We start from the raw sequence: 143047 nt of genomic DNA on the forward strand, positions 1-143047 counted from the left end.
TGAGCGAAACCCCTCCAGTAAAACTTCTCACTTAACACCTATCGAAATCTACTATGAGCTGATCCCCGCTAGAAAACTTCCGCTCGTCAATTTGCAAGAGGCACCCTCCGCTATGAGTGGCACTGCAGGCAGAACCCCCTCAATCTTGCAAACCCTATGCGTTGCTGAGCGCAACTCCGCTCATTAACTACCTCCAAACACGTCTACGCGACGCTGTTTCCTGCTACATCCAGCGGGGGCTATCCGCCAGCGGAGAATCCCGAGGCTATGCCTCACTCTGACAACGACCGCCACGCGGCGTTACGGTCAGATCGTCCCTACGGGACACGGGGACTTGTCAACAGTCTACGACGACCCTGATCAGGTACGTTGACCCCCGTCACCCGGGTACTAAGATTGGGCTCGCTACCCAACACCATCTGCTCCGCGTAGCTCCCCTCAACAAATAATTTGCCGACCATCCGAAGGTCTGTCTTCGCTAGGGAGTGGAGGGCTCCCTGGCGGGCCTGGCAGGGGCCCACCCAAAAGGGTATAAAGCGTTCGCTCAGTAAATCCATGGTTGACAACGCACTGACGCTAATTATGCTGTTGCAAGTCTAACGGAAGTAATGCTTCACACCGCCGATCAACTCCCCAACCAAGATTGCCCTCCTTGACTAGGGACTTGGGGGACTTGTAGCTACATGTGCCAGAACGAGCATAATTAGCTATAATGAGCCACGCTCATGGTACCGCCAGAGGTACCGACTCCCACCAAGGAGGTAACCCGTGGAGGCACGGCCAGGCGGGCTACCGTTCGAACCCTGGACCGCCCCCGGATCACCGTTGACGCGCTGCCACGCGCCGCGTCAAGATGGCATCAGAAGTTCTAGATGCTGGGAATCGAAGCACATCAGTCCCACATCGGAAACAAGAGGAAGATCAACCCCTTCCTCACCTATAAAAGGTTCTCTCCTCTCTCCTCATTAATTAGGCAATTACTACTCATTTATTATTATGCTGCCCATATACAGTGACTGACTTAGGCATCGGAGAAGTGAAGACTGCCCAGCGCGGTCTCCCTCTGACGCCCTGTCTCTCGTGTTGCAGCAAGCGGAAGTCATCTAATCCTCGTAGTAGCGGTCCGCCCACCGGACCCGTGTTAAACAAGGAGCCGGCTACCGTCGGACTTGAGCATCAACAGAGGACATGGTGAATCTGGAGGAAAGAAATGTTACACTTGTGACTGAGAATTTTTGCCTTGCATCATTAGTGAAGGAGTTAGAGATAAAATTGAAGGAATTGGAGCAAATATTGAGCCCAAAGACTCGCACCCCAACAGCAGCTCAGCAGCACAGCTCCCCACCTCCTAACTCAACAGAAGGAAAAAATGAATTAAATGGAGCTGCATCTAAGGCTGCTGAAAACACAAAAGAGAAAGATCAATCGACTGTTGAGGAAGGTCAGTCCCATGGGATCTGCACAGTCGAAGAATCTGCAGAAGCAGCAGCATCTCAATCTCCACCTCACTGCACAGTGGTAGAAGAAACTAAATCGACACCTCCATCACACAAGGAGTCACAGTTCCAGAGCCCCACAGTCCACATGCTCACAGTGGCAGAAATGGAACAACAAGCTGACAAGTGTCAGATAGTGAAAAGTCCTATAGTTGAAGAAGCATTTCAACTTCGTACGTTGAGCATAGAGAAAGAGAAGAAGACACCAGAGCAGAGCCAAAAGGGAGAGTTAACAATGCACCTTACATAGCAACATTCCGGTGAAACGGTATCATCAATGGGTCTCTACTCTTACATTATGAGATTAAAAAATAGGAGAAGAACACAGAAAAAGGACAACATTTACTGGTGGGGAGATGTGAAAGCAAAACAACATAAGAATGCAAAGGAGATTGAAGAGAGATTCAAAGATGCTGAAAAGAGAGAAAAAGAAAAGGAGATGAAGGCCTCACTGCCAGATGCTGAACGTAAAAAGCTAGAACAGATGGTAGCACAACAGAAGTTGGACGATTTACCGGAGGATGTTCTGGAAGCAATAAGAGAGATGGACGCTGCAGAAAATGCACAAATCAATAAAGAGCCGGAAGAGAAACAGCTACCTGCTGAGGTCGTAGACTGGGAGGAGAGCAAAGTGTACAATTTTATGGACCAGGACACCAAGAGGAGAGTCCAGAAATACTGGCAAAATGCACCATCAGGGTAATAATTTAATTAAGTTAAATTTCTATTTTAAACTTATTGTCACTGGCCAAGTAACTGTTTATGTAACTTGCCAAGTCACTGTCCATGTATATGGCGAAGTCACTGGCCAAGTCACTGTCCATGTAACTGACAAAGTAACTGGCCAAGTCACTGTCCATGTATATGGCGAAGTCACTGGCCAAGTAACTGTCCATGTAACTGACAAAGTAACTGGCCAAGTCACTGTCCATGTAAATGCGGAAGTCACTGGCCATGTGAAGTCACTGGCCAAGTCACTGTCCATGTAACTGACAAAGTAACTGGCCAAGTCACTGTCCATGTAAATGCGGAAGTCACTGGCCATGTGAAGTCACTGGCCAAGTCACTGTCCATGTAACTGACAAAGTAACTGGCCAAGTAAAGTCGCTGGCTAAGTCATTGTCCATGTAAATGAGGAAGTCACTGGCCAATGAGTTGGGCAAGTGAAGTCACTGGCCAAGTCATTGGCAATGTGATTGTTAAATAACCAACATCACAAACTATGTTACTTACACTTCATTCTTTGCAGAGTATACTTGTGGGAAGGAAGACGGTATGGAGCACAGATTTCAAGACAGAATTTAAAAGACATAATCATGGATGAACCGATAGCAAGCAATTGCATCGAATGTTATGGAATTCTCTTGACTGATCAGTTGTTGGAGAAAGAATCACAAGGCTTGGATGTCCCAACTTTTATGAATCCCTTATGTTGGGTAAGTAGTGGAACGATTATCAATCTAAAATCAAAGCAAATAATTCTTAATTGATAATAACTAGTCTTCTTTTTTTCTTACAAACAGCATTCTGCAGAAAATTTGACGGTGTATTATGTACATCTGCACCTCTGCGAACCACTGTTCGAAAATCTGCAAGATCCAACTATATATTCTTCCCAATCTCACATGAATCAAGATTTCATCATACACTGCTCATTTTTGACAAGGAATTAAAGAAATGGTTCCACTCTGATTCAAAAAGACCAAAAAAATCATCAACTAGAAAATGCTTTCAAAATGTCCAAAAAATGGTATGAAACACTTTCGTCATACTAATTTCATATATTTAATTTAAGCAGAAAGCATATTATTGATTATGTCGCGATGTTGGAAATGCAGGTTGAAATGGTAAAGCTTTCGATGACTGCAGTAAAAGAACAAGCAGATGACATGGTAGAACAAGGTTGCAGGATGAAATTTGATGAAAAGAACAGTTCAGAAGAACAACTGAAAATGATAGAAGTTCCATTGACTGAAACAGAGAGAGAAAGCATAAAGTGGATCAAGGATAACTACAAACGAAAAATGGCAGTGACAGAACTCAAAGACAACCCTCAGCAAGGAGAAGATTCGTAATTACACAGCTCTTTAAAAATGTCAATATAATCATTATAAAGTTCAAAATCATTTACTTTAATTTTTATATGATGAACAGATTGGATTGCGGACTTTTTGTAATGTACACAATGGAGAAAATTTCGAAAAAAGGAACAGTTCCAAAGAAGCTCACAAAGGATGATATTTTGAAATTTAGAGCTCATGTGGTAAAGTCATTTGCAGAAAGTAGGCACAGCTGGAACTCACAACATAATGAAGTGTAGAAATTTGTTTAGGGAATAGGATAGGTTATATAGGTTATATAGGAAATGACTATATAGGTTATATAGTCATTTCCAAATATTAAAAAATTTCCTTTTTTTAATATTTTCTTGCAAATATTGCTTCAGTATATAAAATTTTGTTTGATATGATCTTCTGAAACGAATTCATGTACTTAGGTACCTTTTAAAGTAAGTAAATGGCTAAGTTACAGAGAAACTGAATGTCACTGGAAATGGCGACCTGAATGTCGCTGTCCGTCTCAAGTAACTGGCAAAGTCACTGACAACGTAACTGCCCAAGTAACTAGCCAAGACACTGAACAAGTCACCAGCCATGATTTGGCAAAATAATTGTAAAAGGTAATGTCATGAGCCAATACATAAAGCAAGTAACTGTAAAAAAATTCATGTCCTTATGTACCCTATAAAGTAACTGGCCAAGTCACTGGCAAAGTAACTAACAAAGTTACTCACTAGCAAAAGACAAGACATTACCAAACTGATCTTTTTATTTTTAATTGCAGCGTGCCGCTGCACCGCGACTGCAGCGTTCCACTGCACAACAACAAACTGTAAAAAAATTCATATCCTTACATGCATTATAAAGTAACTGCCCAAGTCACTGGCCAAGTAACTTAAAAAATAATGTCATGAGCCAATAAATAGAACAAGTAACTGTAAAAATTGAAGTCACTGCTTATGTCACTGTTTATGTTTGAAATTACCTATCCAACCCTTCAACTACAAGAAAACTGCCACTGGCAGTTATCTAACCCGAGGGCGACTATATCTCTTGGTTCATTTTACAATATCTTTTCACAATTTCAAAATTCAGAGAAATTGCTCAAAGATTTTCTCTCCGGCTAAAACAGCAGACAACGACTGATTTCCTCCACCGTCAACCGTGGGTAAGCAAGAGTGATTCACCGACTAAGCCCCAAATTCTACAGTTCTACAAATTTACCGAAAATATTTGAAAATCTGTGCTCGTCAGACAGCCGCCGGTAACTTCCTCCTACTTTCATATAATTTCGATTTGAATAGAATGCGTTTTGTTTGAATTAGAAAAGATATTTCAATTACATGTGGAGTCTCATCAGAAAATGAATTTGAATGCGAGATTTGTTTGACTTACATGTGGAATCTGATGAGAAAATGGTGAGATTTGTTTGACTTACATGTGGAATCTGATGAGAAAATGATGATTTCCGTTTCAATTACATGTGGGATTTGATGAGAAAATGAATTTCCAAGTTAGTTTTGTTTGAATTACATGTGGGATGATGCCATAAAATTTCAGCATTTTGTCATCGTTCAATGTCTTTGTCACTACCCATGTCGCTGCACTGGTCACTGGCTATGATAATGTAACTGTTTATGTCACTATCATAAACATGTGCATAAATATGTCACTGGTTATGTAACTATCAAAATAACTATTGAATTCTAATTTTCTTATTTGTTTACAGGATTTTTTAAAAAAGTTCGAGGAATGGGCCAACTAAAAAGAAAACAAAGTGAGGAATCCGAAGAAGAACAATCTGAAGAACAAAGTTCAGAAGAAACAATTGCGGAAAAGTTAAAACTGATAAAACGGAATAAAGTAAATGAGAGAAAAAAGCGAAAGCAGAAAATTGAAGATGAAGAAGAATCAAGTGAAGATGAGGAAGAAACAACTAAAGTTGAAGAAGAATCTAATGAAGAACAAGTCCGGGGTAAGAAGATGAAGAAGGATAAAAAGAAGAAAAGAAGAAACAGGGAAGAAACTGAAGATGAAGAAGAAGAATCTGATGGAGAAGAAGTTCGTGCCAAGAAGAAGAAGAAAATGGATAAAAGGAAGACAAAAAAAGAGAGTACAAAGAAGAAGGAAGAAACTGACGAGTAAGAAGATACAAAGGATGATGTAGAGGAAAAAGTCCCAGGGAAAAGGAAAAGATATGTAAAAGAGGGTTATGTGCAGTATCGCTGCACAATGATTGCTTTTCTGAAAACAATTGCACAAAACAAAAATAACCTGACTGAAGGGACTTTAGAGCTGCTGCAGAAAACTCCATTTGCAACGCTGATAGATGCATTCCATGGAGGTTCAATTAAAGAAAAGGATGCAAAGAAATCAGATGATTTAATCACACTTCTGCTACAAGCATACGACAGCGACACAGACCTTTTTGTGTTTGAAAACAGGAAATTCAGAATGTCAACAAGTGATATATCTATGATTTTAGGAGTGCCGGGATCCGGGTTATCAGTACCAAAGACCAAAGAAAGGGCATACAAATCTGAGTTCGTGACTAAATACTTTGACAAAAAGCAGAGGATCAACAAGGCGGCTGCAGAGGAAGCTTTGAAGAAGGCATTGGCAGAAACTCCAGAAACAGGGGAAGAAAAAACGAAACGGGACAGAAATGTTGCCGTATTAATACTCTTGAACCTTTTCATCAAACTCCTGTTCCCAAACTTTGGAGGAACAATATCTTGGGACTATATAAGGGTCTGTGAAGAGGTGGAAAGTCTGGGAAAATATAGTTGGGCAAAGGAAGTTGGCGACTTCCTTAAAAAATCAATTAAACGAAAGGGAAAAGAATCCCAAAACATGGCAAGTTGCGTGATATTGGTGATGGTAAATTCCCGTACCTTGTTAAAAATTTGTTTATGCATCATTTTGCTGTCCCATAATTAACTACGTATGCTGTTGTTAGTACAAAAACTAGGTCAGTGTCATGTCATTGGTCAGGTCACTGGACAAGTAACTTGCCAGGTCACTGTTAATGTTACTGTCAAGTTTATGTCACTGACAATGTCACTGTTTATGTATTTGCATAAGTCATTGCTTATGTTTGTGATATTCATATTGCTAAGCAGCTGTTTGAAAAATAACTAACTAGTTTTCTATTTTTATTTTTTATTTTCCAAACAATACTGGTTTTGCCACAAGACGGGAGTAGTGCCGCCAATCTCTGGAAGAGAAACCGAAAAACACGGAATAAGAAAGTGGCAATTAAAGACCCTGATAGAAAAAAAGGGGATTTCAACACCATGGGGAAGTTGAAGGTATGTTAATTTGATGTAGATAAACTAGGTCACTGGTCTTGTTAATGTTGTAGGGTTCCAACTGCTCAGGTCACTGAGCAAGTCATTGACTATGTCACTGCTCATGTTATTGTTATATTTTCATGTCACAGTGCATTTAACTTTCCATGTCTATGATTGTGTTGTTGTTTTATTTCTGTCACTGTTTATGTCACTGACAACTTTTGTAATTTTGTTTCAGAAAATCTTTGATAAAGTTAAAGAAGATGCAGAGGAAGAAGATTCTGAGCCTAATACAGACACAGAAAGTAAAGAAAAAAAGAATGATGGGCAAGAAGAAAATGTTGAAACTAGAACCAGTGGAAACATGGTGAAGGAGACTGCATCGAATGATAAACAGAAGAAAGAATTAGACACAAATCTTCAGAAAAAGGAAGAAGAGCTAAGAGAGGTGGAAATAAGGAAAAAGGGCTTGGAAGAAAAAATAAGGAAATTGGAGAAAGAACTGGAAACAAGAGAAAAGAAAGGTGACAACATTAACAATGAGAAGATGGAGACAGAGATAGGAAAGACCAATGAAGAGAAGAATGAATTACAGACAAAGCTCGAGGGAAAGGAAGAAGAGCTAAGTGCTTTGAAAAAAGAAGTTGAGGAGAAAGAAAAGGAAATTGGCAGAATAAACGAAGAGAAGGAGGATATGTTATTGGAAAATGAGGTGTTGCAAATTGAGAAAGCCTCACTGATTAAAAGAGTGAAGCGATTGGAGGGCATAGTAATGGCACTAACTGAGAAGTATGAGTCGCCAATAGCACGTCCAGGTGATGACAACGACTCAACTCCTTCTCCCCCACCACCTAGTTTCCATCCACCAAAATCAAAGGCCCCTCAGGACAAGCCAACTGACAGCAAGCACTCCAAATACACAAAATCTCAAAGTGGAATTCAGGGAACTCAATCACAACCTACCGACTCCACAGCAAGCGCATCTGCGGAACCTCACTCTACCGACCGAGGACATCAGTCACCACTTGAATGCCTTGCCCAAGTAGCTGCACAAGTTCATTCACTAGCCTCTCCTGATGTTAAATTGAGAATGAAGGAAGATGCTTGCACACCGAATATTGCTTGGGTTAAAGCATTGTTTGTGTTTCCACCTCCGGGGCGTTACAAACTCCACCTCCAAGAAAACTCCATTTGGAAGATATGGAAGCAGAGCCACACAAGTATCAGATCATTGTATCACCAGAAGTTCAGCCTGTTTTTGACATTGAACCAATCAATTGCTGTCCTCATACGGAACAAATGACAAGAGCTGAGTTCACCAAGCCAATTTTAGATGACATATCATGACAGGACCCGACCCAGGAATCGCCCCACTTACCTGGATACGAGCCTGCGGGGCCCACTTTAAGTGAAATCCTACTGAAAATTCGGCAGAACCTCCCCTAAAAATGGGCTACCCATAATTTCACAAACCTGGACATGATTTCAACTATAACTTCTACTCAACCTACTATATCGAATTTACAATCCAAGCACATATATTACATCCGGAAAGTTCAAATCCCCACATAATCCTCCGTAAGCAACAACAAACCAAACAACAACATTCATCAAACTTAAAAGAAAAGGTTTATCAGAGCAATACTAAACTAAGCCGATATCATACAAGGTAGGTTAAGTAATAACCTACGGACAAAAACGGAAGCGCTGATTTCCAAAGTCCTTGAGCCTGGACGCAATCTCTGCTAATCTGAAATCTGGGCATTTGAAAACGAAGGGCCCAGGGGAAAACATATAAAATCCATTAGAGTGAGTGGACAAAACCGAAACTAGAATCAAAACAATTTATGGTATGCTTCCCCATTTCTCTTTTTAACAAAACCATCATGCAGCTGAACCCTATGAAGTTCCAACTCAATCCTTTTTCCATGAAACTCATTTGATGGCTAGGAAGGACTGCTTCCTAGGCATCTCATGCCATCGGGGAGGGACTGCCACCCGATGACGCATCGGAAGGGACTGCCAACCGGAGTAGGAGGCGGTGATTAGTTGGGACTGCCAACTAGCCACATGTAGTAGACGGGACTGCCGACTAACTACCTCAAGTCATCTGGAAGGGACTGCCAACCAGATGACGCATCGGATGGGACTGCCAACCGAGCTGTAGTCTGGAAGGGACTGCCAACCAGACTATTACCTAGAAGGGTCTGCCAACTAGGTAAGATACGCATGCGCCAAACTGGCCTCCTTGTCAACTGTTTCCTTTTTAATCCTTTTCTTTCGATAAAATCACATTTCAAAACTTAATACCATGCTGCATGCATTATTTAAATAAAAATAAAGGTCCACTCACAAGTGAATCCCGCAGCTAACCCTGCTGCCTGCCTGTGTCCTCCTCGCTCGAGGGCTCAGTACGTCCTGTCACAATTGCATGGATATAATTAACCATAATAAGGAAATACTCTCAAAAACAACTCATTTCCCTCGGAATAAGCATCCGTTATTCACAAATTGTTATAAAACTCCCACACTTTAATTTGGGATTAATTCTATAATTCCTTAAAATCTCAATGCCCTCTAACTCAAACTACTCAACCGATTTTTAATTCGATTCTCAATCGATCAAGGACTTCACTTAATTTAAATCTTCACAAGAACCTTTCGATAACTAAATCAATTTAATCTCACCTCCTTCATCACAAATTACCACCAATCGATAATATAAATCCTTCCAAAAATTTCCACAATCATTCTTAATTTTTCCCTTTTTCTAATTCACGATTCCAACTCCACCTTCTCAAATTCACTCTACTACCTAACAAATAATTCACAATAGTCCTTTAACAAGAGAATTCACCCAACACTACCAACATGACAAATCCAACAACCATGTTCAACAATCCAAAACCAACAAAACCTCAATATCCAACAATTTCAAATTTAACACAAACTTAAAGATTAAATTCAATTCCAATCAACCCATTTATTCCAAAATCAACTTCATAACCCACACAACTATCTCTAAACCTGCAACAACAACCAAATTCAAGTAGGAATATCCAGAAAAATCAAACAAGAACCCAAGAATTCGAGAGTTACTGTTCACGGTACTGTTCACAGTCTCAAACACCTTCAAATCTTCCTCCACCGATCAAAACGAGCTGCAACAAGGTTAGGAATACATTCAGTACTTCCCCAACAACCAAAACCCAAAGAAATTCGACCGGAAATCGCCGGAAAACTGAGATCAAAGCAAAAATCCATTTTTTTCCATTTATGCAATTCTCCTCATATCTCCAAAACCAAAGCTACCCAAGGTGAAATACTTACATAGCTAGAAGGAGAAGGAAGAGAGGATCACGCCGTGCCCAACGATGCGTCTTGGGGTGGCCGGACGGCGACGAATTCGCCGGAGGAGTGCGACGGCGAAAAGAAAAGAAAAAAGGGGAGGGGGGTGACTCGGGTTCTACCCGTGCTCTCTCTCTCTCTTTTTTTTTTTTTTTTTTTTTATTCTTTCCCTTTTCTCTCTCTTCCATCTGTTTTAATAAGCCCTCCTTCCACAAATAGAAGCTCACAAACAAAAAGCCATGCCAAAAATAGAAATTTCTATTTTTGGTCATAACTTTTCCGATATAAATCCAATTTAAACAAACTACGTGTCCACGAACTCGATTTTTCGTATTCTACGACAATCTCAAATAAATTTTCTAATTTACCGGACTAAAGAAAAAGTCACTCCTCGGTCAACCACGGTAAAAAGTAACTAATAAAGACTTTAAGGTACGGGGCATTACATATCAGGGTAGGACTCAGAATCTATTGGCCTCTATTGTTATGTGGTTAGGACGAAGAAAAACGAGACAGTACAAAAAAACCATCATATTTTCTGGTGGGACGAAGTGAAAGAGCAAAGGCAGAGGGCGAAAATGACCAGAATCAAAGCACTGAAAAAGAAAAAAGGACAGACAGCTGAACAGCAGCCAGAGAAGGAAGTGATACATGATTTGACGCTTCATGTGGATGACGATGAAGAAACAGAAAAAAGCGAATTTGAAGTCATAGATTGGCAAAAGCTACAACTGTACATCCTACTTGACATCCCAAATAAAAGCAAATTAGAGAAGTACTGGAACAAGGCAGAACAAAGGTAAAATTTCATGTTACAGCCCACCACCTAGTGACTTCAATTGCAATGTAGCTGGCCTAGTCACTGGCCAAGTCACTGTCCAGATCATTTTCAATTGCCATGTAGCTGGCCTAGTAACTGGTCAAGTCACTGTCCAGATCATTTTCAATTGCCATGTAGCTGGATTAATAACTGGTCAAGTCACTGCTCAAGTCACTGTCCAGATCATTTTCAATTGACATGTAGTTGGCCTAATAACTGGTCAAGTCACTGTCTAGATCATTTTCAATTTACATGTAGCTGGCCTAGTCACTGGTCAAGTAACTGTCCAGATCATTTTCAATTGACATGTAGCTGGCCAAGTCACTGGTCAAGTAACTGTCCAGATCATTTTCAATTGACATGTAGCTGGCCTAGTCACTGGCCAAGTCACTGTCCAGATCATGGCAATTGACATGTAGCTGGCCTAGTCACTAGTCAAATCACTGTCCAGATCATTTTCAATTTCCATGTAGCTGGCCAAGTCACTGTCCAGATCATTTTCAATTTCCATGTAGCTGGCCAAGTCACTGTCCAGATTATTGGCAAGTGAAAAGTAACTGGCTAAGTCACTAGACTAACACCGTTCTATGTTATGCAGCGTACTATTCTGGGAGGGAAAAGACGCTGGAAGCGAAATCATAAGGGCAGATGTCAAAATGTTCATAAGCGATCAATCAATAGCAAACAACTGGATTGATTGCTATGGGGAAATGTTGAAGGATGAAATGCAAAACGAAAGTTCACAAAGTTTGGGAAGATCTGCTTTTATGCATAACATGTGTTGGGTAAGTATGACGAGCAATTTCTATAAAAATTGAATCCTTATCTCTCATTCTTTGTTTATTTATAACTCGTTCTATGTATTTCATTCTTTCTTTTTTTAAATAGTATTCGACAATACATTTAACTGTGAGAAACCTCCACCAATACTTGTGTGAGCCGCTGTTCCAAAACATGGGAAAATGCAGCATGCTTTTCTTCCCAATTACCCATAATGAAGAATTTCACCACACGCTATTGGTCTTTGATAAGGACGTACCGCAATGGCTGCATTTTGATTCAATGAAACCAAGAAGAGCAGGAACAGGGCAGTGCTTTAAAAGCATAAAAAAATTGGTAAGAAACTTCTTACTGACCATGTATCTGACCATGTAACTATCACTCACTAATCTGTTAAAAAATACAGGTTGAAATGGTCGAGCTGTGGATGCTGCAGCAAGGCTGCCGAATGAAATTTGACAAGAGTCAAAGCACTCACACAAAATTAAAGATGTTTGAAAGTATTTTGAGCGATGATGAGATAAGAACAATAAGGTGGATAAAGGAAAATTATGACGGTGGAAGGATCCCTTTGAACCATGCCAGAATCTGCCCCCAACAAGACGAAGGATCGTAAGTCTATATTCAAAAATTTTAAATGATAACTTTACTGTTACTAAGTTGGTCAAAATCATTAACATGAAATTTTTAATTGACAACAGATTAGATTGCAGAGCTTTTGTAATGTATTACATGGACAGAATGGCAAAAGAGGAGAAGATGCCAAACAAAGTCACCAAAGCTCAGATGATGAAATTCAAAGCTCAAATATTCAAAAAATTTGCTGAACATAAGCAGTGCTGGAACTCAGCAAATTAAGAATTTTAGATATTTGTTTGTTTACTTCAGAAATTCAGAAATTTGTTGTTTAGTTCAGACTATGACTTGTATGGATCTTTTTATTCAAGATTAATGCATCTTCTGAATTCATAGGACAAGTCACTGACTTCGCCAGTGTCAAAGTAACTGGCCAAGTCACTGTCCAGAGCCAAGTCACTGTCCATGTATATGGCGAAGTCACTGGCCATGTGAACTCACTGGCCAAGTCACTGTCCATGTATATGGCGAAGTCACTGTCCATGTAACTGACAAAGTAACTGTCCATGTAACTGACAAAGTAACTGGCCAAGTCACTGTCCATGTAAATGCGGAACTCACTGGCCATGTGAAGACACTGGCCAAGTCACTGTCCATGTAACTGACAAAGTAATTGGCCAAGTAAAGTCGCTGTCCAAGTCACTGTCCATGTAAATGCGGAAATCACTGGCCAATGAGTTGGGCAAGTGAAGTCACTGGCCAAGTCATTGGCCATGTGATTGTTAAATAACCAACATCACAAACTATGTTACTTACACTTCATTCTTTGCAGAATATACTTCTGGGATGGAAGACAGTATGGAGCACAGGTTTCAAGACAGGATTTAAAAGACATAACCATGTAACTGATAATGTATGTAACTGACCATGTAACTAAGCATGTAGCTGAATATGTAACTGGACAAAAAACATTAAAACTCTAAGTCACTACAGAAGTCACAGCCAAAATGACCAAGTCACTGATAATGTAGCTGACCATGTAACTGACCATATAACTGAACATGTAACTAAGCATGTAGCTGAATATGTAACTGGACAAAAAACATTAAAACTCTAAGTCACTACAGAAGCCACAACCAAAATGATATTTCTATTTCAGTTTGCAGCGTGTCGCTGCAACACAACGGCAGCGTTCCGCTACCAATTAACAAACCAAAGTTGGTGTAGATACTTCATTTTTTAATTTTCATTATTATTTGCAGCGTGTCGCTGCACCGCAAAAACCAAACAAATTTTTTACAATTAATTTTTTTATTTTTCATTAACATTTGCAGCGTTCCGCTGCCAATAACCAAATCTATAAGCAGTGATCCAACTACAAGTCATTGAACAAGAAACTGCCAAGATAACTAAAAACTAATGTCAATGGACAAGTCAATGTAAATCTAAAGAAAATGGTTATGTCACTGTACATGTAACTATTAAAAACCTGTAGGACACAGAATACTAAAGAATTTATAAAAGAAGAAAGCAGATACACTATCTCATAGTCAAAAAAAATTCCAATGAGTAAGCACTTCTTATCATTTATTGAAAAAAATGAAAAATCAAAACAAAATTTCAAACTGTATTGGAATCACTTGCTATGTCACTTGCCATGTCATGTTAAAGGCATGTAAGCAGAATAGAACCTATATCAGACCTGTACAACTCTTTCTATTGTGACCATCACATTTTCCGCACCTACCACACTTGATCACCCTGGTTTGCTCGCTCCTTTTTCTGAACCTCTTCTTTCTAGGCCTTCCCGGTGGTCTTCTAGTCAAAGGAGGCTGCAATATCACCGCATCTCTACCAAAATCATGCACTTGCTTCGAAATAGAGGGAAGAGGATTAATTGGGAAAGAATAAGTTTTTGGATATTTCTCCACCTTGTAGAGCTCATTGACATACAAATACAGGGAAGAACCATGTTGTTGGATCACTACAAGGGCATGGGAACATGGGAAGCCATACAGCTGCCATTCTCCACACGAACAAAAGTGAGTTTCCAAATTTACCATGCTATTGTACTTCTGGCAGTGAACTTCATACACATAGGTATCAGACCTGCTCACTCTCCAATGCCTTCCGACTTCCAAATTCTCCTTCAGCTTCTTTTCAATCACCGGGCACAACTCAGAGAACCATTCTTAAGCATCCTGCTTCCGAGCAGCAATTGAAGCCATGGACTTCACTCTAATCCCATCATTAATATCAAGAATAGGAAGACTCTTCAAAGGCAACACCCAATTATTGAAAGACTCAGCCAAGTTATTTGTCATTTCACCAAATCTTTCGCCGTTAATGTAAGCCATACACCAGTTCTCCTTGGGAAGATCCTCCAGAAATTGAGCAACTATGTTGCCACCTTCACTCCTCAAGATTTCCATGTTGAACTCATACATCTCTGGTGTGCGAGAATAAGCACAACACATAAACAAGTAAGGAATCCGATTCTTAAGGTAAGAACCAGCTGGAAATTTGTCAGAAAGGTTAGCCATCAAATGTCTAAAACAAAACCCATGTGGATTATTGGGAAACACCCTAGGGAAAGCACTAACAAGCCCAACATGACGATCAGAAATGAACGTCACCCTCCTCATAGGGTGTTTTGCAAACTCTTCAGCCAAAACCTCAAGAAAAAATCTCCAATTACTCTCATTTTCAGAATCGACAATAGCATAAGCAACTGGATACAAGCCTGAACAGAAAAACAAAATGATGTCACTGTCATGTAACTGTTAATGTCACTGACCATGTCGCTGACATAACTGCATATTACTTGACAGTGACATGGCCAGAGACATGTCATTCAAATCACAGAACATTTAAGTCATTGGACATGTAACTGTCAATGAACATGTAACTGACAATGTCAGTAGCAAGAAGAATAAAAAACTAGAAATAATGAAGGAGATTCAACCTTGATTGGCATCCTTTGCCGATGCAGCAATAATCTGCCCCTTGTACTTGTTGGTAATGAATGTAGCATCAATGAAAAGAATAGGTCTACAAAATGGGAAACCCTTCATCCATGCACCATAGGTCACAAACATACGCTGAAACCTGTGTGTTTCTCGATGAAACTCAACCACTATCCTAGAGTCGGGGTTTGACTTCATAACAGACTCACTGAACCAAAGTAGCTGAGCATAAGACTCAGCTTCATCACCATGCAGGGCTGTTTTTGCCAACTCCGTACCATACCAAACTGTACGATAAGGAACATCCAAACCATAATCACTCTTGATCTCATCAGCTATATCAATTGGCTTTTTGTTTGGATTCGCACGAATCTTATCAAGCACAATAGACTTGACAACCTTGGATCCCATCATCTTACTCTTCTGTAAACGAATCACACCATGACAAGTGTGAACATTAACCAACCTTTTAATCATAAAGAAACCATTAACCCTGCATAAATAAGCCTTCACAAGCCAATTGCAGCCCTGAGAATGTTTCTTAGAACACTGAGCAATAACACGAACCTTGTCATTTCTAACAAACTCATATGAAAAACCAATTTCTATGGCATACTTACGCAGCTTATCTCTAAACTCAACAACCCCACCCTCAAACTTTTGGCCTTCAGAATAAATATAACTCTCCCAACCTTTCGTCATATAACTCTTCGGTGCCTCTGCCCTATAACACCCCAAATAATCATTCTCCTCAAGCATGGTACTAGAATCCTCACACACTGTATTACTCACCACGCTTTCACTAATAGAAGGTAAATCAGTCACAAACACTTCAACGAAATCAGAATTGTAACGAACCAAATTCCTAAAAATCATTCTCATATCAACTTCACTCTCTAGAAAACATGAACTAGAATCCGGAGGAATAATGTACCTCAACATGAAATTTCCTTGAATCAAATCCGGAAAATGAGAGCGTATTGAATTGCATAGGTCAACAAACGACCAATTATGCAACAATGGAACTGTCGCTGCTTCACCAGAATAAATAAACTTGACAACATAGCTAGTATCCATAACAACTGCACAAGAATAAAACAAAATCACTATCCATGTCACTACTAAGAAAATCAACAGAATCAACACAAACAAGTCACTGCCAAAGTAACTGTTAAAAGCCTGAACAAAACAGCAGTATTAAAAATGTAACTGGCCATGTCACTGATAAAAAAAAACATAGTATAGAACAAATATAGTACCGCAATAGCACAAAACATCATCAACAATTCAACATAGAATTGAGTCGACAAAGGAGAAGAACAAAGTAATCCAAAACAAACAATTCAACAATTTAACACAAACAACAAAAAAACACTGCAAAATTCAAAACGAACAAATTCACAGAGAGAAGGCTTACCGATCAAATCAGAGAAAACCAGAGAGAGGAAGAAATACAGAGACTGTAACTAAGCACTGAGTCGACGAAGAAGAAGAACACAATAATGTGATCAAGACGAACACCGACGAAGCCAAAGATCCAGAAAAAGAGAAGAGTTGCGGAAGCCCCAAAACCACTCAAAACTGAGATTTCAGATCGTCGCAGAGGCACAAAACTAAATCAGAAGCTTCCGACGAAAAGGGCGGCAAAGAAAGAATCTCGGAAAGAGATCTCCGAACAAATCTAATCGGAAGCTTTCTGATCAAAGGAGAGAGAAAATTTGAGCTCGCAGATTTTGAAATGGAAGGTTATAAAGGTTTATTACCTTAGGGGCAGAATCGGAATGATAAAAATTAAAAACTGACCTTTTGTAACATGACCTCATTATTCATAAAGACTAAACTAATATTAACAACAATTCACAGTGGACATTTTTATCAAGTGGAAAACTATGTGACCTTATTATCATTTCACTCTCTAAAATGACATTTTCCATCATTTCCCTTTTAATCAAAGTAGAATTTTCTTTTATTCAAAAAGTCTATCTTCACTATTTTTTTCAATTCATTTTTGTTAAAATTGTACAAATTACATGGTCGGAATGCCAATTTTCTGTAGAAACTGTGAATCCCATAAATATTCGGACGAAGTAAGGTGAGATTTTAGAGATTATTTTACAATCTCGATAGTTATTTTGAAATATTTGAAATTCGTAATAAAATTCACAAGTGAAGGGTCTATATTGATTATTGAGAAACCCGAGCAATCTATTACAATTTTTGAAAGTTTTAGAATTAAAAGAATTTTTAAATGGTGGGATCTGGGTCCAGTCTCTCCATCGCTTCATTACAACGCCGTTGAATTTAGTTTATTTGAGGACTAAATATTTATGGAATCAAGAATGACGAACTCAAGAAGCCGACAAGACCCGTTAGTTTCCCCTCTTCCGGCAGCTTTCCTGTGGAAAATGGTTTAGATTGACAGTGGAAAGAAGACTTCGACACCTGGGAGGAGGAGATTCGGATTTTAAAAGCTTTGAGTTTTTTTTTTTATTTTTTTTAATTTTTTTTCCGGTGAATGTTCTGCAAATTCCAGCGACTCCGGTTGAAATTGATGCTGTATGAGGTATGGAAAACAATCCTCTTGTCGTGCTCGACGTCTTTCAATAATTAGTTTTCAAATTTGATTAAGTTTGGAAAAATGGGTATTTGGAGTGTTTTCGTCCACCGCCGAAATTGCTTTTCACAGCGGCTATCTGGGCTTCCCTTGGTTGAATTCCGACCCTTGTTCATATTAAAAATGGTTTGAGCTATGTGTCGATCGGTTGTTGAGGCTGAGAATGGTGATAGGGAAGTTTCCAATTATCTTGATCTGATATAGTTCGGGCTGATAAACTGGAGGAATCTGTTAAATTTATGGTGAGGAATTAAAAGCACCTGTTATGGTGATAGAGCTGAAGGAATCTGAACAATTTGCGCTAAGGTCTTCAACCAGGACTTGTATTTCAAGAGGACTGTCAAATATGAGGACTTGTAGTATACTCTCAAAGATCACCTGCAAGTCTCTGCAACCATAATGAATCATTCTGTTCTTGCATGTTCACTGCTCATGAGAGGAATTTCAACTCAGTAATTAAAAAAAAATGACAAATCAATAATAGATTTGCTCCAAATGAAAGAGCCCGAGCATTAATGAACAGCAGATCAATCAAACAAGCTTGGGAGCATCGATGCTTTTAATTCGCTTTCTCCCTTCTTCAGTTCTCCATTTCTACCTGGTTTCATATTCGATTTGCAGGAAAGTATTGGGATTCAATTTAGTGTGGAAATTCTCTGAATGATTCAGTCATACATTCCTCCTAAACTCTCCAATTGAAACTGAAGGAATTTTCAAGAGTTATCCAGAGAAACAGAGAATGGGTTGAGTTCTCGATCAGTATCATCTACATACTTTGTTGTTTTGCAATTTATTTATTTTTTTGGGTACAAAATGTCGTTTTGCAATATTTGCTGTACGCCTTTACCATAACGGAATCAGTTTTTACTGATAATGATAGTTAAGTTGGCAGACCTTCTATTTCAAAATTTGTGGATAGAAATGAACCACGCGAGTAGGACCCACAAGGGCGTACGCTACGCCGGCGTACTCCATATGCATCTCAGTACATGAGCTTTAGTATATAGAGAATTCCCTACTCTTCTAGATATCTGAAAAGTTTAAGTACCCCAATGTATTCCACAATTGCTATACAAACTGAAAATATTTTAGATATTTGGACATTCCATCACTTTTGTATTCTCATCGTTGTTACTGGGTCATTCCATCACTTCTAGATATCTGTCTTGCATTACATCACTTTTGTATTCTCATCGTTGTTACTGGGTCATTCCATCACTTCTAGATATCTGTCTTGCATTACATCACTTTTGTATTCTCATCGTTGTTACTGGGTCATTCCATCAATCAAACTTAAACTCCTTTTTATTTTATTTTATTTTTTGACAAAAGAAAAATTTACTAAATGAAAGAGAGATCAACATAAAAAAGGGAGACATGAGATTAACAATAAAAATTATTCAAGAAAACATAATGTTGGAATGATTACCGTTATTATTTATTGGGAAACAATAATTGAAGGTAAAATATGATGAAAAGTTTCACATGAATAGTATTGGGGCTATGACAGTCATTTTAGTTGTCAATTTGAGTGGAATTTCTAATTTGCCCCTGCACTTTAAACAGAATATAGACAGAAGCACATTTTTGATGTAGTTTTGGAAGTTCAGGTACTTATTTGATCACTTTAAAAGTCCATATACCATCTTGTCCGGTCTGAAAAAGTTCAGACTCCACCTATGATAAAAACCCTAAAAAGAATAAAAGTGCAAAACACATGAACCATGAATATGGTTGGAGATTAAACAAAATTTAAACAACTAAAGTTTGAGATGCATAGTAGGTATCCAATTGCATGCAAGGTTTCTTGAACTCATTAGACATTGTTTTTCTTTGAATTTTTTGTCTAGAGGCTTTGGGAGAGGGCGAAGAAGATTCTCATCTAAAGCTGCTTCCCCCTCATCAAACCAAGTTTCATCATTGATCTCAAACTAAACATGAAGTGTATGACCAAGGGGTTCTTCATTTTCCAAGTCACCCCATGCCAACAAAGCTTTTGAACATTATTTTCTACTAAAGTAGAATCCTCAGTGTCAACAAAAGTGTTTAAGGAGAGTCCAACTATCTTTTGTTCATCGAAAATTCTTATATACACGGCGATGCAAATCTACATACAATAAACATGCAATCTCATCCGTTTATATGTGGGGTCAGATATTTATCACTCAAAACAGTCAAATCTTAGTGGTGCATGAAGTTAGGCTCCGTGTAGCTAAGACCTTTCGTTTGTTCATTTGCAACTATGGGCTCATCTTATTGCACTTGAGTAAGGATCTCAAAACTGTTACTAGTCGAAACATTGACATTACTTGTAGATCTTGTTGAAGCAATCTCAATTTCTAGTTGTTCAACATGTGAGACAATATATGGAGTAGCCTTGACCTTATATTCTTGATGAACTTTTTTACATCTACTACCCTCATCATGGACATCAGGAGAACGACATCTTCACTTCTCTTGTTTTTTAAACTCACATGGCAAGTTCTCATAAGCAATACCTATAGAGAAAATATCACTGCCTTTTTCCACCATAAGAGAAGTCAGCAGATCTTGATGTGCTTAATTTAATATCAACCAAGATGCGGGCATAATAACCTAATTGGTGCTCTTCCGTCGCTTTATCATTGTGCAATGGTGTCGCTACCCCACGAGCAATCTCCATGAGATGGCGAGGATGCTAATTATCATTGCGAGGATGCCAATAATCCTATCTTAATCCAAAAATTCTAATCCATACTTGAGTATGAGTTTGAGGAGGATTAACACCTGGTTCGAAGTCTGGCTTCCATTCGAATAACCAAAATATTCCATTAGCAAGGGAACATGTACCACTTTTTCAAATTCTTCTCATGTTATCTTATTGAAATGAATGTCAAAGAAACTTTTACCCAATGGAACCAACTGCATGCCATGGGTTTGTAAGGTTCCATTGAGCTGCAAGAGATGCTTTACGAATTAGAAGTGTATCCATGAGACTGGTGCGAAAATTCTTCAATTGTTCATAATACAAATCCTCACTAATCTTGACATAAATCTTGCCACAACGAAGCTCTAAGCTCAGTAATTCGCCAAGGTTGTTGGAGTCAATTGCATCAATTGGACCCCCAATAATGGAAGCAAATGTTTGTGTCCCTATGATATTTAGGTCTTTGGCCGAGAGCCAGGAGACAGAAACAATAGCGCTGGGGAAAATGATATTCGACATCAATAAAATACATCCCTAAGGGCCTCTCAGATGTTTCACAGGAAGCAACCAAACTAACGACCGTAGTAATATCCTCCGTCAATGGAATTGAAATTCTAGAAAGAAAAAAAAAGAAAATTTAAAAAAATATAAGAATAAAAATTGAAAATTTGAGGAATGTAAAAGTAAAAATGGATTGGAATTGTCTACTCATTTCATTCATAACCCCTTTATATAGGGATAGGATTACAACGGAAATACCAATTACATTGATGATACTAAATGCTGATTGAGCTGTGATTTGTGATTGCTTGATTCCCTCTTCGTCTGTTTCTTTGACGAAGGCAAATAATGTGCTGTTCCTTTAACACTCCCCCTTGTGCCAAGTCAAAGACAAAATGGTGCATGAGTTGTTGCCTCACTAAAAACCTTGCCAAGTAACAATAAAAACCCTGTGGGACAAAAATAAAACTTGGTCTAAGGAAAAGAGCACAACGCACCTTCTACATTTGAGAATGACATGTGTGTGTTAGACTCCCCCTGACGTCTACACCTCCCCTTGATCATTACATTAATCAAGTGAGCTTAGAAAGTCTTCGCATTCCTATGCTTTTCACATGTTTCTCAAATGTGGCCTTAGGCAGTGATTTGGTGAACAAATCTGCCACATTCTCCTCAGACCTTACTTGATTCACTTGAATCTTGAGGAGGGTCTGTTGTTTCTGATTGTAGAACGACTTTGGCGATATGTGTTTTGTGTTATCACCCTTAATATAACCTAGCTTCATGTGTTCGATGCAAGCTGCATTGTGTTCATAAATGCAAGTAGGCTCTTCAGTGGTAGAACTCAAACCACTAATCCCTCAAATATGTGCAATGATAGTTCTTCACCATACACACTCACGAACCTCCTCATGTACAACAATAATCTCTGAGTGGTTCGAGGAGGTAGCCACAAGGGTTTGCTTGGTTGATCTCCAAGATATCACCGTGTTCCCATTGGTAAATACATAACCAGTTTGGGAACGATCTTTATGTGGGTCAGAGACTTACCCAGTATCAGCAAAACAGACCAAAACATCATTTGGCGTTTTAGTGTAGGGAGTGGCGCTTTCGCCATCAACACTTCCTTTAGGGATTGCAGTTCCATCTACGGTTCCTCTTGTCTCTCTGTAGGGAAAGAACAGTCCCAAATCAATGGTTCCTTTTAGGTATCGAAGATGTTCTTGATACCATTCCAGTGACGCTGCGTTGGCGCTGAGCTAAATCTAGCTAACAAGTTCACTGAGAATGCAATGTCTGGTCGAGTAAATTGGGCTAAGTACAATAATGCGCCTATTGCACTTAGATAGGGAATTTCAGCTCCCAACACTTGTTCGTTATCTTCCTTTGGACGAAATGGATCTTTCCTTGCATCTAAACTTCGACCGATCATGGGAGTGCTAGCAGGATATGCTTTGTCCATGTTATATCGCCTGACTTTTGGACATATGCAGACTGGTGGATTAATATTCCTCAAACTCGATGTTCTAGTTTAAGGCCTAGATAGAATCGAGTTTTCCCAAGATCCTTCATCTCAAATTCGGATTTCAAGTAGCTCGCGGTTTCTCTTATTTCATCAAGAGTACCTGTTATGTTCATATCATCGACATATACTGCTACAATTGCAAATCCAGAACTTGTTTTCTTTATGAATACGCAGGGGCATAATTCATCGTTCTTATATCCCTTCCTAATCAAGTAGTCACTTAGACGGGTATACCACATCCGCCAGGATTGTTTTAATCCGTAAAGTGAGCGTTTCAACCTAATTCCAAACGCACTCCGTGATTTAGAGTCACTTGATTTGGATAATGTAAGGCCATCATGCACTTTCATATATATCTCTGAATCTGGATCCCCATAGAGATATGCAGTAACCACATCCATAAGCTGCATTTCCAGTCTTTTGGAAACTACTAAGCTAACATAGTAGCGGAACGTTATAACGTCCATTACGGGAGAGTATGTCTCCTTGTAGTCAATTCCAGGGCGTTGTGAGAAACCTTGCGCCACAAGGCGAGCCTTGTACCTCAGGACTTCATTCTTCTCATTACGCTTTGTGACAAAGACTCATTTATGTCCTACAGGCTTTACACTTGGTGGGGTTAGCACTACCTGACCAAATACCTGTCCCTTTGTCAGAGAATCTAATTCTACCTGGATTGGTTTATTTCATTTAGGCCAATCTGCTCTTTGTTGCCATTTTTCAATAGAGCGTGGTTTGATATCATCGTGCTCTATGATTCCTTGAGCAACAGTATATATCATCAATGTGTATGGAAGATCTTTCTATCAACTCATACGCACTCTCGTAATCCTTTGAGATTTCTTTGTTCTCTGGAATCATTTCAAACATCGGAGCGTCCTCGAGTATTGATTCATGGTCATAACTATAATCAGAGACAATCTCATGAGAGGGATTCTATACATTGATGATTGGTTTGTGCCTTACTCACCCTCTTCTTCCCTGGGTGAGTGTCAATCGAACCAAGTGACCTCCCCCTCTTCCTTGGGGAGCCACGGCCTCAACCACACCTCCACTAAGTGCGGTTGCAGTGCCTCTATCTGCGGCACCGTGCCCCTTATTGGGGACTTCTAACCTTGCAGGCACTTTTGCAGCTGGTATATGTGATCTCGTCACTTTTGCGATATCAGTAAACGCATCAGGCATCGAATCTGCTACGTTCTGAAGATCGATTATTCTTTTCACTTCACTTTCACTTTGTGAAGTGCGGGGATCAAAATGAGACAGAGTGGGGACAAACCACGACAATTCCTGTCGTTCCCTTGGAAAATCCTTTTTCCTATCTCCCCCTAACGACGGGAAGACTGTCTCATCAAAGTGAAAATCCGCAAATCTAGCGGTAGAGAGATCGCCTGTCAAGGGTTCCAAATAGCGGATAATTGTTGGGGATTCATATCCAACATAAATACTTAATCGTCTCTAAGGACCCAGTGTAGTGCGCTGTGGGGGCGCAATAGGTACATATATTGCGCAACCAGATATGCATAAGTGTGAAATGTCAGGCTCATATCCAGTTACCAACTGGTACGCAGAAAATGGTTGGCTAGTAGTGGGTCTGAAACGAATAAGTAAAGCTGCGTGCAATATTGCATAACCCCATGCAGATGTAGGCAGGTTGGTGTGCATAACCAATGCCCTAGCCACCATATGTAGCCTTTGGATGGTGGCTTCTGCGAGACCATTTTGTGTATGCACATGGGGTACAGAATGCTCTACATCGATCCAAATAGATATGCAATAATCATCAAATGCTTTTGATGTAAACTCTCCAGCATTATCAAGCCTTATAGACTTGAGAGGGTGATCAGGGTGGTGAGCCCTTAAACGTATAATCTGTGCTAGGAGTATTGCAGCATTTCTTGTGGACAATAAAACGACATGTGACCAGATTGTCGAAGCATCCACCAGAACCATAAAGTACTTGAATGGTCCGTATTCTGGATGGATAGGTCCACAGACATCTCTTTGTATCCTTTGTAAAAATGGAATGTTTTGTTTTGTATCTTTAGCATAGGAAGGTCTCGATCCTGTTTTTGCTAAAGAGCAGGCTTTGCAAAACGAGTGATGTGCCTTTGAAATAGTCAATGAGGCATAATGGGAGGGAGATAGTGCTTCTGGTACTTCAGAAAGCAATGACTGCATTTGAGCAATCCTAGAACCGACACCTTGCAGTGTGGCGGATTTTTCTCCCATTTTTCACTCGAAAGAAGGGATGTCCGTGTGAGTTCTTGAAAAATACGGATCATCATGTCACTACCTCGGTGCCATAGGCGGTCATGCAAAAGCCTGTATGAGTCAGTGTCCCACATTTCATTGTTGGTGACAGTATAGGATTCAATGATCTGAATCGTAGTGAGGTACAGTCCACTAAATTGACTCATAAGTTTCTCTAAGATGTGTTTCCTTCCACAGTCATTAGATGTAATATCAAGGTATTCTGTTCCATTCTCACAGTGTGTTTTTACATGATAACCGTTGGCACGAATATCTTTGAAACTTAACAAGGTTCGATTAGCTCTTGGTGCATATAGAGCGTCTGTGACTTGAAATGTTGTGCCATTAGGCAGAAAAAATTTGTGGCAGTTCTTTGCCCTTTTATTACTTGTGATGATCCAATCATCGTAGTCACAGGGGAATTATAGGCTATTGATTCAATGAATAATTGCATATTTCTTAATATTGTGTAGGTAGTCCCACTATCAATTAAGCACTCAAGTTCTCCTCCATTCATTCCTACAAATAAATGGGAGGTATTTAGAAAATATAACTCATATTCTTTAGAGTATTTCTATTTGCGTAGAATGGTATTCTTTTCATTCTAATAATTTTTCTCTAGATGTATTGCTTTACATCTTTATAGTGCTATGTCGAACCATGTAAATATGTGTATAGTAAATAAATTTGAATAAATTCAGTGCTTCAGAATAAAATTCAAAATTTATTAATAAGCCAACGATAATCAAATCAAGGTCTTGTTCAGAAATCTTATTCATCAATCCATGATTGAAAATAAACTTTAAGACCAAACAATAGTCTAATTAAAAGTGAGGCATTATGCCTTCACAACTATCTTTGGAAAATAAAATGAATAAAGCAGATCAGTCAAGATTGAGAGCATCCATTGACTTAGCAAGTTCCTCTTTGCCATTGAAGTCTGCAATTGTAAGGTTGATGTTTAGGTCATGACCTTCTTCTTCCATGTAGTGAGCCTCTTGTTCTTTAGACTCTCTATACCTCTTGTAATTGGCTGCTACTCTGTTGTTTTCTTTGCAGTTCTTGTACCAATGCCCAATGAATCCACACCTATAGCATGGTTCATTGTCAACTCTTTCCTTTTTCATCTTGTTTCCATGATCCCCATGTCCTTTTCCACGTGGTGCATGGTTGCCACGTGGGTAGGGATCAGCATGTCTAAACCCCCTTGCATTGGAGTTATTTCCACCTTTCATTTTTCCATAATTAGCCTCGGGAATTTTCTTTGTCCCAGTGGGCCTGGCACTGTTATTCAAGAGATAGAATCTTATTTTGTCTCTCAGCCACTTGCAGTAGGCTTATCAACTTATTGAAGGTTGTGATTCTTTTGTTGTCATAATCCAACTGATACTGGTTCGCTAGTATAAAAGCTGAATTAGGAAAGGTGGTAAGAGTCTTGTAGATCATATCATCTTCTGTGATTTTCCTTCCACAGAAATTGAGACGTGCCTTTAATCGCAACATGTCCTTGTTGAAGTCATTGACCTTTTTATAGTCAAGCAAGCGGATTCCATTCCACTGAACAGCCAGTCCTGGGAGCAAAGTGTCATGAATGTTCCCAAAACGTCCTTTAAGGGCATCCCACAGTTCTTTGGGTGTCTTCAACTGGAGGTACTCCCAGCGTAGGCTAGGATCAATATGTCGCCTCAGAAAAATTAAGGCATCTGCTTTCACCTTATTAGATAGTTCATCATCTTTGGGATTAGTAATGGTGGCAGTGTAGTCTTTTGCCACAAAGGCAGTTTCCATATCGGAAACCCAACAATGGTACTCAAGTCCTTCTGAGTCCAAGATGTCAAACTCAGGTCGAGTTGGATCAGCCATCTACATAAAACAAGAGAGAAGATATAAATTACGCAGTCATAAAGACATCCACGTAAATTATTTTCCAAACATATGAATTAGATTTCAATACCAAGATTCGTAATGGTCACATTTTTTTTTTCGATGCTAGGTGAAAATACTTTATCACAGTAAGTGTGTGTATAACGCGCATGAATTTTCATTATCATGGCCAAACGATATTGATATGTTGCATAAAAAAATAATCATAGTACATTTAACTATATCATATAAAAAATAAACTACATGGCATGCTCAAATTTCACAAATATACAACAAATTATATACTACACATAATAATAGCAATAATATAGCATGCATAAAATAAAATATAAATAATAGCATAATATAAAGGCATGCTTAGGAATAATTATATAAGAGTAAAAATTCACAAAACATGCTCACAATTGCATAAATAATATATAACAAAATATATATGGCATGTTCAAAATAAAGTATAAACTATAGCATAATTGAAACATGTTTAAACATAATTATTTAAAACATAAATAACAAGGCATGCTATAAGAGAATTAATATTATCGAACAAAACATGCTTAATAACAAAATATAATAAAAGCATAAACAATAAAGTATAAAGCATGCTTTGTTAAAATCATAAAAAAAAATTAAGAAAACATACTTGATTTCGAGAAAATAAAACAATCCTAGCACATGCGCGTGTTGATGCAAGCGTGCGTAGCGATGTTTTTGGGCTTGAGAAAAACTAGGCCGCTTTCTCTTTTTCAGCAATGGGCCACAAAGAGTTATTGTTTTCTTTTCTCTTTTTTCTAGGCCGCAGGCCTATTTCTTTTTTTTTTTTTTGGGCCGCATGGCCTGTTTCTTTCTTTTGTTTCTGGGCCGAAAGGCCTGCTTTTTTTTTTTTTCGATCTGGGCTGAGTTTCTTTTTTTTTTTCTTTCTGTTTTTTTTTCTGGGCCTTCTGTTCTTTGGGCCTTTTGTTTTCTTTCTCTTTTTTTTTTTTTTTCCTCTCCTTCGCGTTTCTTCCCTCTCTTCTTCCTGGTTCTCTCTTTTTTTTCTTACAGAGGTGGCTGTGTCGTAGCTGGTGGCAGGGGTGCACGTCCGGGTTGGGCCGTGCGTGCTATGTAGTGCAGGGCTGTAGGCCGGTCCGGATGGCAGGTGCGGGGAAACTGTGCAGACTCGCGCTGGATTGCAGGTGCGAGGCTAGGTTGAAGCAGGGCGCGGGGCTGCTGTCAGGCGGGTCGGGCATGCTGGAGGCCGGGCTGGGCTAGGCTGGAGACAGCGATGGGCGTGCGTGCGCTTTGGTGCAAGGAGGCGAGTGATCTGCGCAGCGGAGGAGCCGTGCGGGATTGGGCGGAGCAGCAGCGAGGTGGGTCTACCGGTTGTTGTTGATGCCCGTAGGTTGAGGCCGGCTCTTGGAGGGCAGAGGGCAGAGTGCAAGCTGGAGGGCAGAGGGCAGATCGAGGTTGGTGGCCCGCGGGGATGGGCTGTTGTGTGTTGGCGCAGCAGCAGGTGGGAGGTGGCAGCGAGGATGGGGCCGGTCTTGGCCAGGCTGAAATTTTTTATTTTTTTTTAGTTGGTGGCGGCAGGAAAAAGGAAGAAATTTTTTGTCTTCTAGGGTTTTGGTTTCTTTTAGATAGAAAGAAAACTAGAAAATTAGGATTTTTTTTTCTATTGGCTATTTGCTCTGAGCGTGCTGATAACGTGTAAAAGTAAAAATGGATTGGAATTGTCTACTCATTTCATTCATAACCCCTTTATATAGGGATAGGATTACAACGGAAATATCAATTACATTAATGATACTAAATGCTGATTGAGCTGTGATTTGTGATTGCTTGATTCCCTCTTCGTCTGTTTCTTTGACGAAGGCACATAATGTGCTTTTCCTTTAACAAGGAAGGTCATTTTCTGATTCTCAAGAAATGCAATTTGCCATCAGTTTTGGTGGCCACTGGGATGTTTTTTTTTAAGGGAACAGAATCGTGTTCCATTAATATAAAGACCTCACTCGATCAAGCTAGAGGAATTCGAAAATTCCTCATATTACAACTCAATGCAGAAAGTAGCCTGCATAAAGCAGAGCAAACTAAAAGTAAACCCAAACACAAACGAAAAAAGAAAGTAAAAAAAGTAAAAACTCCTACACCTATCCGACCCTAAATCAGAGCCACTGAATTGACAAGCATTGACTCCTAAAGACCATCCTAGTGTACATCGCCACTCATCAACCAGCAAACAGCTACAATCGAGGGCCGAACAAAATGAGGAAATTTATTGAAAGCAGGTAAAAAAGGAAAAGAGCAGCCCAGCGCCCCAGAGCGGCCCACAAGCCGACTGCCCTGGGTCTGACCCAAGCCCCATACTGAAGCGAAGGATCCGAACCGGAAAGCGACCTGAAACCAGTCCGGCGCACCGCCGTCGCCTCCTGAGCCAATATCGTCGCCGTCATCAACCCAGAAGACTCCATTCCGATCGACGCTGAGCCCCTAACCTTCCTTCACACTCCAGATCGACCCGCCTCAAGCCATCGGAGGCAGCAGCCCATCACCGATCCGGAGGTCGACCACGATCCTCCGCCATGGATGGCTTAGAGATCCGCCCAACCTGGACTCCAGACGCCGCCTAGAGACCGATGCAGCACCTGCCCCCGACCTGAAAGTCAAAAGTTCAAAACACCACCGCCGCTCTGATCCCAATCACCCAAACAAAGTCAGATCGAAGAGTCAATCTGCCACCGCCGTTCACCCAGCGATCGCCAGATTTGGTTTAGGAACGAAGCCAAACACGATCATGAAGCCTCCGGATCAGAAGCTTCTCGCCGCCCACACGATCGATGCTGAGTATCCCCGCGTCGCCGCCATACGTCACCGCTCCACGATCGCCGCCCCGCCCGAGTGCGACGCCGCCAGTCGAAACCTAAGTTTCGAAAAAACCCAGGTCGCTCCGAGAAGCTTGGAGACGCCTCTGGCCACTGGGATGTTTATTCCTTGCATAGAAGTTGAAATCGTCACTTTTAAGTATACAAATCGATCCATGTGTTTTAAGAATTGATTACAATGATAAGAGTATGAATTTGTAATTTTTATGGTTGATCAGATGAAACGAGCGAGGTTGATGGAGAAGATACAGCAGTAGTTCTATGACTCTAGAATCAACAAACAGCCATGGCCCTCGATCAGCTCTAGGTTTTAACTATGATTTAAGATTTAACATTGCAATAAACAGAGATTGGCTTATATAGTTCAACGTACCAACCGGTGGGTGTTAAGAAACATATCATTGAAACTATTAGCCTTTACAATCACTATCTAATCAAAATTGCTTGCACACAGTGCTTATGTATTCTTTATGTACATGAAAGACTTGTACTTACAAACTCCAAAAGGAAAGTCATTCATTGTACTTTCAAGAGATCTAACTATGAAACTCCAAGTTTCCCCACCTATATAGTAACAACCATTGACTTCCCTGAACTAGCGCTGGGAGTGAACTGTAAAGAGCAATTCTATTTTTCTCATTAAGTAAAGAAGGTACGGAGACGTCTGGTAGATGAACCAAAGCCACAGGCTTCTGTGCTTTATGCATATGCCTCATCTCAACTCTAGTAAACTCAGAATCATTCCCATCATCACCTTTCACGTCAAAGTTACCCTTCCGCTCTTGACTCCGATACCAACCAAATCTTGCAGCCTGGTACATAGCCTTACTAAGCGTGTGTTCCCCCTTGGAAAATAAGCTTCTCTTCCCACTGTTTGCTTTCACTGCAGAATCAGATAATGAGTTGCTCTTATCCATTTGGTCATCAACCTGTTCATCCGAACTTTTGCTCTTATCTCCCGACCCGGATGACGATAACAGTGAGTAGAGAAATGCAGTAAATGAAGAAGTGTCAGGCCCATCAACTGGATTAGCTGGACTCTCTTCACTCATTGTTCCATTTTGACTTCCTCTGGACCCATCCACATCTTCCTGCTGACACAAGAATTACAGAGTCACAGACTCCATTCTAACAAGAGTTCCACACAGTCCAAATAAAACTTACTTCATCTACACAGCTATGCAAACTCGGAGTCTCATGTTTTTAGAATAAGTAACAAAATGCCTCCATCATGTATTATAAACTGTACCCAACTTCTCATGGGCAAAATTTCATCAAAAAATTCCTGACAAATAGTATGTATTTTCAGGTATTTATAAACAAATTGAAGAACTGGGTTTTGCACCCACAGCTCCAGAACCTAGAAAAGCCCTAATCTTTGGCACATCATAGAACTGACTTTTGGCACCCAATAAAGAACCCTTAAAACCCAGAAAGGGTTTCGAGTAAAGAAAGATAGAGAGCTTACAGGAAGAGGAGAAGGGAGAGGGTTTGGAGGGTTTGTCAGAAATGGGGTTGAGCAATCCAGTAGTGATATCAGTTACAAAGTGGGCCGCTTTGCTGCGAAGACTCCTTGGCCTACCCATGTCTCTGATTTTGACGCCCTGCTCAGCTACATATCACTGGTCAGAATCAATTCCAACCACTCACTCATCGCATGGATTTTCACTCTTGTATTTGGGTCTGGTTTAGAAAGATGGGTATGAGATTTTGTACCTAATATTCCAACTTTGTTTTGGGACATAATATTCCAATCGAAGAAGAAAATCCAAAGAGAAAGCGCAACTGAAAATCATAATTCAGAAGACAAAAAATTGAGCTATTCAAGTTTTCCGATAAGGATCAGAGTCAAAGAAACACGAAGCATACAACAAGAAAACCTGAAACCTAAAGAATCATTTTGTTTTTGAACTTTTATTTTGATTTGCATGTTTACAAATTTGAAGAACTGGGCTCTGTTAATTTGGTTAGAACCAAAATCCCATATTTGATTTTGAAAAGAAAAAAAAAAAAAAAGAAGAAGAAGGATGAGATCGAAGAAGATAACAAGAAGAGCTTGGATATCAGATTTTTGATGAAGTTCCAATTGTAGCTGCCACAACTATGCTTGATGACCTTAGTGACACTTCTCGACCGCGTGCAATCTGGTTTTTTTCTTCTTGTTTCTGGGCGTTATGCCTCCTTTACACCAAAAAAGAAGAAGACAACGTTGACAATTCTGTAGTGGTGGTGCCTTGGCTTAAGGCACCTACAATGGAGGTGGCAACCTGGGATTGAGCTACCTTATCCTCTTTTCTTGTTTATATCTTTTATTTTTTGTTGTTTTTTTTGTTTTGCTCATTCCCTTTGTTGTTTCTATCTTTTATTTTTTGTGGTTTTTGTTTTGTTTTGGTTTTTTTTGTTCTAATTTATAATAAACTGAATTTGTTACTTCATTTTTGTTCAAGGAAAACCTAATATGTGTTTAGCCCAAACTCTAGGTTACTTGACCTAGTGGTAATATGATTTAATTAGAAGGATCTAGAATCCTAATCAATGTAGAATTACTTTCCTTGTATGATTGAGATTCTATGCATTGTAATCCTCTATATAAAGAGGCCCCTATTATCAATGAGAATACACAGCGATTATCTCTCAATTTCTGATTCCCTAAAACACGTTATCAGCACGAAACCCTAACCCTGAATCCTAAATTCGTAGCCTTCAAATTCTAGAAACCACCGTCACCCACCTTGAAGATCTCAACTCCAGGAATCCAGAATCGGCTGCCCCACCCCCAGAACCGGCCGGCAAACCACAGAACCGGCCACCGAAAATAGCAAAAATAACCTCTGCCCGGTTCAAAGCCTTCCTCGCCACCTCCTGCAGCCATACTCGACCACCTGCAGCGTCTCCACCCCAGAAACCCGAACCCGGAAATCTCACCACCGGAACAGGCCAAAAAATCCCTGAACCGCTCACCAGAAGTTCCCTTGCCTTGAACCGCCGCCTCAACTTCAACCTGCAGAATTCTCCTGTCAACGGCCCAGCAACAGCAAGGCCCAGAAGCTGCGAAGCCCAGAGACACAGCGCAGGCCCATAAGAAGCCCAGCCCAGAAGCTTGGCCCACTGACGTCACCCACCTCAGGCGCCACATCAGCACTGCCACATCAGCGCTTGCGTCAGTGCCCAGTCAGCTCCAATCTGCCATGTCAGCTCCGACCTACCACGTCAGCACCCTCCGGTCAACGGCCGGTCAACATTTTTCTGGCCACTTTCCGGAGACTTTTTCGGCAGCTTTCCGGCCACTTTCCGGCAACTTTTCCGAACACTTTCCAGTGACTTTTCCTGTCAGCTACAGTGACTTTTTCGGTCGCCACAGTAACTTCTGACAGCTACAGTACTTTTCCGGCAGCATTTTTCCGGCCATCTTTTTAAGGTAAACTTTTCTAAAAGTTCCCCTTTTTTGTGAAGTTTTTCAATTTCTTCTTCTTTTCTCGAGGACTTCCAACATCCCTTCTTCTACCCCCCTTTCTCTACATAGGGGAGACCAAAAGACGAACTGTGGGGGTTCGTGCTCACTCCAAGCTTGGAGCTTGTAGAGTCCTCCAAACTTAGAGTTTGTTGAGAAGAAAACGATCGACCACATACATCGTTGTTTCGATCTAATCCAAAACCCCTCTTGGAATCGGATTTTCTTGGAAGCGACTATGCTCAGAAAATTCCTAATTTCTTAAAAGCGACTACGCTCAGAAATTTAATAGTTTTTCGTGGTAGCCTTTTTCGCTCCGAAACTAACCCTAATCTTGTGTTGTTTTTCAGGATGAGTTACCTGAACAAGTTGAACTTTGTTCCACTCGAGACAATTGGCGTAGGATACCATAGGTGGGTCCGAGATGTGCGCCAACATCTTAAGGCTGATGGACTTCTGGAAACCATCCAAGAGCCTAGTCAGAACGTGCTCTCCATTGAGCAAGCTACTGCTTTTGAAGCAAAACAAGCTAAAGTCATAATTCTCATGACAAGGCACATGAATGACGCGCTCCAAAATGAATACCTCAATGAGGAAGACCCAAGAAAGCTATGGGTAGAACTTGAGCAGCGATTTGGCAACGTTCATGACTCCCTGCTTCCTAATTTAGAAGTGCAATGGCATAGCCTCCACTTTTGTGATTTCAAGTCTATGCTTGATTATAACTCGGAAGCTCTTCGTATCAAGTCTCTGATGGAGTTTTGTGGCCAAGCCATAACTGATACGATGTTGATCGAGAAGACTCTCTCTACCTTCCCCGTCTCTGCACTAATGATTTCAAAGAATTATCGGATTGATGTAAATGCAGGACGTATCCCAAGGTTTCATGAGCTCATTGGCGCCATGAATGTAGCTGAAAAGCACGATAATATCCTTGTGAAGAACTATAATGCTAGACCCGTGGGAACTAAGCTTATTCCGGAGTCTAACTATAGTCGCGCCCCCAATGGAGGACGCAAGGAGCGAAACCCTAAGAGTAGGGACAATTCTGGACATTCTGGTCCATATGTTCGCCCTAAAGAGGGAGGAAATCGCCGAGAAAGGCGTGCACGGAACTGTGGAGGTCAACGTGTGAGGAGAGAGAGAGGCAGAGCCTCCGACCATGGTGGTAACGCCACCAAGAGCATAGGTCATCCAAATCGCCCCCCAATGGTGCCTCGATCAAGGGAGCCTGACCATAATGATGTTTGTTTTCGATGTGGATCAACTGAACATTGGGCCAAAACATGTACCGCATCCCAGAATGTTGTAAACGCATACAAGACGTATCGTGAAGCAAGGGAAGCAAATTACATGGCATAAGAAGATCAAGATGGCGATCTAGACCTAAGGGTGGAAGACTACAAGGATCAAGACCCAGAAACTGGCGATTTTGATTAAGTCTTTTTATTTTCCAAGAGTTGTAGGCGATTGCCATATTACTTTTTATTGGATTAGATTTTCTTTGATCATAGAAACAATGATGTACTCCGTTGGCTTATGAATAAAATTTCGAGTTCCTTTCATTATGACTCCATTTTGATTCTGAGCATATGACTTTGTGACTACGATGGCTAGGCCATCAATATTAATTCAAGGACATGGAATAGCCCAAGTTCCACTTGCCAAATGGCACCTTGATTACAGTTGTCACAGAAACTCTCTACGCTCTTAGAGCAAATAGTACCCTATGAATAGCCAACGAATTCCATGCGAAAATGCATGTAGAGAACGGAAATGAGTTCCTTTGCATTACCTCTAATGATTGCGAACAAAGACGCATCTTAGAGAAGTTTATGTGTCTCTCTAGTGGACTTTATGTCACTATTCGAGCTATTAAATCCAATAAAGTTATGAGAGAAGATCTCTTGGATTTAGACACATATTGCTTTGTCACGACAGGATAGATCATCCTAGTCATGATATGATGATCTGTCTACAAAAGACTTCACACGGACATCTTTTCTCTCGAGTGAAATGAAGCATGAATCAAAAGTTGATTCTTAGACTAAGTGTGACCGACGCTGCTGCCTAGGGCACCGCCTCCGTCCACCACCAGCCTAGGGCTGGCGTAGTCCCTATCCATGACTCCATGGATGGCGTCCATCATGGTGATGGCGCCTTAGGTGATGTTGCAATCACCAACTTGCTTCAAAATAGCATTTCAAACGCTCAGGCCTAACCAAAATTCTCATTGGTTGCTTCTAAAGCCTCTCGCTCATTTTACTAAGCCCGTTCCTTAGGGAAATTAGGACTGAGACCGTCCTATGCAAAGGATATGACAATACTCATTCTGTTCTTACAAAGAATCCGTAGGGATTTTGTGGATTGATTGAACCAACTTGCGGACGCTTAAATATTTTATGATGTTGGTTGACACGCAAACACGCTGGTCACGTGTTGTGCCATTGTCCACCTATAAATGCTGCTTATGCTACACTCCTGGCACATATCATATGACAATGGGCTCACTCCCCAAATCATCCTATTCAGTCAATTGGATTTGACTATGCTAGTGAGTTTACATCGAAGACTTTCGATGGTTATTGCATTTGGGACTGATGTTGGACGTCATATTCCCATGAGCACACCCAAATGGTCTCGCGGAAACGACTACGATGGTAGTCCATCCGGACATTGGTAATGCGCACCAACCTCCTTATATCCGCTTGGGGTGATGCAATATCACATGCAGCTATGCTAATTCGTCTACTACCCACTGCCACTCAATCTACCTCTGCGATACAGCTAGTGACTAGGTACAAATATCGTACTTACGCATATTTGAGTGTGCCATTTATGTGCCAATTGCGCCGCCACAGTGCTCTATAATGGGTCCTTACAGACGAATGGGAAACTACGTTGGATTTGAGCTTCCAACAATCATCCGCCACTTAAATGCCCTTGCTAGGCGATCTCCTTACCGCTAGATTTGCGGATGTCACTTTGATGAGATAGTCTTCCCGTCGTTAGGGGGAGATAAGAACACGAATGTTCAACAGGAACGACAGGAATTGTCGTAGTCTGTCCCCACTATGTCTCATCTTGATCCTTATTAAAGTGACGAGATCACACAAATATGCTGCAAACATGCCTGCAAGGAAGGACGTCCCTACGAGAGGACGTAGCGCCACCCTACACGGAGGTAGGCATGGCGCCAACGCCAAAGAGAGTGGCACTCTGGCGTTACAGATCATGGCCCCAGCTAGGATGCGTGGAGAGGCCCGTGGGTTCGAAGGATACTTTGGCACATTCCAATCCTTTGATCATCAAGACTCCAAATCCGTCTCATGAGTATCTTCCGGGTTATGGTTATCGTTGGGGGACGCCTCAACGTCAGAACCTATTCCTGAGAATATAGAGCTCTATGAAACTTACACTAGTGTACATGAGACCTGGGATAGAAACTCCATCATAATTGATGATGTAGTTGCGTCTTTCGTTGCACATGAGTTCGTTGAGTCAAAAGATATCGAACCACGCTCCGTTGATGAATGAATGCCAACGTAGAGAGTTTTAGCCTAAATGGAAAGATGCGATCTAGGTTAAGATGGATTCTCTAACGAAGAGGAAGGTTTTCGAGCTAGAAATGCCAACACCTCCTAACATAAAACCTGTTGACTAATGGGTCTTCGTTAGAAAGTGTAGTGAGAAAAAGAGATGGTAATCTCGCCTTATGGCGCAAGGCTTCTCACAAAACGCCCTGGAATCGACTACGATGAGACATATTCTCTCGTAATGGATGTCATTGCACTCCACTACCTTGTCAATTTGGTAGTTTCCGAATAACTGAACATGCAACTTACAAATGTGGTCACTACATATCTCTATAGGGATCTAGATACGGAATATACATGAAGGTTCATGGTGAACTTCATTTACCCAAGTCAAGTGGCTCTAGACCATGGAGCACGTTTACAAAGAGGTTGAAACGCTCACTAAAGTGACTACTTGATTGGGAAGGGATATGCCCACGCGTTTCTATGACAAGTTTCGGATTCTATTGCTGTTCATTTTGGACATGATCTTCATTAGAAGTCCTTAAAGAGTTAAGGGAAACCACTGAACACTTGAAATCCGAGTTTGAGATGAAGGATTTTGGGAGAACACGATTATGTCTCGGTTTGGAACTTGAGTATCGTGTCGATAGATGCTTAGGCATTTTTGACAAGGTCAAGCCTTCAAGCACCCCCATGATCGTCCGTAGCCTTGATCCTAAAAAGGATCATCTTCGTCGAAAGGATGATGACGAAGATGTGCTAGAGGCAGAAGTGCCTTACTTAGTACAATAGGCGCATTATTGTACTTATCCCAATGCACAAGACCGAACATCTCATATGTTGTGAACTTGTTAGCTAGATATAGCTCTGCGCCAACGCGATGCCATTGGATTGGTGTAAAAGATATCTTTCGATACTTGAGATGTATGAATGATATGGGCTTGTTCTATCCCTACAAAGAGATGATGGATTCGGACCCATCACACACCAGAAACGCCGCCAACACTGGCTTGCGTCCACTATCTCCATCCCAAAACAACATGTGTTTTGGAAGGTTTTTGCTGATGTTGGGTATCTCTCTGACCCACACAATGGTCATTCCCAATCCGGTTAAGTGTTCACCATGGGAGAAGACCGTGACATCTTGGAGGTCTACATAATAGACCCTAGTTGCTATATCTTCGAACAATGCAGAGATCATTGCTCTTCACGAAATGGTTCGTGAATGTGTATGGATTAGATCCATAATTACGCATGTTCGAACAATTGTGGTTTGAAGTCTACCACAGATGAGCCTACGAGCATTTAGGATAATGCTGCTTGTTTTGAAGAAATGAGGCAAGGCTACATCAAAAGCGACAACACCAAGCATAATCAGCAACAACAGACATTCCTCGAGATCAAAGTGAACTAGGTTCGATCTGAGGACGGTGAGGCAGACTTGTTTACTAAGTCATTGCCCAAATCCACGTTCGAGAAACATGTGGCAAGAATTGGCTTGCGGAAATTATCTGAACTCCCATGATCGTAGTCATCAGGGGGAGGCGCAAACATCAGGGGGAGATGTCTACATGTTCACCTCGAAACGTGAAGGGTGTGTTGTGCTCTTTTTCCCCTTCGACCGAGGTTATTTTTGTCCCACTGGGTTTTTGTTACTCGGCAAGGTTTTTAATGAGACAATGAGAGAAGCACCGCATTTGGGCAACACAAGGGGGAGTGTTCAAGGAAAACCTAATATTTGTTTAGCCCAAACTCTAGGTTACTTGAACTAGTGGTAATAGGATTTAATTAGAAGGATCTAGAATCCTAATCAATGTAGAATTACTTTCCTTGTATGATTGAGATTCTATGCACTGTAATCCTCTATATAAAGAGGCCCCTATTATCAATGAGAATACATAGCGATTATCTCTCAATTGCTGATTCCCTAAAACAATTTTTTATTTATTGTTCTATTTTTTATTTATAAGGATTTTGTGTGATCCAAATATCAAAATTCAAAATTGATAGATTTGACATTACTCATATATGTAATGCATATTAATAGATATCATGTAAAAAATTAACCCTGTCGGCATTCATTTTAGTATCGGTCAAAGGGGTCAATTCAATATATGCTTATGCTTTCCTAAGGGAAGCCAAATCAGAGGGAGATAAACGTCTCGAATTTTTTACATGTGTTGATACACCTCGTCCCCACAAGCGTGTGAGTGCTAGCTTATCGAGAAAAGAAGTTTCGAGGGAGTAGTTACGAGTGTTTTAGTTTGATAACTATTTAGAGTTTAGCGTTGATCACGTGGATCGAGGCCGAAACGATAACGAAAACATGTAAATTTTTTACCATAACCATATTTTCCCACCTTGATCGCATCCAACGGTTGAATTTGTAGAATTTCATTTCCTTCACCTTGTTCATTTTGCAAGGTAAATTTTTCCCTACAACCAATAAAGCTAAACAACTTAAGTAAGCATGTAAGGATTTTAGGCGATCCAAATAATCAAAATTGAGAATTGATAGATTTGGCATTACCCATCTATTAATAGGTATTGTGTAAAAAAAATTAACCATGTCGGCGTTCATTTTAGTATCGGTCAAAGGGGTCAACTCAATATATGCTCATGCTTTCTTAAGGGGAGCCAAATCAAGGGGAAATAAACGTCCCAAATTTTTTACATGCGTTGATACACCTCGTCCCCACAAGCGTGCAAGCGCTGACAGATCGAGAAAAGAAGTTGTGATAGAGTGGCTACGAGCGTTTTAGTTTGATGGTTATTTAGAGTTTATGGTTGATCACTTGGATCGAGGTCGAAACCAGAACGTAAACATGTAAATTTTTTACCACAGCCATATTTCCCCGCCTTGATCACATTTAATGGTCGAATTTGCGAAATTTCATTTCCTCAACCTTGTTCACTTTGGAAGAAGTTTTTCCCTACAACCAATAAACATGCTAGACTAGTAAGCATGTAAGAACAATTCCAACAGCTTCCCTATAATTTCTGTATTATAGGGAAGCAAAAGTCAAATCTTTAGCCTCTTTTTCTTCTCCAACTCCAACAAATTCCCTATTTTACAACAATCTCTAAAATCTCCATATTCTTCCTTAAAATTTTAGAGTTTGCTGTAAATATAAAGAATTTGGTTTTCTCTTTCCTCACTTTCCCTAAAATAGGGATAGTTATAGGGAATCTGTTGGAGCAAAAGAGGGTTATTTTTCCCTAAAGTAGAGAGGAATCTGTTGGAGTTGCTCTAAGGATTTTGTGTGATCCAAATAATCAAAATTAAAAATTGATAGATTTGACATTACCTATGCATTTAATGCATATTAATAGGTATCGTGTAAAAAATTTAACCCTATCGGCATTCGTTTTCAAATCAGTCAAAGGCGTCAACTCATTACATGCTCATGCTTTCCTAAAGGGAGCCGAATCAGGGGAAGATAAACGTCATCATTTTTTTACATGCATTGATACACCTCATCCCTGCGAGCGTGTAAGCGCTGCTGGATTGAGAAAAAAAGTTGTGAGGTAGTGGTTACGAGTGTTTTAGTTTGATGACTATTTAGAGTTTAGAGTTGACCACATGGATCAATGCTGAAACGATGACGAAAACATGTAAATTTTTAACCATAGCCATATTTCCCCGCTTTGATCACATCTAATGGTCGAATTTGTGAAATTTCATTTCCTCAATCTTGTTCATTTTGGAAGTGTATTTTTCTCCACAACTAATAAATATGCTAGACAACTTAAATCAGCATATAAGAATTTTGTGCTATTTAAAAGATAATTGAAAATCGACAGATTTGAAATTAAAATGTTGATAACTTAGTAAAATTAAAGATCCTAAAATTAAAATGATTATTTATTTTAATCAAAGTAGAATTATTTAAAAAGTCTATCTTCACTATTTTTTTCAATTTTTTTTTTTGAAAGGATTCATTTTTGTTAAAATAGTACAAATTACATGGTCGGAATGCCAATTTTCTATAGAAATTTCTTAGACTCTGTGAATCCCATAAATATTCGACGAAGTAAGGTGAGATTTTAGAGATTATTTTACAATCTCGATAGTTATTAAGGTGGTCGAGAATATTTTTTTTTAAAATTTTTTAAAGGTTAAATCTTCAAATTTTGGAATCGGTAATAAAATACACAAGTGAAGAGTTTACGGTGATTATCGAGAAACCAGAGCTATTTATTACAATTTTTGAAAGTTTTAGAATGAGAAGAATTTTGAAATGTTGGGATCTGAGGGTCCAATCTCTCCATCGCTTCATTACAGCCGTAAGGCGTAAGCCGTTGAATTTAGTTTATTGAATCAAGAATGACGAACTCAAGAAGCATCTCAACCCGTTATCAAAAACGCGAAGAGCCCGACAAGACCCGTTAGTTTCCCCTCTTCCGGCAGCTTTCCTGTGGAAAATGGTTTAGATTGACAGTGGAAAGAAGACCTGGGAGGAGGAGATTTGGATTTCAAAAGCTTTGAGTTTTTTTTTTTTTTTTTTCCTCCGGTGAATGTTCTGCAAATTCCAGCGACTCCGGTTGAAATCAATGCTGTATGATGTATGGAAAACGATCTTCTCGTTGTGCTCGACGTCTTTCTATAATTGGTTTTCAAATTTGGTTAAGTTTGGAAAAATTGGGTATTTGGAGTGTTTTCGGCCACCGCCGAAATTGCTTTTCACAGCAACTATCTGGGCTTCCCTTGGTTGAATTCCGACCGACCCTTGCTTTTCACGGCGGCTATCTTGGCTAAGGAATCTGATAAATTTATGTTGATATATTTGTGCTAAGGAATCTGATAAATTTGTGCTAAGGTCTTCAACCAGGACTTGCATTTCAAGAGGACGGTCAACTATGAGGACTTGTAATGAATCACCTGCAACTCTTAGGCCAAGAATTAAACATATATCTTTGGCAGTACGAGGAACATGGGGAAGAATTTGTTGACATGTTGGACGGGATGTTCTCCTTTGTCCTCCTTGATACAAGAGACGACACTTTCATGGCGGCTCGAGATGCCATTGGCATTACCCCACAAAAGTTTTAATATAAATCTTCTAAGATCAGCATACTTCTTATTATGATGTTTTTGCCCATTTGACAGTGATATAGAAGCAGGGGAACAAATGCTTCTATTTTTTCACTTGAAGAAACAAAAACACTTTAACAAACTGTATTATACACTTTATACTTGGGGATTTGGACATACTTTATAAGAAAATATATGGCTTTGTTTGATATTACTAGAAAGACTTCGTACCTGTAAGTGCTAATTAGAAAACTCTCGAGTCTGGATTCAGAAGTTTCTTTCTTTTCGTATATTCATTTGGTTAACTAATAACTTTCAAGATGCTTCTTCTTAGTTCACAGTAGCTGAATTAAAAAAAAATTCAACTTTTTATGCCTTAACTAGATGGTTCAAACTACCTGTATGTATTTACAAATTTATGTTTGCAGGAGGGCTGAGAAGTTGGTACAATCCAGAATGGTTTTTGGAGAAGATACCATCATCTCCTTATGATCCCATTGTTTTATGCGAGGCTTTTGAGAAGGTATGCATTGATGTGTGCTACTTACAATCCTACTTCTTTTCTTTTTTGTTTTGTTAACTTATCTATATCGATTAGTTGCAACCATCACGTAAGAAATCAGACTCCATTCTTGTAATTTTGTTTTGAGAACTGTGTTACTGAGACTACTTTGTAGATCATTCCTTTTGTTTACCGAAACCTTGTTGTTATATCTGGTTCTTTGTGTGGATCCTGGCAGTGAAAAGAAATCTTAAAAAGGAGAGTTTTGTTGATGCCAGTTATTTCTCTGCTAATATTAGTATTGGGAGTTAATTAGTTGGTGTGCAACTCTGCTAGTTGGGTGAGACTTGAGGAACTGACTGAGACTACTGTATAGATTATTCCTTTTGTTTACCAAAACCTTGTTATTGCTGTAGGAGAATAGAATTGTGTTTATTATTGATAATAGGAGCCCTTTATATAGGGAGTTTACAGAGTACACAAAAGGTAACAGAATCGGAATACAATTAGTATACCTAGGGTACTTTCCTATTACAACTCTAAACCCTAGTTTGTAGAGGCACACATTATGTCGATATCCTTCAACACTCCCCCTTGTGCCGCTCAAACTTGGTGATGATGCTTTGATTGTTGCCTCGTTAAAAACCTTGCCAGGTAAGAAAAACCCCGTGGGACAAAAATAACCCTGGTCGAAGGACAAAAAGAGCACAACACGTCGTCCTTCACTCTTCGAGATCGAACATGTAGACATCATGCCTCCCCCTGATGTCAATATCTCCCCCTGATTGCTACAATCATGGGAGTTCGGATAACTTTCTCAATCCGATGCTCTTTACATGTTTCTCGAAAGTGGATTTTGGTAACGACTTAGTAAATAAGTCCGCTACATTATCCTCTGATCGGATTTGGTTCATTTCAATATTTAGAAATGCTTGTCATTTCGATGGAGGGGAGGAGGAGCACGGAAGGTGGCATTTTGCCTTGTGGGGTCCGATCCCATACTTCCGTCATCTCTTTTCTCTGTAGAGATAGAACAAGCCCATATCAATCGTACCTCTCAAGTATCGAAAGATTGTCTTTATACCAATCTAAATGGTGTTGCGTTGGCGCGGGGCTATATCTAGCCAACAAGTTCATAATAATTGAGGTGTCCGGTCTTGTATTGTGCTAAGTACAATAATGCGCCTATTGTACATAAGTAAGCACTTCTGCTATTAACACGTCTTCGTCATCATCCCTGGGACGAAACGGATCCCTTTTAGGGCCAAGACTACGGAAGACCATGGTGCATCCTTGACTTTATCAAAAATGTCTATTGACACGGTATACAAGTTCTAAATCTAGATAGAACCGTGTTCTCCCAAGGTCCTTACTCTCAAACTCGGATTTCAGGTGTTCAGCGGTTTCCCTTACTTCTCAAGGGTTCCAATTATGTTTATCAACATAAACCGCGACAATTGCAAATCCGGAACTTGTCATGGAAACGCGTGGGCATAGTTCATCATATCCCTTCCCAATCAAGTAGTCATTTTAGTGAGCATTTCAATCTCGTTGCAAATGCGCTCCGTGGTCGAGAGCCACTTGACTTGGGTAAATAAAGTCCACAAGAACCTTCATTATATTCCGTATCTAGATCCCCATAGAGATACGTAGTGACCACATTCGTAAGCTGCATGTTCAGTTATTTGGAAACTACCAAACTGACAAGGTAGTGGAGTGCAATGACATCTATTACGAGAGAATATGTCTTCTCGTAGTCGATTCTAGGGCGTTGTGAGAAACCTTGCGCCATAAGGTGAGATTGCCATCTCTTTTTCTCATCACGCTATCTAACGAAGACCTATTAATGTCAATAGGTTTTATGTTAGGAGGTGTTGGCATCTCAGGCCCTAAATCATTCCTCTTCGTTAGTGAATCCAATTCAACCTGGATCGCATCTTTCCATTTAGGCCAATTTTCTCTACGTTGGCATTCTTCAACGGAGTAAGGTTCGATGTCATTGGTCTCAATAATTCTACGTCCTCATGTACACTAGTGTAGTTCGTAGAGATCTCTATATTCTTAGGAATTGGTTCTAACATTGAGGCGTCCCCCAACGATGTCTCTTGGACATAACCACAATCCAAAATATTCTCATGAGACGGATTATGAGTATCAATGATCAATGGATCAAGTTGTACCAAACTCGCTCTCTTCTTAGGGCGAGAATCCATCGAACCTATGGGTCTCCTACTCTCTCTAGCGGAACCCATGGCCTATGACGCCATTATGCCACCTTTGTGGCGTCACCATACTACCATCCATGGTAATGGTGCAGTACCCATCTTCTCTGGGTGGCACCATGTCCTCTTGTGGGGACATCGATCCTTGCAGGCATGTTTGCAGCAGGTATATGTGATCTCGTCACTTTTAGGGGATCAAGATGAGACATAGTGGGGACAGACCACGACAATTCCTGTCGTTCCTGTTGAACATTGACGTTCTAATCTCCCCCTAATGATGGGAAGACTGTCTCATCAAAGTGACAATTCGCAAATCCAGCGAAATAGAGATCGCCTGTCAAGGGTTCTACATAGCGGACTTATAGTTGGAGACTCATGTCCAACAAATATATATATATGCATTCGTTGCAATGACTCATGTTGATGCGATGTGGTGACGCAATTGGCACATGAACCGCACACTCAAATATGCATAAATACGAGATATTAAACTCGAACCCAGTCACTAGCTGTAACGCAAATAAAAGTTGAGTGGCTGCTATGAGTCGTAGACGAATTAGCATAGCTGCATGCGATATTGCATAACCCAAGCGGAAATATTGGTGCGCATTACCAATGTCTGGGCTACCATTGTAGTCGTTTAATGGTGGCTTTTCCGCCAGACCAATTGGGTGTGTACATAGGAATATGATACTTGATATCAATACCCAATGATATGCAATAGTCATCGAAAACTGTCGATGTAAACTCTCTAGCATTATCAAGTCAAATTGACTGAATGGGATGATCTGGGTAGTGAGCCCGTAGCCATATGTTATGTGCTAGGAGTGTAGTATAAGCAGCATTACGAGTGGATAATGGCACAACATCGTGTTTGCATATCAACTAATACCATAAAACATCTATATGGTCCGCAAGTTAGTTGATCAAATCCATAGAATTCCCGTAGATTCTTTGTGAGAATGGAATTATTTCCTCATCTCCTTTGCATAGGATGGTCTCAATCCTAAATAACAGGATTTACAGAACGAAATATGGGCTTTATAATCAACCAATAAAGGTTTTGGTGAAGCCATAGTGTCACAATAGACTTGAGAAGTAGATAGAGGAGTTTATGGCGTCAATGCCATGTATTTGCCGCAGGGGGTAGGCGGCACAGGCCATGTATGGCCTATCTTTGCACAATCATGGCGCCATGAGGCGCATGTGCAGCTCCTCGAACCAATTCTTGGTTCCTACTTTTCTTCGTTCTGAAAATGGATGTTCGTGTAAAGTCTTTAATACACAGATCATCATGTCAAAGCCTATATGTGTCGAAATCCCATAAGTCGTCTCTCATGACATAGTTGGATTCAATAACTCAAATAGTGGTTGCATACAACCCACTAGAGCGACACATAAGTTTCTCTAATACTCGTTTATGTTCGTAGTCATTAGAGGTGATGCAAAGGAACTCTGTCCATTCTCATAATGTGTTTCCACATGAAAACCATTGGCTCTATAAAGTTCGAATTAAGATATGTCCAAGACATTAAGTAAAAGAATTGACACTTTATTAATAGCCAATGATTACATCAAAGTTTCTTGATCAAATCTAATCCAAATAAAATGAAATGTAGACAAATTGTAGTCACTCAATCCTTTTGGTAATTCCAATCAAATATGACCAGGGAAGTAGAGAGAGATGTCGGTGGAGCGAGGCTCTCTCAAGTACCACTAATCTCAATTACTTTCCTAGACATCATATTCTAGTGAGAAAGAGTTCAAACCAAATGTCATTTATTCATTAAGGCACAATTGCCATTACATAATTCTTGGAAAATGAAAGACTATTTAATCAAAATCTGCGGCATCAACATTGTTGTTTTCCTCGCCAGATTTGAAGTCCGTAATGATGAGATTGACATCATTGTCATCTCCATCATCTCCTTCGGCTGCGAGATGAGCCTCATGCTTTCTCATATCTTTTATACACCTTGTATTATGCAGCTTTTGTTTTGTCACTCGCATTTTAGTGCTTAAACCAATGCTCTGAAGATCCATATCTATAGCATTACCTCACCCATTAATTGAGATGCACCTTGTGCATTTGGACATCCTCCATGGATCCCACGTTGGCCAATATTGCCACGTGTCTACGTATCTCGAGGTTTTCCTTCCTTTGTAGGGCGGTTTGTATGGACCCACAAGTCCATTTTGTTATCCTCTAACTTTTAGGATTCCGCGCCTTGCGCCCTTCTTTCGGTGCGTTATTATAATTCGCCTCGTGAACGCTCTTAGTTCCAACGGGCCTTTGAATTATGGTTTTTCACAAGTATGTTGTCAACTTACTCAATAAATGACATAAGTTGATGAAACCTCGTAATCCATCTAGTATTGCACACAAGCCTAGTGCTGAGACGGGGAAGGTTGAGAGGATTTCTCAATTAATTCATAGTCTGTGAGCTCTACTCCACAGAATCTCATTAGTAGTGAGGTGATTCTTGACGTTATTTATCCATCGGTGATAACAAATGTCAATTGAATCCGGTTTAGTGAAGTCGGGTTTTTGCATGTTTGCATTCGACATTCAAAGATGAAGGAGAACAAATTAGTTTCGGAGTAAAAACTTCCACGACAACTAATATAAGGTTTCCGAGCCTTAATGCTACCAAGAAACCGATTTCCAAGAATATTTAGATTTTGACCGAAACATTGATGTTTTAATATGGTCACAGTTTGATGCTTACGGACGCTCTTAGTCTGAACATTGTGAACGCTCTTAGTTCACACGAACACTCTTAGTTCATTTAATTATGAACACTCTTAGTTCATACGAACACTCTTAGTTCGTTAAGCGTGAATCCCCACAATTCCGCTTTGTTAAATACTCATAATCATTCGGCAACATATATTCCAATATTATGCAGAAAATAAAAAGGAATTTAAATACAAGAAAGCAGGAACTTTAATCGTAAAAACTTACTTGATAATTTGAAGTTTTGCTTCACAATTCTTTATACACGCGCGTGTTGATGCAGGCGTGTAGCTAAATTAGAATTGCTGGAATCTGGTCGGAAAATTGGCAGTTGGTGAGCTGCCCTTCTCCCTTCTTTTTTTCTTCTTCCTCCCCCTTCTTTTTTTTTTTTTTTTTTTTTTTTTTGGGGCCCAGCCCTTCTCTTCTCTTTTTTTTTCGGGGCCGGGTCCCTCTCCTTTTTTTTCGGTCTTCTTCTTCCTTCTTTCCTCTGTTCTTCTTCTTCTTTCTGGTCTTCCTTCTTACTTCCTTTCCTCTGTTATCTGCTGCGTCTTCTTCTTCTGGTCTGCAGCGATGGGACGTTTGCAGATGGGGGACGCGGAGGTGTAGGCTGCTGGAGTGGGCTGCTGCAGGCGGGTCGAGATCGGTCGGTGCTGCCGGCGGCTGCGAGTGTGCGAGGCAGCTGGACTGCTCGGCAGGAAAGCTGAAAAGCTGAGGCAGGGAGGCTTGGGCTGCTGCAGATCGGAGGCCGGGGCTGCTGGGCAGGGCGGAGGGCTGCTGGGCTATGCGGAGGAGGGCTGCTGCAGTGAGCTTGCTGCTGCAGTTTCGCCGGTGGTATGGGTGCAGGGAAGCAGGCGGTGTGCTGATCGGAGGAGGGCTGGGGCAGCAGTGGTGCGCGGGTTGCAAGATGCAGGGAGGCTGCGCAGGAGGCTGGGCTGCTGGTGCAGTTCGACGTGGGCACGGGGGCGCTGCTGTTAGTCGACCTCTCCTCTTTTTTTTTTGCTTTTCTCTTTTTTTTTTTTTTTTTGGGTTGGCGGCAGTGAAGAAGTTCTAGGGTTTTTTTTCTTCTGAAGTTAGGGTTAGAACTCGTGCTGATAACGTGTTGTAGGAGAATAGAATTGTGTTTATTATTGATAATAGGAGCCCTTTATATAGGGAGTTTACAGAGTACACAAAAGGTAACAGAATCGGAATACAATTAGTATACCTAGGGTACTTTCCTATTACAACTCTAAACCCTAGTTTGTAGAGGCACACATTATGTCGATATCCTTCAACAGTTATATTTGGTTCTTTTTGTGGACCCTGGCATGGAAAGGAAATCTTAAAAAGGAGAGTTTGGTTGATACCAGTTTTTTCACTGCTAATATTAGTGTTGGGAGTTATTTACTTGGTGTTTCAGCTCTGCTTGTTGGGTGTGACTTGAGGAACTTGCTTGATTGGATTGGATTGTTTTTTTTTTTTTTTGGTTGTATACGAGTGAGATTGGGGTTTGATATGTTTTACTTAAACATGTGTTTATGCTCAGTTCATAGTGTGATAGAACGGGTAATATTACATCTGCATTTGGAGGCTAATTGCCTCATTAACTCCAATTTGGTATATATGCATAGTTACTAGATGATAGCAGAACCCATGGGAGATTAATTATGTTGTTGGTAAGTTGGCTTAAAATTGAAATGAATATGCTATTTTAAGGAAGGGTCTGACTTCTCTTGAGAAACTGCTTCTGATATATATTATATTTGTTAGATTGGAAGATACATTCCTACTTTTATCATTTCCGTCTTCATATTTTATGCCTAGTATAATTATTGAAAATTTGCATAATGTACATCCTTTCTTTCTGCCTACCTTGTCTCATAATATTAGCGTAACAGTTTAACTAGTGCTTTATAGTAATGGTGTCTAATGCAAAGAATATAGATATCACTTTAGCTTTATCGATCAAAGCTATTAATGATCATCAAATATGTGCCTTGTTAAGAGAGATTTAAATTGGCCTCTGTGCCTCATTTTGCTGTCACTATTTAGCTTCATACACATCCTTACATTTTTTTTCGTTTTCCCAATATTGTAGGCTGTGTTAAAGAGACTTATGACAGATGTACCATTCGGTGTTCTTTTGTCCGGAGGATTGGACTCGTCACTCGTTGCTGCTGTGGCTTGTCACTATTTGGCTAAATCATAAGCTGCACGTCAGTGGGGGTCACAATTACATACCTTGTGCGTTGGCTTAGAGGTAACTATACTTCTCATTTTCGATAACTGAATGTGATACTTGATCAAATGCAGTGTCTTTTTATATGACCAGAATGGTGTCTTCCCGTCCTCTTCCCTTCCCCTCTATATTTTTTCCCCAACAGTGCTTAGAAAATGCTACCTACACATTATTTTCATTTTATAAACAAGAAATGTCTGTTTATAAACTTGGTAGACAACCTAAATCCTCTTTAAACAAGTATAAAAATTCAACGATGGCTAGGTTTCTTGTTATTTAGACCTAATTGCATCAAAGTGCAATAAAAAGTTGGTAAGTCGGTATGTTTAAAGGATAAGGGAAAGGTTCTTGGTGTTGGTGTTCAATAACCTTTGCAATGCAAACTTTGATTCCGGAAAGGTTTAGATGTACTTTCTTGTAGTCAATTATTATCTAAGATATTGTCTTTCTGGTACTTTTTCTCTATGTTTAAATGCTTTGCATTTTCAATCTTCAGGGTTCTCCAGATTTAAAAGCAGCAAGAGAAGTTGCTGATTATCTTGGAACTCATCATCATGAGTTTCACTTTACTGTTCAGGTAATTTATAAGGGAATTAAGAAGAATACTTTTACTAATGCTCAAGGTGGAAATTAGGTTTTTTTTTTTTTTTAAGTTTAGAATTCAGGTAATCCTTTTGCAGTTTTAATTTTACCTTATTGATATTTAAGGTTTGCTTGAAATAGGATTCGGAATAGTCATATTAATTGGTGATTGGAAATACAAATTGCGTTTACCCTAATTTTGTCGCTCCTACTTATTCTACTTCTTCCAATCTATCTCATTCTCTCAGTTTTCATCAATTTTTTTCTACATCAGTAATCCCAGGCAAAGGCCTGGATATATACTATTACAAGAAATAATTTCTATTTTTGCTTCATATCTCAGGAAGGCATAGATGCACTTGAAGAAGTTATCTACCATATTGAGACATATGACGTGACCACTGTCAGAGCCAGCACTCCAATGTTTCTTATGTCTCGTAAGATAAAATCTCTGGGAGTAAAAATGGTCCTTTCTGGTGAAGGTTCAGATGAAATCTTTGGTGGCTACTTGTATTTCCACAAGGCACCAAACAAGGAGGATTTTCACCAAGAAACATGCCAGAAGGTATTCCATATAAACTATCTCTGGATTGTTCTCCTCTCTTGTTTTTGTGCCATATGTTTATGTACTTGCAATATTACTGGATTTTATTTTACTACCGTTGATGGCTATTATGACTTCTTTTTCTTACTGAATTTTTGTGAATTTTCTTCACCTGTACGACTGTCTGAGGGCCAACAAATCGACTTCAGCTTGGGGTGTTGAGGCTCGAGTACCGTTTCTTGACAAAGACACTACTAGAATTTTGTTCATATACATCGGTTCTGGACCGATGTTAAACTAATTTTCGACCGATGTCTTAGTGGGTGTAGAGAAAAGTATAGACATCAGTATAAGCGCGTTTTCAACCGATGTCCCAGACAGCAACCAACATCGATTCTAAAAAACAAATCGATGTATAATCGTTATAATCATCATATTTTTGTATGTTAGGTATGTCTAATTCTTCATATTTTCACATTTTATGCTTAAAAAAGTATATGTCGAACAATACCTAATTGAACATTTGCATCGATTTCTATTCCAGAAGCGATGTCCAGTACACTCGTAGACATCAGTCTCCAAAAAATTTTGTTTGTTCCTGTCTATTTTTACGTGCATCTTGCCACCATATTCTCCTGAGAACGATGTATGTGCCTTTAGGCAACATCAGTTAATCTATTAAGAATGATGTTTTATGTTACTAGGAACATCGTTTTTCGTTATTTGAAACGATGTCTAGTAATTTTGTAGACATCATTTCTATTTTTCAAAACCAATGTCCTGTATTTCATGGTAAATCGGTTTACTTTATAACAGCTGATTTGTACGTTGACAATAGATAACGGTTTGGTGTTTAGATATCGATGTGCATTGCTTTTGTGTACATCGATTTTTGGGTGATATTTCGATATGTTCATAATCATTAGACATCAGTCCAGTTTTAGGTACTGATTTGTAATCTCTGAATTGACATCGTTATATACATCAGTTCATATATATATATATATATATATATATATATATATATATATATATCTCAACATCTTAACTCAAGCACATCATCCAAAAATGGGACATTCCATTAATTTTCTTTCCAAATTCATGATCCAACAGAAAACTCCAAGCCTACAAAAGCTAGCCTAGAGACATATGAATAACAAGTTACAATCAGTTTTATCAACACACATTGCCTCAAAGAAAAAAACTAGCCTTACTCCAAATCATTTTAGTAGTCAAAATTCTATACCAAAGTCTGTATATAATCAGCCACTTCAATGCACACCTCATCGCTGTTGGCTCTATGATTTCTGAGTCTTTACCGCCCACTACAACTGTATAAACCAACACAATCAAGTCACAATCATTGGGTAAACAAGTTAATATTTAATTAACCCAAAAACAAAACAAACAAACTCAAACAAACAAACAAACAAACTGCAGCACCTGAACTACAAGATGGATCTGCACAACTACAAGTCACATCCAATACTAATATAACTGGACTTTACCAAATTTAAACACACATAAATCAAGAAAAATGAATCACCCATATACCATACATGTGCATACATGCATGCACGCTTTTAGAATTCTCATGTTGCACCAAATTAAATGCACGTATTTCTTAACGCAAGCAAGCAAACCTCTATTTTAGTTACATCATTTACTTTTTAAAGAAAAAAGAGCTAATACTTTAGAAAAAAAATAAATAGATGGAAGAGACAGTACAACAGAAGATGTATTACCTGATAGAAGGCGAAGCATAGAGGCCATCAAATGTTATTTCAAATTTTCAATTAAGTCATGACTATACATGTACCTCTATACCATCACGAGTATAGTTGATGAAAGTAGGCAAAGCTCTTGATCCTGTTTGAACGTCTGCCACGATATTCAGGTTCTCGTCCCGCACTTCCACCTTTCAAATCTCCAATCCCACTCTTTGAGTAGTGTAATTTAGAATCATAAGTCAACATTTGCTGAACTGATCTAAACTCAACAAATAATATAAGAAAGCTATCCACACTTTGAACAAAACAGTACCTGCTTGCATAGGTCCTTCAAGAAACTCAGAGTATGCAAAGGGCTTTATGTCATTGAACTTAGCAATGAACGAGTGCTTTACGATATCGATGATCATTTCACAGACGAATACCACACCAGCGTTCTGCAGTACCCAAATGTTAAAACAGTTTCCCATCAAATGTTTCCTCCAGAATGTTTTGAGCTAGGATGAATATGATAAATGCATAAATGTGGAACCTCTCCACAGAATCTGGTCACAAACAAAAAATAAAATAAAATCAAAGAGGATTTAGGACCATCTGAAAAGAATATAAGACTAATCTAATTTAATTCATCGGACACAGAACCACATCGATCTAGTTTAATTAACATAGTCGCTATAAGCCAATAAAAGGAAGCAAACTCACCAAAGTATACCAGGCTATGAATGTTTTCCTTACTATATCGCTTGAACACATTGCTTTTTATCTCGGCAAAGTTATAGGACACCAGCAAAGCGAACAAGTCATTATTGTGAGCAACAATGCAGCTTGACAAAGTAATTGCCTGAACAAAGAGGATAAATGAATGAATAAGTACGTAGAGTCAAGGATCCAATGACATTGAAGGGAAAATAATAGACCAAAAATCATAAATTTCTAAAGTAAGGATATTTGAGGTAGTCACGGCTAAAGCTTGGTCGCAAGTAAATCTCCAAATCCAGAATCTCATGTTTTCTGTTGGACAACTACCAAGTCCGTCTGCTGAGTTAAATAGAGTTTGCAATACATTTCCATTAAAACTCTGACATAGTTTGTCAAATATCTGTATAGAGGGGCAAGAATCAGTAACATGTGTTAGCTAAAACACTGTAACATAGTAGTGCAATCACTACATATCAAACTGATGGACTGATATTAGACCATCCACCCATTGTCTGTTCATCATAAGTACGTGAACCATTCTAACATGTAGATATAACTGACAAAATAGCATGTATAGCATCCGTCTTACTGCAAAGTAAACAACTTCACCTTAGCATGACCTTAATTTTATTTTATTTTTTCTTTTGACAAAATAGTATTAGCCCATGCCAAGGAATTGTAAAATATGACAAAGATTAGCTCATTGACTTCAGATGACTACTTTTGAAGCACTATGAAAAACAAAATTTATATAACTAAACACTTAGACACCAGATAACTAGAACTCTTAGTTCTACAAGATATTGTACACAAAGAGCAAGATCATATTGTGTATAAAACTTCACATAATTAGTACCTAGTACTCTATCGGCCTTCCAATTGTGCAACTTATAGTTTTCACAGACAAGACACAATACCACCACAATCACTATTCCAAGATACAAGTAATCTCCACTTCTAGTTCGCAAACTGAGCTGATACATTAAACAACGAAAAAGCTAACCCAAGCATACAAAAATTGCTGAACATGATTATGGCAGTTTCAGCAGAACTTAAAGCATGAAAAACCATGTAGATATAACTGAACTCCTAATATATCAAACCTCCCATAGTTAGCAGTAGTAAAGAAGCTTACAAATCATTTTCAGATCCCTCCTCATAAACAAAAGTGCTGAAAACCGGTCCCATTGATCTTTTTGAATCATTACCAATCAAGCTACCATCTCCACCTTTGCTCTTCTAGCAATACAAAACAAACAATCCGACAAGAAAACCAAACAGAAAGTAAGTAACTACACCGCTGTACTAATACAGAGAAACATCAAAAACAACAAGGACTAGCGAGACCACTCACCACGTACAATCAAACCATCAGTCCAAGTAGGATCGATATAGCTCACTAACAATATCAATGTACTTCTGCCATGCTTGCTAAATCCTCAATCACCAAATCCCCAAGAAAAACATTTCAACCTCCAGACCGTCCAATCTCAAAAGCATAACAAAATCAACAGTACGTTCAAACTCAAGGTGACCATACAAATCATAGAATAAAGCAATTAAAACCAAAATTGCATAGCTCACAATTTCAATTGGTACAAAGATTGGAAGGAAGCAAGAGAGAACATACCCAAGCTGGAGGTAAAACAAACCATAAGGGAAAAATCTAATTAACCAATAACTTTTTCAAGAGAAAAGATCAAAATAGCTGGTTGCTAGGACATAGAATCCAGCAATAAGAGGAAGATTCCCAAGTTCATATTTTCTATATACTAATATCTAATACTAGAGTATATGAACATGTAATTATTTAAAATTATTTCGATCCTTCATGAGATTAGAAATTCAGAATACATAGTACTATATATTATGCCTACGTTCATCTGGGTTTTTAAATTCAGAATGCATGTATGTAAATGTAATAGAAACCTTGGCCCCAACATCCCCCAGGAATAATATCACTCCTTGATTTTGCTTGGTTGGCAGGGAAAGTACTTCCAGAAAAATATAATCAGCTGGGGCTCAGCTTTAATGAAAACCTGCTAACTCCATTGCAATAGAGAAGTTAAGAAATTCATTGCTAAGTTGCTAACTCTCCCAGTGATCTTTAAGCTGTCAAGCACTCAGCCTTGCATGGCTTGCAGAGGCTATGTAGATCATGAAGCCTTATCTCAAAATTAAACCTCCAAACATCCAAAATAGATAAAACCCAGATGCAAGCAATGACCATTTGACTTGAAAACAGACAATCCCACAGTTTATCTTGGTTATTACCTTCACTCACTACCCAAAACCTAATTAAGTAAAATTCCATCAATTTTCTTCAACAATATTCTGAATAAACCAACAAAACGACATCAAAATCGCACCTTGATGAGGATTGTGTTGCCCCTAAAGAGCTGGAGCTTCTCCATGGTCTCAGGGTGGAGTGCGACGACAGAGTTGACATCATTGATGGCCTCATCGACGACAAGGCGATTCGCTGCCTTCTTCCGCTCGAGAATCGCAGAGCTGAAATCCCTCTTAGTCCCCTTATTGCAACAATTTTCAAAGCAATCGCATCAGAAATCAAAATCCCTAAAAATTTCAGAAAATCAAAAAAGTTAGCTTAAAATCGAAAAGAAGAGGAATTGGATCTGAGGGATTACGGGTCGGACGATTTAGCTTTATCGGTCATGGTGGAAGAAGAGCAGGAAACTGACTCACCCAACTCATTCTCCTTATATGTAAGGTCGGGCTCTAGCCCACAAATCCATAGAATAAAAACAACTAGAAGAAAACATTCAAGAGCGAAAAAGAAAAAGGGGGCTGGGTTTAGAAATTCATACACCGATCTGGAGAGAGAAGCTGAGATGAGATGAGATGAGAAGCTAATTGATCTCGGTCAGAGGTGAAGAAAGGTCGAGAAGGAGCTCGGGTTTCTTCGACATTGTCAGGATCTATGTTTCTTCGACTCTCTTGGCGTTTCAGACTCCGCCGGAAATGGAGGAGGAAGGATTGTGATGGTGAGGAAGAGCTCGAGTTTGGGAGCCAGCTCAACTGAGCTCGAGGGTTTCGATCTATTTCACATTTGGGGTCGGGCGCAATTTTTTTCTAAGTGTGAAAGTTTTGAGTTTTAGTACCTACTTCTTCATTTTACTTAAAAGACTTAGCGCGTTTTGCAAAAATAGGTTCCCGCAAATTTTCAAACAAAACTTTTAACACCGGTCATTTTAAGACCCGATGTTAATTATATACATTTAAATCGGTATTTTCTTAAAACGATGTTAGATTACGTTTTTACATCGTGTGCAAGTCTGACCGATTTAAAACATGCGATGTCTATGAACAGATTTCTAGTAGTGAGAATTCATCAAGACTGCTATGGACATTGATCCAGAATGGAAAATGGTATGGCAATCATTGAAATTTTTTTTCCCCCTCCAATTTTATACACAGTTCATGTATTGTAGTGATTTGAAGCCTACTGACATTTGGCATAGTGGTGGCTCATTGTAAGACTGTTGGGATAGGAATATCTTGTTATGACTATGAAAATCTAGTACATGTGGACATTTTCCTTATTATTAAAGGATATAGATATACAACTAATTTCTCCCCATTCCCTCACGGAAGTTATTTTTCTTATCCATCATGACATTTTCATGTGTGTGATGAATTCTGTCATTTATGAATCCATTTTATGTTGAGTTGTAGGTGTCATACATATCCTGATATGCCTAATCTAATGGATGGTCTATGGTATGCTTAGTCTTATTAGATTGTATGCTCACTGCTGTAATGACATTATTGGGATTGCCTTGTTTTCGTGCCAAATTTAATAAAAATTGAAAGTTACTATGAAACTCATACATCTGAATACTTTCATTTGTAACTGTAGATCAGGCCTGATCTTGGGAGAATTGAGAAGTGGGTCTTGTGCAAAGCATTTGATGATGATCAAAAGCCACATTTACCAAAGGTTGCTACTTTTTTACTTTTGCCCAACCATTATGCTAATCTAGTCATACAGGGTTATAGTTTTGCATATTCTTTTATTTTTTCTTGGAAGATTTTCACATTCTCGGATACTTGTGCAAATATATTCATGCAAGAATTAATATATTTTCAACTTTTCCACTCTCTTTTTGGGTTATGGCACATCTTGTACAGGCAGAAAGAGCAGTTTAGTGATGGTGTCGGTTACAGCTGGATTGACGGCTTGAAAGATCATGCCAACAAACAAGTTCGACGCATTTTTTTTACTTGCATTTACATTCTGGACAGAAATGTTCTCTTTCCAACTAGGTCATATATAATGTTGCCATGCTCCGAACCAGGACCTGTGGTTAAATTGATTCTAGTTGAACTGTGTGGTCCAGATTTAGAGCTCTGCAACATAACATCTCAAAGTTAGCATGATAAAATTACCCATTTTATGAATTTATTTCATGTTCACTATTTCAAGTTAGAGGTGCACTTTCTTAAAAACTCAACTAAGCAGACACTAGAGATGCTTGCTTCTTCCCTTTTTTTTTTTTTTTTTTTTGAAATAATGCTTGCTTCTTCCTTAGCTACATAGAATTATAATTCTTCTTTTTTTTTCCCCCCTAACTGGACAGGTAACAGATTCGATGCTGATGAACGCAAGCTTTGTCTACCCTGAAAACACTCCAACTACAAAAGAAGGATACTACTATAGGACTATCTTTGAGAAATATTTTCCAAAGGTGAGCCACCATCTTTCCTCTCATCTCTTACAATGACAGTTGACTGAATTGCATCATTGTTTGTTTACCTGAGTCTGTTCAATTTGCTATTTATTGACAGAATGCTGCGAGATCGACAGCTCCCGGTGGTCCAAGAACCCGGATCCATCTGGTCGTGCTGCACTTGGTATACATGCAGGATGCAGCTGCGTATGAGGAATCCAAAGATGTGAAGACTGGAAGTCTTGTGAGTGACTCTCCACAGAAACTTGTAAAAGGGGTTGCAGAGAAAGTGGTTGTAGTAGTTTGAGTGGGATGAAAAAGGTACTGAATGTTACAAACGCTTTTCTTCTGTCGAAATTTTGTTGACCATGTTCTTTTGGGTTAATGAAACAATGTCAGATGAGATTGATATTTATTCTGATTCTATGGCAGATGAGACCAGAAGGCCTTGTAGGAATCCGTCACTACTGTTAGCAATTTATATAACTAGGAAGGCCTTGCTATCTTCTCTTTGATGAGACCAGACTAGTTGATGCTTATATTTTCATTCTGTAATTTTCTTTGACCACAACAGGATTATGTTATCGGTTCAACATGTATACAATTTAGATAGGTTTCTACTTTTATGATGTTTCTTCAATCCTTCATCTATAGAATGCGGTTCTGATTTTCCATTATTTTCTTAGATTACCATTCTTCCTGTGTTGACAATAGAAATTCAATAGTAAACTAGAGCAGAATCTAGATTCAGTTTCTTTGTTGTCTGAACCGAGGTACATGTTATTATTGAGACATGAGACTGAAAGAGTGTGGTTTTTTTGAGAAATGGACGTCAATTTTATTGAAAAGATCAATTACATTTGCTATTTCAAATGTATTTTACATTCTCATTCCCCTGATACACAACTGAATTCAAAAGCAAAACAAAAGATTTGGCAGAGGACATGAACAGCTTCTTTCCCATTGCACTTGAGCCTTGAAATTCTATGTCAACTCCTCCGCAGACGTTTCCTACTACCCTCCGACCAGCATTTGACATGGACTATAGGACCCAACTGTGATCGATCCATCTCAGGCGCTAGCCCCTGAGGCGCATTCAAGTAAACAGCACCTTTATACATCCACTCCTCTGTCTCATGACTATAAAACTCAACAAAAGCATCTCTGCACAAGGCACATTTACTTTGATCCTCGTCCGCAGGAACAACCATTTCTTAATCACTAGTCTTCCTTTTCTTTTCCGCTACACCAGAAAGTAATGCCTCAGCCTCAGCCTCAGCCTTTGCATCAGTAACGAGCCACATGCTTGTAGTTGCATAAAAGTTACGAATGGGCTTCTGCTTGCGGGTTTTGGACATACGGTTCTTCTTGACATGCCAATCCATATGGCTGCTATGCTGTTCTTCACACTTGAACCGGAGGCCACAGCTTTTTCATTGCTTTGGCAGACCACCCTCATTCAAGCCGATTACCACTGATTCGCGACACAGATTTAGATCAAGGCGGAGAACTCACATCCTACCACAGCATAGTTCTCCTCTTTTCGTACCGGGTTATTTCAACGAAATGACTCCTTGCACCAGGAGAGAATCAATTAAACCAGGAACTACTACTGGAACATCAGCAGCAGCATTTTGAATAGGCAATCCACCTTGCTGTCGTACAAGAGGTACATAATTTAGTGAACTAGCACCCTCCTGTCCTCCTCTGCTTTGGTTTTTCAATGAGATCACACCTTGTGCCGTTAGAGACCCAAGCAAACTAGAGACTAGCGGACCAGCATTTTTAACCGGAGTTATGCCTTGCAGTGGTAGACGATGAGGGACACAATTTGCTAAACTAGTACCACCCTAGCTTGCCCTGGAAAATTGTACCCACCAGATGAATAAGGTGGTATAACCTCCGACCAGGAGCTTAAACACGAGGACAAAGAAGATGGTGCATTGCATGAATGCTGAAAGACACAAGAAAGAGGACTTGTGATAAATGTTGACGACATGTGTTACATTCTAAAACCTGGCAAGTGTCTGGGGAGAGATAATAGACATGTTTTTCCATAATGTTGCTTCAGTTCTGATTTTCTTTTTCAATATATGACACAGGTTGAGTCCGAGAGTCTGGTTTTCAACAACAACCAGACCATATATTAGATCCTAGTAAACATAGCTGTTATGGTATTGACCAAAAATATATCACAAACTAGTAAACATAGCTGAAACATTTAATTCCCAAATTGTCTAACCCCCCACCCATCTGGCAACAAGTACTCAGAACAAAACAACAAGATTTACCATACTCAAGAGTTTCATGCATAATATTCACAGAGCCAACAATTTCATTGTTTTATCATGATTCCCTCTCTCATCTATGGTTTCTGGTACCTACTGTCCTTTGCCTTCATTACAGAAGAAATTGCAATCTTCCCACCATCAAGAAAGTTGCAATTTTGGTTTTCCATTGAAAGCTAACACTGAGATTATCAGATTAGGAGCTTACACTAGCTAAACATTCTTGTGCTTCCTAAACAAGCTTAATTCATATGTGAAACATCATGATAAAGAATATGCTGCATTACATGATTATATTGCTAAGGTAACACAAGAACGGCATATAATGGTACAATGATTGAGTACAACACCTTGACACCTCATAAATCCTAGGCTAGCTTGCAATGCATACCTATGATTGAACTGATCATCTAGAATCAGATTCAGTTCAATTGAGATTAACTCTGTGGGGGCTGCACAGAGCATGTGATGTTTAGCTTTTCCAAAATTCTCATTAGTTGGTTGCGATTTCAAATTCGAGCTCCGAAGAGAGGAAGACTTGTACTTTTATGGTTGCGATTTCCACCAAAAGAAGCCACAATACAATGCTAATAACAATCAGGACGCTAATCACAATGTATCCAATTGCTTTACAGCCTTTTTTGGTGTCATTTAAACTATGAATTAATCCTTCTGCGAGCGTTGTAGACCTTCACCTACAAAATCAGAAGGTAGAAAATGTTTCACCTCTTTTTTGTCAATGAAATAAAAAAAAAGTAACCCCAACAACTCATTTTGTGGTACCAACTGAACTGATACATGATTAATTAAGGAATATATGCTGCTTACTCTTGCAGCTCACTATTCAAAATAATTTTCTGAGTGCTAGTCGCCTTCAGTTATTCATGACGAGTAAGAATGTAAACAGAAGCAGACTCAAGTGCTATATATGGTTTTATAATGGATGAGATGCATGATTTCATGGTGTATATTTATGCATCATTGAGAAGTAGAACTCCACAACAACAGATCAGTGCATGCTATTTATATGGAACTGAGAGGTACTGATACATAAATAAAGGGCTTACTGGCTTACCAGATAATCTACTGGCTTACCAGCTAATCATTTAGAGCTCTTCAGCAAAAATGCAACTCCCACCTCTTCCTCAATCATGAACCTCATAAGGTCCTCCTCCTCAATGCACCTACTCAAATGAAGGTATAATATATGTCAAAGGATCCAAAATGAAAAGGTGACCAGAATATAATTAAATACACATGTTATTAAGGTAGCATTTCTCACTTGGAACCAAGCAGAGAAACATTAAGGAAAATGTGGTAGGCAGCAGCAGTTGCTTCCACCTCACAGGCAATCTCCTGGCTATTTTGTTCACCCCTTCATCGTACAACTCAGTATAGGAGAAGGTGGACAGCCCTGCCGAACTAAGAAACCGCATCCACCAATACCTCCATGGTCCTACCTGAAACCTCTTCTAGCTTCATTTTCAGAAGCTTTCCCATATCAATATTGTATTATTTCTCCTCTCCAGCTTTAGCCTTCTTTGGCCTCCTGAAACTCAGTAGTTCCCCACCATCTCAATCTCAATCAGCAAAGACACAGCAAAGAGACAGAAGACACAGGAAAGAGGCAAAACCCTATATTGGTCAAGCCTTACATGTAGGGTATCACGAAGCAATAATAGACAAAAGATAAACCAGTTTTGCAAAGAAGATGAAAAAAGCCAGATTAACATGCTAGAAGTGGAACATCAATTTCAGACATGGATTACAATAATAGGGTTGGATGAAATGGAAAACCAGAGAAAATACCAGATAGCATATTGAGGTTGATGATGCCTGCTGTTCAGAGCCATTTGCAATATGAAGGTTTCACCGGCTGTTATATATGACCAACCATTGAAAGTTTCAAACTTGGATAGAGATTGAGAAATAACTACGGTACTAGTAAAAACCCTTAAAATCAACACTACAAAAACCAATCAAAATCTGAATGACTAAATATTAAGTATGTGGAATCAAAGAAATTAACGAAACAGGGGAGTGGGAAATACTGGTAAAGAGAGAAAATAGCTAATTCCACTACAGATTCAGTCAGGACCATCAAAAGTACACAAAAGGAAAAGAAAACTGAGCAGTCTAGTCCAACAGCAATAGAAAAGTGATTCGAATTTCAGAAGTGGGATTATCTTATAAAACAAGGACAAAGAATATAGAAGCTAAGCAAGCACCTAGAAACAATTCAAAGGTACAGGCGTATAAGCACTTTTAAATTTACAACTGGAATTAAATTTAGAAGCACAGACAGTAAACAAAGCAACATTAGAAGCTCTTTCTGGAACTCACCATTGGTCTAGCAAAGGATATTCACAGGTTTTGCAATTGGCAAGTAATGGAGCTTAGAGCAACGAATCAGTGTCAGGTTTTTAAGAGACAATAGGTGTCAGACAACGAAATGAGACTACTTCTTCACACACTGAAGCCAATTATCATGCTCTCTGAGATGTGAGGCTTTCTAGAACACGTACACTTCATTCGATTTGCAATCAGTCTTTTGCAATATAGAATACCAAGAAATTTTAATTTTAAGGCAATTCCGCTTCCAGAAATGACTCCAATTTTGAACAATCTCTTATAGACATGATTTGAAGAGATGGGAGAAGGATGTGCATCTGCTCTTGAAGTGAACTCAGTTTTGTACATGCATACGTTTTCATCTCATTCAACTTAGGTGCATGCATTCCTCCACCAAGAAACTTCAAAGCATTCAAGATTAGTTTTATATTGTACCATGATGAGTACTTTGAGCACTCAAAGATAAAAAAATTTGAGAAAATAGTAGTGCTTTTGTTTATTTAAGTAGCTAGCCTCAAAGCAGAAAAACATAGAAACTACAAAACTGCAAGGAGCTAGATGGAAGTTATTTTTCAATGGAGTAAATTACCAACCAAACATGAGTCAGAACCACACTATCATACAATTACATAATTAGGTACAGAATCAAATGACACGCCAAGATATATCGACACATTAAAGGGTTACCAAACAGGACGATAGTTCAACACCACACCTCCTGCAGCAGTACTTTGCTTTGAAAACTTGATCTTGATTGTTTTAAGCATGGCTACAGCCTCTTGCATGCTTATCCTCTCTTCCAGTGATTCTGTTGAACAAGCAACAGCTAATCTCATAATAGATGATAAGCACTCCCTCTTGCTCACGAACTCATGATCCTCCTCGGTTCCAAGTAAAGTAGCATCCACAACATCAACTATCGCATTTGCAACAAGGTGATTTGCAACCCATTGACTTATTCTCATTTCCCCAGTGAAGATCTCATCAGTTGGTTTCCTTCTTGTAAATGTTTCCATCACCACAATACCGAAACTATACACATCCCCTCTTCTGGTCACTATTCCTTCCGTTCCATACTCTGCGTACATAAGATTGATTTAAAAACAGATATAAAACATTACAAAATCTTTCAAAACTAAGGACAATATAGAGAATTGAAAGATTACTAAAAGAGCAAAAAACCTGGTGCAATATACCCAATTGTGGCCAGGGTCATGGTTTGAGTCATAGAATCTCCTCCACCCAAGAGTTTTGCAATACCAAAATCAGCAACATGTGCAACCATATCATCATCTAGTAAGATGTTGCTCGGCTTCAAATCGCAATGGACAATAGGTACTTCATAATCATGGTGAAGGTACTCCAATGCCAATGCAACATCTATCATTATATCCAACCTCTGCACTAAGTCCAAAGAAGAATTCTGAGAATACAACCACTTCTCAAGGCTCCCATTAGGCATGTAATTCAATACAAGACCTTTGAAATCAATTTGACTACAACAACTGATGACTTTGACAAGATTTCTGTGACGAACATTACTTAGCATTTCACATTCAACCTCAAAACTTGCAAATGCCCCTTCTAAATCCAAATTGAAAACCTTTATTGCAACATCTGTCTCATCTGGAAATGTTCCTTTATATACTGAGCCAAAACCCCCAATACCAAGTAAGTTGCTTTCATTGAATCCATCTGTCGCACACAGGAGCTCTTGGTATGAAACCCTTCTGCATAAAACTTGAGGCATCAAGATAATATGTGCTGCAGCTGTTGCATTCTTTTTTCTGCGTAACATCAACATCCAAATTATGGAGGCCGCTAGAAGCGTTGCTGACAAGATCCCCGGAATAATAGATTTCAAGATAGATATACTAGTTTTTCTTTTGCATGGTGGAACTTGAAATTGGGATCCACCACAGAGTCCATAGTTTGAAACAAATGATTCAGCAGAGAAGTTTTTGAAAGGACCGCCGCTTGGAATTTCTCCTTGGAGTCTGTTGAAAGACAAATTCAGATGCTTGAGATATAAGAGTGCTTCTAGAGACTTTGGAATCACTCCAGTGAAACTATTTCGAGATAAATCCAATCCTTCTAAGCTTACACAAGTTGCAAAGGAACTAGGAATAGGGCCTTCTAGATTGTTATGTGCTAAGGAGAGATTGACCAAACTCACTAAACTCCCAATGCTACTTGGTACACTCCCAGATAATTGGTTGTATGATACATTTATGTATATAGCAGCTTTCAAATTACCAACAGCACCTGATAGAGGTCCAATTAGAGAATTGGATGACAAGTCTAGTCCCAAGATATCTGTAAGTCCCCACAAGGAAGATGGGATTGTGGAATTCAACAAATTGGACCCTAAGGATAGTCCTCTTAGAGATGCTGTTAGATTACCCAAGCAGGAAGGTACAGAACCAGAGAGTTGATTCCCACCCAAGTACAAAACAAATAAGTTTTCTAGTTGACAAAGCTCATCTGGAATGTATCCTTGCAATGTGTTATCATACATACCCAAAGCTTGAAGATTATGTAGTCTTCCCATTGAGCTTGGAATTGGCCCGCTCAATTGATTGTCTTGGAGGCCTAAAAGTATCAAGCTACTCAAATTCCCAATATCACTGGGGATGTTACCTCTCAAGCTGCAATTTTCTAAATAAAGTTTTTGAAGTGATGCAGAGATATTACTGAAGGGAATCAAAAGCTTCGCATTTAATGGATTGTTTTCGAAGTTTAACCACCTCAAATTTCTAAGATTTGGCAGACAAGACAAAATATTAACTTCTGGAGTAGAGGTATCAATGGTCAAATTATTCTCGGACAATCCTAGCCATTCAAGGTTTGTCAAGAGGCACAGAGTGCTTGGAATAAATCCAGAAAAAGAGTTACCTCCCAGTTCTAGAAGCCAAAGCTCAGAAGCATTGGAGATGAATTTGGGGATTACTCCACTGAGGTGATTCGCTGCTACTGCAAGCGATTCTAGGTTTGGAAGCGCAAGGCCTATGTTTGTTGGGAGGCTTCCTGAAAGCTGATTGATGTTGAGATTTAATAATGTTATTGTGGACATATTGAAGATTGACGATGGGATATGGCCATTTAGTTTATTCTCCTGGAGCACCAACCACTCTAAATTTGGAAGATTACCAAACTCATATGGTATAGTACCTGCAACAATTAATTGGCATTATTAAATACTCGTGTGAGAAGATTTTAATCATTTTATTTTATGAAGGATAGAGTGAAGTTGTGGATAGTTTTTTTTTTTTTTCTTCAAAAAAAAAAAAAGAAAAAGACTGGTAGTCGATCAATTGTACTCTTTTTTACTTGCTCGGATGGAGCATGGTTTTTAATGAGATCATCTTAACCTCAATATTAATGAAATCTCTATTTCGATAAAAAAATAAAATTAAAAGTTGTGGAAGGTTTTTTTCTTTTCTTTTCTTTTCCTGAACATGGGAAAGTGAGGAGAGAGATAAAATGAAGAGAAAAGATAGTGGGAGAAAAATTATCAAAAATTTTAGGAAATTATATTAAGATTTGTGTAACATAAAATGAGTACTATTGGAATACATTAGACTAATGTAAAACAGTTATAAATTTGTTAGAACAATATTATCAAAATATAAAATGATCACATCATCTTTTAGATTGATAATTCTATGAACCGGTTTATAAAAATATATAATGGTAATTAAATAAATATGCAACTGAGATTATGAATACCTGTTAAGCTGTTGGTGTAAAACCCAATCTTCTTTATCCGAGTTAAGTTCCCAATATCTTTGGGTATTCTTCCACTGAACTTGTTATCCCCCAAATGTAATTTAAGAAGTTGTTTGCATTGCCATAACTTGGATGGAAGTGGACCATCAAACTGATTGCTACCCAAATTCAACTCTTGGATATTTGGAAGATGTTGACATATATTGTCGGGAATTCTACCATTCAACTTGTTTCCATAGAAATTTACTCTAGTCAAAGATGACATGTTGAAGACGACCATAGGAATATGCCCTTTTAAGGCATTATTTTGCACAAACAACTCTTCAAGCTGATTCAAGGTGCCGATCTCATTTGGAATTTCTGAAAAATCAACACACATTATAGCTTATACAAGATATATGATATACTCTACACTATTTCACAAGAATAAAAAAAGGAAAAATGGTCATTTACCCAATTTCAGCTTAAAAATTGCCCACTTGCTCCACCAACTGTTTTTTAACCCCATTTACCCAAAACACTCTAAGGGATTATTTCCCTAATACCCAATTAATTTTATTTTTTATTTTTTTGGGGACTTTTTTGCCCTCTCCTTCTTTTTCACTTAGAGGGAGAAGTCATCCTCCACCTTGTCGGCCTCCGGTGACCAGTGGCTGGGGCGCCGACTCCGGTGATCGGTGACTGAAATCCAGCGACCGGTGACCAGAATCTGGCGACCGGTGACCGGAATCCGGCGACCGATGACCATATTATTACCCCCCAGTTATTAGATTATTGCCTCCCAGTAATCAGATTATTGTCCCCCAATAATCTATTGACTCTATGTTATTATTTGTGGAAATTATGTTTTTGATAGCTGATACGTTTAATTGTGTTTATAGAGTGGAATTGTACTGTACTATGTTGGTCTATTGGGGGGCAATAGACATATTATTGCCCCCCAATAATCTATTGACTCTATGTTATTCCCCCAATAATCTATTGACTCTATGTTATTATTTGTGGGAATTATGTTTTTGATAGCTGATACGTTTATTTGTGTTTATAGAGTGGAAGTGTAGTGTACTATGTTGGTCTATTGGGGGGCAATAGACATATTATTGCCCCCCAGTAATGTGATTTTTAGACGTCTATTGCCCCCAATAGACATTTAACTTCTCTCTATTGGCCTCCAATTGACATTCAAAACATTGTTTTTTCTTTTTTCTTTCCTTCTGCCCCTTATGTTACTTTAAAAAAAAAAATTAATTTGGCACCCAGAAAAATGATCTGGGCACCCATATCAATACCAGACGTGTTTCTTGCCTACCAGGTGTTGGACTCCGGCGAGGTAGGCTGACCAAAGCTGCTTTGTCGTCTTCAGGAGTGGATGCTGCTTCTGCAATCGGCGCCGCAGATCGGAAAGCCCAGATCGCCGAAATCGACCAGAAGCCCGGTCGCCGAAATCGACCGTGCTCATCACTGTCCGATCTCAACAGAGTCCTCGATATGCGGCCTCTGAGGCGTCGTCTTCGGCCTATGCAGCGTCGTCCGGCCTCTGTGGAGCGCAGCAACGGGCACGTTGCGGAGAGAGAGAGAGAGAGAGAGAGAGAGAGAGAGAGAGAGAGAGAGAGAGAGAGGAGGGAGAGAACGTAGATCGATATGCGGCCTCTGAGGCGTCGTCCGACCTCTGCGGCGTCGTCCGGTCTCTGTGGAGCGCAGCAACGGGCACGTTGCGGGGAGAGAGAGAGAGAGAGAGAGAGAGAGAGAGAGAGAGAGAGAGAGAGAGAGAGAGAGAGAGAGAGAGAGAGAGAGAGGAGGGAGAAAACACAGATCGGAGGGATGAAAGAGAGAGATAGATATGAGTGTAATTTATAAATTAAAATGAGGGCAATACTGTCAAATACTGTTGAATTGGGTAAATGAGGTTAAAAAACTCTTAGTGGAGTAAGTGGGCAATTTTTAGCCTAAAATCGGGTAAGTGGTCACGACCCCTAAAAAAATTCAAATATGGGGCACGCAAGGTAACTAATATCCATTTTAATCAATAAAATCAACACACTCTAGCTTACACAAGATATGAGATATAGTCTACTATTTCACAAAAATAAAATAAAAAAAATTCAAATTTGGGGCATATTGCAGGGTAACTAATTATCTATTTAATTAAACAAAACTGATGGAAGTAATACGTACCTATAAAATTATTATAATCAAGGTTGATTGCCTTCAACGTTGTTAGGTTCCTGATTTCTCTGGGGATTCTACCTGTTAATAATTATTAATTAGATATTTGCTTACCTTAACAGTCTAGGGTGTCAAACATATATAATTGAGAAAACTTATAAACACATTGATTACTTGGGAATAAATCATGATATATAGGAACAAAATAAAATGTTTATTGCATATATGTCAAGTAGTTCCAGTTAAGATCAATTGTCTTTATATGAGTTAAGTGGCCAATATGGATGAGTATATGTGATAATTGTAATAAAAGTTGTTTACATTGCGACCATTTGGATGGAAGTGGACAGTCAAGTTGGTTATAAGAATAATCCAACTTTTTGAATGCTCAGAATGTTGACATATAGTGTACAGAAGTGTTCCGGTCAAGCTGTTTTCATATAGACTCAAAAATAATCGAAGAAGACATTTTGAAGACAACCATAGGAATTCATAGGCCTTTTTAAGGCAATGAAGTTCACTAACAACTTCTCCAGTTGATCTAAAGCGCCAATCTCATTTTGTATTTCTTAAAACTTAACAATTATATATTATAGTTGATCATCTGCACACAAGATGTCTGATTGAAGTTTCAAGTGTAGGGCATATGCACATTTATTATCTCTTTAACTAATTCAACCAAACCGATTTGTAACATACCTATAAAATTGTTGGCATCAAGGTATATCTCCTACAACGTTGTTAGGTTTCCAATTTCTCTTGCTATGAAATAATCATTAATTAGAAATAAGCGCATCTTATACCTTAACATGCTAGCTATGGTGTTAATAGATTAGGGTTTTAGATAATTTGTTGGTAGGTACATTAGTTTGTACGTACCTGAGAGTTGGTTATGACTCAGATTAAATATTTGAAGAGCAGATAAGTTGAAGATGGCAGTTGGTATAGAACTTGCAAATTGATTACCAAACAACATGAATCCTTGAAGTTTGGACAAGGACCCAAACCATGACGGTATCACTCCCATAAACTTGTTGTATCCCAAGTTAATGAACTTCAACCGGCGCAGGCGAGTCAACTCGTCAGGCAAGGTACCCTGGAAACTGTTATTTTGGATGTCCATATCAACAAGCAATGATAAGTTGCCTAGCTCAGGAGGAATGGTGCCCGCGAGACCAAAGTAAGAGAGGTTCAACGCTGCGACTCGATGATGGCGTGCACCACAAATGACGCCAACCCAGTTGCAAATAGGGGTGGTGGTTGACCAATTGGTGAGGATCATATTTTGAGGGTCACTGGTGATATGGTCTTTTAGAGCAAGAAGAGCAGACCGGTCTGTGGTGATGTTAAGGTTGGTTTGTGCTGCCATAGTCAAGCAGCTAGCCGCCTCACAACAGATCAAGTATACCAAGAAGAACCAAGTAACTCTCTCCATTGTTTGAATAATAGATATGCAAAGTGTGTGGAATTGTTCACTGAGGAGAGTTACAAGAGAAACTGGCTGGAGATTGTTTAATATATATACACACGCCACTAATTCACAGAGAGGTTGCTTACTTTTCGATCAACATATGCACACTCACAGCATGTGCAAAGGCTTGACTACTACACAGACAAATATGATTGACAAGGAAATGTGTGGATCAAAATGTTAATGGATGGAACAATCAATTCAACGGAAGATTGACAAAGAAATGTGTGGATCAAATTGTTAAAGGATGGAATCGTCAATCCATGAGAAGATTCATAGTAGCTAGACTTCATTTTTGGAGAGTGATGGAAATGCGTTAAAGACAATCTCAGAGACTTGAACAACAAATGAACCCATCAATCGCGGAGAAGTTTCTCCTTAGATGGCAGTGATTTAATTTTCTTTTCTTTTTTTCTTTTTTTCTTTTTTTCTTTTTTCTGTCTTTCTTTCTTTTCAGACTTTTGAGAAATTTATCATTAAAAGTATTAGCCTTCACAATCACTATCTAATCAAAACTGCTTGCATACAGTGCTTATGTATTCTTTATGTACACGAAAGACTTGTATTTACAAACTCCAAAAGGAATGTCATCCATATAATGTAACATCGCTTGCATCCAGCTCCAGAAACAATAATAAGCCTCAGCTAAGGTGATGATACTAACCACCACAGTAAAATGAGTTCCAAATGAGGCATTCACCATCGGCAAATCCCAGGTGCCTCCATACGACTTTGAGCAAGTACTTCCTCATACTTAGTAGCATACACAAAACCCCATAACTGCATTACACAGACATAAATCAAATGACTGACACTTTTCTTTTTCTTTGGAGCCAAAGAGCACTGAGTTTATATTATAAATGCACATTCATATTTATGGGTCTAAGCATGCCCTGGAAGGGTGTGAGTGTGTCTGTGTGTCTATCAAAGAGAGAGAGAGAGACATTGTGCACACCTCTACTTCTTTCACATCAAAGTCTTCTGAGTTTGCAAGACATGGATTCCCATAGGTTTCTGAAACTGAACTTGATCCACTCAATCTTGCATAAAGATAAAACAATTGAAGAAATTTAGAAAATACAGTAAATTAGATTGGGGGGAAAAAAAGAAGTTGTTCACTAAGGACCATGAAGAGGCAAAGTTCTCACAGATCACTATTCAAATAGAGTGCAAAATGACCACCCCCACCAATAGCTAAAAAGTCAGTAGCGCACAATGTGAAATAGCGGTTGGCACCTGCGTTTACATTTTATAGTTAATTCCAAAACATTTAGTAAAAGATATACCATTCAGGTACCCCAAAAAAAAAAAAAAAAAAAAACTTCCATACATTGATTTGTTTCTCACAAGACAGTTATTTCATAAATGACAAACATATGCATATTTTAGATGCAAACATTCAAGTTGATTTATTAAGTAGTTATTTTTTTTTGACTCAACATAGTTGTGCAAGAGAAATTTGAATCATTGCACAATTTATGCCAAAGTTTTAATTTTGCACCTACCCTTTGCTCGAATTTCCTTGCAACTATACATCAAAGAAGCAAGGGGCTAACTGGTGCATTACAAAGGGATAATTTCAAGATAAAAATTGATGATCTAAGTTTATTCTGCAAAACAAAAACAAAAAAGAGGATATATACAGATGTACTTTAGAAGTAGTATCTATGAGTTTATTTTTGCCAGCATCATGGAGTAATAGAAAAGGTATGGTTAAATATTTAGCGGTTACTTGTTATCATGTATTATGCAACTACTCCCGTGCAGTATTTTGACAATTCAAAACAATTAAAACTTAAGGTTTTGAATAGTCCCTTAGGTTTGAAGATATACAGCAGAAAGTAATAACATTATACAACCACTACATCAGAAAATTGAGGTGGTGAAACAAAGATCTTATGATTACATTATGTACAGCTCTACCGAAATCTAAAGCATGATTCATAAATATATATTTTGTATTGAATACTCTTCTACAAACTTTGAAGGAGCACTTGCTTTACTCCTCAGCATAACCTTTAGTACTTGCAGGATACAAAAAATATCTCCCAATTCCAAATAATGTTTACGTGGAAAACATACATTTTTAACACTTAAAGTGGATGACATCTGTAGAACTTACTGCAAGCATAAGTAAGCAGAAGGTATGAAAATTGCTTTCAATATCTCGTACATATATGAAAACCATTTCAAGACATGCAAAAAGCTTCCACCTAGGCAGTGACAAATTGATGATAAATCAGAAACTGAGTTGCCTAGGAAGCAAGAAGGATAAATTTGTACCTGTAGGGCGATATATAACAGGATGGCCAGGTGTATTTGTGAAAACAAATGTATCATTTGTTCCCTGTTCAAAACACCAGCGTGAATACATTTATAAAAGGAAATAATTGCTAGATGGATTCACAAGGATGTATTTGCTTCAGCAGGACCTGATACTTCTTGTTGGTTGGTCTTAGAGGTACCTCCACCAAGCCACCAAAAACTGCACCTTTACGGTCTCCAACAACCTGAAAGAATTTTTAGAGTAGAAAGTGTTTATTCGGGACTGTATGCATTTGTATAAACTAAAGAACCACAAGCCCAAGAGAATTTGAAAAGAGTCCATGACAATGTTTCAAACAAATAATCAAGGCAATTCTTTAATATACTTTACTCAAGGAACTTGATAAATGTTTGTTTGTGTCAAATCCATATTACATTATATTTATACAGTAATAGACAATAAATAATTTTGTTGAAAGAGTTGATTTGAAATATTTTCAAAATGACTGATGCTAACAGTTGCTGAGCTATTACCAGCAAACTGAGGCCAGGCCAAAGCATACTTCTTCTGTATAGGGTTGAAAGTGATATGCCATGCCTCCATGTACTGCAAAACAAGATGAAATATTGGTGCCATTGTACAATAATTGGTTTGTTATGATAAAGACTAGAACTTTCAAGAGATCTAACCAAGTTTCCCCACCTATATAGTAGCAACCATCGTCTTCCCTGTACTAGCGCCGGGAGTGAACTGTAAAGAGCAATTCTAGTTTTCTCAGTAAGAAGTAAAGACGGTTCAGAGATGTCTGTCAAATGAACCAAGGCCACAGGCTTTTGTGGTTTCTGCATATGCCTCATCTCAACTCCAGCGAACTCAGAGTCATTCCCATCATCACCTTTTACATCAAGGTTACCCTTCCGCTCTTGACTCCGATACCCACCAAATCTTGCAGCCTGGTACAACGCTTTACTAAGCGTGTGTTTCCCCTTAGAAAACAAACTTCTCTTCCCACTGTTTGCTTTCACTGCAGAATCAGACAATGAGTTGCTCTTATCTATTTGGTCATCAACCTGTTCATCCGAACTTTTGCTCTTATCTCCCGACTCTGATGACGATAACAGTGAGTAGAGAAATGCAGTAAATGAAGAAGTGTCAGGCCCGTCAACTGGATTAGCTGGACTCTCTTCACTCATTGTTCCATTTTGACTTCCTCTGGACCCATCCACATCTTCCTGCTGACACAAGAATTACACAGTCACAGACTCCATTCTAACAAGAGTTTCACACAGACACAGTCCAAACAAAACTACTTCATCTATACAGCTACGCAAACTCAGAGTCTCATGTTTTACAATAAGTAACAAAATGACTCCAACATGTATTATAAGTACAAAATTTTCATGGGTAAAATTTCATCAAAAAATTCCTGACAAATAGTATTGATTTTCAGTTATTTATAAACAAATTAAGAACTGGGTTTTGCACCCACAGCTCCCAAACCTAGAAAAGCCCTAATCTTTGGCACATCAGAGAACTGGGTTTTTTGGCACCCAGTAAAGAACCCTTCAAACCCAGAAAGGGTTTCGAGTAAAGAAAGATAGAGAGCTTACAGGAGGAGGAGAAGGAGAGGGTTTGGAGGGTTTGTCAGAAATGGGGTTGAGCAATCCAGTAGTGATATCAGTCACAAAGTGGGCCGCTTTGCTGCGAAGACTCCTTGGCCTACCCATGTCTCTGATTTTGACGCCCTGCTCAGCTATATATCACTGCTCAGAATCAATTCCCACCACTCATCGCTCGGATTTTCACTCTTGTATTTGGGTCTGGTTTAGAAAGATGGGTATGAGATTTTGTACCTAATATTCCAACTTTGTTTTGGTTAGTGTTTTTCTTGTTTTTTCCTTTACCGGCCGGTTGGGGAAAGGAGGAAGCTTTGTTTGAAAGAGAAGGGGAAGAGTGAGGTCAAAGCTGCTGTCTTTTCAAGCTAGTTGAGGTCGGGGTCACCTAAGAAAGTTCGCACCAAATTTTGTTATTTGGCGAGACTGTTTGTATAAAGTTTCTTGTTGCTTGTTTTAGTTGTGAAGGTCAACAAGGACTTCATGGCCCAATGGATAAGGCGCTGGTCTACGAAACCAGAGATTCTGGGTTCGATCCCCAGTGAAGTCGTAATTTTTTTTTTTATGCCTTATAAGGAAAGTTGAGTGTTTATACCAGACGTTTCCTATTAGGTGTTAAATTGTTCAATCAAATTGATCATACTCTAATTATTTTAGGGGGAGTCTGCTGCATGTTGACGCGCATATAGGTCTTGAAAATAGGTCTTCATCTTCTTACGCTTTGGAAGAGAGTCAAAAGTTCATTCATAAGTTGGTCGTATCATTCTGCATGTGTGAGGGTCCTATGAGCTCAATTGGGAATTAAGCATGCTAGAGAATTGAAGGTTGAAGAATTTGGGATGAATGGAAGGGCATATTTCAAGCATTGAACAAATTGGTGAAAGGTAGCTCAACCGGCTAGAAAGAGTTTAGCTATATATCTGAAAGGTTGTAAGCTTACATTGTAATTTGTTTGCTATATTATAGAGTGTGCTTGAGCACTTGACCTTTAAAAGTTAAGGAGTGTTGACCGCTCCTCTACAATGGACACACTATAAAATGCTAGAGTTAACGATTGCGACTGCTCAATTCACATCGATGCAAAGATAACTAGAATTACCACATGTTCGAAGACCATTGATGAAGGAACAATTATAGAGCGAATTGTCATCGTCCTAGTGTAGGTACATACTCATGTTCAGGCAATGATGTCCTCTTGTGCAAAACATTTTCACCACAGAGTCTTGATATCTTTGGAAGCACAAACAAATTGCACTACAACCAAACATTGTTTTTTCGAGTTTCTTCTGATAAAGAACTTTTTTGAACAAGATGTTTAAATTTAAATTATAGAATAAACATCGCAATAAGTGAGGTTTGAATATTGTGCCCTCTAATCCCTAAGAGCAAGTTCACCCGTTGGGTCACCGGGTCACCTACTATTCATTGCTTTTTAGTGTATATTTTCATTCTCTGGATCACGAAATACACTGTGCTCGTGACCCAGAGGTGAAATTAACACTAAAAAGTAGTGAATAGTAAGTGACATGGTGACCCAACGGGTGAACTTGCTGTAACAATGCACTTGGTTCCTTACCAAAAGAGTAGAAGACCACTACTTTTCTATTTTCTTCCCAGCTCACCATATCAATCCGTTTTTCCTCATTTCTATATTTCAAGGTTTAAATTTTTTTATTTTAATGGAAATTTCAGTACTTTTGATTTATGAAAATTTCGAGTTTCTATTGAATTCTATAATTTTAAAGATATTTTTCAATTTAATCAAATTAAGAACCTCTTGTGGAATATAAAAGAATTCCTTTTTAATCAAATATCGCTAAGATCAAACTACAAAAATTTCAACGGAAGTTTGCTCAGTCTTTTCTTTAATTGATTTAACCAAAAGTTTTAGCAGGGGGAGTCTAAAAGGCGCCATAGATTCAGCAACAGTGTGCTGTGCTCAAATCCATCGAAGCCGCGTCCACGTGGCTCATCATCAGATATGTACGTACATTATCCGCTATTATCTTAGTTCGCCTGTCAACACCAACCCTCATCATTGTCCTGTCTAAAATTAGAAAAAAAATATCCCCCCTTTTTTTACGGCGGTAATAAAATATCTTCCTATTTCATTTCTATAAAAGCCAAACCTGCAGAACCTCTCTTTGCATCACTGGTCTCACTTCTTATTACGGACACATACACACACTAGGAAAAACACATGGCGACTCTTCAAGTACCAGCATGCGTTCCTTCTCCTGCTGAGGACTCTGAGCAGCTCAAGAAGGCTTTTGAAGGTCTTTTACTTAACACTCATAAAGTCATATAGCACACTAAATGCCATCATTCTGTATAATCTGATCTTGTTCTGCTTTTGTCTATTAGATTGATTTGGTCATGTTATGATCATCTGAACATTGATCCATCTATTTACATATGGTTTTTACCTTTTTGTGAATTCTGGGTCCTGAGTATAACTTGGATGTAATCTTTACATAGCTTAGAGTGTCAATGATAATATGATCAATGATCATGATCATGAAGGACTTTATCTTTTTTTTTTTTTTTCAATGTTCTTGGCTTCATTTCTGGTGGATCAAAGTTTAGATCTGGATGTTTTTATCAGTTATCTGGTGGAGCCAGTCTGAGGTTCACTGTTGACTGACAAGTAGTTGATGTTTGACATGTTTACATATAATCTGATATGGATGATGATCTTGATCATCTAAAGATGGATCTGCTACTAAAAAATCTTTACCTGTGAGTTCTGATTATGTGTTTTATGGGTTTTAAGTATAATGGGGTTGCCACCTCTGTAAAATTCAGGATGCTTATTTGATCGTAAAGATCACGTCGGACTTCGATCTTTATCTTAGAGTTTTATTTCAATTTTATTGTTCTCGTTTTTATTGGATCAATGTATTAGATCCAGATCTGCTTAGCAGATATCTTGTGGAGTCATCAGTAAGGTTCACTATTGACTGAAAACCTTTTTAGGAAATATCTAAACAATAACCTTCTTTTTACTCCCACTAATTATGGCAAAAGCAAGGCCTTAGTGCTAAACCACTATACTCTGTATCTGACTTTTTCTGATTCATCCGCTCTGATATCTATATCGGTTCCTCTTGCACATTATTCATAAGTTGACCTCCTTCCTTGAATATTTCACTGGATCCTATTTTCCTAATTAATGGCATATACAGCTAAATGTTTATGATTCTTCTAATTACTGTAGCTGAGGTGATTAAACCACTTTAACCAGGAAAGTCAGAAACTATATATTGAGACTATTATGGTCACATGTTTTCTCAATCAAGATAATAACTATCACCGTATAAACATTATAGTGGTTGGATCACTCCTTAATTCTCAAAGAGTATCGATTTTTCTAATTTCAGTAGCAGAGGAGTTGACATTATTAAGATCTTTTCATAGTATATTGCTGTCTCCTATTTTTAAATGGAACATTTCTAAGCTAACCTTGGTAATTTGTACGCAGGATGGGGCACAAATGAGGGCTTGATCATTTCCATATTGGCTCATAGGAATGCTGATCAGAGAAGACTAATTCAGCAGACTTATGCTGAAACTTATGGGGAGGATCTTCTCAAGGCACTGGACAAAGAACTCACAAGTGATTTTGAGGTCCGATTTCGATTACTCTTTCATTTATAGATGCATACTATTTTGGTAACTAATTATAAAGCAGCACATTCAAGTTTCAAGAGCTTGTGAATGGTGTGTGTCATTTTAAAAGGATGTTGCTTGATTTTTTTCGTATTTTGTTTTATACCAGCGCGCTTTGCTGCTATGGACGCTGCATCCTTCCGAGCGTGATGCAGTTTTGGCTAATGAGGCTACAAAGAGGTTCACTTCAAGCAATTGGGTTCTCATGGAAATAGCTTGTTCTAGATCTTCACATGAACTACACCTGGTAAAGCAGGCTTATCATGTTAAGTTCAAGAAATCCCTTGAAGAGGATGTTGCATTTCATACATCTGGAGACTTCCGCAAGGTACAACTTGAACCTTCAAAATGATTAGTCATTTGATTGTTCTCTGAATTGTCAAGTTGGTATATTGAAATGTATCTTTTTTGTTATCCGTTATATAAAACATATTCCCCTACATTGTCTTCCTTTTTTCAATATATTCTGCACCTAAGTCCCAGACACTAACCTTCCTTACGCCTAGATCTATCTTCTCTTTTTCTTCCATTGCCTTGGCTGTTAATGCATTGCTTTATCAGCTGATCAATTTTTTGTACTTTTGACTCTGTCACAGCTTTTGGTACCTCTTGTGAGTGCTTTCCGATATGAAGGAGATGAAGTGAACATTACAGTGGCAAAAAGAGAGGCTAAGATACTTCATGAGAAAGTTAAGGACAAACACTACAATGATGAGGAGCTCATCAGGATCATCACTACCAGAAGTAAGGCACAGCTGAACGCTACTTTCAATCAGTACAACAATGAATTTGGAAATGCCATTACCAAGGTATAACCATCTCTGAGATCATTCAGATAATGTGAAATGCCAGAAAATGTGGAGTTTGAAAATTTTAAGCTTGATGTACTCGCTATTCATTTAACCATGTAAACCAAATCCTCAAGTGGATTGCTGAATGAGAGAAAAGGTGTTTTTGATAATATCTTGCTTCTGTCAAAACTGATAGTGTGGCATCTAATATGCAGGATTTGAAGGCTGATAAGGATGATGAATTCCTCAAATTACTGAGAGCAACTGCCAAACTCTTGACCTTCCCTGAGAAGTACTTTGAGAAGCTTCTGCGTCTGTGTATCAACAAGCTCGGGACAGATGAAGGTGCGCTTACTAGAGTTATTACAACCAGAGCAGAGGTTGACCTGCATCGCATTAAGGAAGAATACCAGCGCAGAAACAGTGTTACTTTGGGCCATGCAATTCAAAAAGACACCAGAGGAGACTATGAGAAGCTGCTTCTGGAACTTATTGGACATGCAGATGCGTGAGCTTTGCTACTAATCCCACAATAAAGATGAACACAGTTTAAGTCTCTTCTTTGCTTGAATGCATCTTTTTTATGGTTGTGTGTACCTTGTTCTATTTACCTTGCTGGTCTGGCAACAGTACAATTATGGATTGAGTTGGTGTTGTTTATGGATTGAGTTCTTGCTGTTAATGGAGTTACTTTTGAGTTGTAAATGCTAATTTTGTCACCCTCCCCTGTTTTTCTTTCTGAAAAAAAAAAAAAAAAAAAAAAAAGAAGAAGAAGAAGAAAGAAGATAGTAGACTTACTGCTATGTCTGTACAATCTCGGAGTTTATCTTAAGTCGAACTCGTTGCCCATTTGAGAGCTTCATAGCTCCGAAGTTCCAAGTTTCAGCTTCACGAGCTGCATTAGCTACTCAAAAGAAATTTCAAACCAGGAACCAAGCAATATCACAGATGAAAGAAACATAGTTCTCATATCAGATCCAAGTCATCACATTATTGAATAATGAAGTTTGAATATTGTGCCCTCTCATCCCTAGTAATGTACTTGTATCCTTACCAAAAGAGTAGAAGATATATCACTATTTTTCTATTTTATCCCAATTCACCATTTCAATCCACTTTCCTTATCTCTATGTTTTAGGGCTTAAAGTTTTGATTTCAGTGGAAGTTTCAGTACTTTGGATATATGAAAATTTCGAGTGTTTATTGAATTTCTATAAATATCAGTCAATACATATTAGTACTTTTTTTTAGGGGGAATAAGAGAATTCTATTGATAATAAATATCAATTCAAACGACCGTTAGATCAGGCTAGAGTAACTATATCACCAAAATACTTCCACCATAGTGTCGAAGCCACAAACCTGCAAGACCAGAAACCACCTTAACAACTGGTACTCAATACAAATTTGAGAATGCGCACTTATATAAAAGGCTAACTAATAAAAAAGAAATACGAACCAAAAGGGACTATTAACCAAAAAGGTAATCACCTAAGCTAAAAAGAAAAAGAAAAAAAAATTCAGACTCATCCTCCCAAATACTGAATGTAGTATTATAGTCGCCTAAGAACAAAATATTGTGCGGTAGCACAAAAGGAAAGGCCATCACAAGCCCAGTTAATGTAAGAAATTACCACTCCCCCAAAAAGGCAATGGCCCAACCCACCAGACTACATCACTGCAGCCCAGATAGGCTAATGGAGAAAATGGAGCAGCTCGCCGCAGCGTTTCGACGGCCACCATGGACCCTCAGCCATATTATAATTTATAAATACTAGTTTTGAAGATATTTTTCATTTAGGTCTAACGCAAGATCAAATTACAAAAATTTCAACAAACATTCAATAATTTTGAATAAATTTAAACCGCTCAATCTTTTCTTTAATTGATTCAACCAAAATAAAAACGAAAAAAAGTATATACATGTATCAGCATAAGTGTGCCCATGCTCAAATCCAAGCTTTCCACGTGGCTCATCGTCAGATTTCTTCTATTGTATTAGTCCGCCTGTCAACACCAACCCCCATATTGTCCCCCCCCCCTTTTTACGGGCGCGGTAATAAATTACTGGGAAATTATTTTCCTATTTCATTCCTATAAAAGCCAAACCTCCGGAGTCTCTCTTTGCATCATCCGTCTCTCTTGAAACGCATATACTTACACTAGGAAAAAATGGCGACTCTGAAAGTACCAGCATCCGTTCCTTCTCCGGCTGAGGACTCTGAGCAGCTCAGGAAGGCTTTTGAAGGTCTTTTACTTAACACTCGTAATCTTTAAGACTCGCATTAATGCAATCATTCTGTGTAAGCTGATCTTGTTCTGCTTTTTGTCGATTTGATTGCTACGTTATGTGTCTGTTATGATCTGATGTACTTGACTGGTCATCCGAACTTTGATCCATCTACTTACATATTGTTTTTGGCTTCATTTGTTTTCTGGGTTCTATGAATTATTGGGATGCAATCTTTATAAAACTTAAAATGTCATGATAATATGATCATGATCATCAAGGGCTTGTTTTTTTTTTTTTCAATGTTCTTGGCATCATTTTTGGTGGATCAAAGTTTAGATCTGGATTTATTTTTTTTATAAGTTATATTGTGGAGCCAGTTCGAGGTTCACTATTGATTGACAACTAATTGATCTTTGACATGTTTTCATATAATCTGATGTTGATGATCTTGATCATCTAAAGCTTGATCTGCTTCCATAACATCTTGTGAGTTATGATTATGTGTTTCTGGGTTATAAGTATAATGCATTGTAAAATTCAGTATGCTTATATGATCAATGATCACGATGGATATGTCTCTGCTAGATTTTTTCTTTCAATTTCATTGTTATCGTTTTTGTTGGATAACAGTGTTAGATCCAGATCTTTTGAACAATTATCCTGTGGAGTGATCAGTGAGGTTCAATATTGACTGAAACCTTCTCTAGCATATATTTAAACAACAACCTTCTTTTTACTCCACTAATTATGGGAAAAGCAAGCCCTTAGTGCTAAACCACTAGCTATACTCTCTTTGACTTTTTCCTATTCATCCGCTCCAAACTGTATCAGTTCCCTTACACATTATTCACATGTTAACCTCCTTACTTGAATTTTCATTGGATCCTATATTCTATTATTGACATAAACAGCTAAACTTTTATGATTCGTCTGATTACACTATTACAGTAGCTGAGGTGATTTAACCAATTTAAGCAGGAAAGTCATAAACGATCGACAATTGTGGACACATGTATTCTCAATCAGGATAATAACTTTGACCATATATCCATAGTAGTGGTTGAATCACTCCTTAAGTCTCAAAGAGTTTGGTTTTTCTAATTGCTGTAGCAGAGGAAGTGACATATGAAAGGATCTTTATGCTTCTATTGTTATTGTTATTAAGATCCTTGCACAGAATTGACGTCTCCTATTCTTAATTGGAACATTGCTGAGCTAACTTTGGTAATTTGCACGCAGGATGGGGCACAAATGAGGCATTGATCATTTCCATATTGGCTCACAGGAATGCTGATCAGAGAAGACTAATTCAGCAGACTTATGCTGAAACCTATGGGGAGGATCTTCTCAAGTCACTGGACAAAGAACTATCAAGTGACTTTGAGGTCAGATTTTGATTACTCTTTTCATTTCTATAGAGGTAAAGCAACCTTTTTTAAGTTTCAAGTGCACTGATTTATATGCTTGATTCTTCTTATTTTGTTACATACCAGCGAGCTGTGCTGCTGTGGACTCTGCATCCTTCTGAGCGTGATGCAGTTTTGGCTAATGAGGCTACGAAGAGGTTCACTTCAAGCAATTGGGTTCTCATGGAAATAGCCTGTTCTAGGTCTTCTCATGAACTACACCTGGTAAAGCTGGCTTACCATGCTAAGTTCAAGAAATCACTTGAAGAGGATGTTGCATTTCATACATCTGGAGACTTCCGCAAGGTACAACCTTGAACCTCCAAAATGATTAGTCATTTGATTGTGCTCTGAAGTGTCTAGTTGCTATATTGAAATATATCTAATTGTCCATTTTTTTCAAACATGTTTACGTACGTTGGTATCCTTTCCTCAAGATATTTGCACCTTAATCTCAGACACTCACCTTCTGCCTAGATTTTCCATCTTCTTTTCTTCCTTTGCCTTGCAGTTTATGCATTGCTTTATCAGTTAATCAATTTGTATTACTTAATTTTGACTCTGTTACAGCTTTTGGTGCCTCTTGTGAGTGCTTTCCGATATGAAGGAGATGAAGTGAATGTTACAGTAGCAAAAAGAGAGGCTAAGATACTTCATGAGAAAATCAAGGACAAACACTACAATGATGAGGAGCTCATCAGGATCTTCACTACCAGAAGTAAAGCACAGCTGAACGCTACTTTCAATCAGTACAACAATGAGTTTGGAAATGCCATTACAAAGGTAATTAACATCTCCCTCAGATACATAACGTCATGCAGATAATTTGAATGCCAGAATATATACTTGCTATTCGTTTGATTTGCTGATATCTTGCTGCTATTGAAACTGATAGTGTGGCATCTAACATGCAGGATTTGAAGGCTGATGCAGATGATGAGTTCCTTAAATTACTGAGAGCAACTGCCAAACTGTTGACCTTCCCTGAGAAATACTTTGAGAAGCTTCTGCGTCTGTCTATCAACAAGCTCGGGACAGATGAAGGTGCGCTTACTAGAGTTATTACCACAAGGGCTGAGGTTGACCTCCATCGCATTAAAGAAGAATACCAGCGCCGGAACAGTGTTCCTTTGGACCGTGCAATTGAGAAGGACACTTCTGGTGACTATGAGAAATTTCTTCTGGCCCTGCTTGGACATGGAGATTGCTGAGCATTGCTCCTATTCCCAGAATAATTATGAAGACAGCGTTGTTATTTGCCATGGCTCGTCTTTGCTTGAATTCATCTTTTTTATGATTGTGCAGACCCTATTCTATTTATCTTGCTAGTCTGGCAACAGTAAGATTGTGGATCTGAGTTGGTGTTGTTTATGGATTGAGTTCCTGTTATTTGTGGAGTTACTTCGAAGTCTATATGTTAATTTTCGATAACGAACACTTGGGGTAAGCTGACAAAATCTCTGAATCTCTTAAATCAAACTCGTTGCCCATTTGAGAGCAACATAGTTCCATGGATCCAACTTTCTGCTTGAGCAGCTGCATTAACGTGCAAAGCAAAACCACATTTGTAAAAACACTAGCCCCTCAATAATCAATTTCAAACCAGGCAATTGCAGATTCCCCAAAGAAGCCAAGCAGCATCAATGGAGAAGAAAACATCATGAAAAGTTGGATACTAATACTATTACTACTACTACTCACCCATAGAACCCTATAATCCTCCAATTGAGTCCCTGAATAAACTGATAAACCCATTTTTACAGCAGAGGGACATGGATGGCAAACTCTGCGAAGTGCTGGATTCATTTTCATTTTATGTCACATGCAGAATCTGATACTCTGTTCAAACTATGGCTTATTGACCTCGTTCAAACCATACCAAAAATAAAGATCTGAACCATTAATTGCTGGCATAAATTATAAATCTAATTTATAAAGAAATTGGTCCATGAACAAGTAATTAGTAAACACATAGTTGAAACTGATACAAAGAAACTTGTAATAACCCAATTAGCCAAACCTCATGCTTTTCTGACTACAAGTTTCGCACTACTAATCTATAAATATATCACTACTACCGCTTCAAAACTCACGATGCTGATCATCACAAGGGCATGCAGGGGTTTTACATGTCAAAACAGAGTTCACACTGAGATACACTTTATTTGAAATAAAGGAAAGTAACTAGTTAGAAATTATGACGACTTAAACCAATGATATGCTGCTCTCGCCACCAGGTGGCTTGCGAACACCACCTAGATAGTCTCTTGATGCCGCCTTCCCATCAGCAAAGATGTTGCTGCCACTCATTTCTCTCAGCTTAGCCGTGCTTAGTGGCTTTTCAGCAGATCCCGGAGAAACATCTCCCTTAAATATGTCATTGCCTGTCAGCTCTGCAAACTTCTGGTTATGAAGTTTCTTGGAAGTCTTGACAACAGGGTCCTCAGTGAACAAGATTTTACTCTGACCTCCAGCCGGCTGTGTCAATGAAAAAGAAAAAACGTTTAATGTCAAGTTATAGAAAAAAATGCTCTCTTTCCAGATAGTTTAGCATTGTTCGTGTCCATAATATTAATCTGGATCACAGGAAATTAAATGCTGTCTAATATAGTATCATGCTATGCTACTGGACATTAATCTGAAGCAGTGGAATGCCAATTGATATGTCTGATCAAGATTCAATCTCACAACATGACATCACGAGCTCAGAGTATCACAACATCAAACTCGAGATTGTTTGACAAAAGAAAACTAACCAGCTCAAAAGATAAAGTTTCCATTAAAACCAGGTGTCAAGATTGGGTTTCCCCTTCGGCATAAGTGCATGATTACTAAACTAAGGACATATAAGCATGTACATTGTTGTTTTGAGATATATGAATATTAAATTGCGCACATATTACTTAGCTAAGTTAAAACCATGAACAATTTATATTCCCAAATTGACCACATTATCACAAAGAAACCATAAAGTCACTCACATTGGAAACTTTGACAGAGGTGCGAAGATTTCTGGGCGCCGGCTCCCCGGAATCTTTACTCTGCTTATACTCGTGGGTGTGAACAGCATTGACCGATCGGGGAACAATCTCCGGGGGAGGGCCAAAGATGTCATTTCCACTAAGCTCCTTGGTCTTGGCATTTGAAATCCCCTTCTGAGTCTTGGAATCCAATTCCGACTGCAAAGTCCCACTCAGCTCCTTCTGCTTCGCCACCTCCGGAACACTCGTCGGCTTCTTCGGGCTCAGGTGCTCGTCAACGCTGAACGAGATTTGACTGATCCCTTTCACCGCCTGCTGGTAAACCCGACCCGGCTCCGGCTCCGCATTGCCTTCGCCAGCCGCGAATATCCCGCTTCCGGATATCTCCTTCATTTTGTACCCGGAGCAATGCTTCCTGCGGGAACAGAAAGTACGGATCTAAGAAGGTTAAAATCGGAAAAGCAAAAAATGGTTAACGACCGGATCTGAGTTGCTAAAAGCAGAACCGGATCTTACTTTTTGTTCAGGCTCTGAGCTTCTTCCTCGGTGATCTGACCGCCGTGGAGCACCTTGCTGATCCCATCCGACGGCTGTAAAATGCAAATCCCTCAGCTCAGTCAGCTACTCTCATCAACTCAATCAATCAAGTTAGTTAGTTTGAGTGGAGTGCGAGGGGGTAAAGTAGTAAAATTCAACCTGGTGAGAGCGGTGAGCGGAGGAGGCGGTGGCGGGAGAGTCGGAGCGGGGGACCTCTTGCCACGTCAGCATGTCAGCGGTGTCGCGGCGAGGCTTTCTCACTGGTGTGGCCATTGTCGTTGCTTGTATCTAATCTCTCTCTGTTAGTTATGTGTTTTGGGTTTTAGAGAGAGAGAGAAGAGAGATATGGTTTTGTTTGGTTTTTGAAATTTGAATAAATAAATAGTGAAAAGTACCAAATAACCATGACACGTTGTCATTTTCGAAACAAAAGAGAAGTGAAAGAAGATCGGTGAGGGAACATGCAACCAACAAGTTTTAAATACGGACACGTGTCGTTGTGTGACGATATTATAAGATGATCGAATCTCTGATCTAGCATAATTCTAATCTCGCTTTACAATCCTTCCTCACCACTGTGACTAACTCAAAGTGCATGGAATTAGTGACGGTGAGACCGTGAGAGTATCAATCTACGGTATCTACAGATAATGTTCTTGTCCACAACTTTTTGTATTTTTTTTTTTTTTATAATATAGTGACTGGGTGAGTTTATTCAGATCTCTACATTTTGTATTTGAATCTCTCCTCCACATTTTTTTTTTTCATTAAACTACCAATTTTACCCCTCTTATAAATAGGAGTTTCATTATTTGTTAGTTTCTATATATGATCATGAAAATATTAAATGTCAAATTAAATAGTTTTTTATTTGCCTATTTTTCACAATCACATGTTATATAGTTGATTACTTTAGTTGCATGCATATTCAAAGTGTTCGTTATTTATTGTCATCATTTCAAGTGGTGAAACAAGCTTCGAGCCATAACTGAAGAAATATGAGCCCACATAGTAGCTTGAACTAATGGTAAGAAAAAAATAATTAATAGAGTACAAATCGATATACACAAGAGTCAATTTCATTTAGAATGATATTTGGTTGGATTGCCCATCTCCCAAGTCCAACTAATATGTTTTTGGGGCAAAGAATTGACCATTCTTTACTAGAATGATATGCTAAATATGGAAAATGATATCTGAATTACTTAGCTAATTAAACTAATATCTATCTTCGCTTTAGTTAAGCAACTTTGAGTAGAGAAGCATTGCAGTTTGGATTGGATCGGGTTCTGAATAAGGTATAGGCCTTAGCTTTTGGGCCTTGAATTTGAGAACCCTCTAGGTTTCAGTTTCTGGGCCTTGTGGCTTTTTGAAAATTTGTTCCAAACCCTCTTTAATTTGTTATTGAATTGCCAATCTGCTCTTCTTGGGTGAATTGGATGGAGGGGAGACTGGGAGTTTTCTGGAGATGAAATGTAAGCACATAGACCCTTCAAAAACCCTCAGATGGCTGCTTCAGTTCCACTGAGTGGTGAGACCCAACTCATTCAGGGTCTGTTTGCAATTGTAGTAAAGGGTCATTGGAACCACCTCTTGAAACCCAAGCTTGGGTCTTGTCTCACCTCATCCACCATTCACCAGGTACTCCTGCAACTCTCACTCTATGGCTACAGCCCTTCACTTTCCTTGTCTTTCTTCAAATGGGTGGAGTCAGTACCCAATTACAAGCACTCCTTGCAGTGCTCTTGGACCATGGTTCACATTCTCACTAAGCACGGACACTTCAAAACTGCACACCAATTGCTTGAGAAGATTGCTTTTAGGGATTTCTTGTCATCCCCAACTGTTTTGAATGCTTTGATTCCGACCCAAGATGACCCGGATGTGAATTCCCATGTTTTGAGCTGGCTTGTGATAACTTATGCTAATTCTAAGATGACGCAGGATGCGATTCAGGTTTTGGAGCATATGAGGGTACATGGGTTTAAGCCCCATTTGCATGCTTGTACTGTGTTGTTGAATTGTTTGGTTAAAGATAGGTTGACTAGTATGGTTTGGAAAGTTTATAAGAAGATGATTCGGACCGGGGTTGTTCCGAATATTCATACATACAATGTGTTGATTCATGCTTGTTGCAAGTCTGGGGATATAGAAAAGGCGGAACGATTGGTGAGTGAGATGGAGTTGAGGTGTGTGTTTCCTGATATTTTCACCTATAATACTTTGATATCGTTGTATTCCAAAAGAGGTATGCACTATGAAGCTTTGTCTGTTCAAAATAGAATGGAAATGGCAGGAGTTAGTCCTGACATGGTGACATACAATTCTCTTATGTATGGATTTTGTAGAGAAGGAAGGATGACAGAAGCTGTAAAACTTTTCCGCGATATCAAAGGTTGTGTTCCTAATCATATAACTTACACTACATTGATTGATGGGTATTGTAGAGTGAATGACCTGGAAGAAGCTTTAAGATTGTGTGAGGTTATGAAGTCTAAGGAGTTGTATCCTGGAGTTGTTACTTATAATTCTATTCTTCGCAAGTTGTGTCAAGAAGGCAGGATGAGGGATGCGAATAAGCTTTTGAATGAGATGAGTGAAAAGAATGTTGAGCCTGACAATGTCACATGTAACACCCTGATTAATGCTTATTGCAAAATCGGAGATATGATGTCTGCAGTGAAAGTGAAGAACAGGATGTTGGCATCTGGGTTGAAGCTGGATGAGTTTACATATAAAGCACTCATTCATGGATTTTGTATGGTACCGGAAATGGACGGTGCTAAAGATCTTTTATTTAGCATGCTTGATGCGGGGTTTTGCCCAAGTTATTGCACATATACATGGATTATAGATGCTTACTGCAACCAAGGCAATGAAGAAGCAGTTATAAGATTACCAGATGAGTTTGTTAGAAAAGGTATTGTTGTTGATGTCTCTCTGTACAGGGCTTTAATAAGGAGGTTATGTAAACGAGAAAGGCTAGATTGTGCTGAAAAGGTTTACAGTTTAATGCAAGAGAAGGGTATATTAGCAGACAGTGTAGTATTTACTAGTCTAGCATATGCTTACTTGAAAGCAGGAAAATCAAGTGTAGTTTCAGGGATGTTAGATGAAATGTTCAAAAGGAGGTTGATGGTAACTCGCAAGATCTACAGGTCTGTCAATGCATCATATGCCAGTGAAAATGACATCTTACGTCTCTTTTGGGAGCATATGGTCGAGAGAGGCCTGATGTCAAAAACTGTTATGATTACGGAAATGCAGCAAACATAAATCAACATCGGAGATGTCACTGGGAGTCCGATAGTAGACTCAATCTTTCCATACCACAAGGGTTTGTGACACAAACTTCTTGTGAATCCACCTGTCTTGAAATGTGTTAGAGACTGTTATGAACTCCAGGTGCTCAAGTTATATGGAATTGCCAAAAGGTTAAGAGACAACGGGAGTTGCTTCTGCCACTCATTTTGGTATCAAGTCTAACTTTTTACTCCCTCTTAATGCTCTAGACTCTTGTGAAAACCAAGAAAGCTTATGGTATGGTGGAATTGTGAGCAGGTCACAATCTTGTAATGCCTGATTATCTTTTGGAATAGCCAACTTCAAGGAGGTGCTGATTTTCTTGCAGTTTATAATAGCACCCAAAACAACTACCAAGAGCACCACACAGCCATGGTGTGCTAAAGATTGGTTCGAAGTTACCCAGCAGCTATGTCTCTACTTGTTAGAGAGGTGCTTCCTACCATGAGTGTGGCAATTGCATTTTAAAGTGCATCAGCTTGAGCTTGGTCTGAACACGGAAGTATGCGAAATGGGTTTCTACAAGATTATATAACATTTAGAAGGAAATAAATGAATTGGTGATGGTTTGGAGGATGCTGAAATCTTGTTTGACCAAGCAGTTTCAGAATCCACCATCTTGTAAATGACGGGTAAATGATTTTTTTTGTTTTGGCATATGTGAATCTCAAGAGACTAATCATATACATATTGCAGTGTTTGTTGATATATTTAACGCCTTTGATAAATCAGTACTTGATATTTGTTTGCCTTGTATTGTTTTAGATAAAAGAGGAGACAAAATAATTAGGATATTACTTGATGGAACAATTTCATTACTTTATATTCTCAAAACCAATTTGGATTGTATCTCTCATCCTCTGGTTCATATATACAGTTACAAATAAAAATTCACCACTGTCCAAATTGTAAAATTTCAGTCCTAGAAGAAAAGGGGTTGGCAAAAATGTTGACATCAACTGACATGCCTCGGTGCCTTATGCTTGAGCTAAATAGCCTCTAGCAAAGCTGCTAGTGCAAAAATTTCGTAATCAGCACATGTGCAACCATAACCATGACCATCTTCGCAACCACACTCATCCCACTTCTTCGTCCTTCTCTGCCTCCTTTTGTCGATTCCCACTTCTGCTTGGACTCCGACTTTGATCGATACCTGTAGTTTAGGCGGCTTGACGCCTTCAATAGCACGGCCACTGGTACTTCTTGGAACCATCGTGACCCACTTGTCCAATTCCATGTTTGGTGACTCGAGCACTTCTTTCCATGGGACCTCTGCCCTGCCCAGTAGTTGTGATCCCCCAATTCTTCCAAAAACAGGCACGGTGTTCCTCCACCGGAGCTCAAAAACCACAGTTTCTCGCACAAAGCTGTCGCTTCCATTACACTCCAGGGAAATGGACTCGTTCCAGATGTGGTCAGACTTGGTGGAGATTTCTCGAGTGTTCAGCCTAATTTTTTTGCTGTCCCCTGCAGAAAGATAGTATCTAACGAACAGGTTTCCCGTGGTCTTGATGAACTCTATGTTTTTGGCTTGTATGATTCTCAGTCCACAGCTAAGGGAAGAAAGCTCTAATGGAATACCCATTTTGTGTGTGTTTGAGGGAAATTGGAGGTGGAGATGGAGATGGAGAGAGTTGATTGATTGTGTGGTGAAGACAACTAATGTGGCTCTTATATAGTGTCTGGGATATTGGAGGGGAAGGTGGCATTTCTTTTTGAGGAAGCTGCAATTATTTATGTTAAAAATGTGATCTGAGTATATACAATCACTAAGAAAGATCTGCAATCTTGATATAATAATGTAATATGCTTCATATTGAGCATTATTAAGCAATCATGGGAGATTAAGTGGAAGATCATGATCACTTATTATATATAAGCTCCTTTAGATCGATGCTTGAAGAGCTGGATTTTCAAAAACAACCCTGCTTGAAAGTTGCAACTTGCAAGCAGCGACATTGTGAATCCAGTCTTCTCAAAAAAAACATTGTGAATCCAGTGCTTTTTGACAGTATATCATATATCTGAAAGTGGAATCTGTATATATGTGGACTGTGGTCCGTGCTTCCACCCAAAGATCCTTTGACTTCAGAATCCATACCATGGGGACATGTGGTCTTGTATTGTTGGTGTAGTGGGTGGTCTTGTATTGCTGGAGTTGCGGCTCGATGGAAATTAAAGAAGTGGGAAAAGAAAAAAAAAACTTTTTTTTTTTTTATGACAGAAAAAAAAAAAACTTTTAAATTTAAAAAGATCAACACATATATGTAGGTGACTCACTAATAATATACTAATCTCGAGGCCTTCTGAAATAAAATCTCACATATATAAATACTTCGGTTACTAAATGAGGATAATTCAGAATGCCCGAATTCAGCTCAATGTCACCTTTCTACTTCTTGAAGTTGGAGCCATTAGGAGATCAATCCGAGTAATGCTATAGGAAAGTGCATGGCTGCATATGAAGTAAATTCAGTAAAATATTCTAGTTTATTTGAATACCATAATTGTTTTCAAGTCCCAAAAAAAAAAGTTGAAAAATTCATAATTTGAACATTCATTAAACTAAAGCCATATGAACAGAAAAATGAAACTCAATCATATTTAAGATTATGACAGTCTTTGTGGTGTGCTGATCTTTAATGATATCTAGATGCTTAGTGTTCTGCATATGCACAACCAGAAACCAAATGTTTAATATAGATTTATTTGGAAATAAATATCAATTTAATTTTAAGTCTCATGATGTTGTTCGTGCAAAATAGACAAAACAGATAGTTTCTTGTATACTAAGCCATTTTGACAGCATAAAGTATATGAAACTTGATTTGTCTAATTTACAGTGTTATCATGATCTAGTGGATCTAGAAGGAATTTCATATTTATAGCCACTTTGGCAGCGTATAATGTGTAGAAAAGTCACACAAAAGATCAAAATAACAATGAATTTATACTACATAACAGATATATGAAATTTAAAATTTAATCATTCATCTTGTAATTTACAATATTCTAGAAGTACTTGTGTAGTATAGAACAATTATCTTAATGACAAACATTTATAATGTAAAACACAAAATTATTGAAACATTTGCATTAAGTTCAAAATTATGCAGACATACATTCAAAAATATATAGATGAACTTGACTAATGAACATAAAACTGAATGCGGATTAATTATTAATCTTGATCCCAGAATTTTATTTAATTTCATAGAACATGTAAATCAATTTGAGTATAGTATGCTTTGATATCAATTGTAAGATATTTCAAGTCACAATTGTGAACAAATCACTACGGTGAAAATCCCTGGAGTAAATATTGTAGATTATCTCAAAACAAATATATGAAGGGAAAATTTTGCAAACAATACACTAAGTAAAGACCACTAATAATTTCCATACATAATTCCAAACCGAGCATTTTGGTAGATGGACTATCAAGCCTGACGCACTATGTAGACACGATGTCAATGACGCCGTTATTCTAATGTCATTATTCATTTATCAAAGGGTAATTTAGTACTCTCACACTCTAGCCCTTTTTTTGGTTTTTTTTTTTTTTAAAAAAAGAAGTATCTCCTCTAACTCTCTCTCTCCACATACCTAAACCCGGAAACCTCGACCCCAGCGACCACCACATCTCCTCCACCTTCCAAACCCATAAACACCAAACTCAACCCACTTCTAATCCCACCAAAATCCTAATTCTAATCCCATCCCCATCCCCACCACCGATCACCACAACAATCCCTACACCCATCTCCAGATACTCGTCCGGGTGCATAACCCGGACATCGCCGGTGTAAAACCACCTGCCTCGCATAACAATTTCTCCAACATCCGACTCGTTTCTCTTCACGCTTAAGCCCGAATCTGGATCCACTACATCCACCTCCATAAGCCCAACCGTCTTCACTCCTTGCCTTGCCTTCAACCTCGCCTTCTCCGTCACTGGAAACTTATTCCACTCCTGCTTCCAAGACCTGGTTGGGCTATACGCCGAGTTTTATGTCACGTTTGACCAGCATATTCTCTCCTCTTCTTCTTAGAGCAAAGCTTTGGTGCTCTCTTCTCGTACTCTCATCACAACCTCTTAGGATTTTCTAGCAAATTGAGACATAGAGACATAAAGAATCGCAGAGATGAAGGTGAAGAGAGAGAAATTGGGCCTGAGAAGATGGGTGTCCATAGTGAGATAGAGGATTTGGGGATGGGAGAGAGTTTGGGTTGGTCTCTGAGAGGTTTCCATTGATGAGGGTCTGAAATTACAGAGAGAAATGAGTGAGGAGAAAATAAGAGGAAGAAGAAGAACAAGGAGAAGATAGAGTGATTGATGAGATGAGAGACCTTGTTATTACCTTGTGCTGCTTTGGTTTGGTAAGAAATGTTATTGAACACCGGGATTGGGATTAGATGGTTTCGACGGAGAAGCTTGAGGATTGAAGGGTGTGGATTGATGGTAATGGTTGGAATTGCAGAGGTGATCGGGATTGGGAGGGGAGAAGAGAGATGAGTGCTCATAGTGAGAAAGAAAAAGCCGAGTGCTCAGAGTAGAAACCTGAAGAGACCAAATTATCCCTCAAATTAGGCTGAAATTGATGACGTCATTGACGTCATGTCTACATAGTGGGTCGGGCTCGAGAGTCTGTGTACCAAAATGTTCATTTTGGAACTTTATGTATAGACATTATTAGTAATCTTTACTTGGTGTACTGTTTGTAAAATTTTCCCATATATGAAATTAAACTTTTGGAAATATTTCAAGAACAGTACATGAAATGTTGGCTATCCTGAAGTTTGGTGTATAAGGTTTCAAATAATCAACTTCGGTACATGACGTTACAATCTCAACCCAAAATCAGTATATGCCGTTACGGTCCCCGTTAGTCAATGTGATTTTGGTCAAATTTGTAAGGGCAAATCTGTCTCTTTATGGATTAACAAAAACCCTAATAAGAAGAAGAAGAAGAAGAAGAAGAACCCTAAATTGCAGAAGAAGAAGAAGAAGAAGGAAGAAGGAAGAGAAGAAGAAGGAAGGAGAAGGAAGAGAAGAAGAAAACCAGATTTGGTGTCCAAATCAAATTGGGCGAGGAAGAAGAAGAAGAAGGAGAAGAAGGAAGAAGAAGGAGGAGAAGAAAACTAGATTTAGGTGTCCAAATCAAAACGTGATATCGGAGAAGGAGGGAGGGAGGAAGGAAGAAGGAAGAAGAAGAAGGAGGAGGAGGAGGAGGAGAAGGAAGAAGGAAGAATAATAAGGAGGAGGAGGAGAAGAAATTCAAGAAAATCAGATTTTGGATACCCAGATTCAGGTGTCCAAATCAAATTGGGGAGGGAGAGAGGAAGAAGAAGGAAGGAGAATGTTACTCAGAATTGGGTGTCCGTATGAGAGAGAGAGAGAGAGAGTTAAAATTCACAATAAAAGTGGGTATATCTGCAAATGCGTAACTGAAGTATCATACCAAATACCTAACACTTCTGTTGAATTGAGATTGACTTGAGTATTGTAGTGTTTTTATTTTGTTGGTCCCCCTTCTTCTCTTTAGTCATGCATTTGTGTTTCTCAATAATTTGAGAGACATTATAAACCCCTTTCAAAAAAATAAATTGTTGGTTAATCTTTTTATCAAAATTTTATGATCCAACAAGGGTGTTGCTTGTGGGAAATGTTTTTCTCAAAAATGGTATGAACTGAATCTAGAGAATTATGATTCTTATCACCAAAAAAACTACATTGTAATACTAAGCAGCAATTGCCGATTAACTACCAAATTGGCAATTGCCTTTAGTATGTCAATGCAGCAATAAAAGACAATTCTAATGTCAATACTCAATACACCATTTAAATTTTAAATTTGATTTATCAGTGAGTAATTTTATTTACAATTCTAATGTCAATACTCAATACATCATTTAAATTTTAAATTTGATTTATCAGTGAGTAATTTTATTTACAGATTCCTAATTACTAAATACACATACCTAAAATGTTTTTTGCCATTTTTTTTTTACTCAAGTTTTCCTCTTCTACGTGCCCTTCTCTCTTCCTCTCCTTTCTCCCTCTCACCCCCTCCTCTCTCTACGCGAGCCCAGCTCCCTTTGTTAGCCTTTCTCTCTTCTCTCTTTCCAACCCCTTATTCTTTCTTATTAATAACATACAAGAAGACGACTTGGTTTGTGATCTTGTATTGTTTTAGATGAAAGAGTAAACAAAACATAGTACTTGGATGGAAAAAGTTAATTACTTTATATCTCAAAACCCATTTGGATTGTATCTCTCATCCTCTGGTTCATATATACAGTTACAAATAAAAGTTCACCACCGTCCAGATTGTTACATTTCAGTCCTAGAAGAAAAAGGGTTGGCAAAAATGTTGACATCTACTGACATGCCTCGGTGCCCGCTTGAGCCTAAAGAGCCTCTAGCAAAGCTGCTAGAGCAAAAATTTCGTAATCAGAACATGTGCAACCATAACCATGACCATGACCATGACCATCTTCGCAACCACACTCATCCCACTTCTTCGTCCTTCTCAGCCTCCTTTTCTCCATTCCCACTTCTGCTTGGACTCCAACTTTGATCGATACCTGTAGTTTAGGCGGCTTGACGCCTTCAATAGCACCGCCACTAGTACTTCTTGGAACCATCGTGACCCACTTGTCCAATTCCATGTTAGGTGACTCGAGCACTTCTTTCCATGGGACCTCTGCCCTGCCCAGTAGTTGTGATCCCCCAATTCTTCCAAAAACAGGCACGGTGTTCCTCCACCGGAGCTCAAAAACCACAGTTTCTCGCACAAAGCTGTCGCTTCCATTACACTCCAAGGAAATGGACTCGTCCCAGATGTGGTCAGACTTGGTGGAGATTTCTCGAGTGTTCAGCCTAATTTTTTTGCTGTCCCCTGCAGAAAGATAGTATCTAACGAACAGGTTTCCCGTGGTCTTGATGAACTCTATGTTTTTGGCTTGTATGATTCTCAGTCCACAGCTAAGAGAAGAAAGCTCTAATGGAATACCCATTTTGTGTGTGTTTGAGAGATAGAGAGAGTTGATTGATTGTGTGGTGAAGACAACTAATGTGGCTTTTATATATAGGAGGGGATATTGGAGGGGAAGGTGGCATTTCTTTTTGAGGAAAGCTGCAATTATCCATGTTAAAAATGTGATCAGAGTATATATTATCGCTAAGAAAGATCTGCAATCTTGATATTATAATGTAATATGCTTCATATTGGGCATTATTAAGGAATCATGGGAGATTGAGTGGAAGATCATGATCAATTATTATATATAAGCTCCCTTAGATGCTTGAAGAGCTGGATTTTCAAAAACGACCCTGCTTGAAAGTTGCAAACTAGTAGCAACATTTTGAATCCAGTGCTTTTTGACAGTATATGATATATTTCTGTATATATGTGGACTGTGGTATGTGCTTCCACCCAAAGATCCTTTGACTTTAGAATCTATACCATGGGGACATGTGGTCTTGTGTTGTTGGAGTTGTGGGTGGTCTTGTATTGTTAGAGTTGCGGCTCGTTGGAAATTAAAATAGAAAAAAAAACTTTTAAATTTAAAAAATACACTCAATATATATTTGGATCACTCACCGATGATAAACTAATCTCGAGACACTCTAGAATAAAATCTCACATATATAAACACTCAAGATAACTAAGTGAGGATAATATCAGTGCTGCCCAGCTTGACTGGATTCCGAACACATTTATCGGTGTTATATGATATCACTATAGTAGGTTGTCCAGCTTATGTTGCATAACAATTAGTATCAGAGCTGAAAATTTGGTTGAGACACATCTAGTAGTGGATTATACACATTTTGTTGGACAATACTATAAACCAAGAGCTCCGGGAAGTGTTATTTGGAATTGTCGACAAATAACATAGCTAGGCCTGAAGTTCTCTAGAGCTCCTGCGGCTGGTGCAATGCTACTAATCAACTGTTAACCAATTTTATTGCTATGGATGGTTTGATCCTGGCTGCTCATGGCTAGCGCCGCAATAGTGCAAAATCGCTTTTTTGGTAAGATAAATATCTTTCAAGAGAATTCAAAGATGAATGGTTTCAACCACCACAGGTGGTTGAGTTGACAAGAGCCTCTAAGTGTGGAACGCACACACCCGGGTTCGAATCCCGCCGACGCTTATTGGAGTTAAATCCCAATATATTTTTGGTAGCCAGGGGAGAGAAAGCGTTCTGACATGATCCCCCGGCACAGATTAGTCTCTGGGCAGATGAAGCCTTTGAGGAACCGTATGATCTAGATAAAATAAAAAATAAAAAAAAAGACGAATGGTTTCGATAATAAAATTAGAAAATTACATACAAGTGTCATTTTGAAACTCTAATTAGCCATACGGCCACACAAGTGACACAACTCTTTTTGTCTTCTTAAGACCACTTTCACCTTCAAATTATTTTGTCTTTGACAAATTTACCCTTCCATTTAACAAGACGTCAAAACCAACCTGAGATCCTATTCAAAAAAAAAAAAAAAAAAAACAGACCCATCGTTATCTCTTTTCTCTCTCTCGTCGACGATTCAACCTTCTCTTTCTCTGTGGCTGTCATCCATGGCGTCACCGACGAAGAACATCTCTGATGTGAGAAGTTCTCCCTTGGCGGCAATCGACGATTGCTCATCACTAGCCGAACGATCTCGACGGAGAGAAGCTTTGTTACGGATCGGAGCGAAACGAGACGGCATCGTTTCACCACCTCCTCCTCTTTCTCCCACGTTTTCTCTAATCTCGATGCCGATTCGAAGTAGATCTGAGCTCGGGAGATCCGTCGACGCATCGATCGGTGACGCTTCTCCTTCAGATTGTTCGCCTTCGGTGACCTTCAGCTTTGTTCCTCGTCGGTGACCTCCAGCTCCGGTTGTCCTCATCTTCCTCTTGAAAGTCATTCAGAATACGCCAGCTCATGGTCGACTTCTCCGGCGGGGTCAAACTCCAGGAGGAGAAGGCCGACAGCCGCGACCGGAGGAGGATGTCGTCGACGCATGTGGTGTCGTCCTCGAAATTGAGCGTGTAGCTGGGAGAATTGTGGCTGTCTGGCTGACGCCGCCATCCTTCGCATCTGAAAATGAGATTCCGGCACCGGTCCCTGATTCGATTTCGTTCGGCTTCTCTCCGGTCACGAGTTGTCCTCAATGCCATTCATTTTGCTGAGTTTTTAATTTTGGTATAGATTTGTGGTTTTAATTTTGTATTGTTACTGTTTTTGGAAAAAGGTAGAAACTCATTTGTTCCCTATGCCTGATTTGATGCATTGTTGGCTTTTGTCACTAGATTTTGTGGTTGATTTATGGACATGTAGTGATTAGCATTCTCTGTTGGTAGATTTGTGTCACTAGATTTTGTTCTGCTTGATTATAGCTTTTGACATTTATAAGAGTAGTTTTTGGTGATGGTGATAGTAGTTTTTGTTATTGGTGAGAGTAGTTTTCTGGTGTTGATGATAGTAGTTATTATTGTTGATGACAGTAGTTTTTGGTATTTGTAACAGTAGCTTTTGTTGGTGGGGATAGTAGATTTTGGTTTTGAGGAGTGTAGCTTTTGTTGGTCATAGTAGCTTTTATTACTGGTAATAATAGCTTTTTGTGACCTCACCGGAGGTTGCCGGAAATCTCCAAGAGTAGTTTTTGTTCATAGTGACAGTAGTTTTTTTTTTGTGGTAACAGTAGTTTTTGTTGCTAGTGACAGTAACTTTTCTGATCTCGTTGAAAATCTCACCAGCGTAGTCTTTGTTTGTGATAATAACTTTTGTTGCTGGTGATAGTAGCTTTTGTGACCTCGCCAGAAATCTCACTAGCATATCTTTTGTTGTTAGTGACAGTAGCTTTAATTGCTAGTGATTGTAGCTTTTGTGACCTCGCCGGAGGTCGCCGGAAATCTCATCAGAGTAGCTTTTGTAGTTGCCGGAGTTTGCCGGAGACCTTGCCGGAGCGGAGAGAGAGAATGATTGTTGACTTTTTACTCTAGTGGTATTTATGTAAATATGTTGGTTTTTATATCTAAAATATAACACAATTTTTAATCTAGTGGTCTTATGAGGGAAAAAATTAGTTGGTGGTCTTATGGCTAAAAAAACATTCAAAGATGCACTTATATGTAATTAATTCTAATAAAATCATTTGTATTGTGAATATAAAAGAGTAACTTATGCCGGTATGCTATAAAATTTATCTTCCAATTCATGCATATCTCCATCCTAGTCTCTTATCATTGCTTTTGAACAACTTCAACATATCTGATCATATTATTTTAGGGTAAAAAACCAAGATTGTCTTAGATTGTGCAACTTAGCCAACTGTACCTCGGATTTGGCTCACATATTGAATCTGATACTCTCTACAGCTGGAGGATTAATTAAGCACCCTAAAAAATACTTGAAGTGGCCAACTGGGCAACTAAGACCTAAGCAGCATGTGGTATCTTATTGAGTTCAAGAAGATATGACTTTACTATGCAAAAGGCTTCACGAAAAAGCTAAATTATATCCCCTCGAGTATCCGGAGCAGGATATGCCCACTAATTTACTTCGTTAAAAAAAATATATAATTGGTCTGCCTAGATTTGAGTTTTTCAGCTTTTGGTTTTGTATAATGGAAGGTTGCATTGATCAACCAGTTGGAGGGAGATTCTGCTTCACACGTAAGATAATGTTGTGGTTCTGATCAACATCCTTGGGTTTATCCTCACATATATGAGAAAGATGAACTGGTCTTTGTTACTTTTCATTTGTTAATCGGTTTCAATCTCATCCTGTTGACTGTTGAGGATCTATCTTTCTTTTGTAGATTGTGGATCCATTTTAGTCGTCAACTTTTGAGATGTGGTAATTTGTTTTTTTTTTTTTTTAGGAGAAACGGAAACACTTTTATTAATCGGACTCAAGTACAAGCAATAGTAACCATTACAAGAAGCCAGCCATGAACTGGAAACAAACTTCTAAATAGTAACACATTCCAACTTCAAGAGCCCTACATATATAGAACAATAGTGGGAGGAGAGGGGGCATAGCCACGGCTCTGCCTCGCCGTGATCCATGGAGAGAGGATCCAGCGCCACCACCGTGTAAGACTCCAAAAGTTTGGTGCCGCCAGGAGGCACCAGCGCCATTACATCCTTGGGGAATATGAACCCGTCCTCTTGAGATGCCATTGACGCCTCAGCCTTGAGGGGGAGAGAGGCCAATAGGAAGACGGGTACCGAGATCTGGAAAACTGGAGAGGGAGGTCGATCGTACGGCAACATAGAAAATATGAGAGAGAGAGAGAGAGAGAGAGAGATCTCACTCGGACGTTGTACCTACAGGTATTGTTACGAAAGGATTAGAAATTTTGACATACTATTTACACCGTAACACTATTAAGGTCATTCCGTGGTAATTTACTTTGTTTTGTGGCCATTGTATTTTTTTGATAGACACATCAATTTTATGAGAAGTTTTAAATACATACCCTTAATTTCTTAATACACACTCCTTACTCAATATACCTACCATTTAATTTCTCATTTTAATATTTTACTAAATACACAACCCAAATTACCTAAATTATCCTTAAACTAAAAAACTATGAAATACAATATTATTTAACTACATTAAGGCTACTATTTAATTCGATTAGTATATATAATTGACCATATTAATTACTTGTGTTATTTATTGGGAAATCCATAAGGATTCATTATTGTTCCCTTCAAATAGATGCTTAGAAATAAGTTTTGTATTATTTGAGTTCTCATTCACCAAACAAGGAAACACCCTATTGATCAAGTATAAAATTTTGAGTCAAACATTCAGCTAAAACTTTACTAGTAGTTTCTCCGATCCACAATGGCAAAACTATGAAGTTGTCATTGGATGGTCAAATAAATTAACAATTACAAAGTTTTGTACATGTGATGTTTTATATTAGATAATAAAATGACTAATCATAACTTTTAGGAAGAAAAAAAATGAACTAAAGTGGGAATAAAGCAATATGTTTTAAAAACACTTAATGCCATTGATTTTGAAATTCTAAATTATATGGTCTCTCACCCCATTTAATTACAATTTATTTAAGGAAAATTTAAATTTGATGGTTTCTAACTTTTATTCTTGTTTTAAATGAGAATGCAATTTATAGAAGTTCATTGTGTTTATAATTATAGAATAATATAAGGAAGATATGATTATTATTATTTTTCTTCTAATACATAGATGTCTATTTTAGTCATTTAATCTACATATAAAATTTGATTTGAAATATAAAATAATAAGAATGTATATTAAGTAATTTGGGGTATGTATTTAAAATTTCTCTAATTTTATTTATATTTATAATAGTTTCCGTCAAAGAAAGTCAATTACTTAAGTAGCTCAAATTACCCTAGCAATTCATGAGGCTAGCCAAATAGGCACTAGTCTGAAAGTTTGAAACTAAGAGATTCTAATATAGTTTCTCACAATATAGGTGATGGTGTTCTAACTCTTAAGTCCAGAACTCCAGATAATTTCTCCATGATGTGGTTCAAAGTCATTGTCCTTCAAGATGTTTACATTGGATCTTTCATCCTTGTCCTAATATGCTTATATATGGTCAGGCAGATTCTAGGGCGGACATCCGCACTGTCGTTAAAGTGCAGATGTCGACGCTGCAGTAGAGTTTAGGCTACGAAGGCCGAAGGCATCCCAGACTGCTTCTGGGTAGCGATCAAGGTCGAAGGAGATTGAGGTCGAAAGTTCTGGGTAGCGACCTCACCTACAACTTCAAGGTTCTGGGCACTGTTGCAAACTGGTCGTCGGCGACTCCACTAGATAGCAGACTGGTCCGGGATGCCCCTGGCCTCCATCCTGCAAGAGATGCTGTGTCGTCGACTCTTGATCGAGCAGAAATCCTAGGCGTCCGCACTTTAGTGACAGTGCAGACGTCCTCTTCAGAACGCCTCCTTATATATGGTTGGCTTGGTCTTTGGTTGATTAATTCTTATTTACAAAAAGGAAAGTAGCAGTAGGTACACTATTTTTTTCTTAAAATAATCAAAACTTAGAGGATGTATTCGTTTGGGAGTCAACAAAATTGTTTTGCATTTAAAAAATCTATGGATTTTCAATTGAGATTTGAAAGAGTCACTTAAAATCTTGTTGTATTCAATTAGAATTAAAAATTATCTATTCAAATATGATGGCATTCAAAAGTAGCCTCCTATGACAATGTACAGTATTTTATATGTGATTTAAGTAGAAAACACTTTTGTTTCAAGTTGTAATTGTTTTTATTTTTATTTTTTTTATTCTTGATATATCATTAGACAACATGCAGATGAGCATAATTTTTTCCATTAGTACTTTTTTGGCGTTGATATCGTTTGATCCATATATAAGGTTGGCAATTTTGATATGACCTGATAATATGACTCAAAACTTACACAAAATCAAACGGGTTGAACCCGCATGATAAAAAAGTGGGTTGGCTACAGGTCAATCCGTCATGAATCGTTTAATAAACGGGTAGACCATGGGTCAACCTGCCAACATGAAGTGAACCCTTTTATTAAATTGGTCGAGTTATATTATATATATAACCCGCGTACACGACTCGGAATGTACAAGTTAAAATATTTTCTTTCTGTTCAAGTAAACCCTAATTTGTGTTTGGCCCAAACTCTAGGTTACTTGACCTAGTGGTAATAGGGTTAAATTAGAAGGATTTAGATTCCTATTCAATGTATGATTACTTTCCTTGTATGATTGAGATTCTATGCATTGTAATCCTCTATATAAAGAGGCCCCTATTATCAATGATAATATATAGCGAATTTCTCTCAATTTTTGATTCCCTAAAACACGTTATCAGCACGAAGCCCTAACCCTGAAACCCTAAATTCGTAGCCTTCAAATCCCAGGAACCACCACCGCTCACCTTGAAGCTTTCACCTCCAAGAGCCCAGAACCGGCGGCTCTGCCCCCAAAACAGGCCGGAATCGACCTGAACGGGCCATCGGAAGTGACCAAACTGGCCTCCCAAGAAGAATCCGAGATCTCCTGCCTGGTTTGCCACCTTCTCTTCCACCCTCCACGACCACCTTTTGTCAGTAGTTGCACCTCGTCCCCAGATTCCGGGAACCGAAAAAACCATCACCAGAACCGGCCTAGAAATACCCGAACCGCTTGCCTGAAGCACCTGCACCCCAAACTGCCGGCAATCCTATTCTGTTCAGATCCCAATCCAGCCCAAAGCCCAGAAGCAAGGTGTCGGACCCATGTGCAGCAGCCCACAGTCAGACCCACGAGTAGCAACCCACGTGCAAGCCCAGAGACTGAAGCCCGATAGCATAAGGCTCACTAACGTTAGCCCAGAACTCGAGCCACGTCAGCCTTCCAGTCAGCACCACGTCAGAGTCTAGTCAGCCTGCCACGTCAGCAACTGATCTGCCACATCAGCAACCGTGCCACGTCAGTAGATTGGTCAACTCCGGTCAACCGTCGGTCAACCTTTTTCAGGTGACTTTTTGCGGCCAATTTTTCCGGTCAAAATTTCTGACAACTTTTCAAGGTAAACTTTTCTAAAAGTTCCCGCTTTTTTGAAGTTTTTATTACTTTTCTCTTCTTTTTGTTGGGGACTTGCAACCTCCCTTCTTCTACCCCCCTTTCTTCATCATAGGGGAGACCAAATTAAACTGAACTATGGGGGTTTGTGCTCACTCCAAGCTTAGAGCTTCTCTTGGAATTGAATTTCTTGGAAGCGACTACGCTCGGAAATTCCAAATTTCTTGGAAGCGACTACGCTCAGAAATTTTTATTATTTTCGTGGTAGCCTTTTTCTCTCAGAAACTAAACCTAATCTTTTGTTGTTTTTCAGGATGAGTAACCTGAACAAGTTGAGCTTCGCTCCACTAGAGACAACAGGCGCATGATACCACAAGTGGGTCTGTGATGTGCGCCAGCATCTTAAGGCTGATAGGATCCTGAGTACTATCCAAGAGCTAAGTCAGAACGTGCTTACTCCTCAAATAGCTACCGCTTTTGAAGCTAATAGAGCTATGAGAGAGGCCAATGAAGCTAAAGCCATAATTCTCATGACAAGGTACATGAATGACGCACTCCAAAATAAGTACCCCAATGAGGAAGACCCCAGAAAACAATGGGTAGAACTCGAGCAGCGTTTTGGCAACGTTCGTGACTTTTTGCTTCCTGATTTAGAAGTGAGATGGCATAGCCTCCGCTTTTGTGATTTCAAGTCTGTACTTGACTACAATTCAGAAGCACTTCGTATCAAGTCTTTGATGGATTTTTGTGGGCAGAAAATCACTGACACGATGTTGATCGAGAAGACTCTCTCTACTGTCCCCGTCTCTGCATTGATGATAGCCAAGAACTATCGGATTGATGTCAACGCTGGATGCATCAAAAGATTTCATGAGCTTATTGGAGCCATGAACGTGGCTGAAAAGTACGACAACATACTTGTGAAGAACTATAACTCTAGACCCGTGGGAGAAAAGCTAATTCCGGAGTCTAATTGTAGTCGCGCCCCTAAGGGAGTGTGCCTGGAATGAAACCCTATGGAAATGGATTATTCTGGACATTCTGCTCCATATCCTCGCCCTAAAGAGGAAGGAAATTGCCAAGATAGGCGTGCACGGAACCGTAGAGGTCAACGTGTGAAGAGAGGGAGAGAGGTAGAGCCTCTGGCTATGGTAGTGGCGCCACCAAGGATCATAGCCGTCCTCAACACACTCAAGGCGCACCTCAATCAAGGGAGCCTGACCATGATGATGCTTATCTTCGGTGTGGAGCGTCCGGACATTGGGCTAAAGCATGTAATGCACCCAGAATGTTGCTAACGCGTACAAGACGTATCGTGAAGTAAGGGAAGCAAATTATATGGAGCAAGAAGATCAAGATGACGATCTCGCTCTAAGGGTTGAAGACTTCAAAGGCCAAGATCCAGAGATTGGCAATTTTGATTAAGTCTTTTTATTTTCCAAGAGATGTAATAGGAAATTGCCATATATTTTTGTAGTAGATGCCAATGGTTTAGTATTTCTTCAAAGTAGGCTCACCCAAAGTAAGTGTGATGTCTAGGAAGGTTCTGAGATTAGTGGTACTTAAGCGAGCCTTGCTCCACCAACATCTCTCTACTCACCTGGTCACATTTATTTTGGAATTACCGAAAGAAGTTAGACGACTATCATTGTTTTGCATCAGCTAGCATTTTGGATTAGATTTTCTTTGGTCAAAGAGACAATGATGTAACTCTGTTGGCTTATGAATAAAATTTCGAGTTCTTTTCATTATGACTCCATTTTGATTCTGAGCATATGACTTTTGTGACTACGATGGCTGGGCCATTAGTATTAATTCAAGGACATGGTTCCCCTTGCCAAATGGCACCTTAATTACTATCACAGAAACTCTCTACGCTCCTAGGGCCAATCGCACCTATGAATAGCCAACGGATTCCATTTGAAAATGCATGTAGAGAACGAAAATGAGTTCCTTTGCAATACCTCTAATGATTGCAAACAAAGCCGCATCTTAGAGAAGTTTATGTGTCTCTCTGGTGGATTCTATGTCACTATTTAAGCTATTAATCCAATAAAAGTTATGAGAGAAGATCTCTTGGATTTAGACACATATTGGCTTTGTCACTACAGGATAGGTCATCCTGGTCATGATATGATGATCCGTCTGCTAAAGACTTCACATGGACATCTTTTCTCTAGAGCAAAATGAACCATGAATCAAAAGTTGATTCCTGGACTAAGTGTGACCGACACTGCTAGCTAGGGCACCGCCTCCGTCCACCACCAGCCTAGGGCTGGCGCAGTCCCTATCCATAATGCTATGGATGGCGTCCATCATGGTGATGGCGCCCCAGGTGATGCTGCAATCACCAACTTGCTTCAAAATAGCGTTTCAGACGCTCAGGCCTAACCAAAATTCTCATTGGTTACTCTAAAGCCTCTCGCTCATTTTACAAAGTCCGTTCCTTAGGGAAATTAGGACTGAGACCATCCTATGCAAAGGATATGAAAATACTCATTTTGTTCTTACATAGAATCCGTGGGGATTCTGTGGACTGATTCACCCTACTTGTGGACGTTTAAATATCTCATGATGTTGGTTGACACGCAAACACGTTGGTCACGTGTTTTGCCATTGTCCACTTATAATGCTGCTTATGCTACACTCCTAGGACATATCATATGACAACGGGCTCACTCCCCAGATCATGTTATTCAGTCAATTGGATTTGACTATGCTAGAGAGTTTACATCGAAAGACTTTTAATGGATATTGCAATGGGACTGATGTTGGACATCACATTCCCATGTACACACCCAAATGGCCTTGCGGAAACGACTACAATGGTAGTCCGGACATTGGTAATGCGTACCAATCTCCTTATATCCGCTTGGGGTGATGCAATATCGCATGCAGCTATGCTAAGTCGTCTATGACCCACCGCCACTCGATGTACCTCTGCGTTAGTGACTGGGTACAAGTATAGTACTTATGCATATTTGAGTGAGCTATTTATGTGCCAATTGCCCCACCACAACGCTCTACGATGGGTCCTTACAGACGAATGGGCAACTACGTTGGATTTGAGACTGCAACAATCGTCTGTCACTTAATGCCCTTGCAAGGCGATCTCATTACCTCTAGATTTGAGGGTTGTCACTTTGATGAGACAGTCTTCCCGTCGTTAGGGGAGATAAGAACATGAATGTTCAGCGGGAATGACAGGAATTGTCGTGGCCTATCCCCACTATGTCTCATCTCGATCCCTATTAAAAGGACAAGATCACACAAATATGCTACAAACATGCCTGCAAGGAAATACGTCCCTACAAGAGGACGTAGCGCCGCCCTACACGGAGGTAGACATGGTGCCAACGCCAAAGAGTATGGCACTCTGGCGTTACAGGCCATGGCCTCAGCTAGGATGAGTGGGAGGCCCGTGGGTTCGAATGATGCTTTGGTACACTCCAATCCTTTGGTCATCGACACTCAAAATCCATCTTATGAGTATCTTCCGGGTTTTGGTTATCGTTAGGGGATGCCTCGACGTTAGAACCTATTCCTCAGAATATAGAGCTCTATGAAAATTACACTAGTGTACATGAGATGTGGGATAGAAACTCCATCATACTTGATGATGTAGTTGCACATTTCGTTGCACATGAGTTTGTTGAGTTCGATGATATTGAACCACGCTCCATTGATGAATGAATGCCAATGTAGAGAAATTTGGCCTAAATGGAAAGATGTGATCCAGGTTAAGATGGATTCTCTAACAAAGATGAAGATTTTCAAGCTAGTGATACCAACACCTCCTAACATAAAACCTGTTGACTAATGGATCTTCGTTAGAAAGCGTAGTGAGAAAAAGATATGGTAATCTTGCCTTATGGCGCAAGGCTTCTCATAAAACGCCCTGGAATCGACTACGATGAGACATATTCTCTCATAATGGATGTCTTTACACTCCACTACCCTGTTAGTTTGGTAGTTTCCGAATAACTGAACATGTAGCTTACAAATGTGGTCACTAAGTATCTCTATAGGGATCTAGATACAGAATATACATTAAGGTTCATGGTGAACTTCATTTACCCAAGTCAAGTGGCTCTAGACCACGGAGTGCATTTACAAAGAGGTTGAAACGCTCGCTAAAATGATTACTTGCGTTGGAAGGGATATGCCCACGCGTTTCTATAACAAGTTTCGGATTCTATCGCGGTTCATGTTGGACATGATCTTCATTAGAAGCCCTTAAAGAGTTAATGGAAACCGCTGAACACTTGAAATCCGATTTTGAATTAAGGATTATGGGAAAACACGATTATGTCTCAGTTTGGAACTTGAACATCGTGTTGATAGATGCTTAGACATTTTGACAAGGTCAAGCCTTCAAGCACCCCCATGATCGTCCGTAGTCTTGATCATGAAAATGATCCTCTTCGTTTGAAGGATGATGACGAAGATGCGCTAGGGGCAGAAATTCCCTAGCTAAGTACAATAGGCGTATTATTGTACTTAGCTCAATGCACAAGATCAGACATCTCATTTGCATGAACTTGTTAGCTAGATATAGCTCTGTGCCGACGCGACGCCATTAGATTAGTGTAAAAGATATCTTTCGATACTTGAGATGTATGATTGATATAGGCTTGTTCTATCCCTACAAAGAGATGATGGATTCGGACCCATCACACACCAGAAACGCCGCCAACACTAGCCTGCGTCCACTATCCCCTTCCTAAAACGACATAAGTGTTTTGGAAGGTTTTGCTAATGTTGGGTATCTCTCTGACCCATACAAAGGTCATTCCCAAATTGGTTAAGTGTTCACCATGAGAAAAGACCGTGATATCTTGGAGGTCTACAGAACAGACCTTAGTCGCTATATCTTAGAATAATGCAGAGATTCTTGCTCTTCACGAAGTGGTTTGTGAATGTATATGGATTGGATCCATAATTACGCATGTTCGAACAATTGTGGTTTGAAGTTTACCACAGATGAGCCTACGAGCATATAGGATAATGCTGCTTGTTTTGAAGTAAGACTACATCAAAAGCGACCACACCAAGGATAATCAGCAACACCAGACTCTCCTCAAGATCAAGGTGAACTGGGTTCAATCTAAGGACAGTGTAGCAGACTTGCTCACTAAGTCATTGCCTAAATTTCACTTTCGAGAAACATGTTGGTAGCATCGTTTGCAGAAGTTATCCGAACTCCAATGACCATAGTCGTCAAAGGGAGATGCAGACATCAAGGGGAGGTGTCTACATGTATGGTCTCGAAACGTGAAGGGTGTATTGTGCTCTTTTTCCCCTTCGACCGAGGTTATTTTTGTCCCACTGGGTTTTTGTTACTCAGCAAGGTTTTTAACAAGACAATAAGAGAAGCACCGTGTTTGGGCAACACAAGGGGGAGTGTTCAAGTAAACCCTAATTTGTGTTTGGTCCAAACTCTAGGTTACTTGACCTAGTGGTAATAGGGTTAAATTAGAAGGATCTAGATTTCTATTCAATATACGATTACTTTCCTTGTATGATTGAGATTCTATGCATTGTAATTATCTATATAAAGAGGCCCCTATTATCAATGAGAATATACAGCGAATTTCTCTCAATTTCTGGTTCCCTAAAACACTTTCATCATTATTGGATTTAATTATTCATGAACTATATATGAATATTTATAATCTTTGTCTTGTGGAGTGTTAAGTGAATTTAATCAATTTATGCATTTTTTTAGTTAAATGGGTCTAATTTTTTAGCGAATTTCTCTCAATTTCTTATTCCCTAAAACACTTTCATCATTATTGGATTTAATTATTCATGAACTATATATGATTATTTATAATCTTTGTCTTGTGGAGTGTTAAGTGAATTTATCAATTTATGCATTTTTTTAGTTAAATGGGTCGCGATGTTAACCCTCAAAATGGGTTATTTTGTCCAACACAACAAAACTTATTTATTAAATGGGTTAAGCGGATTGGAAAAAAGTAATCTATTTAATAAATAGGTTGGATTTGAGTTTAAATTTTTGACACAATTTTTTTTAATTTTTTTTTTAAAGGGGTTTGGAACCCAGCCTAGCTGGAAGGCTCAGCCCCACGCCCGGTTCCATTTATTGAAAGAGTAGTAAAATTTTGAATCGGGGGGGACACTACATTTGAATCATAACAAGCATCCTCATAGAGAACATCCTGAATATAATAGCAAGTGTCTCATCTAACCAAATACCATCAATATACGATAAACCAATTAACAAGGTGTGCTAATCGATTTGCAGCACTATTTGCTTTACAGTGTAGAGATCTTATGCCATGCATAAAATGCTTACAATTGTCTAAAATCCTCCCCACAGTAGATGACTTGATTCATAAACTCTCGCAAGCGTACGAATCGTTGTCAAGTAAAGGAAGTATTAGAACCTTGATTATCGTACCTCGGGGATTAGGTGTTGGACCTAACCAAGGTAATTAGCACTAGAATAACTTAAAAGCACACAATGAGATGAAAATAAAAAATAAAATAAAATAAAATATTCACAAGGCACCAAGCCCCGGCAATGCTCTGCTTAGCTCACACTAAGCCTAATCAAAGCCACTAACTTGTAGCCCAAATGAGTTATGCACAGTTGAGTAGATGGATTCAATATTTGAGAGTTGATTTGAACTTAACAAAAAGTAATAAAATGCAAAACGATTAATAAAAATGCAAGGAAATTAAAGTAGAAAATTGTGAACAATATAATGAGAATGTCGGGTGCTAGGGAGGTTCGTTCACCCAAATCTCATGTGTCGGAAACTAATCTAATGTAGATGCAAATTTTCTACTTTGGCGGTAGTCGTATCCAAGGCGGTTCAAGGCTCAAGGACCAAAATTCTCTTTCATGGTATTCCTACTCCGGTTCAAGGGTCGTAGGAACTCACTTGACATGAATTAGAGCCGGTTCAAGGGTCTCTAATTCACATCAAGAGGCCTAAATATCGAGGAATTAGACTACTAAGCGACCCGCCAGCGCAATCACGCAACGGGTGTAAATCACCATGCTTATAACCCCTCGAATACGAAATTGAAGATTTCTAGCTTAGGAATTAGAGGGGGTCAAGCCTCTGACTCCATCCTAGACATGCTCAAAATACACACCCTAGAGTTGACTAGGCTCCTAGACATGCATTTTAACCCAACAAAAATAGATATAAGCATCCATCATATGAAAATTGCATCATTACATTAAAATAAGCATATTTTACACAAGATTTAGACTAGGGCACACAACCCTAGCCCCCAACAACAAAACTACTCACTACCCATCATTAAACAAACATCAATATACATAATTTAAAGAGGAATAAAGTGAAGAGAAGTAGGAGTAACAAGAACAAGCCACAAATTGCTATAAAGCAATTATGGCTAGCTTTGATTTATGGCTCCCCACTTTTACCCAAATTTGATTTGATGAAGATTTTGATGCTTGGGCTTCCCTTTGAATCTTGTGAAATTGATGATAATTAGTGGTGGAGTAGTGAAGAAATTATAGAAAATGGGTTGGTGGTGGTGAGTTTCGGTGGGAAGAAGAAGAGATGAATATGGGGTGGTTGGTTCGGTGTTAGAGAGAAAAGAGGATGGGTGCAGCCGAATTGAGGTTCAGGTGAGAGAGAGTATGAGAGAATAGGGTTTGATGGGAGAAGAATCAATATATATATATATATATATATATTATACATACTATTAAAGTTGGTGGGATGGTTACTGTTACTAAGCCGAGTAACAGTAGCGGCTGGAGCCGAGCCGATTATCGAATGACGGTTCTGTCCTTATTTTGTAAAAATTACATCATTGCCATTGGACCTGGGTATTTGCATCTGGAAGCCTCTATCAGATAAGAGTCTATCTACACTTCTAGCTTTATTAGTTATCAAGAACGATCGAGAGAGAGAGAGAGAGGATATCGGTTATGTTTCTTTGCTTTGCACGAAGAGATAGAGAGAGATCGGAGGCAAGTCTCACCTCATCATCTGAGATCGGAGGTTAGTTGCTCTTCTTCCAGTTTCAACCTTTATTGCTTCGGATCGTTCGTCGTATTGTTTGTTTAGAACACCCCGCGATTGGGATCACTATGTTTTGAGCACTAAAACTGAATCTGTGAGTGGTTTATGTGATTATGGGGACATATATCTTCTTTAGTCCCTACTTTCGAATCTGTGTAATCATCTATTGATCATAAAGATCCAATCTTGGCTTGCGTGTTTTGATGGCTTCATAGGTTTTGTTTCTCCTAATTAGTTTGAATCATTATCTGGAATAGATTTATTTATTCAGCTGTCCTAATAGGGGACTTCGATTCATCATAACTGCTTGAGAAAAGTTGCCCTTTACAAAGGGGTGGATGAGTACAACCGAGTGGGAAAACTGATGAAAGATCGTGTTTCCTCACTCCTAATTAATTCTGTACCATTGTGAGGATGGCCTTTCTGATTAAACACTAATGTTCTGTCCATATCCAGTTGTTGATTGGCTTTAGCCCTTATTAAAATATGGAATATGGGATGTAGTTTGTTGGTATACTTTTGCATGGCTTTTGATGGTCTTACTGGTGAACAAAGAAGTTAGTTCATAGCCGCATTCTTTAAATTTAAGTCCAAGTACCTGTGTAGAGGTTATCATACCTGTGATTATAGACCGAATTTCAAGGCCAAGTTAGTGTTTAAAGATTTTCACCCAGTGTTAGAGCTTGGGACAAGTTGGTTCAGTTCTCAATTCCTCTTTGTTTTGATAGTCAGTCAACCATATACATTACTCTTTGTCAGGGGTGAAGACTGCATTATACTTGAACATGGTCTATGTAGTAGATAATTTCAATTTATGATTAGCCAACTTGGATCCTTATTTTCCATAAAAATCCAAGTGATCTCCATTGTTTATAGGCTTGGGAAGCTGTAGACACTCTATTGGTCACCATTTGTCCTAAACTAATTACATTTCTGATTTAATAAATGAACTTAATGTGCTTTTACTGGTGGATATAGGGCTGGTTGGATATCTCTGCGAGGTAGGCTTGGGTTCGTTTTGGAAGAGGTGTGTGCTGAGATTGTGATCTAGTTTAGGAGACGGGCTTTGGGAGCAAAAGAGGTATGTGTTTTGTTGCTTTCTCTAGTCTGTCAAGTCAAGGTTGGTGTTTTTTTTCGTCTTTTGTATTTGCAGATTTATTAGAAGAAAAAGGAAGAATTATGAATAAGAGAAAATTTATAATGAGCTTATTGTTTAGAACAGGTGTGTCAATAGTGAAAAGAAGTGTTACTGTTTTTGGGTAATCAGGTTTTATTTCAAATAGTGTTACCATTCAATCAAAGGTGATCTTCTTGGCCACTAAGCACTTTGTAAAGGAATGGAGATTTTCTGGTGGTGTGGAAAGAACTATCACTAACATTGGTTTGCCATATCAAGTTTGACTGATAAGGAAATTGAAGTCAAGAGTGAGTTGCCTCCAAGTGAGATGGTGGTAATGCCACTAGATGCACAACTATTAGACAGCTAAAACAAGAAGCCGAGATTGTCCTGAGAGATACATATTAAAGAAGTGTTTCTGGACCAGTTCAATCGGGGACAGTTTGTTTCTCTTCACACAAATACTATTCTGATTAATGTAATATACGATATTTTACCAGTTTGATCAAGAATAAAATTATTTTCAATATTATTACCAATAACAAATCCCGTGGCAAAGCACGGGTGCCATTGCTAGTATGTATGTGTATATATATATATGTGTGTGTGTGTGTGTGTGTGTGTGTGTGTGTGTGTGTGTGGTCTCCTTAATTGAATGTGTGGCTGGTCGTTTTGCAAAAGAGAGGAAGATAAGGTCATGTGCTAATGACATCAGCAAATGAGAAAGAAAGAAAAAGCAGCATGTGGTGTGCTGGTGGCTTTGGTGCATGATTAACCAATTAGTTAATTGACTACTTAATTGATTATCTGCCATTTCATTTAATTAATTTCTCCCTTTTCTTCTATTTCTTTGTTTTCTCGATCCTCTTCTTCTTTTCCTTTTCGCTAGCTCAAACGAATGATTGTCACATATTTGCTTGCATTGATCGATTGACCATTGTTGACTTTTTGTCGATAACTCCAATTAGCTTCATTTTCACACAACTTCTTCCGAACTCCACAACTCCGCTTATTTACTACAATATGAATAAAAATGGATTAATTACATAGTAATTGACTTGAGGATTAACTTATTTATAGTATTTTAGACACAATTACATGCATAGAAATGCGTGTAATCACACCCCCACACTTGAACTTTGCTTGTCCTCAAGCAAACTAAATGAAATCTAATCCAAAAATCTACTAACTCACAAACATAAGTAAAATGCGGTATTAGCCTTTCTAACCATAACCCTCGGAGAACTTATTATGTACATGACTATGAAATAGATGTAATCACAACATATGATTTATGAATTTGTAAGGCAATTAAGATGCACATGTAATAGATGCTCAAGTATATGCATGTATTGACCACGTGTCAAATCAATCCACCATAATCACATAGGCATATAGAAGACCCAATATAACCCGCTAAACTCACATAGGTTCACTAAATATTACCGCTCAAGTGTTTAGGGGCTATAAGTGTTTCACTCAAAAGCAATTTCATAACACGATGCTCAAGTATATGCATGTATTGACCACGTGTCAAATCAATCCACCATAATCACATAGGCATATAGAAGACCCAATATAACCCGCTAAACTCACATAGGTTCACTAAATATTACCGCTCAAGTGTTTAGGGGCTATAAGTGTTTCACTCAAAAGCAATTTCATAACACGCGTCGCCATATGCTTGCTTTTCGATCTCATCTCCACTAGGTAGCTCACAACTTTCAAGATCAAGAAGTTTTTTATTTGGTTGTGATGGGGTTATGGGACTAAGGGCAAGTGGCTAATAGAAATGAAGGATAGAGAAAGACAAATTCCATGGAAATCGGTGAAGCAACTCTCTCTTGTAGAGATTTAAGACTTTTGATGTCGAATGCTAAGTCACTCACTCTAAAACCCAATGTACAACCCACACTATACTACGTAATACTCTTTTTTTCTTTACACAAGTTTCTTCTTCTTATTTTTTTTTTTTTTCTACTTTTCTTTTCCTTGAACTTTCTTTCTATTTTCACAGACTCTTTTTTTTTTTTTAGAACTTTCTTTTCTATACAAATCACTCACCCCCACACTTATTCTTTTGTAACCTCACACTTTTGACTTTTTCTTTCTTTTGAAGCACTCCAACATAAAGTCATTCTCTAGAATCGCTTTACCAACTACCATGGAAGGGTAGGATAAAAGTGTTTAGGTTTGGTAGGGATTTGTGGTGCAAATGAATAAAAAGGCTAAATATATAAATAGGCTTAAAGTAGCAATCTAGTGATAAATATTTTTTTGGGCACATGCTTCTTTGGCCATGGTGGTATTAACCTAATTGCCTCAATCCTTTCTATCCCGTCGTAAGCTAAAAGTAGCCTCGAGAGGTCTCAAGCAAGTTCTAGATACGCAATGTCATGAAATTGTACACACATGAAAGAATAATTGAATGAACGATGCATGCACTATAGATATTAGGCTCAAAAGCTCACAAATAAGGCATGCAAGTTAATTAAATCATCTATATGCTTCTCTAGTTATGATGAACCAACCTAATCATAAGCTATTTGCACACGTATAGTCAAGCATAGATCATATATACTCTTAATCACAAAATAAATTCAAAGTCCTAGATCATGCTTAGTCTATCCACAATCATAACAAGTTAAGTCCATGGCTCGTCATTGGGGTTGGAAAAGGCATTAACCAATAAAATATAATTACATAAAGCTAATCTAATTAATTTTTTTTTTTTAGTGACGAAAATAGGGCACCCGAGCTCTCACCCCCACACTTAAAACCAACATTGTCCTCAATGTTGTAAAGTGAGCTCGAAAGCTAAAATTCGTGTTCGATTTAGGCATGAGAGTGAAGTCCGGGCGAAGGCACAAAAATTGAGCTATGAAAATAAAAATCTAAATGTGGTGAAAAGTTACGGAAAACCCTCTTTGTCGACCCTCCATTGCTCGCGACCCTTGGAGAAGATTAATATGAGACACCAACCACAAGGCACAAGGCCTTGACTTCCTTTACGTATGCTCCATAATAGCTCTAGGTGCTCATGAAAAGATCAACTCCATTGAGAAATGTGTAGTGTCCAAGAGCAATGCATCACAAATAGCTCATCAAGGAATAAGGACAAGGGTCCTCCATTAAGCTCGTGGTCTTCATCCCATCAACTCACAACACAAAATCATCCTCCATGACCTTCACACAAGAATTGTAGCTCAAAATATCTCCTTTTTCTCCACACTCCAAGCAACTCCCAACCTCCCAAAAAGATGGCTAAATAGCCTTATTGATGCAAAATGAACAAGAAAGAACATCACAAATAATGCTAGGGTTGCCCCCCTAGCGAGCGCTTTGTTTAAGGACTTCATTGTCGGTCCATATGTCAAGGATGAGTCAAGGGAGGGTGACCTCCTCCTCTTGAGTGTCAAATGTGGTGTCTAAGTAAGGTTTCAATCGATGCCCATTTACCTTGAAGGGCTCCCCACCATGAAGATTCTTGATTGTGATAGCACCATGAGGGAAAACTTCAACTACCTCAAAAGGTCCACTCCATCTAGATCTCAACTTTCCGAAAAATAACTTGAGCCTAGAATTGTATAGGAGAACCTTTTGCTTGGGAAGAAATGTCTTCTTCACCAATTTCCAATCATGTATCACCTTGGTCTTCTCCTTAAACAATTTGGCATTCTCATATGCTTCTTCTCGGATCTCCTCCAACTCACAAAGATCAAGATTCCGCTTCTCACCACTTGCTTCCAAGTCAAAATTCAAAAATTTGATAGCCCACATAGCTTTGTGCTCAAGCTCGACCGGAAGGTGACAATTCTTTCCATAGCACAAGCGGAAAGGAGACATGCCAATAGGGGACTTTATGCGGTCCAGTAGGCCCATAAAGCATCATCAAGTTTAATGGCCCAATCCTTCCTAGAAGAGTTTACCGACTTTTCCAAAATTCTCTTAATCTCCCTATTTGACACCTCCACTTGACCGAAGGTTTGTGGGTGGTAAGGTATAGCAACCTTATGCTTGACCAAAAAAATAAATGTGTAGTATTTTTGGGAGGATGGGAGGTGTTCGGAGTTGGAAGTGTGAAGAAAGAATGAATGTGATAGAGAGCAGTTTCTGTCCAGAAATTTCAGTTCATTTTGGGTGACTAAAGTTTCAGATTACATGTTATTTTGATCTGAATTTTTCTGTAGACATTCCGTTATGTGTCTACTATCTTGTACCAAAATTTCAGCCACTTTCAGTCACTGGAGCTCTAGTTATTTAATGGTCAATATAAGGAGGTTAGAACAGAGACAGCTACTGTAGAGTGACTTTGAGAAGCTACACCCTCTACATATCAAGCTATTTAGAGTTAAAAATTTTCAGAGTTGTAACTTCACATGTCTTCTGTATGGTGGTACAACAGTTTTTGATTTGAACCTTCCTACCTTCATATTTTATGTTCCAAGTGACAGAGGTCAGAAACACGGCACAACAGAAACTGATTTTGATTTGAACCTTCCTACCTTCATATTTTATGTTTTAGCTATGGTCAGATACCTTTCTCAAACCAGGTATATATATTTGAAATTTTTGTACATTCGTACATTTTAATTGCTATAATGAAACTAAACTGAGTTTCATATTTGTAGAATTCAACTTACTCAACTACAGGTCTGAATCTTGCATCAGCTACAACTCTAACTACAAATACTACACTCAGACAACGACCTCAATGAAGTCAGGTTGTGTTTTTATATTATCTCTTTAAGTTGATGACATGAAACTCAATTACATGTATAAGTTAGTGAAGTTATATTGTGCAGGTTTAAATGATGCAGTACTAAGAGGATCTCTTTTGTGATACTTGAAGACAAATTTGGGACTGATTTTGATTAAACTTTTTCCCCATTTGTGCTACATATAATTTAATCTCTGTGAGATATGATTTGGAGAAGATGAACAATATTTCAAACCTAGTTTATGAGACATGCACATCTGACATTTCATTTTGTAAGGTTCTTTTACAAAAACATGTGCTGCAAGATTGGGTAGTTTGGTTCCCTTTCAATTTATCAGTTCCTCCTTGAATGATACTGATGATATAAGTCAACTAGTTTTAGCTTCTTATTTCGTGATGCAAGTATATGTTAGGATTTATATATGTGCAACTTCAACTGAGGGAACACCCTCCACTGATATGACTATTTTCATCAGGTGTTGCGTTTTGCTGAACAGTATGTCTGGGCTGCAATTACTCTTCTACTTTCCATTGGCTGCAATGGCTTTTGTTTTTAACAGCTATTTCATCCCACTGTATACTTGGCTTTGGCCAATGTATAATGGTTCCCACACACACCACTTGTTGGTCAAATTCAATAGATATTGCAAGAATTTACTAGAATAAGATCTAATTAATCTTTTACCTCTTACATGTATTGCTAGTTTATAAACATTTAAAATACAACCATTGAACTGCTTAAAACATATAAATTGGAAGTGACAAACTGTTCAAAGTCTGGCACCTTTTGACAACAAACAATTATAGTAGAAAAAGTTCAATTTTCTTCTAAGTAAACATTTATATAGGTATGTTGCAACTTTGAGACTATTCTGTGTCAACCCTCCAGACTCTGCTCTCCCAGTTGCGTCTCTTCTTGTACCTCCCTCTTCACCTATCCTCTGTACATCTTGGAGGTGCCACTGCATTTTTCATTTCATAGCCAGACATATTCAATCTCATGTTCTTGACACAGACAAGCTTTATTAGTAAATTGAAAAAATTGGCACGGCTTTCATAGTACACTACTTGCTATTTGCCTTTATGCCACTCGTATATAGCAATGCCTAGAATATGCTACAAAAGCATAGTACACTACCTGCTATTTGTCTAGAATATGCTACAAAAGCACGACAATTGCAATGCATCATTCTGCTACCAAATATCACTCTCATAGTCTGTATATGTTAAATGCTTCTATTAAAATATCATAAATAAGCATTATCAATCATAGATATGCATACCTGATATGGATGGAGTTAGAAATAGCCTTTATGTTTGCATCGACAGGGTAATGAATAAACGAAAAATGTTCCACCTGCAACCATCAAGAGCTCAAGTTTATATAAACCATATATTCAGGCCAAAATTGAGCAAGCAATTCCGAGTTTATAAACAAGCACACATTTAAACTTAGCTGCCAGAACAAGCAAGTAAAAGGTACAGCAGAGAGATATAGAAACCAGATCTCGCCCAAAAATTAACCACAAATAGATCCTACCGTATCATAAAGTCTCCCTAGAGATGACAAAACAGCAAAGGCAAGCTAGAAGACATTCTGAAGTTGTCTTCTCATAATTTCACAAATTTAGATATACTAACTTATTAGTAAGGTTTATCCCTGTGTGGTGATTTTCAATAACCTGGGATGTATGAAGGAAATGAAAATTTAAGATATAATACCTCGCCAATGTTTGTTGGAATTGGTTTCCCTTCTGCCTTCAACTTTTCCATCTTGTTGTGTGCTTCTCTAGCCCAGGTGAACTTTGCAAGTGCATTCTCAACATCAGCTATTGAGCATTAACAATGCTTTGCTGCTTCTTGTTTTTGCGTGATTTGGAGATTCTACAAAACAGAAGAGCTAAAGCCATAATCAAGAAACTTAACAAGACACTAATGAAAGAGAAAGACCAAGGTTCTAAAAAATGCTAGGCGCTAGTCGGGCGGAGCTCTGAAGCCTAGCACCTAGGGGCCTAGGCGGGAGCCTAGGCGGGGACTAGGCGGTTTTTTTATTTTTAATTTTAATTTTAATTTTATAACATATAATATCATTGACAACTATTTCTATATATAAATATAACTACAAAATGCTTCTATGTAGAACAATGAACAATCATATTTTAACAATTAAGTAATTAACATCAGTAAGAAGTTAAAAACTAATTACTGAGAACCAAGTAACTAAGTAAGCAAAGTCAAATAGACAAATAGTTCAATACAATTATTCAATTAATAGATGTAGTTCGTGTCAAAACCAAATTGAGGCAGAGACTTTGCTGCAACACATGTCAAAACCAAATTGAAAAGCAGAGACTTTGCTGCAACTCAGCAAATTGAAGCAGAAAGAGGCTCAAAGGAACTCTGAACCCGAATTTCTTCTCTTTCTTCTTTCTTTTCCTTGTTTTTCCATCTTCTTTTTCTTCTTCTCCAGATCTGCAACATTTTCATACCTAGTTTGTTGTTGAGCATAGTGGATCGGCTTTCTTCCTCTCTCTCTCTCTCTATTATCTTCGAACCCAAGTCTGATCCCCAATCTAAGAAAAAGATAGTTTGATATCAGATCTTTACTTGATCCCTTATCTCGATATTATGCTCAAATCGTTTAGGATCTTGAATTGTTTTTAATCTTATTGGTTCCTGTTGTTTGTTGTGGAATAGATGTGTAGCAAATTGAAGCAGAAAGAGGCTTTGCTGCAAAAAGAACCCGAATTTCAGATCTCAAACAGTGAAAGTGTGAAACAGATCGAAGTTTTGAAACAAATCAAATTTCAGATTGGGACACTTACCAAGTTTGAAAGTACATGGAGATGTTGAGCAGAGATTGGGAGGACCGAGGGAGCGAGAGAGTGAGACTTTGAGAGAGGGAGACAGAGAGACCATACCACTGCCGTCGCCCATCTGTGTTGAGGAGGATTGCCACCGTGCCGTTGGAACGCTGCCGTCGATGAGGAGCCCAGAAGGTCGTCTTGATATTCAACAACGATGAAGGAAAAAAACAAAAAAAAGACTTCAGTGGTTAGCTCCCAGCCACAGTCGGGAAACGCCTAGCCTGATTACCCTCCGCCTAGAGCGCCTAGGCGGACGCCCAGCAGCCCGGCGCCTAAGGCAAACGATTCGGTCGAAATCGGAACGTCTCCTCCTTGCCTAGCGCCTAAGCGCCGCCTAGGCGGCCGACTAGCCCGACTTTTAGAACCCTGTGAAAGACATAACCTAATACTAAGGCGTGTCAATAAACAAATACTTTGGGGTATATTCTAAGAATAACGAAGCTTCTGGAGTGATAATATTTGGCATTTTAAAGAGGACCAAAGAGACCTCATCTTTGAATTGGTCAATTAGAACGAGAGATTGACAAAGAATATGGAAAAGGATTGTGTTGATAAGACAGAAAAAACATTCTGGTGTGGTGTGCAATGTCATTGTCACAAATATTAGCATCAAAATCGTTTACAATTCAATAGTTTTCTGGAGAAATATCCTGATTCCCAAATAAACCAAAGCAAAGTAATAGGAAACGAAGATTTGGTGTCAAATGGCTTTTTTTTCATAAAAATATTGAGAAGAACTTAACTAATTGGAATGAGTCTAAGACTTGATCAAATATTTAACCAGCCTATGAGACTTGAACTTTTAAAACAGTACCACATATTAGACAGATGCTGCCAGAGGTGTTAATTCTCTGGCACAAAAAGTTGATAAAGAAGAAACCATCAACTCATTAAAAATGGGAAAACCAACCTCTCCACTCTCCAATAGAATCAAATCCTCCGAGATATCGTATTATCGATTCCTGCTTCTCAAATGCATCGGCAAAAGTCGCTTCACTGCTTCTCCCAACAATGTATTGCTTGAATGTCCCTACTCTTCTAGCCGTCCTCAAATCCTAGGATCAACCCAATAAACAAATAGTTACTACTACTTAAAGGGGGATCCATGAACTCCCAACCAATCTCAACTGTAGATAAAAAAGGCCAACCAAATGCTAGAACAATTGCATGTGAGATTGAAGCAACTTCTGATTCGAGAAATATATAAGCTCATAAACAACAATATATAATTAGGAAGTGTATGATCTTGCAGAACCTCTACGAATACGTATATAGAATCGAGATGTTGAGATTGAAACGAATGAAATATAAGGATGACCAACTAAAAGCGATAGATTCAGGATTGAAGATTACCAGGTGATTCCATGCGATCTCTTTCGTTCGGAGATCTCAATCTGATGGAGAGCGTGAAGACAGAAGAAGAAGTTGATAGAGTCAATTGGACGCGGCAGCAAGTAGACCAAGAAACTGGACGGCGTTTGTATTTCCAAGATTCAACTATCAAGAAATTTTAGTTCAAGCAAAACTCTTGGCTGGGTAATGAATTTTAATTAAAATTTTGGAGCCTTTTTCGCAGCATGCTGGCGTGGAAAAAAAAAATCACACGTGTTAGGCTACGAATGGATGGTCGTATATGTGACGTGGTGGGGGTGCCCTATCTAAGACTTTCTCTCAGAACAAATGGTGACATGGCAAAACAAGGTGAGGGAAATGGAGAGGCCTCACTTGTTTTCCTTTGTAGGTGGGCCAAGAAAGAACAAGGGAATGTGAAAGGAGTGCATAAGGCAATGTGGTGAGTCGACTCGTCGCAAGCTTTTAAATTGCGGCGGATCCGGTGGCGGTAAAAGGTACCTGCAGCCAGGTGAGGTCCTGAAGGTGATGACTGATTCGGTGTTTTGCTTACAACCCCCCAGTGACACGCTGACGAGGCGGTCAACATTTGATTTAGTGCTGATGAGTTGCATACCTGTTTTCTTTTCACACAAGTCGGCTTATAATCAGTACCCATTGTTTTTACCTGAAGATGCGAGCGCGTACTCTATGTTCATAGACCAGAAGAGTAATGCGAGTAAGAGAATTGAAGACGAGTTGTTGAAGATTTCGAGCGACAGGGTTGAGAGGATGCGTGAGAAGCTTATAGACTTGATTCAGAGCTTGACTTACGCCCACCCTAATGCGTCAAGATTAGGGTTTGAGGATGTTGTGGATGTTGCACTTGCATCATTGGCCAATAAGCACGTCAACAAAATTATAAATTAAATAGTATCACATTAGGCCATCTCCAGAGTGAGACAAGACTATTTGAGGCAATGCTACATTTATATGGAAACAAAAATTATTTTATTAATTGAAATACTTATGATCAATGAGAGCTTCTAATGATCGGGGCTGGGACTTTATAATAAGGATCAAATTAGGACTTTTAAATGAACGGTAAGATGACATTTATGTTGAAATTTTAAAATATCAACTAAAATTTAAAAAAATCATCCAATCATTCATTTGAAAGTCCTCACTTTATCCTTATTATAAGGCCCTCATTAGAACCTCTCCCATACTTATGAACCATCTCTAGTAAAGTCAGGCTAAAATTTAACCCTTTCCAATATTTTATAGTTTTACATTATGAACTATATCTAGTAAGGCCTTGTAGTGAGTTTCTTTTTTTCCTTCTTGCCACAGGTTTCGTCTGGATTTCTAAAGATCCTTCATTGGGCGGAGAAAGCCCCTATTTATAGAAATCCAATTGGGATTTGATTTGATATTCCCAATTACAATTACAATTCCTTTTTCTTTTCTTTTTTTGATCGAGATCACACGGTATCCTTGAAAGCTTCCTAGGCCCAAAGACTAATCCATGCGCGGGGGGTCATGTCAAAACTCTTCCTCCCCCTGGCCACCAAGAATAGATTGGGATTTAAACTCCAATCAGTGTCGGTGGGATTCGAACCCACGTGTGGGGGTTCCACACCTGGAGGCTCTTACCAACTCGACTACCTGTGGTGGTTTCAATTACAATTCCTTATTCATCAATCAAACCTTAGTTTAATTTGATTTGGGCCTAATTGAATTGAGTTAATTTAGCTAATGAATTAAAATTAGCTTTTAATGTAAATATAGCACATTAAGAGCATCTTTAGCAGACTCTCTATTTTAGCTCCTTAGCTATTTTGGAAGGCATGTTTAGCTTTTCATATATTTTTTAGCAGCTGCATCAGACTCTGAAGTGGCTTCCCATTATAAGTTTTAGCTATCTCGCTCCTAAATATAGATAACGAGATGAGACTCTCTATAATTTAAAACATTCATTTTAAGTTATTTTATGTAATTTATAAATACATTTAATTAAACTATTTAATCTTCATTTAAAAAATAATATAAATTCAAAACTAGCTAAAATAGAGAATACTGATGCAGACCTATTTCCAAAATGGCTAAAAGTCATTTTAGTTAGCCACTTTAGAAATATGTGTGCCACTTTGGCTAAAATTTGACTAAAAGATAGCCAGTATTGCTAAAGATGTTTTAATGACTTATTTTCTAATGAGCTTTACATATGCTTGCTTGTTGTTCTTTTGATAAATATAAATTCAAAACTAACTGAAATAGAGAACATTGATGCATTGCTAACTACTTTGGCTAAAATTTGATCAAAACTAGCTAAAGTAATCACTTATTTTCTAATGAGCTTTACATATGCTTGCTTGTTGTTCTTTTGATAAATATATAAAGAGTGTGGCTATTTTCACCCTACTAAACACTTTGTTCACCCTACAGCCAAATTTTTTCTTTAAAATCTCAAAATTGTCCTTAACAACAATTAATAACAGAAAAAGAATGAAAATATCGATAAATACAACTTTACCCAACAGACATCCCCAATTATCATCTCAGTTTTCTATACCCAAAAAAAAAAAATTATGAACTCAGCTTCTTCATCTCTAGCCTACTAAACAATTAGTTAGACGAAATTTTCAAGCTATAGCAACAAGTGAAAAGAATTGTTCGTTAGTATTGTTTTGCTCTACTTCATGTGACTCGTAATTGATTCTACGTCACAGTAGCTAATGAAGGGAGAAGATAGTAGAGAGGGAAAAAAATGAAAGAGTAAAAGGAAACTAGAAGGCATGGGGTTGTAGCACGATGGTGTGCATATTTTCTTTTGGACAATAATTCACTGCCTAGCTATGGCCAGCCTTCCTAACCAAGGGTTGCGTGTCTCTCTCTTGGTCGAACACGTGTCCTTTTTTTTTGGTCTACTGTTCTCCTTCTTCCTCTTCCTCTTCCTCTTCTCCATGCCTTATCATCCACCACGGAGGTAGTGGTCAGGGAGATGAATCGGACGGTGGTGGTGAGAGAGGTAGGGTTAGAGATAGGGGTGGTAATAGGGAGCCATATCCGGCAAAGCGGAGCATGAGAGATAGCGGATCGGACGAGTTTGGTGAGTCAAGAAATCGGGGAGGATTTCGATCTCCAAGTCAGTCTTTTTCGGGAAGTTCATGGATGAGTAAAAGGGATGATGATGATGGTGATGATGATAGAGAAGGTAGGTCTTTTTCGGCGAGAAGCAATCGTGAGAGTTCGATATCCAATGACTAGTTTGGTGAGTCAAATAGGAGATGATTTCCGAGCTCGAAGTCGTCTGCATTTACTATAAATCAAAGGATGGATAGAAGGTTTGATAACAAATTTAGGGATAATGCTGTGAGGGAAGATGAGTTTTCGGGGAGGAGAGATTTGAGAAAGGAAATGCTTGCGGTGGATGATAGGGAGTGGAGAAGAGGAAGAGGAAGAGGAAGAAGGAGAACAGAAGACACAAAAAAAAAAACAAAAAAAAAAAAAAGGACACTTATTCAACCAAGAGTGAGACACGCAACCCTTGGTTAGGAAGGGCTGCCCAGCTATTGTCCTTTTCTTTTTCTTTTTTCTCTTCTAGATTCATATTTTCAACAATGATATCTTTTTTTTTCTTTTCTAAATTAATTGAGGGTGAAATTAGAAGTTTCAGGTTTAAAATTTAATTGTAGGGTGAACAAAAAATTTGGTAGGGTGGAAATAGCCTCAACCTATATAAATTAGAGTTAAAGACCAATAACTACAAATGACACTATTATTTACCAATAGCAGACTCCAAAACCAATAGCCCGTGCGGCCAACAATTGTAACGGGTCGTTACCCATTGTAAATAAAGAACACTCAAATATTAAGAAAATTATGAGACATATCACTGAGACTCACATAAGCCATTTCTCCCAAAATCAAAACCGTCCCAAATCAAAATGCTCTCTAAATCGACATCTAGGTCTTCGGCGAAGCAGGCTGCTTCAAGCCAAGAGGTGAAGCCAGGCTGCGAAGTGAGGGCGAGATTCCTGTGGAAAGGCTCCTGCGAAGTAAGGGCAAGGCTCCTGCGAAGCTAGGGAGTGAAGGTCTGTAGAGAAATTTGTAGTTACTGAAAGTCAGTAGCTATAGTCTGATTTTTGTGCTATGCATTCAACACTGTCAAAATTTGATTATGCTTATTAGTAGCTTTAGCTGAGAAATTTGGGTTGAGAAATTTTGAGGATCAATACCTTCAGCCTTGTGTTGTCACAGGTTTTCGGTAAGCTATAATGGACTGTGTGTTGTTTATTTGTTTTGCAATTTGGTGGAGCTGTACTGATCTTAGTTTGTTTGTTATTTCTGCAGGACTCAGCAACATTTTGTTTGCAAGTTAGTTTCTAATTGCAGATTAGCTATCTGTATTGTGATGTTTAGATTGATTGGTGTTTCTGATTGATCAATACTTTTCGATGAAGTGCTAGTTTCTTAGGATAGTAAAATAGTTTGGCAAACTTTCGCTGCATCAGTTTTCTTTATCAGTTTTCTGTTGAGGGTCAGTAGTTTTAGTTTTGTGTTTATGTTAGTTTCTTATGGGATTAGTGGTGTTGTGTAATGCTTTAGTTTTGTGTTTATGTTAGTTTGACAAAAAAATTGTTGCCTTTTTTGGTTCTGTGTTCTTGCAAGTTCATGGAGTAGTGGCAAAATTTGCTGCTTGTATCTTCTACTTCCTTTTCTTTTTTCTTTTCCAATTTTTATCTCAGAAAGAAATGGAAGAAACTATAGAGATTAGGCTCCAAGTTTAGTGCCAGTTCTTGTCATTAATGAAATTTTGAAATGTGTTTGAAGGCTCTAATTTTTTAAGAGAAAAGATTAGAGTTATTTCAACACTCTGAAGAGGGCGCGACCCCGTTGGCAGGAGCCTAAAATCGCCCAATTAAATAATCATTCTCATCAATCACCCTCGATACTAGCAACTCACATGAAGAAGCAGTAACAGCGGCAGTATATTGAACGCCATCAGCAACCCAATTAGCACCAAAATTACAAATCCTCACCAAAATGCTAAAGACCTAAACATCAACCTCATATATATCTAAATCAAAATTGAGCGTACAAATCTGGCTTCAAATCCTTAAACCGCATGCAAATTTCATTGAAAAAATCGGTGAACCTTGTCGTACCATCAATGAAGACCATCACAGTCTTTGACATGTAAGTACATCTAGCAACCACCTCCGAATACATGGTTCCTAGCACAAATCCACGCCAAAAAGTAAGAACAACTACAACACACATAATTAGCCGAACCTACTGAACATCAATAACATTAAGCATTTAACCAGCCCTACATCTATTCCGCTGAATGAAAATAATTGAAATGAAACATTTACAAGTATTTGAACAAAAACCTAACTAGATTCGTCAAAGAACAAAGCTATTAACAACTAAATCTAAATGTGCAAAAAAAAAAAATTCAAATACATTGTAAACAAATTGAAACTGATCAAATTGAAACATATACAACTAATTGAAGCAAATGCAAAACACAAATCGAAGAAGAAGGAAGCTAACCACTAAATTAACAAGATAGAAATTCACAATTAAGCTAAAACTTGAACTTGTGTTTGGATTCAAATTCTCCATGATGAATGGTGACTTCGATTACATTCAGAGCACAAAGCACTCAGACTTCCATCTGAATCAGAGTTCTGATGTGCTCCTGCGGCTTCAATAACGCAGAACTTGAACCAACTCTGAAAATAACTATAACTGTCTGGTCTAAAGCGTTCATATCAGTTTAAAAGTCAGTGGAGATTATTTTGGTAATTTCTTATTTAAAATAATCAATTCAAAAATGGAAGAAAAATAGCCACATGGGCTTGGACCTTGCGCCAGGTTCAGCTACAGTACCGCAAGGGAATTGAAAAAAAAAAAAAAAAGGCCTGATATTGGTAATAAATGGGCTGATATTGTAGCTATTGGTAATTTGCTAATAAAATTAAGCCATACTAACTCATATATTGCTAGAGAAGTTACATCGGCAATCCAATTTTATTAATAATAAGATGGAAAATGTACACAATAGGAGGGTACGTAATATAAGATAAGCTCTAACTCCTCCCAAGAAAATGAACAAGAAGCAGGTAGAATATTTGGTGTTTTTTGGGGGCAGATTGCATTGCATTGACAAGAAGTGTGCGTTGCATTCGAGGAAGAGGACGTACATGAGGGCCTGTGTGACATGCTGTGACGGCTGCAAATGTGTGCCTTCAGGAACTTCCGACAACTGAGAAAGATACGGCAAGTGATACATTGACATGACCACCCACAACAACAATCCAAGTACCCTATGAGTAGTCCAATTTCTCTCTCTTATTGTTGGTATCCTATAATGTGTGGTAGTAATTGTACTGCTAAGCAATTAAGGATATATGTAATTAATAAGGATGTCAATGGAGGCAAAACTTATTGGCAGTATGGCCAGTATGGCTTATTGATGTGTGCTAGTATGGCTTACTGATTTGTGCATTATCTTCTACTGTTTATACCTTACCTTAGTTGTTAAGAAAGAGTTGTTAAACATAGTTATGAGCTTAGCTGTTAGAGTTGTTAAAAGGTTATGGAATTTTGTTTCCTAAATGCCTATATAGTGTATTCTTGTGTTCTGTCTCTTTTATCAAGAAATATACAAGAAAACTCTTCACAAATTTCTGTCTTGTTTTCTTCATGGTATCAGAGCAGGAATTCAAGCCTGAGTCTGTATTCTTTCTTGTGTAGTTCCTGAGTTTACCAGCTTAACATGGCTGGGAAATCTGGTTTTAAAGCTGATGAACCACTTGCAAATTCTTTCGATGTTGAGTTTAATCAAAACCAACATCTTAGATCTGTTTTGTTGAATGAATTCAACTATCTTTCTTGGGCCAGAGCTATTATACTTGCTCTTGGAGGAAGGTCCAAGCTTGGCAATGTCAATGGAGTTATACAAAAGCCTAAAGATGACTCCCCTATATATGATTCTTGGCTGTGCAAGGATCAACTTGTTATGTCTTAGCTACTCAGCTCTATGGAGAGTAGAATAGCAGAGATTTTCAATTTTTTTGAGTCTTCTATGCATCTCTAAAAACATGTTAAAGAGATATATGGAAATCAGAATAATGCTGCTCGAGTTTTTCAACTCAAATGAGATATTGGTGATCTTCAACAAGAAGCACCTTTTGTTCAACACCTTGGTAGCCTTAAGAGCATGTGGAATGAGCTAGATGTTTATAGACCTTATACCATAGAGGCTAGTGTTTTATTAAAGAGAGCTGAGGAGGACAAGATTTTTCAACTCCTTGCAAGCTTAAGCTCAGATTATGAAGATTTGAGAAGTCACATTCTTATAATGAATGCTAAGCTACCATCTTTCAAAAATGTGTGTACTACCATTCAAAGGGAAGAGGTTCGAAAAAAGGTGATCAATATGGAGACCAAGACAAGTGTATTTGAAACTAGAGCTTATGTTTCTAATCACAGGCAAGTTGAAGCTAAAGTGTACAAAGGCAAGAGACCATACTTGAAATGCAGCTACTGTGAGGGTGGTGGACATGTCAAGGATAGGTGTTGAGTTCTCTATCCTAAATAGAAGCCAAAATTTCTAAAGGAAGGCAAAAGTTCTCAAAAGAGTTGGAATCCACCAAAAGCAAACCTTGCAGCAGCTTCTTCTACTCCTTCTGAGGGTATGCTGAACTTCACCACCAATCCTACTACTTTAATCAATGAATTTGCTGCCTATCTTAGCAAGAAGCAAATGCATAGTGGAGGTGAAGAAACAACCATGCCTGGGATTGAAGGTCACATTACACTCCTTGGAAAATTTGCTGGCTTTCTTGCAGAAACTGATTGTGTTCCACATGAAGAAGCTTCAGGTACTCTAAAATCCTTCCTTATTGCTCTCAATGTTTGTGTTATGGATGATTATTGGATCATAGACTCAGGGGCTATGGATCACATGATAAATAAACTTATAAGTTTGCATGATTTTGAAAAAATGTCTATTCCTTATAAAGTGTCTGAAGCAAATGGCAAAGGTGCCTCAGTTTTAGGAAAAGGAAAAATCAAATTACTCTCTAATCTTGTTGAGTCAATTGCTCTCTATGTTCCCTCCCTTCCTTTTCAACTCCCATCTATTGGAAGAATTATAAATACATTGAAATGCCTTGTCATCTTCTCTCCTTATAATGTCATAGTTCAGGATCTCATCATCAAGAAGACGATTGGTGAAGGTTTCTTTTTTAATCGTCTTTATTATTTGTCCAAGAATTCTTTTGATTCTAAGGTTTTCCAAGTCAGTTCAAGATCAACACAAGATCAACATCTATGACGTCAACTCTTGGCTCAACCTTCAGAGAAAGTGTTGTCTTTTTTGTTTTCAAATATGTACAAAGCAGACAATCAGTGTGATGTCTGTCATCTGTCAAAATCTTCTAGGCTGCCTTTTACTTCTTCTCTTTCTAGAGCTAGTAATCCTTTTGAAATCATTCATTCAGACATTTGTGGTCCAGTTTTTAAATCCTATGATGGATTTAAGTATTTTGTAGCCTTTGTAGATGATTTTACGAGGATTACTTAGTCGTACTTATTAAAATTCAAAAGTGAATTTATGGATGTTTTTAAGGATTTTCATAAACTTGTCATTACTCAATTTTCATCATCTATTCTTGTTTTAAGATCCGATAATGGTTCTGAATATATGTCCAATAACATGTCACATTACTTGAGCACACAAGGCATTGTGCATCAAACTAGCTGTGTTGGTACTCCTCAATAGAACGGGATTGCTGAGAGAAAAAATCTAGACCTTCTTGAAAAAACCAGAGCACTTATGTTTCAAATGAATGTTCCAAAACAAATTTGGTCTCAAGGTGTTCTCACTGCCACATATCTCATCAACAAACTCTCTAGTAGAGTGCTTGGTTTCAAATCTCCTCTTGAAGTGTAGAAAGATTGATCTGTCTCACCTAAAATTCTTTGGCTGCACATGTTTCGTTCTTATTCAAGCTCATCAATGTGATAAACTTGATCCTAGAGCTGATAAGTGTGTTTTCCTAGGATATTCATCTACTCAAAAGGGGTATAAATGCTACAACTATGCTACTAGGAAGCTCATTGTTTCCAGGGACATGAGATTTGATGAAGTTACTCCCTATTTCACTGGAAAATCATGTGATACTGGTCAGGGGAGTTCCTATCTAATCTGTTTCCAAGTCCTAATCTTCCTGTTGTTGAGGATTGCAACTCGTCTATCAATCCTGATATTCCAGTTCAAGAAGTTCCAGCTATAATTTCTGATTCAGAAATTGATGTGCAATATGTTGTCGAGCCTCCTTCTCCACCTACAGTTGTTTTTTGTAGAAACCCTCCACGAGAACGAGGTCCTCCATCAAAGCTTAATGACTATAAAACCTACACTGCAAGGTATCCGATGACAAACTTCATATCTTATAAGAATTTTTTCTTTGCTCATTCTGCATTTCTAAGTGCCCTTGATTGTACTCAAGAGCCTGAAAGTTTTGAGGAAGTTAATTATCCTGATATATGGAAGCAAGCAATGGCAGATGAACTTTAAGATCTCCATGACAATATTCATGAAGTGTTGTTCGAATTCCTAAAGGGAAGAAAGCTATAGGCAGTCGTTGGATTTACAAAACGAAGCTTCATTCTGAAGGTTCTATGGATAGAAATAAGGCTCATTTAGTAGCTCATGATTTTACTCAAACATATGGAGTAGACTACAAGGAGACTTTTGCTCATGTTGCTAAAATGAGTACAGTGAGAGTTTTGTTATCAGTTGCAGTCAATCATGCTTGGCTTCTATATCAAATGGATGTAAAAAATGCGTTTTTACATGGGGTGATCTTTAAAAGGGGGTTTATATGAAGTTGCCCCCAGGTCATCCTCAATCTCATGATCCTGAGATAGTATGCAAACTTCACAAGTCTATTTATGGCTTAATGCAATCTCCTCGTGCTTGGTATGCCAAGCTCGGTTTAGTACTTGAGGAAGTTGGTTTTCACAGAAGCAATGCATATTCTTCTTTGTTTGTTCTGATTGGTTCAACCAGTAAGATTGTGGTGCTTATCTATGTTGATGATTTGATAGTAACAAGTGACAATATTGAAGAGATTTAATCTCTCAAACAATCTCTTTGAAGCAGGTTTGCTATCAAAGATTTGGGAAGTGTTAAATATTTTCTTGGTATAGAAGTGGCCACTTCTCAGAAAGGTCTTTTTCTAAACCAAAGAAAATATGTCCTTGATCTCTACAAGATACTAATCTGCAGGATTGCAAACCAGTTCGCACTCCCCTTGGCAGCAAGCTGCAACTTGATGTGTTGAGTGAACCTCTTGTCAATTGAAGTGCCTATCAACAATTAGTTGGTAAGCTTATTTATCTCACAATCACTTGACCTGACATTGCTTATGCTGTAAGCATTGTCAGTCAATTCATGCATGCTCCAACTTTGGCTCATCTTCACGTTGTACGTAAAGCTTCGTTATCTCAAAGGCTCAGCTGATAGAGGCATTTTCATGAAAAATAATGGAAATACTCACGTAATGGGGTACACTGATGTTGATTGGGCAGGATATTCTCTTGATTGAAAATCCACTACTGGATTCTGCACATTTGTTGGTGGTAACTTAGTCACTTGGAAGAGCAAGAAGCAAACTGTTGTTGCTCGTTCTAGTGCAAAGGTTGAATATAGAGCTATGGCCTCCATTGCTTGTGAGCTTATTTGGTTGAAAAGTCTTCTTTTTTATTTGGGGTATCCGATTAGTCAACTAATGTCTCTATTCTATAACAATCAAGCTGCAATGCACATTGCTTCTAATCCAATGTTTCATGAAAGAATCAAACACATAGAAGTCAACTATCACTACATTCGAGCTCAAGTTTAGTCCAAGCTAATTGATACTCACTACACTCGAAGCTATGATCAGTTGGCTGATATTTTCACCAAGTCTCTTGCTACCGATCATTTTCACAGAATTTTGGGCAAGTGGATCAATGAATCCCCTTGATCCAGCTTGAGGGGGAGTATTGGCATTATGGCCAGTATGACTTACTGATGTGTGCTAGTATGGCTTACTGATTTGTGCATTATCTTCTACTGTTTATACCTTACCTTAGTTGTTAAGAAAGAGTTGTTAAACATAGTTATGTTAGCTGTTAGAGTTGTTAAAAAGTTATGGAAGTTTGTTTCCTAAATGTCTATATAGTGTATCCTTGTGTTCTGTCTCTTTTATCAAGAAATATATAAGAAAATTCTTCACAAATTTGTATCTTATTTTCTTCAAAACTAATGATAATCGATGTAGATATTTCGGAACCAGTTAAGCTATCTCACGGTGTTACCTAGAACATCCCGACGAGCTATCCTCAACTCTTGAGGAACAGATTATACATTATGCAATCAGCTCCAGGATATTCCTGTCTACTTTCAGTAACGTGGATCACAGGAATACTTCAACCAGCTAGCTCATATTCATATATGAACAATAATTTGGGTTGCTTTTTGGCAATAACGTATCATCCATATAATCTCCTTCCAATAATTTTCCAATTCCTCAAACGTGTTCCATAAACCAATCCTTGTTTAAATTATATTCCTTTTCCATCCGTCTGCCTTCTTTAATTATATTTCGAGAAATTATAGTCACTACCTAACTTACCTTGTATTATTATGCAGCATTGCTCTCACAAATCTCTTTAATTATATGATGCATGTACCTTCACGTCGTCTCCTTTTGTCACATAGATCAAGTTGCTATATTTTATTTTACAGGGAATTAGAACCTTCTGTTGTGGTTATAGGTTAGGACCAGGACGAACCTTGAGGAGTCGCTTGTTACATGGTGGGACGACTTTGATATCGAAAATGAGCTTTTCTTAATTACCAACATGTTTAAGCCCTTGTGTCCCACCAAAGGAGGAAGTAGGAGGAACAAAAGTTATGGGTGGGCTTTGGAGGAAGTTTGTACGCTGAAGTGATAGTCTTAGATAACACCAAGTATACCATTCTTGATAATCCAAGTTAAGAGGAGGAAATGAAAAACAGGTGTTACACTGTTTCATTTATTTAGTACCCACTCACACCAAATACATTTCATAATCGGTTAGTTTTCCTTATATAGCACCGGTATCGGTTAATCCCACGAAACAAACGCACCCTAAATGTCAAACATAGAATTAGCAAAAACAATTGGTCATGCTATTTTCAATAGTATTAATAGGTGACTAGCTAGGTGCTATAGCTTCCTCAGTAAGAACCTTCATTCGAGCCTGCAGACAAAATAGAATGCGCAAAAGTACAACCTTCATTTCAGCCGTTTATTAAGTGAAGACTTAATCTTACAATATAGATGCACTGTATTCAAGTTTTTGCTTCTTTTTCTTCTTCTTCTTCATGTTTTCCGGCGAGAAAAAACCTCCAATTCTTCTCCGGTGCAGCTCTTCCCTTCTTCTCTTTCTATCAGCTGCTTGCCTCATCTTTTGGTTCCCTTCATCTCCTGAAACTCTAATCCAACAACAACATGACCTCCACATTCAACATCATGATCCTCCTCATGTTAATCAAACTCGAAACCAGAACAACAACAACAACAACAACAAAAACGCCGACGGTCTCATTACTCCCACCAAACCATCCGTCACAGTTCCGACTTGCAACCAAAAACTGTCTGTCTACCTATACACATTGCCGAAGAAGTTCAACCTCGGACTCCTTCACAACTGCCACAACCTGAACTTTCGTACCGACATGTGCCCCCACGTAGCAAACTCCGGACTCGGCCAGCCACTTCCGACCATGGGCCCCACATTAGCAACCAACAGCAGCAGCAGCTGGTTCGCCACCAACCAGTTCGCGGCGGAGATAATCTTCCACGCGCGTCTCCTGAACCACCCCTGCCGCACGTACGACCCCACACGTGCCACTCTCTTCTACGTACCCTACTACGGCGGCCTTCACGTTTCGAGCAAGTTCCGGGAACGGAATCTAACCGCACGCGACGAGCTCGACGTCAGCTTAGTTGACTATCTACAATCCCAATCCACGTGGCAGAAGCACAATGGGAAGGACCATTTTATCACCCTGGGACGCATCGTACGTGATTTTACGTCGTCGTGGATAGGAGCCGGCCGTCTCCTTAAACTCGCCGGAGTCGAAAACATGTCGGTTCTGATCATCGAGAGAAACCCTTTTAAAGGCTCGAACCAACACGGCATACCCTACCCTTCCTATTTCCACCCGTCCACGTGGCAAGAGATGTCCACGTGGCAGACTAAGATGAGAGAAACTCACCGGCACCACTTGTTCTCTTTCATCGGCGCGAAGAGAAGGAAGGCGGCGATCCGGAACGAGTTCATAAAGCAATGCGGCGAGTCAACTCGGTGCATGTTATTGAATTGTCGCGGGAGTAATGAGGAAGCTAGAAAATGCCAAGAGCCGAGTGAGGTGTTGAAGGTGATGAGTGAGTCCGTGTTTTGTTTACAAGCCCCCGGCGACTCGTTCACGAGGCGGTCAACGTTTGACTCGGTGCTGGCCGGTTGCATTCCCGTGTTCTTTTCGCCGCACACGGCGTACAGTCAGTACCAGTGGTATTTGCCGGGGGAAAGGAGCAAGTATTCTGTGTATATAGATCAGAGAAGTAAAGCGAGGAAGAGAATTGAAGAGGTGCTGTTGAAGATTCCGAGCGAGAAGGTTAGGATGATGCGAGAGAAGATTATAGGTTTGATCCCGAGTTTGACTTATGCTAACCCGAATGCGAGTGATTTTGGGTTTGAAGATGCTGTTGATGTTGCGCTTGCATCATTGGCCGAGCAAGTAAAGAAATTTGTTGATTGATTTTGATGTTGGGGAGGTGTTAACTGGGATTTTTTTATGATTTGTATTTTGAAGGCAACTTTTACGTTAATTGATTTGTTAAAAGGGCCGGTAAACAGTATTGGTTGCCAGAATTTTGAATGTATATTTATATGATCTGGACATACAGTATATCGTTCTTATTAAATAGTGGTGCCAATTTCTCTTCAAGTGATGTATCTAAAACTCCATTGAACTCTCAGTTGACATATATTGCTTGTTGACGTTATCATCTATTCCTTTCGATCTCAAGAGGAAATCAGGGAGGCTTTTTCTTTTTCTTTTTTTCAAAAGGAGGCATCAATATATAATTAAGAAGAGGAACTCGTTCATGGTGGTTGACAGAACCCTTATCCATGGAAGCTCTATCTCACAACCACCATCAACGTCTTTACAAATTTGCAGTCGCAACCACCATGAACCACCATCAACGTCTTGAAACCACCTAATAAGGAGGCTCACTGTTGCAGTCGCAACCACTATTAGCTTGTATCTGACACAACTCTAATCCGCGGAAGCTCTGTCTCACAAGCACCATCATTCCATCAACGTCTTTACAAATCACCTGAGGAGGCTTATTCTTTAATTTGCAACCACTACGTTTAGCCTAGCTGAAATTTGCATCTCGCATTGCTAAAACAAATTTGTCTTTTTTTATGTTTGCCGAAATATATATTAAGCCATTTAGCAAATGTACCGCCTTAAAATTAAAAAGTATATATCATATACAATGTGTACGTTTTTTCTTTGGCGAAAGAAACAAGCAATTTGAGTCGGAGGAAATGCCAGCTTATTTTTTTCTTTTTGTAATGCAAATTAAGGGTATTATCTGTGCCAACAAATTATTGTACTTTACTATAACTATAAACAGTAGTTACATGCACAATGGATAAGAACTGGACAATCATATGACAATGTAGAATTTAGAACCGTCCGTGCAGGGTCTAATACTCTAACATACAAACCCAAAAGAAAGAATATGTGATATGATAAAGGCACATGTCAAGAGCCTATGGATGTTGCATGCTCATCAAAAACAAGCATCCAACATACAACAGCAACACAAAGCAGCACAGCATCCCTTCCAGAACCCATCACCCTTCGACTTGGTCTCTACCGGAACAGGAGCACCGTTTTGGCCACCGGCATCAGATCTTGTTGGATAACCAGCAGGTGGTGGAGCCGAATAAGGTGGCTTCGGGTATGCTGCTGCAGAACTAGTTGTGCTTGAACTCATCCTGATTTATATGATACGACGTACAGAAGGAATTAGAGAGAATGAGAAATACTTAGCAGGGAAGGTTTGAGATATTGAATACATAAGATAGACGAAGGTGTATTTATATAGAGAGTATTTTTGGTGGAGTGGATGTTTCTTAAAAGGAACATCGATGGTGGCTTTACGCGGGCGGCTTCACCGCGTGTCGTGGAGACTAGGGAGGAAGAAAGAATAAGAAAGACGGCGCGATGAATACAACGGCCAGCTATAACTATTTTAATATTTAGAAGTTTTAGGATATTGGTACTTTGGAGTTCTCGTAGCTTTTAGAGTTTTAGGATAGTTTTGCATGAGCTTGGGTTGCTTTTGCTTCGAGGCCCATACTGAATGTGAGCCCTTGGGAGAATTGCATCTAATTTAAATGTAGGATTAATAATGTACAACAAGTCTTCTTTATGGTGGGGTGATACACTGTGTTACCTTATAAAAAATCTAATATATATCCAACTATGGTTTGTACATAAATCAATTTTGGGTCTATGTGCTCTCTATATTAGATGCGAGTTGTTGTTGGTAATGAAGCTGTTAGGTAGTACGTAGTTAGAGTGCAAAGTTGTTGAATCAGCATTCCTGATTCGAGAGTTTTTATCTCCATTTTTTCTTTTAGTTTAGGATGTTTGAGGAAGTTATAGGTCATGAGTATCATATCTTAATGTGGCTTCCAAATTTATTTTAGTTATTTATTTGTATTTTTTATTATGCTATGATGATTCTCGACATGAAATTGCATGTTTAGGTAGTTTATATATCTCATATCTTATTGTGTAGGTCACATTATTTTTGGACGAAGAGCGATTAATTTAAATTTATTTTTTTTTGAAAAGAATTTAAATTATTATTATAAAATAGAAGATTTTTATACAAGATATAGTGGGTATTTGAAATCACCTCAAACAACATTTTATACTCTACTAACTTATGATTTAATTAGTCAGCACAAACATTTTTTTTAATGAAAAAATGGACAACGATCATTTTTCCTGTACATGAAAATGTCATCGTAAGTTGAAAGTACAGAATAGAGGCATAATTTAGGACTAATATGAGTAACAAACCCAACAACTTCAAACGTCCGATTTAGGATTGCAAAATAGATTTGGTCCAAATTGTAACCATTGATATCAAATTCCTTGAAGAAGTTATGAATTCTCAAATTACCAAACCATCAGTAAAAGCTAAAGCATCACACACATCACACCAAATCTGTTAGTATAAATATTGACATTCCTTCTTTTAACAAAACACTACATTTTAAGCCTAAGTTTGAAGCCTAAGTTTAAAGCCCCAGACCAGTGTGTTTAGTTGCAATCTTCTTCTTCATCTGAAAACTATTTTTGTTTAATTGAAAAATCTTCTTCTCCATTGTGGTTGTGCTGCTATCTTGTTGAAGACCAAGTTTGAAGATCAGAACAAGTCCTTTTATCTTCATGGCTCAGGTAAGCTCATGCATTGCATATCTTTCACAAAAGTCTAATGGTCCTTCAATTGCTGAATACATGGGTTTTTCAATTGCCTCCGTAATCTATTTCTACAATAGGTAGTGTGCAAAATGGTGTTTTACAGATTTAATCAAAGTCAGCTAGGATTAAGGGTTTTGTGATTTCCAATATGGTCTTCCATGCATTCTATTGTTAGCTGTAATTAAGGGTTATGGGTGTTGGCTTCTTAAATTGGCTTTTCCAAATGAAATTAAGGGGTATGGGTTTACCTTTTGCAATATGAAATTAGAGGTATGGCTTTACTTACTCCAACTGAGTTTAAGGGGTTCTTATGTGAATTGATTTTCTTCCATCTCTATATATATGGAAAGTATGTTCTCCCTTTGGGTATTGAAAATAGTTTTGGTTTTCAATCCCTTTGTTATTCAAAAGTCATTCTCTTTGGTTTCTTATTTTTAAAGGGAAAAAATTTAAGAACAGTACATGAAGTATAGGCCGTTCCGAAGTTCGGTGTATTTGGTTTCAAAGAATTAACTTTGGTACATGACGTTACAATCCCGACCCAAAATCAGTGTATGCCGTTACGGCCCCCGTTAGTCAATCTGATTTTAGTCAAATTTGTAAGGGCAAATTCGTCTCTTCATGAATTAACAAAAAAAAATTGCAGAAGAAGAAGAAGGAAGACGAAGCAGAAGAATAAGGAGGAGGAGAAGGAAGAAGAAGAAGAAAAAGAAGAGGGAAGAAGAAGAAGAAGGAAGAAGAAGGAGAAGGAGGAAGAAGAAGAAGAAGAAGGAAGAAGAAAAATTGTAGAAGAAGAAGAAGGAGAAGGAAAAAGAAGGAGGAAGAAGAAGAAGAAGAAAAAGAAGAAGGAAGAAGGAGGAGGAGAAGAAAATCATATTTGGGTACCCAGATTTTGGGTGTCCAAATCAAATCAGGGAGGGAGGGAGGAAGAAGAATGAAGAAGAAGAAGAAGGAAGAAGAAGAAGGAGAAGAAAATTAGATTTGGTGTCCAAATAAAACTTGATATCAGAGAGGGAGGGAGGGAGGAAGGAAGAAGGAGAAGGAGGAGGAGGAGAAGGAAGAAGGAAGAAGAATAAGGAGGAGGAAAAAATCAAATAATCTGGGTATCCAAATCAAATCAGGGAGGGAGAGAGGAAGAAGAAGGAATAAGAAGAAGAAGAAGAAGAAGAAGAAGGAGAAAAAGGAGGAAGAAGAAGAAGGAAGGAGAAAGATACCCAGAAATGGGTGTCCAAAGAGGGAGGGAGAGAGGAAGAAGAAGGAGGTGAAAAAGGAGGAAGAAGAAGAAAGATACCCAGAAATGGGTGTCCGAGAGAGAGAGAGAGAGAGAGAGAGAGAGAGAGAGAGAGAGAGAGAGAGAGAGAGAGAGAGAGAGAGAGAGAGAGAGAGAGAGAGAGAGAGAGAGAGAGAGAGAGAGAGAGAGAGAGAGAGAGAGAGAGAGGTGAAAACCCAAAATTACCCTTTGAAAATTGAATAATTTCATAAGTTTAACGGTGTTATTGACGTCATGTACTAAAAGTGGGTCGAGATTTGAACTTCATGTACCAAAGTTAATTCTTTGAAACCAAATACACCAAACTTCGGAACAGCTTATACTTCATGTACTGTTCTTAAAATTTTCCCTTTTTAAAAGTGTCTTGTTCCATGTTGAAAACACTTTGAAAAATACAAACCTTGCATTTATATTCATCTCTTGCATCCCATGACGTCATTTGGGTACTACAAGCTTCAAAGGTGAAATCTCCAAGAAGAACATCTGGCGTTCATAGCCTATGTCATAGTTGATCGAGATTTCTAAATATATCACTTGTATAAACATTTAGCAAGGAGTGATTACACACAATTTAGTGAGTCAATCTAAAAAGGGTTGCCGCAATCAGTGCAATATCGGTGTTGCAAACTTGTGATCTGTTTTTCATTAGTGATTTGGTTTTGGTTTTTCAAGAGTTGAAGGCCACACAGATGTTTTCCCCCGATAGGCCCGATAGGGGTTTTACTGCGTCAACAAAAACTTGTGTTCTTTACTGCTTTAGTTGGCTTGTTTGATTTTAGTTTCATTTTGTTCAATATAAGTACTCAGGATTGATCATCTATTTGCAATCCCTGAGAAAGTATTTGAACGAAAAAAAATTGGTTGTGAGCCTATTCACCTCCCTCTAGGCTCCTTCTAGGATCTTCAAAATCTGTTGACGCAATAAAACTCTTGGAAAAGGGAAATTTGTAGAATAACTGTAAATCTTATGTAATTATGATTCTTATTTATTTAGGTTATCATGTAATTATAGGAATGATTGTTTCCTATTAGGGTTAGACTACTCCTCTTGTCCTTGTATATATACCCCTTTGTGGGATGAATAGAATTATTATTGAAAACCCTAAAATCAAAGTATTCTTTTCTACTTGGTATCAGAGCAGGTTCAATCCTTTGAACTTGCTTGCATCCTTTGAATCCTGAATCCTGAATCCCAAAGCACACCACAAACCGCTGCGTACCACCACCATTAAAATCAAGCCATCCCTGAATTTTTTGAAACCCTAGAAAAACCAAACCTGAAAAGTTTTGCCGGTCACATGGAATTCGTCATCAAACCTCCAATTCTTATACTCCTCAACAGAATGGGTTAGCAGAACGGAAGAACATGCAGTTGATGGAAGTTGTTCGTGCTTCCTTATTTGGCATGAATGTACCTCGGTCCTATTAGGGAGAAGCAGTAAAATCTGCAGCATATCTTATCAACCGTACTCCTTCACGGGTGATTGAGTTTCAGAATCCTCATCAGAAGCTTCATACATTTTTGACCATCCCTTCTATGCCTAATTTGGAGCCCCGGGTGTTTGGGTGCACAGCCTATGTTCATATTCCCAAGCCTCAACACAGCAAGCTTGATCCCCGTGCCCGTAAGTGTATCTTTGTTGGTTATGCTGACTTCCAGAAGGGTTATCGATGTTATGATCCCCTTACTGGCACTTTACATGTCTCTCTTGATGTTGCTTTTCGTGAATCCGAGCCTTATTACTCAGGGGGAGCTTCTCAGTCTTCCCTTCAGGGGGAGAGAGGTTGTGAAGGGAATCCTCATTCTATTATTGATTTTGATGTCTTTGAAGACTTGGAAAATTTGGAGGATACATTTGAGGGTAGAAATTTGGAAATAGAAAATGCAGTTGCCGAATAGAGCATTGTGAATTCCGAAATAGACAATGCGACTGCCGAACGAAGTGTTGCGAATTCCGAAACAGAAAATGCGACTGCCGAACAGAGTGTTGTGAATTCCGAAACAGAAAATGTAACTGCCGAACAGAGTGTTATGAATTCCGAGACAGAAGAAAAGACTTTTCTGGATAGTTTGAATCAAAATCAAGACGTATCTGAAGCTCACACACAAAATATTCCCCCTTCTGCATCACCAACTGAAGATCCCGGTCAGAATGATCCTCCTCAGATACCCCTAAACTTTAATGAATCTTCTGGGTTAGAAAGTGTCGAACCTAGGAAATCACAAAGGGTTACCAAGGGAATTCCTAAGAAACAATATGAACCAGATATCAAAGCCAAAGCTAAATACCCTATAGCTAATTTTATGTCTAACCATAGGATTTCTGGGTCACATGCACTTGTTATTGATCAATTATCTACTGTATCTATTCCTAGTAACGTGCAGGATGCATTGACTGATCCAAAATGGACAAAGGCGATGAATGAAGAATTGGAATCTCTTCAAAAGAATGCAACATGGGAACTAGTACCTATGCCGGTTGGAAAGAAGACTGTAGGGTGTCGTTGGGTATTTACTGTGAAGCTTAATGCAGATGGAACTATTAATAGATACAAGGCGAGGTTGGTTGCCAAAGGATACACACAACGTTATGGGATTGATTATGAGGAGACTTTTGCACCTGTGGCAAAGATCAATACTGTTCGGATTCTAATCTCACTTGCAGCAAACAAAGATTGGCCCTTGCACCAGTTTGATGTGAAGAATGCGTTTCTTAATGGGAACTTGGAAGAAGTGTACATGGATGTGCCCCCAGGTGTTAAGAATTACCCAAGTGAAGTTGGCAAGGTGTGTAAATTGAAGAAGTCTTTGTATGGCCTGAAGCAATCTCCAAGAGCCTGGTTTGGGAGATTTTCAAAGTCCATGAGAGCCTTTGGGTACAGACAGAGCAATTCTGACCATACCTTGTTTATCAAGCGCAAGAATGGTAAGATTACAGCTCTTATTGTGTATGTTGATGACATGATTGTTACAGGGGATGATCCGAAAGAGATGAATGAGTTACAAAAGTATCTGTCAAAGGAGTTTGAAATGAAGGATCTGGGGCAACTGAAGTATTTTCTGGGTATTGAAGTTGCGAGGTCTAAGAAGGGAATTTCACTGTCACAGAGGAAATATGTTCTTGACTTACTTACTGAAACGGGGATGCTGGACTGCAGTCCAATTGAGACACCCATTGAGATGAATCATAGACTTGCCATTTATCCTGATCAAATTCCAACTGATAAAGGAAGGTATCAACGTCTTGTAGGAAGGTTGATTTATCTTTCACATACTAGACCTGATATTGCTTATGCTGTGAGTGTTGTCAGTCAGTTTATGCATTGTCCTAGTGAAGAACATATGGATGCAGTTTTTCGGATTTTGAGGTATTTGAAGATGGCGCCAGGTAAAGGATTACTGTTTGAGAAAAAGGATGAATTGGAAGTTGGGAGGTACACAGATGCAGATTGGGCTGGTGATAAAACTGACAGGCGTTCTACATCTGGGTACTTCACTTTTGTAGGAGGGAACCTTGTCACTTGGCGTAGCAAGAAACAGAAAGTTGTGCCCAGATCAAGTGCAGAAGCTGAATTTCGAGGTATGGCACATGGAGTCTGTGAAATGTTATGGATTCGTAATGTCCTGAAAGATCTAGGTTACAAGCTTAGACAACCTATGGATTTGCATTGTGATAATAAAGATGCAATTGAGATTGCACATAATCCAGTTCAGCATGATAGGACAAAGCATGTGGAGGTTGACCGTCATTTTATTAAAGAAAATCTTGACAGAAAGGTTATTCGTTTTCCATTTGTAAACTCAGAAAAGCAGTTAGCTGATGTTCTTACTAAAGGAGTGTCCAGGAAGATATTCGACAGCTCAGTTGACAAGTTGGGCATGATAGATATCTATGCACCAACTTGAGAGGGAGTGTAGAATAGCTGTAAATCTTATGTAATTATGATTCTTATTTATTTAGGTTATCATGTAATTATAGGAATGATTGTTTCCTATTAGGGTTAGACTACTCCTCTTGTCCTTGTATATATACCCCTTTGTGGGATGAATAGAATTATTATTGAAAACCCTAAAATCAAAGTATTCTTTTCTACTAAAT

General features: G+C 38.7%; 12 protein-coding genes, 4 long non-coding RNA genes, 1 other non-coding gene and 1 pseudogene across 20 annotated transcripts; 8 read left to right on the plus strand and 10 right to left on the minus strand.

The window, feature by feature from the left end:
- The first annotated feature begins 1773 nt into the window (after positions 1–1773).
- On the plus strand, positions 1774–8152 carry LOC112184007 (calponin homology domain-containing protein DDB_G0272472-like). The gene is made up of 9 exons (XM_024322312.1): positions 1774–2195; positions 2746–2932; positions 3335–3567; positions 3651–3778; positions 5286–5531; positions 6042–6229; positions 6551–6627; positions 6921–6972; positions 7088–8152. Exons 1-9 carry the CDS (start codon positions 1774–1776, stop codon positions 8150–8152), a joined length of 2598 nt encoding a protein of 865 aa, XP_024178080.1.
- Positions 8153–14565: 6413 nt separating this feature from the next.
- Positions 14566–16215, minus strand: LOC112184009. Its single transcript, XM_024322313.1, has 2 exons — positions 15339–16215; positions 14566–15116 (listed from the first exon to the last, which is right to left on the minus strand). Exons 1-2 carry the CDS (start codon positions 16213–16215, stop codon positions 14566–14568), a joined length of 1428 nt encoding a protein of 475 aa, XP_024178081.1.
- Positions 16216–17464: 1249 nt separating this feature from the next.
- On the plus strand, positions 17465–41104 carry LOC112185790. The gene is made up of 3 exons (XR_002930465.2): positions 17465–17606; positions 18690–18696; positions 40992–41104. It is a non-coding gene; the product is annotated as an uncharacterized LOC112185790 (long non-coding RNA).
- On the minus strand, positions 28661–31947 carry LOC112185785. The gene is made up of 3 exons (XR_005805844.1): positions 31129–31947; positions 30034–30751; positions 28661–29768 (listed from the first exon to the last, which is right to left on the minus strand). It is a non-coding gene; the product is annotated as an uncharacterized LOC112185785 (long non-coding RNA).
- Positions 41105–41523: 419 nt separating the features above from the next.
- On the plus strand, positions 41524–57917 carry LOC112184010 (annotated as a pseudogene).
- On the minus strand, positions 51580–53088 carry LOC112185789. Its single transcript, XR_002930464.2, has 4 exons — positions 52923–53088; positions 52534–52765; positions 52236–52430; positions 51580–51821 (listed from the first exon to the last, which is right to left on the minus strand). It is a non-coding gene; the product is annotated as an uncharacterized LOC112185789 (long non-coding RNA).
- LOC112185796 lies at positions 53101–54441 on the minus strand. Its single transcript, XR_002930471.2, has 3 exons — positions 54274–54441; positions 54055–54155; positions 53101–53319 (listed from the first exon to the last, which is right to left on the minus strand). It is a non-coding gene; the product is annotated as an uncharacterized LOC112185796 (long non-coding RNA).
- A 4996-nt stretch (positions 57918–62913) lies between the features above and the next one.
- LOC112185731 (probable LRR receptor-like serine/threonine-protein kinase At3g47570) lies at positions 62914–69932 on the minus strand. Its single transcript, XM_024324031.2, has 5 exons — positions 69025–69932; positions 68155–68226; positions 65980–66339; positions 63433–65421; positions 62914–63328 (listed from the first exon to the last, which is right to left on the minus strand). Exons 1-5 carry the CDS (start codon positions 69578–69580, stop codon positions 62934–62936), a joined length of 3372 nt encoding a protein of 1123 aa, XP_024179799.1. The 5' UTR covers positions 69581–69932; the 3' UTR covers positions 62914–62933.
- Positions 69933–70122: 190 nt separating this feature from the next.
- On the minus strand, positions 70123–73869 carry LOC112185748 (oxidation resistance protein 1). 4 transcript variants are annotated; one of them, XR_005805827.1, is made up of 9 exons: positions 73493–73869; positions 72585–73117; positions 72416–72488; positions 72049–72126; positions 71900–71963; positions 71805–71829; positions 71739–71774; positions 70765–70852; positions 70572–70656 (listed from the first exon to the last, which is right to left on the minus strand). XR_005805827.1 is itself a non-coding variant. In XM_024324060.2 (8 exons), exons 1-8 carry the CDS (start codon positions 73607–73609, stop codon positions 70313–70315), a joined length of 1122 nt encoding a protein of 373 aa, XP_024179828.1. In that variant the 5' UTR covers positions 73610–73865; the 3' UTR covers positions 70123–70312. The 4 variants fall into 4 exon arrangements, 2 of the variants coding, with proteins under 2 accessions (XP_024179828.1, XP_024179829.1); XM_024324060.2 differs by lacking the exons at positions 71739–71774; positions 71805–71829 and adding an exon at positions 70123–70396 and having other exon boundaries at positions 73493–73865; XM_024324061.2 differs by lacking the exons at positions 71739–71774; positions 71805–71829 and adding an exon at positions 70123–70396 and having other exon boundaries at positions 72585–73114; positions 73493–73861.
- A 103-nt stretch (positions 73870–73972) lies between these two features.
- Positions 73973–74045, plus strand: TRNAR-ACG. The gene has a single exon. It is a non-coding gene; the product is annotated as a tRNA-Arg (tRNA).
- A 1568-nt stretch (positions 74046–75613) lies between these two features.
- On the plus strand, positions 75614–78720 carry LOC112184329 (annexin D1). Its single transcript, XM_024322586.2, has 5 exons — positions 75614–75771; positions 76977–77122; positions 77274–77492; positions 77761–77973; positions 78171–78720. Exons 1-5 carry the CDS (start codon positions 75696–75698, stop codon positions 78465–78467), a joined length of 951 nt encoding a protein of 316 aa, XP_024178354.1. The 5' UTR covers positions 75614–75695; the 3' UTR covers positions 78468–78720.
- Positions 78721–80046: 1326 nt separating this feature from the next.
- Positions 80047–83029, plus strand: LOC112184330 (annexin D2). The gene is made up of 5 exons (XM_024322587.2): positions 80047–80203; positions 81428–81573; positions 81682–81900; positions 82165–82377; positions 82509–83029. Exons 1-5 carry the CDS (start codon positions 80128–80130, stop codon positions 82803–82805), a joined length of 951 nt encoding a protein of 316 aa, XP_024178355.1. The 5' UTR covers positions 80047–80127; the 3' UTR covers positions 82806–83029.
- Positions 83030–83498: 469 nt separating this feature from the next.
- LOC112184331 lies at positions 83499–85459 on the minus strand. The gene is made up of 4 exons (XM_024322588.2): positions 85272–85459; positions 85092–85165; positions 84576–84990; positions 83499–84072 (listed from the first exon to the last, which is right to left on the minus strand). The coding sequence occupies exons 1-4, from the start codon at positions 85383–85385 to the stop codon at positions 83800–83802; spliced, it is 876 nt and encodes a 291-aa protein (XP_024178356.1). The 5' UTR covers positions 85386–85459; the 3' UTR covers positions 83499–83799.
- A 1075-nt stretch (positions 85460–86534) lies between these two features.
- LOC112183298 (pentatricopeptide repeat-containing protein At5g38730) lies at positions 86535–89145 on the plus strand. Its single transcript, XM_040513664.1, has 2 exons — positions 86535–88585; positions 88674–89145. The coding sequence occupies exon 1, from the start codon at positions 86619–86621 to the stop codon at positions 88386–88388; it is 1770 nt and encodes a 589-aa protein (XP_040369598.1). The 5' UTR covers positions 86535–86618; the 3' UTR covers positions 88389–88585; positions 88674–89145.
- Positions 89146–89209: 64 nt separating this feature from the next.
- Positions 89210–90123, minus strand: LOC112183300. Its single transcript, XM_024321638.2, has one exon. The coding sequence runs from the start codon at positions 89998–90000 to the stop codon at positions 89404–89406; it is 597 nt and encodes a 198-aa protein (XP_024177406.1). The 5' UTR covers positions 90001–90123; the 3' UTR covers positions 89210–89403.
- Positions 90124–94494: 4371 nt separating this feature from the next.
- On the minus strand, positions 94495–95467 carry LOC112189635. The gene has a single exon (XM_024328977.2). The coding sequence runs from the start codon at positions 95433–95435 to the stop codon at positions 94827–94829; it is 609 nt and encodes a 202-aa protein (XP_024184745.1). The 5' UTR covers positions 95436–95467; the 3' UTR covers positions 94495–94826.
- Positions 95468–115512: 20045 nt separating this feature from the next.
- Positions 115513–115974, minus strand: LOC112184011. The gene has a single exon (XM_024322314.1). The coding sequence runs from the start codon at positions 115972–115974 to the stop codon at positions 115513–115515; it is 462 nt and encodes a 153-aa protein (XP_024178082.1).
- Positions 115975–133321: 17347 nt separating this feature from the next.
- Positions 133322–135529, plus strand: LOC112190250 (probable xyloglucan galactosyltransferase GT17). Its single transcript, XM_024329672.2, has one exon. The coding sequence runs from the start codon at positions 133481–133483 to the stop codon at positions 134918–134920; it is 1440 nt and encodes a 479-aa protein (XP_024185440.1). The 5' UTR covers positions 133322–133480; the 3' UTR covers positions 134921–135529.
- Positions 135530–143047: the final 7518 nt, after the last annotated feature.

The sequence above is a fragment of the Rosa chinensis genome, chromosome 2 (genome assembly GCF_002994745.2).
Source record: "Rosa chinensis cultivar Old Blush chromosome 2, RchiOBHm-V2, whole genome shotgun sequence".
Taxonomy (NCBI): Eukaryota; Viridiplantae; Streptophyta; class Magnoliopsida; order Rosales; family Rosaceae; genus Rosa; species Rosa chinensis.

Bases quoted from the DNA above. Each gene is read 5' to 3' on its own strand.
- LOC112183300 (XM_024321638.2), bottom strand. From the start codon at position 90,000: ATGGGTATTCCATTAGAGCTTTCTTCCCTTAGCTGTGGACTGAGAATC.
- LOC112184009 (XM_024322313.1), bottom strand. From the start codon at position 16,215: ATGATTTTTAGGAATTTGGTTCGTTACAATTCTGATTTCGTTGAAGTG. The intron at 15,117-15,338 runs GTTGAATCTCCT...TTTTCTGTTCAG, and splicing joins GGCAAAGGATGCCAATCAAG to GCTTGTATCCAGTTGCTTAT.
- LOC112189635 (XM_024328977.2), bottom strand. From the start codon at position 95,435: ATGGGTATTCCATTAGAGCTTTCTTCTCTTAGCTGTGGACTGAGAATC.
- LOC112185748 (XM_024324060.2), bottom strand. From the start codon at position 73,609: ATGGGTAGGCCAAGGAGTCTTCGCAGCAAAGCGGCCCACTTTGTGACT. The intron at 72,127-72,415 runs GTAATAGCTCAG...AAATTCTTTCAG, and splicing joins GGCCTGGCCTCAGTTTGCTG to GTTGTTGGAGACCGTAAAGG. The intron at 71,964-72,048 runs GTCCTGCTGAAG...TGTTTTGAACAG, and splicing joins CAACCAACAAGAAGTATCAG to GGAACAAATGATACATTTGT.
- LOC112184330 (XM_024322587.2), top strand. From the start codon at position 80,128: ATGGCGACTCTGAAAGTACCAGCATCCGTTCCTTCTCCGGCTGAGGAC. The intron at 81,901-82,164 runs GTACAACCTTGA...ACTCTGTTACAG, and splicing joins CATCTGGAGACTTCCGCAAG to CTTTTGGTGCCTCTTGTGAG. The intron at 82,378-82,508 runs GTAATTAACATC...TCTAACATGCAG, and splicing joins TTGGAAATGCCATTACAAAG to GATTTGAAGGCTGATGCAGA.
- LOC112184331 (XM_024322588.2), bottom strand. From the start codon at position 85,385: ATGGCCACACCAGTGAGAAAGCCTCGCCGCGACACCGCTGACATGCTG. The intron at 85,166-85,271 runs GTTGAATTTTAC...TGCATTTTACAG, and splicing joins CCGCTCACCGCTCTCACCAG to CCGTCGGATGGGATCAGCAA. The intron at 84,991-85,091 runs GTAAGATCCGGT...CTGTTCCCGCAG, and splicing joins GCTCAGAGCCTGAACAAAAA to GAAGCATTGCTCCGGGTACA.
- LOC112190250 (XM_024329672.2), top strand. From the start codon at position 133,481: ATGTTTTCCGGCGAGAAAAAACCTCCAATTCTTCTCCGGTGCAGCTCT.
- LOC112184011 (XM_024322314.1), bottom strand. From the start codon at position 115,974: ATGTCTCCTTTCCGCTTGTGCTATGGAAAGAATTGTCACCTTCCGGTC.
- LOC112184007 (XM_024322312.1), top strand. From the start codon at position 1,774: ATGGGTCTCTACTCTTACATTATGAGATTAAAAAATAGGAGAAGAACA. The intron at 2,933-3,334 runs GTAAGTAGTGGA...TTGGAAATGCAG, and splicing joins TTATGAATCCCTTATGTTGG to GTTGAAATGGTAAAGCTTTC. The intron at 3,779-5,285 runs GTAGGCACAGCT...ATTTGTTTACAG, and splicing joins GGTAAAGTCATTTGCAGAAA to GATTTTTTAAAAAAGTTCGA.
- LOC112184329 (XM_024322586.2), top strand. From the start codon at position 75,696: ATGGCGACTCTTCAAGTACCAGCATGCGTTCCTTCTCCTGCTGAGGAC. The intron at 77,123-77,273 runs GTCCGATTTCGA...GTTTTATACCAG, and splicing joins AACTCACAAGTGATTTTGAG to CGCGCTTTGCTGCTATGGAC. The intron at 77,974-78,170 runs GTATAACCATCT...TCTAATATGCAG, and splicing joins TTGGAAATGCCATTACCAAG to GATTTGAAGGCTGATAAGGA.
- LOC112183298 (XM_040513664.1), top strand. From the start codon at position 86,619: ATGGCTGCTTCAGTTCCACTGAGTGGTGAGACCCAACTCATTCAGGGT.
- LOC112185731 (XM_024324031.2), bottom strand. From the start codon at position 69,580: ATGGAGAGAGTTACTTGGTTCTTCTTGGTATACTTGATCTGTTGTGAG. The intron at 66,340-68,154 runs GTACGTATTACT...TTGATTTTTCAG, and splicing joins TGATTATAATAATTTTATAG to AAATTCCAAATGAGATCGGC. The intron at 63,329-63,432 runs GTTTTTTGCTCT...TTATGTACGCAG, and splicing joins AATTGGGTATATTGCACCAG to AGTATGGAACGGAAGGAATA.